The following is a 144,179-nucleotide window of genomic DNA, read 5'->3' on the forward strand; positions in this document are numbered from 1 at the left end:
TAAAACATACATTATCCTCAATGAAAGAGCATAAATATAAAATAAGAGTGAGAGAAAGGAAAGAACACACCCGAGGAGTCAAGGCGAATAAATGATTGCATAAACAACCTTTCCCAAAGAGAGATCTTCTATAGTCTCTTCTTCAAAAGTCGGGTTCTCATGGAGTAGCTTCAGGTAGTGTCCATTGACCTTGAAATTTTGATTAGTGCATTTTCCTTGTATTCCAGGATCAAAAAAGTATCTTCGATAAGTAAAAGTGCTGAATGTGCACGTGAAAGAGATCTTTTTTTCATAACATCAATAATTAAAGGATTACGGGGTTTCCTCACTACTTTTGTTTCATCTTTAAGTGAGATCCTATGCATACATATGGATGAGCTAATATCACGAGTGTCAGCCAAGGTCAATCCAATTCCCTTCTTATATTTCTGCTTAAGTTGAAGCTTTGATGAATAATATGAATCCTCGGGAAGTGGTTTAGGCTCTAAAGAATTTGGTTGTTCAATGGATGGTATGTTTGGGGCAGCTGAAATTTCAAGAGCTTCAGTCACATAAACAACTTCGTTTATACTATCACCATGCAAGGCATCATCAATCTCAGCACAAACAACACAAAGGTTAGTGTCAGTACAATCATCACATGAATAAACATCATCAAACCCAGATAGAGATGGAAAATCAAGTGAAAACAATTCAGAAAAAGTGTCATCAACCAACTCAGAGATCAATTCAATATGAAAAACAGAATGCTCCTCCAAGGGATGTTTCATGGCATCGAAAATGTTAAATTTTACAACAATGTCACCAAATTCCATGGACATGGTTCCATCGTCGACATCAATTTTGTTTTCTCTGTTTTCATGAACGGTCTGCCTAAAATGATGGGCGATCTGCTTGAATTTGTTTCTCCATACATGTCCAGAATGTAGAAATCTGCAGGAAAAATCAAGTCATTAACTTGAACAAGCACATCTTCCACTACTCCAATAGGGCGAGCATTACTTCTGTTTGCTAGTTGAATGATTAAACCTGTATGCTGTAAAGGACCAAGATCAAGGTTATTATAAATAGAAGTAGGCATAACATTAATGCCTGCTCCCAAATCAAGCATACAATTGTCGAATTTACTATCCCCAATGGTACATGGAATAGCAAAAGTTCCTAGATCCTTGCACTTTTAGGGTATGACCTGATTGAGGGATGAAACAATAGCTTTTTCAGGTGAATGTTTAGGCTGGATAAAGGCTGAAATGTTTCTTCCCAAATTTACTCTCTCATTTCCCTTCAACCTTTTCTTACCTGTGCACAATTCTTTTTAATTTTTTGCATACTTTGGAACCTTCTTAATAACATCAAGAAGCGGAATGTTCACCGCCACTTTTCTGAACACATCTAAAATCTCTCTCTCCTTGTCTCCATCACCAGTCCTTTTATTTTTCAGTATTCTATGTGGGAAGGGAACTGGTGGCACATACTCCTTCTCTTTTTCTTTTTCAGTTTCTACCACAACAGAGGGTTCAGTTTCTATCACAACGGAAGAAGGTTCAGGTGTTACCTCAAGAATTTTTTTATTTTTTTCTGGGGCTGGTTCTGTTACCTTCTCGGATCTCAAGGAAATTGCACTCACATTAGTATTAGGGCCTTTTGGATTCACAACTGTTTGGGCATGAAGTTGGTTTGATCCTTGGGCTTGCTGCATGACATTCATCGAAGTGGCAAGCTGTCCAATCTGTGTCTGCAAAGTCTGAATACTGGAATCTGTTCGTTGCTGAAATTGGAGATTGTTAACAGCCATTTGTTTGACAAGATTCTCCAATGAAGGTCCGGAAGGTGCAGAGGTGGAGACTTGGGGAGTGGTCTTGGCAGGGGTGTGACTAATTGTTGTTGGATGGGCTGTTGGTTTCTATATCGAAGGTTTGGATGGTTCCTCCAATTGGGGTGACATTTGTTGGTTGACAAGTCAGGAATGTTGTACCCTTTCTGATTGTTGCTTTGGTTGAAAAAGTTAGCTGCATATGCTTGAGGCAACTGAGTGACTGACTCATCTTGAAGAATAGGACATGTGTCAGTTGGATGTTTAGTAGAAGTACAAATACCACACAACTTTCCTGTTTGAGGTTTACTCACTACCATTTGTTTCACTAAAGAAGTAAGCTCTTCAATTCTGGTTTCTAAAGCCTTGTTGGAAGAGGAAACCTGAATGTCATTCACACCTTTTGTTTGTACCATATAATTATTTCTGGTTGTGAATTGTTAGGAGTTGAGTGACATGTTCTCAATCAGGGCTTTAGCAGCAATTGGAGTTTTATCGACAAGTGCTCCACCACTAGCAACATCAAGAATGCTTCGATCCATTGGTAACAATCCCTCATAGAAATACTGAATAAGTAGTTGTTCGGTAATTTGATGTTGAGGGCAGCTGGATACTAATTGTTTGAATCTCTCCCAATGCTCAGCCAATGACTCATTTCCCTGTCTAATACCACATATTTCTTTTCGGATTGATGCAACCCTGGAGGCAGGAAAGTATCTCTCTAGGAAGACTCTCTTCAAATCATTCCAAGTCGTGACAGAATTCGACTCAAGATAATATAACCAATCCTTGGCAGCACCCTATAGTGAAAACGGGAAGGCTCTCAGCTTGATATGATCTTCGGTGATTCCTTCAGGTCTCAATGGTGTAGAGCAAACAACCTGGAATTCCTTAAGATGCTTATGCGGATCCTCATCTGCAAGACCACTAAACCTTGGCAACAAGTGTATTAAACCAGATTTCAACTCAAAAGGATCAGTAACATCAACATATTCAATACATAAACCATTGTAATTCATATCACGAGCAGCAAGTTCTCTCAGAGTTCTTTGGTCATCCATATTAAACTCAATAGAAAAAAAATCAACAAATAATGAGAAAACACATAACTAATTCAGCAATGCAGCAATAAATAGGAAAATACCGACAATGTCCCTATTAAGAATAAACAATTGAAATACGTAAAAAACTATTGAAATAAAAGGAAAAAAATACAAAAACACAAAAGTTAATCTAATAACGTCAATTAAAATTTTTGAGAATTTTTTCGGAATTTTCTGAAACTATCAAAACAGAAAAAAAAATCATAAAATATAGAAAAATAAGGAATTTCAGGTTTTTAGGATGACTTCCACAATTTAGTTCCTAATTAATCGACAAAGAATCAGAATAATTTGAGACGATTTTCTTAAAAAAAACAGATTTTTTTATCCTAAAACGCAAAAACACCAGAACACAAGAAAGTTAGGGCAAAAAATGTTAAAACATGACACATATGACTATAATAATAGTTAAACTATAATAATGGTTAAAATCTACAAGAATCCTCGGCAACGACACTAATTTGATCTGCTGTCGTACACGGGTCAAAACGAGTAATTAGAAAACTGTAGTTTAGCGGAAGCGACAACTCGGGTATCGTATCGCAAGGATTCTTGTATTATTGTTAACCTAATGAAACCAATTTAAGGGGGGCTTATGTTTTAGTGGTCGATTTAGAAAACAAAGCAAAAGAAGTGATTAAAATAAGCGATTATAAAATAAGTCAATCTACTGTTTCCGGTTTCCGGCTAATCACTGATTTTTACCTACCAATTCCCTAAGCGACTTCAATCTCTATTCGATTCAAATTCGATTGACAAGCGTAATACATATATGATAGATTTATATTCCTATATTCTGAATTAAGCAAATAGATAAATACAATCGTGAATTAAGCAAACACGATTTACAAACGCAATTTAACGACAAAGCGACGAAAACGACGATTAATAGTTAGGAATGCAATCATACGAATTTAATCAAAACCATTCCACAAAATAAAGATTAAGCAAATGAAATTTCATATAATAGAATTGAAAGAGAACGAAATTAAATTGATAGAATAAAAACCTTAAAGCCTTGAAAATTCGGTTACAGCAGAATGCTCTAGGAGATTAGTTCCTCTTCATGATCGCACAAAAGCAAAAAGTTATTGGGAATAATGTGTCTTTTCTACAGTACCACAACTGCCCTTTTAAGCAGAATAAGGGTTTCACTTATAATTCAAACTGGGTCGAAAAACTTAAATTCGGCCCAACAAATGGCCCAAAAGAAAATATTTCCTAAAGTACGAAACTTCAACGAATTATTTGAGTCATCTGCACTCCTAATCAGCTTTTGGCTTCAACATAAAAGTTACAGCTCTTTCTCTTAGCTTTCCAACGCATGTCAGAACTTACAAAGCGGCATCCCGTAGCTCAAGTTATGATCCGAACAGTGGACATGTATCAAATAACCGTTAAAACTGAAAATAGCAAACGAAAATAGATTAAAGGAAAACATGAACTTAAATCTAAAAACATAATTAAATAGTAAAATAAGCAAAATAAACTAGATAAATTCCTAAGTACAATTATAGAAGAATATGCATCAAAATGCACTGATCACCAATCCACACATCATGAACAAGATGGACACAAGTCATCCAATTGATCAAAGGGAAAAGAAGGAGATGAAGAAGAAGGAATCAAGAGAAGTCACACCCAAATTGGATCAAAAGTTTGATCAAGTCATCATTAAAATCAATCATCCATTTTGGTGGATTAGAGTTTTCACCCCATCAACATCCAAGATCCATTGAGTTTGATGAGACTTGGAGTCCAAACCTTCATGATCTAAGGCCAACAGAAGTTCAAAAGGTCACACAAATATAAAATGCAATAAAATGAAATGAAAATGCATCAAAGGTATTTTTAAATGATTTTTAAAATAGAAATAAAATGGAAAATCCATAAAGTCCTTTAAAATACCAAATAAATGGTCAAGAAAATTATGGAAGGTTAGAAATAAAATAAGAAACATATAATAAATTTTTTAGAATTTTAAAATATAGAAAAGTATTTTTAAACCAATTAAAACAGAGGAGAAAAGAGAAAATTCATGAAAAATAGGAAATCAATGAAATAAAATGTGAAAAAATAAAAATCAGATGAAGAAAAATAAAACAGAATTTTAGAAGTTATTTTGGAATTTTTTGGATAAAAAATGAAATTACTATGAATTTTAAAAGAAAAGGCAACTAAAAATAATAAAAGAAAAAAAATTAAAATAAAAGAAACACAGAGGGTTGGATCACGCCTCATTAATTGACGTGGCAGATCCAACACTCCAAATGTTAGAATGCATGGTGGAACGTGCTGCAAGCCAAACACAAGATCCAGTTTAAATACAATCAATCAAAATGTTTCAAAATTGCAACATGTCTGATTCAAACTCAGACAACCTGAGAAAACTAAGGTCGTCTTCTCCGGTGAGCTCTCATCGGAGTTTCATCGTTTGGAAAATTCAAGACACGAGACCACCACCATTGTGATCCTCTTCTCATCCTGAATTCAACCTCATACTCCAAATTCATTTATGTGAACTGAGCAAAGGGAATTTTATAGAAGTTTCATAAACAAGCAAACCACGAAAAATTAAATTAAATGATGAACACAATCAATCAACACCATATAAGTTAGGGGAAAACATCAGAGAATGAAGGACTACATTGTGGTAACTTGTTTGAGTTCAAATGATGCTCAAAACTACCTTGTCTAGATGATGATCAGAAGTTGATGAAGCTCAATTTGGTTAGAGCATTTCATAAGGTCTCAGAGCTTGGGAATTGTTGCAAAAGTTTCATAGGATGCCGATGGAGATAATGGAATCAATAAATTGGATTTGAACAAACTGAAGCTCAAAACACGATAGTTGAATTTTCTGGAAAAATTTCAAATTGCAGCAGGGGGTTCTTGGCTCTCTAAAGCTTGAAAATTAAGGCAATAGTCTCCTCTGTTTATAGGGAATGTTATTGGATCCAAATGCGTGTGAAATGATGCATAATTTGTCCAAAAAGAATTTGATCCAAGTGTGTGAAAATTGTGACTTGAAACTCATCAAAACTTAGCCAAATGATGTGTTTTAAGTGTCAATTAACTCCTGGAGACTCGTTAAAACATGTTTAGGACCAAAACACTTGCTAATTTGGATTGGAATTGAGATTAGTCATGATCAAAACTCGGGCAATGGTGATTTCTTCAGTTCCAAGTTACCATGTTCAACTCAACGGGGCATCCTACTCAAGAGGCTTTTTAATCCCATTCTTTTTGAAATGTGTTAATGTTAGATGCCCAAAAGTGCTTATTTGAGCTATCATATGTGGGCATCTTTCACTCTATTTCCTTGCTAAATTGTCTAAATCACCTTTGTTTTAGATGAAATGCATTACATTGATAAACAAGCTTGGTGCCTTTGATTTGTGTGTTATTGTGCAGGAAGAAGGCATGAAATAATTGAAATTTAAGACACAAGAAAGTTGGCAAAGGAACCAAGGAAAACAAGCATTCATCAGCATGCTCGCTAGGCGAAGGCTGTGGCGAAGCCTGCTCGCTAGGCGAGCTGCTAGCGAAAAGCTCCAGTAAAATGTAAATAAATTCGCTAGGCGAGCTGCTAGCGAAGGTGGTAGCGAGTTCGTTCTGTTTTGGTGAAAAGCGCAGCCAGCACTCACTCGCTAGGCGAAGCTCTAGCGAGTCCCCAGCGAGCATTCCAGTAGCAAAACCTCTCAACCTCGCTGGGGCGAAGGTTAGAGCGTGTCCTTCGCTAGGCGAAGGTTTGTTCGCTAGGCGAACATGACAGTTCAACAGACCCTGTTTTCTCTAGGCACAGGTGCCTTTGGTGCCACAATTTGACCCTCGCTAGGCGAGCCATTCTGCTCGCCTAGCGAGCATGACAGCCCAGTACTACTCTATAAGTAGCAGGTGCCACTTTTGAGCACCATACCTAGTTTTTACAACATTTTTCCACTTTTGTACTTTTGTTAGATATTTTTTACAACATTGTTCTTGGGAGCTTTTATGCCCTAGTTTTCATTTCTCTTCATCTTGCAATCATCTTCTACAAAAAGAAGGTGGATTCCCATCCAACATCGATTATCCGACTTGGATGTTGATCAACCTTCTTCCGAAACTTGCCGACCAAGCTACCATGAAAATGAGTAGCTAAGTCATCCATTTGTCAAGGTTAGATGTAGGTGATTACTAGCTTTGGGTGTAAATGTAAGGATCTTCATATGTAAACTCTTTAATGGTGAATATATGATGAAAACTTTGTTTCTATTTAAAACTCTTTGTGTTGGTTTATGATCGAGAGATGTTTACCAACTCTTGACTTAGGTTTTCATCCAATCTTGTTTGTTAGCTAGAGATAGTAATAAATGATTTTGTTCACCATAAGGTTGAACCAAAAAGTTGTCATTTTGATAGATTGTGTTCGAGAGAAACAATGGATCAAAATGGGAAAACTCACAATGTGTGTTCGAGAGAAACATATTGGGAGGACTTTGTGAAATGATTTATCATCTAAAGGAGTTTATAGGATTGTTGACCGAACAAATACATGCAAAGTAATCATTGAACCCTAACTTTGGCAATATTTCTCATTTATTCAAACCATAACTTTTACCGCAATTTATTACCTTTTTATGCAAGATAACGTGACAACCAAACAAAACTTTATTGTTACATTGAGTTAGAATTAATACAACCATCGAACGGCGGTGATATCTTACAATCCCTGTGGATACGATAACAAAAACCCGACACGTAAATTTACAACCAACAATTGGATGTTGATCAACCTTCTTCCGAAACTTGCCGACCAAGCTACCATGAAAATGAGTAGCTAAGTCATCCATTTGTCAAGGTTAGATGTAGGTGATTACTAGCTTTGGGTGTAAATGTAAGGATCTTCATATGTAAACTCTTTAATGGTGAATATATGATGAAAACTTTGTTTCTATTTAAAACTCTTTGTGTTGGTTTATGATCGAGAGATGTTTACCAACTCTTGACCTAGGTTTTCATCCAATCTTGTTTGTTAGCTAGAGATAGTAATAAATGATTTTGTTCACCATAAGGTTGAACCAAAAGGTTGTCATTTTGATAGGTTGTGTTCGAGAGAAACAATGGATCAAAATGGGAAAACTCACAATGTGTGTTCGAGAGAAACATATTGGGAGGACTTTGTGAAATGATTTATCATCTAAAGGAGTTTATAGGATTGTTGACCGAACAAATACATGCAAAGTAATCATTGAACCCTAACTTTGGCAATATTTCTCATTTATTCAAACCATAACTTTTACCGCAATTTATTACCTTTTTATGCAAGATAACGTGACAACCAAACAAAACTTTATTGTTACATTGAGCTAGAATTAATACAACCATCGAACGGCGGTGATATCTTACAATCCCTGTGGTAACGATAACAAAAACCCGACACGTAAATTTACAACCAACAAAATGGCGCCGTTGCCGGGGTCATTGCGGGAATTTTATGCTAACGCACTGCCCGATGACGACGAGCCCTTTACTTGGGTATCTAAAGTGGTTAGGCGTCCAATTGCATTTGATCGGGATGCCATCAACCGAATCCTTGGGAAACCGCTCCAGCTGGGAGCTGAAGAGAGAGACCAATACCACACTGACCTACGGCTTCACCGTGATGTTGAAGCAATTTCTGCCGCCCTGCTTTTACCAGGGAAATCTGTTGAGCTGAACCCATCTGGGGTTCCAATGAGGTATCACAGGGAGGACATGACTCCCATGGCTCAACTGATACTGCTTTTGGTTTTAACCAACATCCAGCCTAAATCCCACACCTCTACAGTGCCGATCCAGTGGCACATTTGGTCCATTCTATTCTCACCAACGTCCAGATCGATGTGGCGAGGATCATCGCAAATGAGCTGAAGTCTGTGATCGAGAGCGGGCTAAAATCGGGGGCTCGTGTTAATTGTCCCCTAGCTTTCCCGTGCTTGATCATGAGTTTATGCATTCAGGCAAGGGTGAGACTTCCGTCTCGGGGTCAGGTAAGGATCCCGTCACCTATCGATGACCGGTATGTGGCCAAATATTGTAGAGCGAAGAATGCTCGAGGCAGTGCTGCTACAGGGAGTACCAGGGCTTCTGATGGTCCTAGTACTTCTACTCCTGGACTTGATCCCTACCTCCGAGCTGTGTGCGATTACAGTTTTGAGTGGATGGCGGCATCCCAGAGAGTCATGACAGATATGCACAACTGTATGCAGAGGTTAGAACTGCAAGGAAATGACCCCACCGGTGCTCAGGCATTGTTGGCGCGTGAGCAGTTTCTGCTTAACGCCAACTGGCCTGTGGACAGGCCTGTCTATGGTGAGGGGGTGGGCGCTGATGCTGATGACGATGATGATGATGATGATGTTGATGATGAGGCTACCGGTTCTGATGCCGGTAGCGAGGAGGAGTCCTGAGCCCTTAGAGGGTTAAGTTTTTGTACTTTTCAGTTTTTATGTTATTTTTATTTGTATTTTCGGATTTTGTATCTTAACTTTGGTGTTGTACTATTGGGGTGTTTTGTCCCCCATGAACAAATTTATATTTTCAGTTAACGTTATTTATTTCTGTTTTTAATTTTGTTTGTTTAATAAATTTTTGGGTGATTAAGTGGCAAACCTTCTAGATTGGTTGCTCCTCAAGAAGTACCCAATGAAGGTGCATCCGAGCTTGGATGGCAATGATAAGAATAAACAAGTGAATGAGGCTAAGGTACATGGTTACCTTCGGCTAGAATGTTAGAATACATTAGGAACTTTACTCTTTTTGGTAAATTGAATATTGTCTTTTTGCAACATAATTGAATGAATGTTTCATCTAGGACTTAAAACCACAAATTGTGAGGAAACCTCCATTGTACATGTAAATGCTGGATTCTAATAAATTTTGTTGATTCATGTGATTCATGCTTTGTCTTTTATTATTGTGAAATTGTGGAAGCAATTAGAAATGATCAAGGCACTTGTTTTCTTTCGAGCACAACTACATCCAAAAACAACTTACCTGTGAGCAGAGAGAGTCTTTGTTAACCCCTTTGAGCTTAAACACTTGAATCTCGGCTTGAAATAAAGCGAGATCTCAAAAATCTTTTTTTTACAACCCGGAAAATCTTGATTATTGTTCTTTTGCCGTAAAAAGTTAAGAGCTTTCACTTAGGGTGAGGAAGAAATAAGTTGGGGAGAACGAAAAAGAATCGGTAAGTACCACAACTCTTGAAAAAGAAAAGAAAAACCGAGCAAGCATAAAAAAAATATATGTATAGAAAATATAGAAAAGAAACATCTGTTTTGTATATTTGATGTGAAAGAAAAGAACAAAAATAGAAACAATGAAAATGAATGCTTGCTTGGAAGAAAAATAGTGAAAAATAAAAATTGAGTTGTGGAATATGTGTTGTGAAGGTTTCAAATAAGAAACAAATGAAACAAAGTCGAGATGTGTGAATAATACTGTGAATGTCTCTTTTGCATCGGCACTTTCGTTTCAATGGCCTTAGAAATGACCCTTGTTTGTTAACCTAACCAAGCTTCAACCGAAAAGCCCTTAGTGATCTTTATGCTTCCACAGTACCATTTTTTTTAATTGTTAGACATTGTATGAATCTATTTGATTTCTTCATTGTTTGTTAGAGAGTGAGATTATTCCCGCGGTTGCAAACGCGTAAAATCTTCATTCCTTATTCGAAGAGGAGAGATAGGATGATTCATTCAGAATAGTATTGTTGTAGATAGATAAATATTTTGCATTGCTATTTAAGTTTTAGTTCTTGTGTATTATTTTATTCGAACCGTTGGAAACTTGTATATGCGGATTTCGCTTGTGTTTGAGCCGTTTATCCAACTTCGGAGAAACCTTTTTCTTAAAGCAAATCCTCTTGTCCTTAAAGAGGCATACTTTGCTTGAGGACAAGCAAGAATCTAGTTGGGGAGAGTTGTTAGATGCCCAAAAGTGCTTATTTGAGCTATCATATGTGGGCATCTTTCACTCTATTTCCTTGCTAAATTGTCTAAATCACCTTTGTTTTAAATGAAATGCATTACATTGATAAACAAGCTTGGTGCCTTTGATTTGTGTGTTATTGTGCAGGAAGAAGGCATGAAATAATTGAAATTTAAGACACAAGAAAGTTGGCAAAGGAACCAAGGAAAACAAGCATTCATCAGCATGCTCGCTAGGCGAAGGCTGTGGCGAAGCCTGCTCGCTAGGCGAGCTGCTAGCGAAAAGCTCCAGTAAAATGTAAATAAATTCGCTAGGCGAGCTGCTAGCGAAGGTGGTAGCGAGTTCGTTCTGTTTTGGTGAAAAGCGCAGCCAGCACTCACTCGCTAGGCGAAGCTCTAGCGAGTCCCCAGCGAGCATTCCAGTAGCAAAACCTCTCAACCTCGCTGGGGCGAAGGTTGGAGCGTGTCCTTCGCTAGGCGAAGGTTTGTTCGCTAGGTGAACATGACAGTTCAACAGACCCTGTTTTCTCTGGGCACAGGTGCCTTTGGTGCCACAATTTGACCCTCGCTAGGCGAGCCATTCTGCTCGCCTAGCGAGCATGACAGCCCAGTACTACTCTATAAGTAGCAGGTGCCACTTTTGAGCACCATACCTAGTTTTTACAGCATTTTTCCACTTTTGTACTTTTGTTAGATATTTTTTACAGCATTGTTCTTGGGAGCTTTTATGCCCTAGTTTTCATTTCTCTTCATCTTGCAATCATCTTCTACAAAAAGAAGGTGGATTCCCATCCAACATCGATTATCCGACTTGGATGTTGATCAACCTTCTTCCGAAACTTGTCGACCAAGCTACCATGAAAATGAGTAGCTAAGTCATCCATTTGTCAAGGTTAGATGTAGGTGATTACTAGCTTTGGGTGTAAATGTAAGGATCTTCATATGTAAACTCTTTAATGGTGAATATATGATGAAAACTTTGTTTCTATTTAAAACTCTTTGTGTTGGTTTATGATCGAGAGATGTTTACCAACTCTTGACCTAGGTTTTCATCCAATCTTGTTTGTTAGCTAGAGATAGTAATAAATGATTTTGTTCACCATAAGGTTGAACCAAAAAGTTGTCATTTTGATAGATTGTGTTCGAGAGAAACAATGGATCAAAATGGGAAAACTCACAATGTGTGTTCGAGAGAAACATATTGGGAGGACTTTGTGAAATGATTTATCATCTAAAGGAGTTTATAGGATTGTTGACCGAACAAATACATGCAAAGTAATCATTGAACCCTAACTTTGGCAATATTTCTCATTTATTCAAACCATAACTTTTACCGCAATTTATTACCTTTTTATGCAAGATAACGTGACAACCAAACAAAACTTTATTGTTACATTGAGCTAGAATTAATACAACCATCGAACGGCGGTGATATCTTACAATCCCTGTGGATACGATAACAAAAACCCGACACGTAAATTTACAACCAACAGTTAACATCATGGGTAATATTACAATATGCCAAGAAAGGTTGCATTTGGATGTTTGAGCACAAAGTTATGGCATGTTGAAGTTGACATAAAGAACTAGTTATGTAACTTAGAAAAATTTGAGTGCTTCATGGCTGAAAATGACCTATAATGTCCCGATGAATTTCATGGGCTTCCAAGCATATTCTGACCTTCGTCCTTGAAGCAAACTTGTAGAGAGCATCACAAATGACACTGTTCAAAAAGAACCAGATTCATGTGTTGAAAATTGAAGAAGTTATGATCCTTGAAAGTTGGGAAAAAGTCACTTGAAAATAGGTCAAATTTGACTAAGTCCATAAATGACCTATAATGTCTCCAAATGTTTGATGATCCTACAAGCATAATTGGATCTTGTCATGTAAAGAAAAGTTTTATAGGATGTTGAGAAGAGTTATAAGAAAAAAGGGGCATTCAAAAATGTTGATAATTGAAGGGGTTATGATCTTTGGAACCTTGACTTCAAAATGTTGACTTTTAGGTCAAACCACTTGGAACAAGCTTGTGTATTTGGACTTTTCTTGCACTTCAAAGCACACGGGTAATCATATGAACTCAAAATGAGGTGTGCTTGATTTCCTCTGGATTAAATAGCTCAAATCTTGAAGTTATTTGTTGAAGAAGGCGTAAAAATAAACACATGAACCTTTGAATTTCCTTGAGAAGTAAGCAACTAAACTTTGAGATGGTCTTGATTTGAAAAGCCCTACCTTGCACAATAAACTTAAGAGAAACAATGTATATTTTTGGTATTTTGATTAGTGGTTAGATAAACAATGAATCAAATAAACACAAAGGTAAAAGCATCAACAAAGAAGTGTTTGGTGATCCCTGCAAGAAGCAAAACCAAAGATGGATAGGGGAAGGACCAAGATGTGACCTTGTTTGTGTGAAAGGATGCAAATGATACGTGGGACATTAGGGTTAAAAATTAGGGTATGACAAGGTCCAACAAAGAAGATTCTTGGAATGAAAATCACGATAGATAAGCAAAGAGGAATTTTGCAGTTATCTCAGGCGGAGTACATCAACAATATTTTGCAAAGATTCAACATGGACAATGCCAAACCAGTTAGCACACCTTTAACTAGTCATTTTTGCTTATCAAAGGACCAACCCCCAGAGATGGAGGAAGAAAAAGAATTGATGGCTAAGATTCAGTATGCTTCAGCCATTGGAAGTTTGATGTACGTGATGGTATGCACGAGGCCAGACATTGGCCATGTAGTCGAAGTTGTAAGTTGGTTTATGTCAAATCCAGGTAAAGCTCATTGGAAAGTTATGAAATGGATTTTGAGGTATCTATGAGGCACTAAGGAGAAGTGTTTGTGCTTTAGTAAAGGTGAATTAAAAGTATAAGGCTATGTATATGCGAACTTTGCTGGTGAAGTTGATCACCAAATAAGTACCATCGGTTACATATTTATTGTTGGTACTATAGTTGTTAATTAGATGTCGTGGATACAACTATCCACTATAGAGGCTGAGTATGTAGCAGTAATAGAAGCTAGCAAAGAGTTGATATGGCTTCAAGGATTGTTGACAGAATTGGGATTCATCCAAGAGAGGAGTGTTTTGCATAGTGACGGTTAGAGTGCAATACATCTGGCTAAGAATTCAGCATTCCACTATAGAACGAAGCACATTGATCTCCGTTATCACTTCATCAGAACTCTGCTTGAGGATGAGATACTAACGTTGAGGAAGGTTCTTAGAAGTAAGAACCCAGCAGACATGTTGACAAAGGTGGTGACTATTGATAAACTGAAGTTGTGCTCAACCTTAATTGGCCTGCTAGAATAACATACCAAAGAAGGTTGTTGCACGATCGAGGTGTGAAGGTCGACTGAAGTCAATCTTCAAGTGGGAGATTCTTGAAAAAGTCATTGTTTTCTTATTATTTAGAAGTAAATGGAAGATGTTTCTACTTTATAGGAACCGTAATGAATGAATTACGGATGATGCATTCAATGCTTTGGCTATATAAGATGTCAAAGCCAAAACAATATCAATTCCAACATTGAGAGCATTTTCAATAACTAGAGAAATACACTGGTGTGAAAAACTCTGAATGAGAGAAATTCTTAAATACAATGTGTATTTCATCTTTCCATTAAATAAAAAATCTGCAAGAGCCCGTATCAATTTCTGTGTATTATTATTCCACATTTATATCATTATTCCATAAATTTGACTATGAGAAAATATTGCGTAGTTTTCTAACAGGCCTATCAAATAACTTGTTTAAAAAAAGATTTGTTTATTGATATTTTTGTATAATTTTTATTATATATAAATGATTAATTAATATGTACTGTCAGTGTAAAAATTTACATTGTCGATTCATCACCATCATCCGTTTGCATTATTTTATAAATTTTAAAATTAAAAGTCAAACTTATTCCAATATTCAACGGTTATAATTAACATACTCTTTAAAATTCTTTTATACCATCAACGTATAATTCCTATTGTTTTTATTCATTTGAAACTTACACCGTTATAGAGCGTATTGAAAATGTCAATTTTGTAATGTTCAGCTATTTTTTGTATCCACTGTATATTTACGGAAACTATGAAAATTATTCTACCCGTAACATATTAAACAATATGTGTCTTACCGTAACACATAAATATAAGTAACAAAGTTATACATACAGACAACTATGTCAATTAATTGTATTTATATTAATGTTACGATTTGAAATTTTCAGCATGTATCTAAAACACAAACGATTATATATCAACCCAAATGATAATCACATTAGAATATCATTTATTTAAACCAAATTTTTAAATCAATCCAACACTTCACTTAAAACTTAAGAAATTAGATAGATAACCAATATTGTGTCATCTAAATCAATGAATGTAGTTTTTAAATTGATTGGTTTTACCATTTAAAAAGGAACAGACACAGTTATTGTCCGTTTGCCAACTATTTCTATAAAATCTTGATTATATATAATGATTATTTGTTTAATTAGGGTGAATTAATTCCTATTTTTGTATCAATTTTGTAATGTTTAGCTTGTATAGGTTGAAAATCTGTGAAGAGTAAAACCTAAAAGAATATTTTGCTGCTTTCTGCACTAATTTCTTTACCCTTTGGGTTCTAGAATTTGTTTTCTGTTGGGCTCTGGAATTTGTTTGATGTTACATTACAATTACTTGTTCATTTTCTCATGGTGTATATCATCTTTGAGATAGTACAGTTTCTTAGTTCTTATTGTTTGTTTGGACTGTTTACCAATTTTCCTTCACCATTGAATAAAATGACTTAAATTACCACACAAAAAACAACAACAACAAACTCAATGTCTAATTTATGATGATTAGACCATCCCAGCACATCAGCACAATTCCTTCCGTACAAACTTCACAAACTCAATAATCCTAAAGGGATTATTTATTACATTTATTCTTACAAAACTAGAGAGTAGCCCCAGTCCCCCAGTAGGGACTATTACATCTTTGTTCTAGAGATTTACTCCTCCATTTTGATGATACATCTGATGGACTCCCCTTTCAGCATGTAATCAAAAGCTTTGTTAATCTCTGAGAATGGTACTGTGTGAGTAATGAATTTCTCCAGCTCCAGCTCCTGCAATATCACATGAACATCACATTAACAACACAAATATTAGTTAATCCGCCTAAAACACTGCATAATCTAACATCTATAAAACTTACCCCTTTCATGTACTTCTCAACAACATTAGGAAGATCAGTGCGGGGTTTGAAGTTTCCGTAGAAGGTCCCTTTAAGAGTCCTCTCGTTCAAGAAATTTATAGGAAGAGTTTTGAATGCATCATCTTTGTTTGGAATTCCAACAAGTACAGCAACACCCCAACCCTAATAACAACAAATCAAGGTTCAGCTTTAGCCTTAGTAAGCTTTATAATTTCTTTAGCAACAAGTAAGAGAAAATAAATTTCATTTTGGATACATCATGGACACATTCGAATGCTGAGATTATGGCCTGGATGCTCCCGGAACATTCAACAGCACGGTCCACACCTCCATTTGTCATTTCAGCTATTACCTATACAGCAACAGCATTTTAATCCATAGAGTCATACTCAAAATTTACATTAGAAAAGGCATATAGAACCGAAATATAATAAACTGTTATTGACGAACTAACTTGTTGAACAGGTTTTTCATGATCTTTCGGGTTTATGAAATCGGTTACCCCAAACTTCTTAGCTGCAAACAAGAAAATCATAAGAAATGCCTTCAATAAAAGAATAGTCATTGAATTTATGTCGACCTCAATCTTAAAGCATTTGATGGAAGATAAAAACAATGTACCTAATTCAAATCGGCTGGAGAATAAATCAACTCCAATGATTCTAGATGCACCAGAGACCCTTGCCCCTTCAGCAGCCTAATGTATGGTTTAAAGAAAAGAGAAGACATTAATAATTTTGGCTCATTTCATTTCCAATCATAACTGCAACACTAACACACATATTCAGTCAAAGGTACAAGAGCAACATACAGCGAGGCCAACAGCTCCAAGTCCAAAGATAGCAACGGAAGAACCTGGCTTTGGTTTTGCAACATTCACAGTAGCACCAAAACCTACACAACCATAAATGTAAATTGGATTCAGCCTAATTATATATTAATATCTCAAGTTAGAGACGTTGTATATGTATATACCAGTGCATACTCCACAACTGAGAATGCAAACTTTGTCAAGCGGTGCATCAGGGTTGATCTTTGCAACACATCCAGCATGAACCACAGTATACTCGCTGAACGTAGAGGTGCCGACGAAATGGTGTATGGGCTGTCCCTTGATAGAGAATCTACATTTGTTGTCATTGATCATGACACCTCTATCAGTGTTGATTCTAAGAAGATCACACAGGTTACTCTCCTCTGAATTACAATGTGGACATTCACCACACTCTCCTGTGAATACTGGCAGGGCATGATCTCCTGGTTTCAGGTGAGTTACACCCTCACCTACGCTCTCTACAATCCTGATCAACATCATCCCAACGATTATCAATAACATGCATTCCCATTACATAATTCAAATATATAATTAAAAGAAACAGTCAAAATATATAAAACTAAGATTTATAATAGGTGATTCAGCTTTCAGTGTTGAGAAGAGAAGCATACCCTCCAGCTTCATGACCAAATATTCGAGGAAACAATGGAGTCTGACCCTGAAACAAGGGGAAAAATGAAAACCATTTTAAGCTATTGCAGGAAGAAACAAAACACACTATTTTCATTATGATGTACCTTAGCCTCCCAGAAGTAAACATCAGTGTGGCAAAGGGAGGTGAAGAGTATCTTGAGACGAACTTCACCGGCCTGCGGCGGTGCCACCTCTACTTCTTCAATCACCAGCGGCTTCCCAGCCTCCCATGCAACCGCAGCTGCAAGTACAATGCAAATTTTCAAAACACAGGAAATAAACCGATGATTAAAATATATTAGGAAACAAAATGAAAATGAGAAAAACATAATATGAAAAAAGATGGAGATGGTATACCTCTGCATTTGATGATCTGACCAGCAGTGTTCGACGACATGTTTGCTATATCTGTGTGGAATGGACTGGTTGTGAGTGAGGTCTATTTATAGCCGTGGGAAGGGAGAGAAATGGGAAGACGGAGAGAATAGCTGTTGCTGTTTGTTTTATTTTAGGGCGGCATTTTTTTGGCTTTGACTAACCGGACACAAACTCTTCTTATATTCTTATCTTTTTAAGATAAACTTTTAACTTCTTTTCATAGATTCTGTTAAATAGTTTGTAAAATAATTATCATTTATACGAAAAATAATTTAATTTTAATTTTAATTTTAATTTCAAAATTAACTAATACAAAAACAGAATCTAGTATAAGTTACAAATAACTTTCTTTGGGTAATAAATAACATATTTATTTAAATATGAACAAAGTTGTCAAAAAAAACATAATACTTTTATTAAATTTTGTTGAAATGTAATTCCTTGTGTCGAAGCAGGTTGCTCGACAGAGTAAGGAAGTGTCAAATCACCTATGATTATTTTAGTAGTGTTAGTTATTTTGGACTTTTATAGTTTTGGGTTTTTATAGTTTTGAGCATTGACTTGAGGTCCAAGTTAACCTAAATCTATAAATAGAGGGAGTAACCCTTATTTTGTAATAAGAAGTGAATAGAGCATTCATAACATTGTATTCACAGTATTTTACAGTTGCAAAGTGAATAAGAAGTTTTCCACAGTTTGCGGGCAGAGAGAAACTCTGCAAAATTATATTACTCTTCCCCCTCATCGTTATATACACTCTCTCTTTCTCCATTGTTCCTTTCTTTTCATTGTCATTGTGTGGGTAATAACAATCTTGGGGTTTTGGGAATTTCCAACATTTGGTATCAAGAGCTCCGGTTTAATCGGTTCGTGGGAAGAAAATCATCATGGCAACGAATCATCCAAACGGTCATTTTCCAGTAAATCTTTTTATTCTCAAGAAAAACAATTATGAGAATTGGTGCAAGCAGATGAAGGTTGTGTTCTGTTATCAAGATCTTTGGGATCTTGTGAAGGAAGGAGTAACAACGCTTGCAGAAGCCGCGACGGATCAAGAAAAGGCTGCACATAAAGAATTGAAGAAGAAAGATTATAAAGCTCTCTTTATAATCCATAAATGTGTTGATTCAGATAACTTTGAAAAGGTTAGTGATGCAAAGTCAACGAAAGAAGCATGGAAAATTATGGAGAAATCGTTTGGAGGCGCAGAAAAGGTGAAAGAGGTGAGGTTACAAACTCACAAAAGAACGTATGAATTGCTTCAGATGGAAGACAATGAAAGCATAATTGATTTCTTCACCAAGGTTACGAAACTGGTGAATCAAATCAAGGTATGTGGAGAAGTGTTGACATCAAGATTTGTTGTTGGAAAGATCTTGAGGTTGTTGGCTCCAAAGTTCGACCACGTGGTAGTAGCCATAGAAGAGTCGAAAGATCTATCAAAACTGACAAAGGAAGAGCTTCAAAGGACACTTGAATCTCATGAACAAAGAATGGCTGAAAGAGCTGCAGGAAAGTCGAAGAGTGATATGGCTTTGCAGGCTCAATTAACAAAAGAAAGAAAAGACAAAGGAAGCTGGAATGGCAACAAAGGCAAAGGAGGCTACAACAATTCGACTGGTCGAAATCAGCAAGAAGGAAACTGGTCGAATCAGAGAAAACCCTGGAACCAAGGAAACCAAAGAGGTGGTGTTGCTGATAGAGGAAGAGGTGATGGTCAAAAGCCAGACAAGAGTCACATTCAGTGTTATAATTGTCAGAAGTATGGTCACTACTCTAGTGATTGTCCAGAAAAGCAGAAGAATCAAGAAACTTATGCAAAACTGGAGAAACATGAATAAGAAGAGACGTTGTTGATGGTTATAACAAGAGAAGAAGAGAGGTTCAAGGACCAATCGTACTTGGACTTAGGATGCTCATCACACATGTCTGGAAGGAAAGATTGGTTTGTCAACATAAAACCCTCAATGAAGAACATGGTGAAATTTGCAAATGACAACACTCTAGCAGCTGAAGGTGGTGGTGATGTTCTGATTATGAGGAAAGATGGCAAGAGGTTAGTAATTTCAAATGTGTTGTACATACCAGGCATGAAGAGTAATTTTCTCAGTATAGGGAAGTTAGTCGAAAAGAACTACAAGGTGTCGATCGAAGACAAGATGATGAGAGTTCTCGACTCAAATGGAAGGTTGATCTTGAAGGCTCCAATGTCTCAGAATAGAACCTTCAAAATTGAGCTTAATGTGATGGAGCATAAGTGCCTTGCAACAGCAACCAGTAGAGATGAATGGATATGGCATTACAGACTTGGCCATCTCAATTTCAAAGACATCAGAGATTTGAAGAGAAGAAATATGGTTTCAGGATTACCAGAAATCGACATTCCAAACGAAGTGTGTGAAGAATGTGTGCAGGCAAAGCAGCATAAGAACAACTTCAGTAAGGATGCAGGAAGCAAGTCGAAAGCAATTCTTGAAGTCATATACTCTGATGTATGTGGTCCTCTCCAGGTGGATTCGATTGGAGGTAACAAATACTTTGTTACATTCATAGATGACTTCAGGCGAAAACTGTGGTCTTACCTGATCCAGAAGAAAAGTGAAGTGATCGAGGTATTTTCCAAGTTTAAATCTATGGTCGAAAGACAAAGCGGTCGAAATATCAAGATTTTGAGAACTGATGGTGGTGGATAATATGTGTCGAAAGACTTCGATGCATTATGTGTGAAATAAGGGATAGTGCATAAGGTGGTGCCACCCTACACTCCACATCAGAATGGAGTCACAGAAAGGAAGAATAGAACCATTGTGAATATGGTTAGAAGTATGTTGAAAGACAAGCATCTACCCAAATAATTATGGGGAGAAGCCGTGTCGATTGCGACATATATCCTGAACAGATGTCCGGCGAAGAAGCTAGAAGGAATCACGCCATAAGAATGTTGGTCTGGTGTCAAGCCTAGCTTGAGTCATATGAGGATGTTTGGATCTATAGCATATAGACATGTTCCGAATCAGTTAAGAATAAAACTTGATGACAAGTCCAGTCAGATAATCCTGATAGGATATCATTCGATTGGAGGATACAAGTTGTTCGACCCAATGAATAAGCAAGTAGTGATCAGTAGGGACATGATCATAGATGAGCTTAAGGAGTGGGATTGGACTGAGAATGTCAAGAAAGATTCAGTGAGAATCTTTTGTGATGAACCATCTAGTGAAGTTGAAAGAGAAGTTCGATATGAAGAAGTCAGAGGTGAAGCAAGTACAAGCAGACCTCAAAGAACGAGACACATGCCTGCAAGGTTGCAAGAATGTGTGATTACATCAGATGATATGGTCGATGAAGAAGGTGAGTTGGTACATTATGCTTTCTACGCAGATGTCAAACCTGCCAATGCAATTGAGGCATTGAAAGATTCAAAATGGATGAAAGCAATGGACGAAGAACTGAAGCCAATCGAAGTCAATAACACTTGGTCACTTGTTGAATTGCCTCAAGACAAGAAGGCAATTAATGTGAAGTGGGTATACAAGGTGAAGTTAAATCCCATAGAATAAGTGACACGACACAAGGCGAGACTTGTAGCGAAAGTATTTCTTCAAAAAGAAGGAATCGACTTCGATGGAGTTTTTGCACCTGTTGCTAGGATCAAAACAATCAGGTTGGTTGTTGGTCTAGCAAACATGAACAACTGACAGATGTGTCAGATGGATGTGAAATGTGCATTCCTGAATGGCCCCTTAGAAGAAGAAGTTTATGTTGCACAACCAACTGGGTTTGTGAAACATGATCGAAGCAAGCACATCGAGATGAGGTTCCATTATCTTCGAGAGCAGGTAGCAGATGGGAAGATGAATGTGGAACACTACAGAACTAAGAATCAGATTGCAGACATCATGACGAAGGGAGTGCATGTCGAAGTGTTCAGAAGACTAAGAGCTATGATGAACGTAGATAGCTTAGACACAATGAATTAGGTGGTGTGTTGAATTGTAATTCCTTGTGTCGAAGCAGGTTGCTCGACAGAGTAAGGAAGTATCAAACCGCCTATGCTTATTTTAGTAGTGTTATCTATTTTGGACTTTTATAGTTTTGGGCTTTTATAGTTTTGGGTCTTGGCTTGAGGTCTAAGTTAATCTAAATCTATAAATAGAGGGAGTAACCCTTATTTTGTAATAAGAAGTGAATAGAGCATTCATAACATTGTATTCACAGTATTTTGCAGTTGCAAAGTGAATAAGAAGTTTTTCACAGTTTATGGGCAGAGAGAAACTCTGCAGAATTATATTCCTCTTCTCCTTCATCGTTCTATACACTCTCTCTTTGTCCATTGTTCCTTTCTTTTCATTTCCATTGTGTGGGTAATAACAATCTTGTTCATCAAGATTGATTAAAATTCTCTATAGATTTTGGGGGATTTCCAACAAATTTGTCTTAATAACTAACTATTTATATTTTTTCTATTATCATAAATGCAAAATAGTAAAGCATATTAATTAAAAATATTGTGTATGGTATGAATTAGATGATATAATTATAAATAAAATAATTTTAATTCAGCTTAATGCATGTTTTGGCTGTTATATTAATTTAAGTTTTTATTTAATTTTATTAATAAATAAATATTATTATTTAATCTCTTAAAAATAATCATGTTAACTTAATCTTTTTTTTTAAATTTTGAGGAAAAAAATTAAGTTGTGCATGAGTGACAATATAGTTCGTATAATATAATCTGACATCACTTTTTATTTTATTTTAAAGTTATTATTATTTGAAAAACAACAAAAGAGATAAATGAGTGAATCCTTGCTAAAATCCTTCATTTCACAAGGGTTGAAACAAACATATAACCATTGTTGATGGTTTGTGGTAAGGTATCGTGTGGTAATAAGTGGGCTACTTACCACCACGAACTATTGGTCGTCTTAATAAACTGAAAAATGTTATACATATCACTACAGTTGTAATAAACAATCATAGTGAAAAACTAAAAGATCATGGGTTCAATACTCAACAACGTCATTTTTTACGTTTACTAATCTGGATAGCACGCTATATATAGCCATAGTTGAAAGAATCAACTGTGGTGAAATGATTTATTTTTTTTAAGTATTATTTTTTTTATTTTACAGAATTCACATTTTTAACCTGTATTTTTGTGAATCATAAATAAACCAGAAACAACAACACAAACCATTTGTGAACCACACCATAGTTGTCAACTATTAAAAACTAAAAATTGTATTACATCAAAATCAAAATGGCACAAAACAACATACAATTTACACAACATTACATCAAATAATATCTACAACGTGAGAAATGTGTCTTATCTCTTGGTGTCTTGACTTTAAGCACCTATAATTTCAAATGATAATACTTATTAGTATATAACCTTAAAAATTATAACATACAATAAATCATGAATAAACAATAAAAATTATTTACTTGTTAATTTTCCCATATGCCTTCTTCATGACTATTACGAATAGCATGCACAACATCTCTATCAACATCTTCATATAACATAGACATTTGTGTTACGTAAGAAAAAGTCGAAAGTATATCAAAATTTAAATCATGATTTTCATCATTATGAGGAATGTGTTTTCCTTGGAGAATAATTGACCATCTTTTGTCATAAGGGTCAGTCACATAAAATACTTATTTTTCTTGGGTAACCATGATGAATGTGGTTCGGTCATATAAGTTGCCTTGCCAAAGTCAACTTGTGTGAATCCTAACTCATCAGTTTGTACACCAATGTTATTGTCAATCCACTTGCATTTAAATAAATGCACTTTAAATAAAACATAATCAATCTCCCAAATCATCTCAATGACCCAAAAGTACACTTTAAATTCCAATATAGGATTCTTATCTTTCAAACTAGAGAAATACACGGATTCGTCCTCAACCATAACCCCACTATTTTGCATTGTACTACGACCATGTTTTGATTTTGTATAAAAGGAAGACTTAGTAATGTCGTATGCAGTCCAAGTTACTGTATTAAATTTTGGCATGTATGACATTCATCCTTTCACTAAACCAACTTATGAAATTCTTTTTATGCTCTTTCAACAACCACTTGTCAATCATTCGGGGATATTTTTCCTTGATAAGTCTTCTGTGAGTAGATAAATAAGGTTGAACTTCATCAACATTATTCAACATATACAATTGTGCTTGAAGAACTATATCATGAGGCATTGACATAACATTTAAACCTTAAGTACATCTACCTTCATATCTGTCAGCATGACGAGACTTTGAAATTCTTATAAAGTCTACTTCTGACAAATAGTTTGAACAGAACTCAACATCGATCTCTTTTTCCAAATATTACTCTCAATGAGCCATTTTTTAAAATTATTTCCAAAGACAACATTAATGTGTTTTTATTGTTTGAAAAAATTCATCCCTAGTCAAAGATTTAGGAGCAATATCAAATGCTTGCTCTCCGTTAAAAGGTTTAGAAAACAAAATCTAGAAATTCAGGAAATCAAAGTTGATATGCTACTTGATTAACTTGAATGCGGTGGATCTTCGTGTTCGATTTCGAGAATTCTTAATCTGATAAATTGAAAAGGTTTTGAACCGATGAATCAAAGAGCGAACGTGTGATTGTGAAAAATGCGGGAATCAAACGTGATTCTTATAGACGACGTTTGAAACACCCAAGAACCCCATAAAACATATTTAAACACCAAGGATGTCACATATCTCTTTAACACAAACATGTTTCTCAAAACTTTTTGAAAAATCTGCAACTGGTAATCTTAAACAGTTCCAACTGAATAAATCCAAACAGATAGTTCAATACTCAAGCATGAGGAAAACAATCCCATAAATCTTAGAAAATAAAGCACAAATCAAAACAAATCTCGTCCCAATGTTACATATCAGAGCGTTATCGCATAACTAAACGAAACTCGAAAATATAAATAAACAAGAAGGAAATATGCGTCATTCTCCAACTTAACAACTACTACTCACTACCTGTATCTGCAACATAGGCATATTGAGCCACACAACAACATAAAAGGGGTTAGAATAACTTTACATAAGTTATTGGTGTATTAAATAGCAAGGATAACATACATAGATATAACACAATCATCCACATTAATTCTCATCCACAAATAATTACAATTCAAATGTGAGATAATATGCAATCCTCCTCCAATATGCATGGGGTGCCAAAAGTTTGGATATCCAAGTTATGTTACAGAATTATCCACATCTTCCGTTCCTCTCTAGAAATGTTCTCTCCGAACAATGAGGCTATCATTGGTTCTCTCTGAACCGTGACCTTGTTTACCTATCTCCAATATATGAATGCATGAGCATATAATGCTAATCACAACTCATAATCTATCAACAAATGACATATCCTATCTCGTATAAACAAGATCCTTTATGGACCCGTAATTAGCCAATATAAGGCTAAAATTGTAACTCTCTCTGAATTACACAACTCAGTTAAATTAAAAATAATAGAGTAAAATTATAATAATACCCAATAATATAATTAAATCATAATAATTATATTAAAAATAACAAAGTAAAATTATATTATTACCAACAACTTAAAATACACGTCAACTCAAGTTACTGATCGACTCATAAAATTACTCAAAACATATCGACAAAGTAGTTTGCTATTATTTTATACTCACAACTCACCAAATGGGAATCAATTCTTGTCTTTCACTCAACATAGTTCTCAAAGGAACTCAAAACAAATATACAACAATCTCTACAACTCCAAAACAATTCTAAAGTATTCTAAAGTACTCTAAAGTACTCAAATAACAACTCTATTTGATGAAGGTCTAACTTAAGTAATAATAAAACAACTCTAAAGTCACAATTTGACTCTCAAACTTATCAAAAAGGTAGCAAAATGTCATTAAACTTAAAATTACTAGAAATTCGTCAAATTGGACTGCGAAACATCGAATTTCCCTGAACACTCGTCGCCCGCCGGACCACGGCCTGACCTGGAGCCACGAATGTCGCGCGACCAATCTCAAAAGGCATTATAGCCCTTTGCCGCCGTAGTTGGCGCAACATCCGGTTTCGGTATCATCGTCGTTAGTGCGTCACTCGATAATGGCGGCTTTTGTCGCCTTCTATTTCCAGCACGACACTCGATTTTGATGGCTTCCGACGCCCCCCGTTGCGGATCTCTGTCGCCAACGCAACCCTAACAAAAGGGTTCTGCCGCGTGGCACCCCGTCCGCTATTCACCGTCGTTACCAACGCGATCCGCCGCCGCGGCTCCTGATTTTTCGGTCGTTGCTGGTGCGGCTCTGCCTCGCGAATTTTCTGATCCCGACAACCATCGTCGCCGCCGTGCGACACTGTTTCGGCTGCTGTGATCGGCGTGGCCTCCTTCTCCCAATTTCCGTTTTTTTTACTTGTTCTTTATTTTCTCGATTTTTTGACTTTTCAAATTTTTTATGATTTTTTTTAAAATAGGTTATTTGGGATTTTAGTGCCTTTGCCCAACTCAGTTATCGATTGCTCAGAACAAACATCAATTAGACTATGTCCAATGATTTACATATTCAACACTCTCATTTTTCACTTTTTACACTCCACATCATCTTCTCTCTCTTCCACCTAATAATTCAACACTTATTCAACTTTTACTTAATACAATGTTTTGTTTAATAAAATTCAACATCCTACCCCACCACTTTTATTTCATATTCTTATTTGCTTTTATGTTTTTGTTTTTGTGATTATATATTAATAATAATTATCGATTGAAAATAAATTAAAATAATTAAGAACTAAATAATTTTTTTTTTCTAATTTAATAGCTTATTTGAGTTAATAGAAAAAAATATTTAGTCTTTATTTGAGTTAATATCTATATTTTATCTAATTAAAATGATTGTGGATTCAAAGTAAAAATCTTAGGCATAGTTGCTTGGTTCCACTCAATTAGAGAGGTTATATTTTGACCTTCTGTATTGTTTGGCTCACAAACCTTATCCTAAACTATAAGGGCATTTTTGCTTCCTGAATCTTTACCACACCATAAGAAGTTCCTGCATATAGACTCAACATGACTAATAACTTTCTTTGGAAGCGGGAAAACCTGCATGCAATACCCCGTCACAGCAAAAAGAACACTTATGACAAGTTGATGGCTGCCAATATAACTTAACAATTTAGTGGTCCAATGTTGAATCTTAGCCACAATTTTGTCAATTAAAAGTTGGCATTGGTTTATGTTGAGTTTCCTACTAGACAAAGGAACTCCAAGGTATTTAAAAGACAATTTACCTTCAGCAAAACCAGTGGTAGTTAGGATCTTGTGCTGCTGCTGAAGATTGCTCCATAGGTTTCTTTCAAAGAAAATAACCTTATTTGAGATGATTTGAACATTAAATATAGTAACTCTTCCACTTTGAGACTTAACATTTCTTCCACGCGTTGTTAAAGTTGAATCTCTAACATAACATAGTATATGAAAATAAAATATTATTGATAGGAAAACTTTATCTCGTACCTTTACAATTGTACCCATACCCTTACAAATAATTTTTTTAAACCAAAATACCCTCATATAAATAGGATATATTTTTTAGAAATGGAAGTTTTTTTCATTTGCGCTTGAAGACTTTCGGAAGAGAACTTTTTGACATTGTAAACCGAAACACTAAGAGTAAGTCTTCCGGTTCACAAAATGTATACCGAAACACTTCTTCAAAGACTTCTAGTTCGCTGCATTTTTGGGGCATTGAACCGGAAGTCTTTTAGAAAGTCTTTCGATTTGTAAGTGTAGTTACCGGAACTCTTTCTTAAAGACTTCCGGTTTGGATGAACTAAACCAAAACTCTTTTAAGAAGTGTTCAGGTAGTCAACCTTGTTTTTTCCCACACCGGAACTCTTCTTTGAAGTGTTCTGATGCGTGTGTTTTTTTTATAATTATTTTGTTATAATATTTTTTTATAGTGGTTCGAAGACGAGGTGCATATGGTAGGATTTCAGACCGCAGTTTAGGCCAGGGCGCATCTTCATCTGCAGCAGAGCCGGCTGGATATCCAGGAGGGTCGTACGATACGTCTCTTTTGGTGAAGTACGAGCATCATGTTGCTCACCATTTATGGTTTGGTGAAGTAAATAAACGGGATATATTTGAAAATGAATAATATTTGAATATTTTATATTGTGTTTTCTAATATGTGTTTTAATTGTTTTTAGGAAAGAGGTCCGAAGAAAGAGTTAAAGGTTGTTGGATACGGACTAAAGCTGACATCTAGGGTTCCACTAGCTCTTCAACAACAAGTGGAGAGTTGTGTATCTAGATCTGGTTTATCTTCACTTCAGAGAACTAGTCTGAACAAGATAGACACAAATCTGATATCTGCATTTGTGGAAAGATGGCATCTAGAGACATCTTCATTTCACATGTCGTTTGGTGAAATGAGCATTGCTTTGGATGACGTCTCATGTCTGCTTCACTTGCCCATCAGGGGTATCTTCTGGAGTCCTCAGGATGTCACGAAAGAGGTTGTTATTGACTACTTAGGAGTATCACAGGGTGAGGCACAATCACATGTTCGTAGCTGCAGGGGTTCATATTATAAATTGGAGTGGTTATACGATTTATTCGTACAACATAAAGTTGCTTCTAGCTGGGCATATGCGACCAGAGAATATTTGTTGATGTTGGTGGGTTCCATCATTTTTGCCGACAAGACCTTTACACTTGTCGAGGCACGATACCTCCTACTGTTTACGGACTTAGATAGATGTTCGAGATATAGTTGGGGAGCAGCTGCACTGGTTACCCTATACAGATATCTTGGAGATGCGTCCATGTTCAGTTGCAAACAGCTCGGTGGATATCCTACTCTCCTACAGGTATATAATTTAATTTTGTTTATTAAGTGTTGGATTCATTTTATAAAGTAAGTTAACTTAATTTATTTTGTTTATTATGTTTTTATTTTGTAACAGTGTTGGATTCACGAGTACTTTCCAACTGTTGGAAAAAGAGGAGAGAATTGGAAACCATCTGATAATTATGGTCTTCCTCGAGCGATGAGATTGTCCTATAGGCAAGGAGTCCTGAAGGTTGATGATTTGCGACATATTTTGGACGAGCTGACACCTGCCGACGTCATATGGCGTCCATTTGAGGATCATAGAGCATGGCGTCAATTTGATGAGTTATGTCTCTACAGGGGGTGTTTGAAGTGAGGTGACACAGTTGTTCCATACTTACCTGGCAGATGTTTACGTCAGTTCAGGTCCAAGCAGTATGTTCCATCCACACCTCTTGATTGTATGATGGCGGTTGATATTGATGCTGATTGGATTGGTTACCATCAGAGCATTATTGTTCTGATCCGTCCAACTACCCTGACCACCACTCCATCTGAGGTAGAATATGGTTATCTGGGGTGGTATTATTGTGTTTCGCATCCACGTTTGGTCCCTCCCCATCGTGATGATCCAAAAGAGGTACTAGTTCTTGTTTATGACGCAGGACCATCTGATCCTAATTGGGCTCGTGTATCTACATTGATTCATCGTTATCTGAGACAGGTTAATGCCGAAGAGGAAGATCCACAGTTTGCTGATTTATTTGAAACTTTGCATATTTCTCATTCACATTAATTTATGTATTAAGTTTTAGAAATGAATATAATAGACATAATATAATATTCATGTTTTGATTACATATTCATGTTTTGAGTACATATTCATGTTAATATAGGTGTAAGTAATTGCCAATGTTGTAGACGTCCTGCAAATCCTAACATCCAAGACGTTGTTGTATGAGAACGAAACTTCTTCCAATCTAATGTGACCGGTGGCAACGGAAACCTCTCTTTCATGTTAACCTGATGACAATAGTTAAAACATATATTTAATAAAGTGAAATAATTAAAATATTAAGTCATATAAAATAACTTGTCATACAAATACGTACCTGAACTCAATGATTTTGGTTAACAAAATCAATGCAATAAATAGAGACATTTGGTGAATGTGAACTTGTCATAGGAAAGAAAGTCATGCACGGATTGCCTAAACAGACAAGTACAACATTATAGTGATTCGCTATCAAGTAACCTATATTTGGTAGAGTCAATCATTTTTCAGGTGGCTGTGAACCAAAGGATTCTATCATCAAAGATTCTCTCACTTCTGACAACCGATTAGAAAATAACTTGTCATACAAAGTTGACTTATCATTGTCTATTATTTCCAACCCCAACTCTCTGCTAACCATTGACCAACCATTCTCACCATATCCATGCAATGATGCAATGACTCTAAATCCACAATTACCATCTGATTCAACATTAACTACATCTTCAATGTATGACCACTACGCCAAAAACTGGAATAGACAGCGCACCTTAGAGGGCGCTTTATTACAAAAGCGCTCTCTAAAGTGAAGCGAAAAAATAAGGAGCAATAGACAGCGCACTTTAGAGGGCACTTTTGTAATAAAGCGCCCTCTAAGGTGAAGCGAAAAAATAAGGAGGAGATAGAGGGACAACAATACATGGCGCTTTTTAGAAAGCGCCCTCTAAGGTTACCCTTAGAGGGCGCTTTTAATAAAGCACTGTTATAAGTCCATGTGCATTTCCAGTTTATAAAGCTCTTCTGGAAAGCCTTAGAGAGCGCTTCCATAAGCGCCCTCTTAGGCCCCCTTTAGAGGGCGCTTTTTTTCCACAAGCGCCCTCTAAGGTCCCCTTTAGTAAACATTAAAATTATAACATACTGCGCGTTTTGTTATTTCACTCTCTGTTATTTTCGTTCTTTTTCACGTTAGGGTTCTAAGGCGTTCTCCTCCCACCTCTGTTAGATCTACGACGTTTCCTCCTTCTACCAATCAAAGGTACACGATGCATACATTATTACTTGCACTATTGCTTTGTTTTAGCTTTGCCCCATTTAAATTTTATGTTATTGTTGTTTATGCTACGTTTGTTTCGACCTGTAAAGTTTCAATATTCATAGTCATTTAAATAGTTTGGGTTTATTAGGCAATTGACGATTGGTTTTTAAATTGCTGAATTTGATATCGCTATGAACCACATTCAAAGACTGTTGTTAGGGTTCGGTTATGGTTGCATTATAGAGACAGTAGAAACCTTTGATTCTAGTAACTTAGCGTACATAGCGTAACTAGTAACTTAAGAAGTTTAGGTATGGATGTTATTTGATAGAGTAAATGGAGACATGAATGCCCTGCACAGAGTATCTTCTGAAATTGGTTTCTCTTCTGAAATTGTTTTTTGTTTATTCTAATTAGTAATGGATAATACATGGATGTCTTCCAATCGATTGTCGAGAGACGGGTTGACGCAGTTCAGTATACATCGCATCTAATGAGGCATGGAATTGATCGAAGTTATACATGTTGGAATTTGCATGGTGAGAAAAGTAACGAGAATGTTGAACCGGGGGATAGTACGACCTATGCCTCAAACTATAGTGGCGCAGATACATACGATTGTGATCGAGTTGAAGAGATTGCAGAAGCACTTGAAGGAGATCTTAAGGATTGTCCCGAAATGTTTGAGAGGTTGGTAAGTGATGCAGAGAAATCTTTGTATGATGGTTGCACTAAATTCACAAGATTGTCTGCGGTATTAAAGTTGTACAACTTAAAGGCGGGCAATGGATGGTCGGATAAAAGTTTCACAGAGTTATTAGCCCTTTTGAAAGATATACTTCCTGAGGATAATGTTCTTCCCAATCGAACATATGAGACCAAAAAGATGTTGTGCTCTATTAGCATGAGCTATGATAAGATACATGCATGTCCAAACGATTGCGTTTTGTTTCGAAATGAGTATGCATCGTTAAATGAGTGTCCTAAATGCGGTGTCTCGCGATATAAGAACAAGTTGTCTCCAGCAAAAGTCTTGTGGTATTTTCCTGTTATTCCGAGATTTAGACGCATGTTTCGTAGTGAAACCGATTCAAGACACTTGACCTGGCATGCAGATGAAAGAATTATAGATGGAAAGTATCGACATCCGGCAGATTCACCACAGTGGTTGAAAATTGATAATGATTATCCTGAATTTGGAGAAGAATCAAGAAACCTTCGCTTGGCATTATCTACTGATGGAATGAACCCACACGGTATCTAGAGTATCTCACACAGTACATGGCCTGTGATTATTATGATTTATAACCTACCTCCATGGCTATGTATGAAGCGTAAGTACATGATGTTGTCTATGTTGATTTCTGGACCTAAACAACCAGGGAATGACATAGACGTGTACTTGAAGTCCTTAATCGAAGATTTAAAGATTTTGTGGGAGACCGGTGTGGAGGTTTATGATGGATATAGGAAAGAAAGTTTCAACTTGAGGGCGATGTTGTTTGGCACAATTAATGATTTTCCAGCATACGGAAATCTATCAGGGTATAGCATAAAAGGTCAATGTGTGTGTCCTATTTGTGAAGATAAAACAGATTGGAAGCGCTTGGAGTTTGGTCAGAAGAATGTCTTTCTCGGTCATCGGAGATTCTTAAATTCAAATCATCACTACCGTGGATGGAGAAAGGCGTTCAATGGAGAGACAGAACAAGGCAGAGCTCCACCTATATTGACGGGTGATCAAATTTTTGAAAAGGTGAAAGATTTGGATACTCAGTTTGGCAAGCCTTTTGCCCACACACTTGTCAAAAGTGGGTGGAAGAAGAGGTCAGTTTTTTTTTGAATTGCCGTATTGGAAGTCCTTGTATGTGAGACATTTTCTTGATGTTATGCATATTGAAAAAAATGTATTTGAAAGTGTTATTGGCACGTTACTCAATATACAAGGAAAGTCTAAGGATGGCCTTAAGGCAAGAAAGGACTTGATAGCGATGGGAATAAGAACTGAATTAGGACCCTTGAAGAAAGGAAAACGAACATATCTACCGCCTGCTGCTTATACTCTATCTAGAAAGGAGAAAAAAACATTGTGTAAGTTTCTAAGTGAAGTTAAAGTTCCAGAAGGGTACTCTTCAGATATTAGAAGACTTGTGTCTATGAAAGACCTCAAGTTAAAGAGTTTAAAGACCCATGATTGCCATGTTATAATGGAACATTTTCTCCCAATAGGTATACGTTCTATTCTTCCAGAAAAAGTAAGAAGCTCTATAACTAAGTTGTGTTCTTTCTTCAAGTCAATTTGCAGTAAGGTGATCAATCCTGCGATCTTACCAATGTTGCAAAAAGAAATCGTTATTACTTTGTGTGAGCTTGAAATGTTTTTTCCTCCATCATTTTTTGACATAATGGTACATCTAGTTGTTCATCTTGTGAAAGAGACACAATTGTGTGGACCAGCTTATATGAGATGGATGTACCCTGTTGAACGTTATATGAAAATATTAAAAGGGTACGTGAAGAACCGAAGTCGACCAGAAGGTTGTATGGTTGAAAGATACATTGTTGAAGAAGCGATTGAGTTTTGTACTGAATATTTGTCTAATGTTCAGTCAATCGGACTCCCCAAGTCTCAACTTGTCGAAAAGAAAGAAGGAAAAAATCTAATTGGAAATAAAATCGTGGCAGTATCAAGGGTCGAACGGGATCAAGTGCATTTGTATGTTCTGCACAATGAGAATGAGGTTGAGTCGTATGTTGAAATTCACAAGGATGTTCTCCGAGGTTTAAATCCCAATAGAAATGAAAATTGGATAGTACGAGAGCACAATCGATGTTTTATACCTTGGTTTAAGGATCATATTTATTCAAAGTATTATTCAGATCCCGCTTCAATAACAGAAAGGTTGAGATGCTTAGCATATGGTCCAAGTTTCCATGTTTTTTCTTATAGCGCATACGTGATTAATGGATACACATTTTATACCAAAGAACAAGATGATAAAAGTACTATGCAGAATAGTGGTGTCACCGTGGTAGCTGAAGCAATGCACATATCAAGTGTGAAGGACTTAAACCCCAAATTTGCAAATCTGTCGTATTTTGGTGTTATCGAGCGCATTTGGGTGTTTGATTATGAGAAGTTTCAGATTCCTATATTTGGTTGCAAGTGGGTTGAAAATAATAACGGCATTCGAATGGATAAGTCAGGATTTTTGCAAGTGGATCTTAATAGGGTGGGATACAAAGATGAGTCTTTTATTCTAGCCTCTCAAGCTAGACAAGTGTTCTATGTCAATGATCTGAAAAGTACGAAATGGTCTATAGTTCTTTTTTCCAACAAAGTAATTGATGAAAACACTGGAGATCAAGGTGATATTGATGTTGAGATTGAATCGTTTACCAGAAATGATCAAGATGAGAATATTATATCAAATGATTCATATATTAGAAATGATCATAATGAGGGTATTTGGATCAATCCAACCGTCTGTGTTGTTAAGAGACATGTAGAACATATTCCAACCAAGAAAAGAAAGAGAACTTAGTGAAAAAGGTACAGGTCAAATGATTTTAATTGTTTTCTTTATTACAGGTAAAATGACTTTTATGATTTTAATTATTTTTACATTTGTCATCTGATTTTAATTGTTTTCTTTATTACAGGTAAAATGGCTATTATGAAGTCAATCATTCGTGCAAGGGGCAAAGGATACTTGAAAGTATCAATTGATATTTGTTTAGATGGAGATGTTCCATTGTCGTCAAGCCTCATTCGCGTAGATGATGATGCTAGATATTTGAAAGTATCCCTCTACGACAATGGAACATATCCATCTAAACAAATATCAATTCTATCTTCAAAAGATAAGGGACCAAAAATATAAGGGGATTACGCAGCAAATCGAGTCAGTTGCATCAAAAAAAAAGGTATAAACACAATTATATGATATTTATGCATAGAAAATGTTAATTCTTGATCTTATACTTCACCTAACTAATTTTATGATATTTTAGGTTCATGCTATTGATATTGAACAAAAAGAGGTTGTTGCTAAGAAGACTACTGCTAGCAAAAAAAACATACATCTCAAAGATGCTTTTGCTACTTAGTTTTATTTCTTTTTAAGTTATGAATTGGTTGTATATTTAGAATCTTTAGAAGTTAAACGATTATATATCAGTGGATTGTTGTATATGTATGGATTGTTGTATATAAGGCTTGTTGAATGCAATGTGTGAAAAAGGGCTTCAAATTATACAGTTTTGGGTGTACTGCTTCAATATACAGGTTGTCTAAAATAAATAAATAAATATAGCGCTTTTTAAAAAAAAAAATTTAAATAACCACCCACTTTAGAGGGCGCTTCCCAAAATAAGCGCCCTCTAAACCCTTTAAATTTCCACTTTAGAGGGCGCTTTCCAGTAAAAGCGCCCTCTAAACCCTTAAAAGTTTCCACTTTAGAGGGCGCTTTCCAGGAAAAGCGCCCTCTAAACCCTTAAATGTTTCCACTTTAGAGGGCGCTTTCTTTAAAAAGCGCCCTCTAAAGTGGCCCTTAAAGGGCTTAAAGAGCCACTTTAGACAGCGCTTTCACCAGGAAAAAAAGCGCTGTCTTTACCTATGCCAGCGCCAGATTAGAGGGCGCTTTAAAGCGCTGTTATAGGCCAAAAAAAGCGCCCTCTTTTCCCTTATTTGGCGTAGTGAAACCTCGAACCAAATAGATAGTGTCTCCACACCTTCAACATACACTACAACTGCCAACTCTAAATCCTGGGTACGATAATTCCTCATGAATCTTCAGCTTTCGTGAAGCATAAGCTACTACTTGGCCATTCTTCATAAGCATTCCCCCTAAACCCATCTTGGATGCATCACGATTTACCATAAAAGGTTCTTTCACACCTGGGAAAATTAGAACTGGAGTTGTTGTCAACTTCTTCTTCAGTTCCCAAAAACCTTCTTCTCACTGAACATCCCACACAAAGGCTTGACTCTTTCGAGTAAATTGAGTCAAAGGCATAGCTAATTTCGAAAAACCTTCGATGAATCTTCTGTAGTAACCAACTTAACCCAGAAAACTCCTGATTTTCGTAAATGACTTGGGAGCCTCCCATTGTAGTATTGCGTCTAGTTTGGATGGATCCACTACTATTCCACCATTAGAAATCACATGACCAACAAAACTTACTTCTAGCAACCAAAACTCACACTTGGATAACTTGTCATATAACTTATTCTCTTTCAAAACCTGAAGCACAACTCGAAGATGTCATGTTTGTTCTTAAGTTTTTTTTTAATACGCCAAAATATCATCTATAAATACCACAACAAACTAACCCATAAACACACCAGGAGCATTATACACACTGAAAGACATCATTGATTACTCATAGTAACTGTATCGAGTTCTAAGCACAGTCTTTAGAATATATTCATCCTTCACTCGAATCTGATGATAGCCCGATCTCAAGTCAATCTTGCTAAACACATAAGCTCCAACCAACCAATACATAAGACCGTCAATTCTAGGAAGATGATACTTGTTCTTGATAGTAACCTTATTCATTTATTGATAATCAACACATAACCTCATACTACCATCTTTCTCCTTTACCAACAATATTGGAGCTCCCCACGATGATACATTTGGTTGGGCAAACTTCTTTTCAAGCAGGTCTTCTAACTATTTCTTTAGTTCACCAAACTCTGACGCATATATCATGTATGGTGCCATCGGTAGAGGCCTAGTACCAGGTACTAAATCTATGGAGAACTCAATTTCTCTCTCTGGAGGTAGATCAGTAATGTCGTCTGGAAAAACATCTCGAAATTCGCACACTACATGAAGATCAACCATCACCACTTTACTTTCGAATTTTAAAGAAGAAAATATTGTAAATACTTGGGTTCCGTCTTTCAAGAGCTCTTCCACTTGATTAGCACATATAAACCTTGAATATTCCTCTTCAACAAACTCATGAAATAACACCAACTTATTATAATAGTTGATATGAACATGGTTGAACTCCAACCAGTTCATCCCTAGAATAACATTAAACTGACTTAACAATAAGCAGACTAAGTCAATACGAAAGTCCTTACCATAGATCGTCAGAGGGAAATTTAAACAAACCAGAGAAGTAGTCATCGACCTATTAGCTAGAGTATCGATAACCATACTACCATTCATAGTAGACACCACAAGATTCAATCTTTTAACATAGTCACAAGATATGAACGAATGTGTCACACCCGTATCAATAATAGCAATCAAAGGGACACCATTAATAAAACATGTACCTTGAATCAGATTATCGGACCTAAAAGTATCCTCTCCACTCAAAGTGAAGACCTTTCCACATGATTGAGCTTGCTTCAGTTTCTGGCACTAAGTACATATATGACATTGCTCTTCACAGTTGAAACATATCACCAAACCAAATTTGCATTCATTAGTACAATGCCCCAGTTTCCCATATTTAAAACACTTCATATTAGTACATTTTGAAGCACAATGACCCATATGTTCACACTTGAGAAAAGTAGGAACGCCTCCCCCACTTGTTCCCTTCCCACTAGCAGTTTTCTGTTGAAACTCATGTTTTCCCTTAGCATCTAGAATTCCACGGTTTACCGTGATTCTGGTTGCTTCTTTTCTTATCATTAATACTCTTATAGTGAGGATATCTAGCACAAATATTTTCATCGTAGAAACTACATGTATTAACCATCAGAAAGAACTGACGAATGTCTTGGTACCCAATGAATTGCTTGATTTCTAGATGTAAGCCACTCTCAAACTTGATACACTTAGATCCCTCATCTCCTAACACATTGTAATGATGGAAGAACCTAGATAACTCCTTGAATTTAGCAGCATAATCCATAACAGTCATGTTTCCTTGCTCCAACTTAAGGAACTCGATCTGCTTCTTGCTACGAACATCAGCCCATAAATACTTCTCAAAGAAATTGATCTTAAAGTTCCCCCAAGTGATCTCAGTACCTGCAAATTCTAACTTCTCACGTGAATTCTCCCACCAATACTCCGCTTCCTCAGCCAGCATATGAGTATCAAACATGACCTTATGCGTGTCTATGCAAGCGCTTACCCTAAAAAAATTCTCAGTCTCTTACAACTAAACCTGTGCACCCTCTGGATCATACATCCTCCTGAAATTTGGTGGATTGTTTTTCTAAAACATACTCAGTCCACGGAAATCACCACCCTTAGCCTACTGATTCCACCGAGCCTACAAAACCTGCAAAGCCTGTGGCACTTGCCCCATCACATGAATCGTTGCTTCCAAAGCATCAGCAATCGCTTGGTATTTTCTCCCCCTAGCCATTTCTCCATACACCAACAAATAAAGATTAGAATAAATATGCATTGACAATGTTCATACACATGTCAGATACTAAGGAACAATTAAAAGTCACAAAATCTAGGTTGGACGGATCGACCTGCTCTGGTACCAACTTTGTGACACCCTGGAACTCCACGACTCTTGTTAAATTATAGTCATGAAAATGAAACACATTTAAACACCAAGGATGTCACACATCTCCTTAACACAAACATGTTTCTTAAAACTTTTTCAAAAATATGCAGCGGATAATGTCAAACAAGTTCAACTGAATAAATCCAAACAAATAGCTCAATACTCAAGCATGAGGGAAGCAATCCCATAAATCTCATAAAAACAAGGCACAAATTAAAACCAATCTCGTCCCAGATTTACATATCAGAGCGCCACCGCAGAAGTAAATGAAACTCGAAAATATAAATAAAGAAGAAGGTAATATTCATCATTCTCGAACTCAACAGTTATTGCTCGCTACATTTATCTACAACATAGGCATAACGAGTCATACAACAATAGAAAATGGGTGAGAATAACTTTACATAAGTTATTGGTGTATTAAACAACAAGGATAACATACATAAACATAACACAATCATACACATTAATTATCATTAACAAATAATTATGATGCAAATTTGAGATGATATGCAATCCTCCTCAAATATGTATGTGGTACCAAAATTTTGAATTTCCGAGTTATGTTACATAATTATCCATGTCTCTAATTCCTCTTTAGAAAATGTTCTATCTGAACAATGAGACTACCATTGGTTCTCTCTGAACCGTGACCTCGTTTACCTATCTCCAATATATGAATGCATGAACATATAATGCAAATCACAACTCATAATCAGTCAACAAATGACATCTCGTATCTCGTATCAATAGGGTCCTATCTGAATTCATAATTAGCCAATATAAGCCTAACATTGTAATTCTCTCTGAATTATACAACTCAACAATATAATTAAATTTCAATAAATATATTAAAAATAACAGAGTAAAATTATATCATTACCCATCAACTCAAAATACACGTCAACTCAATTTGCTCATCGACTCATAAAATTACTCAAAACATATCGACAAAGTAGTTTGTTATTCTTTTATACTCGCGACTCATCGAAAGGCTGATAGTTCTTGTCTTTTGCTCAACAGAGTTCTCAAAGGAACTCTAAACAACTCTACAACAATATCTATAACTCCAAAACAATTCTAAAGTACTCTAAAGTGCTCAAATGACAAACTTTGCATATAGAAATAACTCTTATGAACTCTATTGGTTGGAGGTCTGACTCAAGTAATAATAAAACAAACCTAAAGTCACAATTTGACTCTCAAACTTATCAAAAGGGTAGCGAAAGGTCACTGAAATCAAAATTACTCAAAATCCGCTGAATTGGACCGCAAAATGTCGAACCATGAACGAACTCATGTCGCCCGTCGGGTCGTTGCCCAACTTGCAGTCACCGTTAGTGCGATCCCTGATTCCTGCGAATTTCAACCTTCGACAGCCACCGATGGCACACCTCTATCGCGCGACTCTCCATCCCCCAGCCGTCGTCATCTTTGGCATGGCCCCCTTCTCCCGATTTCCGTTTTTTTACTTATTCTCGAATTTTGCTATTTTCCTCGATTTTTCAACTTTTCGAATTTTTTAATGATTTTTTATTTTGAAAAAAGAGTGATTTGGGGGATTTTTCATGAAAAATATGCCATTTGGGATTTTGGTGCCTTAGCCCAACTCAGTTATCGATCGCTCAGAATAAACAGCAATTACTCAACACAGACAAATCATAATCGGATTATCAACAAAAATCTCCAAAGGGGCACAACCACAAATCATAACAAGAATATATGCAATATCAACAAGGTTTAGGCGGCCACAAACATACGATCACACAAAACACATAATAGAATGGAAAAGAAGAAGACATGAGGGTTAGGACCTCTCGCCATCCGACTGCCTAAACACGTAACATGTAAAGAATTCCCCCTTGCCTTGAAAGTGATTATCGTTGAGTTTTTCTGCCATTGGAACTCTATGTCACCCTCCTTACTACGATCGTTCTCCTTTCTGCTGCATCCTTTTTTTCATAATTTCACGTTCTATCTAGAAATCTCATCTAACTTATCTATTTATATTACCCTAATTCACTTATTTTATTTAAAAATCTAATATTCTATTATTTTAATCAAATAATAATTCTATCAAATATAACCATTAGTTAAATTATTCTAATAAACTTAATTATTCACCTTAACTCTAATATACCTATAAATTTTATCATTAATTAAATTATCAAAATACCCTAAATTCTCAAAAAACACATGAATCACTCAGTAAATAGAATAAATTAAATAATTTAAATAAAAATAATAATTAACTAAAGTCGGAGTGTTACAACGTCATTGTTTTGTTGCGAAACCATAATTGATTGGTGAATCGGTGGTTGTATGAACAACGATGGATCATGAATTTCGACGCGGTAAAGGAGTGGCTGATCTGCAAGGTTAGCACTCTAATGCTCAAGTCAGTATGTAAAGGAGAAAAGTGAATGGAAATTAATTTTGAAATTGTGCATCTGGATTTTTTGTGCCTATTCTTTATATAGAGAGAGGTAGATATAACAACCTATTATTTGCTAGGTGTGTGATGCAGAGACTCATTGGATGTATCGTGAATTCAAATTACATGTGCTCTTTCGTAGGACAAATCTCCTGTGTTGCAAATATACTAGACATATTGCAACTCCCTCTGAGTGATCGGTCTATGACGATTATGGTCGGCGCAGAAGAGTAATCAAATTATGTAAAAGGATCAAAAGTAAATTTAAACCAAATTTTTTTCAAAGGAATAGCATTTGATTATTTAAAAAAATCAATAAAAATGAAATTGAAGTCAAGTTTAATTGGATTTTCACATAATAGAACTCCTTATGAAACTCCTTGTGAAAGTACATAATTTTTTTCTTCAAAGTACAATGTATAGAAAGGATGTAGGTGTTGGTGTAAGCCCTAGAGGCCAATACTTTTGGTACTTGTATCGAATTATTTAAAGGCATTTTCTTTATTATGGTTGATTAATAAAGTCCCTAGAATAGATAGTCCGTTTAATGTATTAAGTGTGACTTAATCATGAGAACACATTAAACATAAGGGTACTATTCTTAAAGTATCCGTAGTCGAGCTTTAATGTGAAGTGGGATAATATTAAAGCATTAAGACTATTATGTTTGTAGACTGATGATCACATCTCATGGATCATGGATAAAGAGTTATCAAGTCTTAAACATAGGTATGAATATTAGGAGTAATATTTATACCGGATTGACCCGCTATGAGAATACTATATAGAAAGTTATGCAAAGTGTCATAAGTTATTCTCATGGTTATAATGGTGTATACCACTCTTCGACCTGAAACCACTATGGACCCTAGATGTAGAGTTGAGTGCTTTGTTGCTGATCCAACGTAGTCCGTAACTGGATAACCATAAAGACAGTTGATGGGTACTCCACAAAGCATGCTGAGGGACATGAGTGTCCTAGATGGAATTTGCCCATCCTGCGTAACAGGATAAATGTCTATGGGCCCAATATTGAACTGGACAAGGATGACACGGTCTATACCTTGTGTTCAATATAGACATAAGGGCAAAGGGGTAATTATACACATAATTATTATCACAGGAGGTTTTGTCAGATCACATGATATTTTCGTGACTTGGGTAGCAGTGATGTGTTGCTAGATACCGCTCACTGTTTATTATGTTAAATGCGTGATTTAATATAATTGCCAACCCCGCGAAAACCTATAGGGTCACACACAAAGGACGGAATGATGAGAGATAGAGTAACTAAGGAACACCGTAAGGTACGGTGCACTTAAGTGGGAGACGAAATATGGTAAGGTACCAAATACTTAAGTGATTTTGGGCATATTATAAGATATGGGCCAAAGTACACTTAAGTGGGTTTTTTAGCTTGAAGCCCACACAAGTGGTTCTATAAATAGAACCCCTTGGGTAGAAGCATTGTCACTCCACTCCACTCAGACAGAAATTCAAGTAGAGACTTGGAATTTTGTTTCCCTCTTTCTCTCACTCAAAGCATTCATTCATAACAGCTAGCACTGCGATTGAAGGAATCCGTTCGTGTGGACTGAGTAGAGACGTTGTCATCGTTCAACGTTCGTGATCACCCCGTGGATTTGTATCCAAGGTTTTGGTCGTTTCAAGAGATCTGCACCAAAGGTTTGAATCGCCACAAGAGGTAACGATTCTATCACTGATCATGCCCATTTGTAAGGATCACTAAATGGAGAAATTTTTAAATTCCGCTGCGCCTTGTATGGCAATTCTCCTACAGTAGGTATATTTCATGTGTAGTTAGAGACTTAAGAGTGTATTGAATAAGTCAATTTTGTTATACTTAACTTGTTTAAGTAGAAAATATGTGTAAAATAAAACATTAGAAGGGTATTGACTAGGATGGAAAAACGAGTCAGGCATGTCGGGTCCGTTTGTTTAATCCACCATTTTTTACGGGACGGAACAAGGTTTTCGACTCGGTATCTTAAGTTGGTCCGCCCTGTTTAACCCACTTTTAAAATGGATCGAAGGCGGGGCAAGACAGATTTTGCCCGAAGATTTTTTGTAAAAATATTATTTTTTTATTTGGAATTAAAACAATATTAGCGTCCTATGTAGTAGATCTATTTTTAAAACAACTCTCATTTCTTCAAACCTTAATATTCATTTTTTATATAACCACAAATACCTCATTTTGAAGACATTAAACGGTCTTTGCTTCGTTCTTCATCTTCACTCATAGTAGAAAAAATCTTTATTGAAAAACATAGAGAGTATATTCTTTTCTCTTCTCTATTACTCGTTGTCATTGGAGGCGGAGCTTTAAGGTAATTTTTGCACATAGGAGTTTGTTTCTCATTATAATAATAAAAATTTTGATTTGTATTTTGTTCTATTTGAGTTCTCATTTCATTTACTTTTTATACTAAAATGCTCAACTAAGTACTAATTATGTGTCTTGATAATTATTAAATAATGAAGTTTTGATTTTACTTGGATTCTTTCATTTTTGAGATGCTTCTATTGATAAAATTATTGATTTTGATGTTTTTGATCTTGATAATTATTAAATAGTGGGTGACAATGAGGAGAGAGATGGTGGAAGGTTCGTTCCAATGGCTACTATATCAACCGAAGCTTCAAATGTTCACGACATAGATGATTATTGATGAAGTGTTTGTCATGGAACCTTTAAGATTGATTTTTTGTTGTTGGTTATTGGTTGTGTTTGTTTAGCTTGTGCTAGTTTGTTTTTGTTATTTGTGTCCTTAGAATTCCTTAACTAAGTTGTACTTGCTGATTTTTTGAATCAAATGGATTATTTTGGAGTTCTATTGTGTTTGTTTTAAATTTTTGGTATTATAGTTATGTTGTTTTGCTTATGTCGAAGAATATGACATTTATACTGCGAATTATTAAAATTTATTATGTGTTGTTATAATTTGTCGGTCTCTTTTGATAATGATTAACAATTTTGTAAATTATATAGTAAATTAAATTGTAAAAAAAAAATTGACGGGCCAACCCGCCAACTCGTTAGTAAATAGAACAGACTTGACTTTTGAGTTCGGACATCTAAGTTGGTCCGCCCGCCCCGTCTGACTCTTGCACGGGCTTTAACTGGACAGGCCTAAACGGAGCGGACCGCCCACTACTTCCTGCACTAATTTCCTTACACTCAGGGCTCTGGAATTCAACCTGCAATTGTTTGATTTTTAACATATTGTATATATCAACTTTGAGAGAAGTGAAGTTTCTTCTTAGTTCTTATTGCTTTGGACTGTTTACCAATTTCCATTCACCATAGAATTAAATAACTTAAACTACCATATAATAATAAGTAACTTCATAAATCCTCACAAACTCAAAAATCCAAAAGGGATCATGTCATACGGTGAACTGGACTTTATTGGATTTGTAATCGCAATGTCGCGGTTAGCAAGAGTCACCACCGACTTTTCTTTTATCCCATAAGGAAAGGTGGAAAAGAACAGGAAAGACCTTAATTTAGATTCTTAGGTTCGGGAGGTACTTTATACAAAGGGAAGGTATTAGCACCCTTTGTATCCATGGTTATCCATGGGCTCTTAATTGCTCAATCATTTATGTTTTCCTTGTTTGAAAAAAAGTGGTTGAGAAATGTATGAAAAATGTTTTGAAAACGAGAATTTAACTTTGTAATGATTCTTGCATGAATGTATACAAAGTGGTTATCTCGTATAGTTTTTTGAAAGTAGTTTAGAAAAATATAACTCGGCAATGATCCTAGTGCGGATGTATGCTAAGTGGTGATTTTCCAAAAAGATGTTTGAAAGGTGTGAGGTGAAAAGTATTTTTTTTGTTATGAATGAGCAATTAAGGTTATACCTGTCCGAGGTCTTTCCGGGCATTTCCTATCCTTATGAGGGTAAAACTGTCCTGACTATTGAGAAGTAAGTAGTTTTATCCTTGGGATGTAGAAGGGTCATCGTAGGGTCATCGATTGGTCATTGAAGGCAACAGTTGTGAGGATACCTTAGCATTCGAAGGGACTATCATCATTTAACCATAGGCTACACCGAAGGGTCATCGAGGGACAAAGTCGTATTTCCGAAGGCAACATCCGAGGGACCATGATTTATTTTATGATGATTTAATCGAAGGGTCTTTGCTAAGGATATCCCCATATTCGCGGGACATGACCGTATTACGTAATCGTGGGGTAATAAAGAGAGGTCCGATATCATTTATTTAAGGTCCGGATTTTAACAATTAATTAAATAGCCGTAATCAGTTAGGTAATTAGGTCCACCGGAAATCAATGAAATCAATACATTAAAAATCAAGCTTGGTGATTCAAGATGAATCTCCATATTAAACTTAGGTCATCCAAAAGCCATCTCCTCAAGAATGTCCACACCTAAAGCGGCGTGCCTAGCCGGTTATTTCTTTGGAAGTATGCTGGCCTTTACATCATGCAACACACGGATTAGAGCATTGAGGCAAAATACAATTGGAAATTGCCCCATAAAATAAATATAACAGTCAGAAATTTAAGCCAAATAATGCAGAATCATCAGGTAAACATGAAATGGGCAGCAAAAGGGCAAAGCAGCCCCTGGTCCGGTCGCCTCTGCTTCGCCTAGCGAAGGCTCAGCGAAGGCTCGCTGCGGGCTCGCCTAGCGATGAGCTAGCGAGCGGCCACGGGTTTGAAATTTGAGAACATTAGGACCTCAACCTGCAGCAGGGCTTATGGCCTCCAACACATAATTATATGGTTCAGTTTCACAATATTCAAGCACCTTTAAATTCTCATGCAAAACTTCAAAATGTTTATGAATTCAATTATAATACCCCCCACAAATTAAGAACATGAAGTGGTACCATATGCCAAGTGAGAGTACCAAACGATATCACATGCAAATTAAGACACTAAAGTGGTACCACATGCAAAATAAGGACACAAAGTGATAATCATATGCCAATTAAGAAACTAAAGCGATAATAGTGAGGCAAACCTGTTTGCAAATCGAGTTGCAACCTTGAATTGGCGAGCCGGATTGAGTTGGGCGACGGTAGCTTCGGAGCGGGTAAGCGGCCTTCAGGGTTTCCGCCTTCTGAACGCTTTGGATCAGCAGGGTTTCTGTGTTTCTCCCCCTGGATGCGTGTTTCCGTCCGTCTTCGTCCGTCTCTGTGTGTCTGTGTGTCCTTTTTTTCGTGGCAGAGGAGCTGGTATTTATAGTGGTAGTGGTGGTGACCTAATGGGCTTAAAATGAGGTCCAAAACCTCAAACTTTCGCGAGCTTCGCTAGGCGAAGGAATTGCTCGCCTAGCGAGCAAACTAGGTTTGGGCTTTTTCTGGACCTGATGCTTCGCTGGGCGAGTGGCATGCTGAGGTATTCGCTAGGCGAAGGAATTGCTCGCCTAGCGAGCAAGCTATTTTGGGCCACTTTGGATTAGGCCTGTTGTGAGCTGGGCTTTTGTCCATTTGATATCAGTGCCTTGCAGATCAAGTCAGAGGGTCTTGAGAAATGCTTTGTAGTATCAATGGGCAAATTTTGGGGTATGACAGCTGCCCCTGTTCAATATTCTTGAACCGAGAGAATAGAATGGTATGTGTCGTTCGTGATCTGGAGGTGAAAGATTATTGAACACTAGAATGCCCCAAAAATTTGCGCTCGTCCATTAGGAGCTAGCCTTGATGGAGATGGGCTTAGAGATGCCATCCAGGAAACTTGATGAGGAGATTTCCCGATTGTGTCGTACGTTAGACGATATCTGAAGACATGGGTGTCACACCGGGCCGTACCTCAGACCGTATAGTGAATCATTCATCATGCTGTTGACTTCACTGGGGAGTCCGAGTATGTTATACACTGCTGGGGATAAGGGATCAAAACGGGTCGTATATTAGACCGTGTCTGAATACCGGAGTGAGTTATTCATTAGGCGGATGACTTTGCTGGGGATGAAAGATCAGAATGGATCGTACGCTAGATCGTATCTGTCCGAAGGTAGCATCTGAGGGGATGAAGGTATAACTTGGTCGTACATTAAACCATATCTGAGCAGAATGAGCCGTCCGTTAGGCTGAATTTGCTGAAAAGGGAGTAGTCGTATACTAGACTACCATTCAGAAATGTACCTGTCCGAAGGTAGCATCTGAGTAAGGGAGTAGTCGTATACTGGACTACCATTCAGAAATGTACCTGTCCGAAGGTAGCATCTGAGCAGGGGAGTAGTCGTATACCAGACTACCATTCAGGAATGTACCTGTCCGAAGGTAGCACCTGAGTAAGGGAGTAGTCATATACTGGACTACCATTCAGGAATGTACCTGTCTAAAGGTAGCACCTGAGCAAGGGGAGTAGCCGTATACCAGACCACCATTCAGGAATGTACCTGTCCGAAGGTAGCACCTGAGAAAGGGAGTAGCCGTATACTAGACTACCATTCAGGAATGTACCTGTCCGAAGGTAGCACCTGAGAAAGGGAGTAGCCGTATACTAGACTACCATTCAGGAATGTACCTGTCCGAAGGTAGCACCTGAGAAAGGGAGTAGCCGTATACTAGACTACCATTCAGGAATGTACCTGTCCGAAGGTAGCACCTGAGCAAGGGGAGTAGCCGTATACCAGACTACCATTCAGGAATGTACCTGTCCGAAGGTAGCACCTGAGCAAGGGGAGTAGCCGTATACCAGACCACCATTCAGGAATGTACCTGTCCGAAGGTAGCACCTGAGAAAGGGAGTAGCCGTATACTAGACTACCATTCAGGAATGTACCTGTCCGAAGGTAGCACCTGAGCAAGGGGAGTAGCCGTATACCAGACTACCATTCAGGAATGTACCTGTCCGAAGGTAGCACCTGAGCAAGGGGAGTAGCCGTATACCAGACTACCATTCAGGAATGTACCTGTCCGAAGGTAGCACCTGAGCAAGGGATGAGGGTCTAACTTGGTCGTACATTAGACTGTATCTGGGCAGAATCCGAGGACTTGACGGTCTAACTTGGTCGTACATTAGACTGTCACTGAGCAGAATCTGGTCTAACTTGGTCGTACATTAGACTGTATCTGCAGAATCTGACTTGAAGGTCTAACTTGGTCGTACATTAGACTGTATTTGAGTGGTATTTGAAGATTTGAAGGTCTAACTTGGTCGTACATTAGACTGTATCTGAGTTATTGAAGGTCAGAATGGATCGTACGCTAGATCGTATCTGAGTTGAAGGAGTCATGCGTTGAGATGAATCAGGATGGACCGTATGCTAGGCCATATCTGATAGTATTTGTGTATACTGTATTTGCAACGAATATTTGGGATGGGCTTATAGATGCCATCGTTAGGAGGATGTCAGAATGAATGTTGACATGGAGTATATCTGAGAGCTGTATTCGAACCTTGAATGTGATCAGAAGGATAATCAGCCTGAAAAATAAAGTTAGTTTCATGCAATGTCATGATGCATGAAATGTTTTATGCTCGCGAACCTGGTATGCATGTGTATGCATGTATATATCATGAAATGATGTAAAGTGTATGACGCGGAATGAAGTAAATGTGAGCGTTGTATGCAGGTATGTAATATGAAATGATGTAATGAATGCATTAGGTGTCTGAAACATTCTTCCAGGGGACTCTACTGGGGAGATAGATCCCAGTCTGCTGGTCGGAGACATTGGTATTGATGGCCCTTCCTTAGCTGGGGATTCGGGTTCTGTCCAACGGGGCCTGGCTGGGGATAGAAGGGATGACCTTTCGGTAGGGCGATGCCGACCTCTTCTGGGGAATAACTGGCGTTGCCGGGGAATCGACTTAGTAACAGCCTCCTTGGAAAGCGTGGTTAGACCTTCTCCTCGATCCTGAAGTCGTGTAGTAATTGCTATTGCTATTTTAGGCATGCATTTTTGTAAACATTGGTCATATTCAAGTGCATAAGTCAATTCAAGTTAAATCAATGGACGTTTACGCAAACAAAACAGAAAAGGTAAAAACAAAAGCATCTTTTTGGAAATGAAATCGTATTGATTTTGAAAGAGAGCCTATAAATAGGCAATTTGAGTACAAGGAGACGGAAATCCTAGTAAGAGGAAATTGTCAAGAAAAGGAGAAAGCTATGCAGAAAAAGTCCTATCGATTCTAATTCCACCACTGTCATTATGTCTTCAAGCATCTCATCTCCTGCTGTCGGATAGAAGTGATTGGCTCGTTCAGTCCCTGGAACTTGGTTGAAGCTGACAGAGAACGGGACATAGTCATACGCTTTAATCCCTAATTTTTGCCTGGACCGCCTTTTCAGGTTTTCAGTCCACCGGGATACCCTTTTTTGCCCAAGCCGCCTTTTCAGGTTTTTGACTTGCCGGGTGTACATTTGTATATATTTATCCCTAATTTTTGCCCGAACCCTTTTGGTTCGCCGGGATGCCCTTACTTTTGCCTAGGTACGTCGACCTAGCGGGTCTCTTTTATGCGTAGTATTTTTTAACTATGTCCGCGTTCACAGGATGTGGGAAGTCCTCGCCATCCATTGTAGCAAGTATCATGGCTCCACCGGAGAATACCTTCTTAACCACAAATGGTCCTTCGTATGTGGGAGTCCACTTGCCTCTGGGATCCCCTTGTGGTAGAATGATACGCTTGATCACCAAGTCACCAACTTGATACACCTGTCTCTTGACTCTTTTGTTAAATGCTTGGGTCATGCGCTTCTGATATATCTGCCCGTGACAAACAGCCGCAAGTCTCTTCTCATCAATCAAATTTATCTGGTCGAGTCGAGTCTGAATCCATTCATCTTCATCTAAGTCCGCTTCTTTCATGATTCTTAGAGAGGGAATCTGGACTTCCACTGGTAAAACAGCTTCCGTTCCGTAGACTAAAGAGAAAGGAGTTGCCCCTGTCGAAGTGCGTACTGAAGTGCGATAACCATGGAGAGCAAATGGTAACATCTCATGCCAGTATTTGTACGTTACTGTCATCTTTTGTATGATCTTCTTGATGTTCTTATTAGCAGCCTCCACGGCGCCATTCATCTTTGGCCGGTACGGAGAGGAGTTATGGTGTTTAATTTTGAACTGCGTGCAGAGTTCAGTAATCATCTCGTTGTTCAAATTAGTACCATTGTCAGTGATAATCCTTTCAGGGATGCCATACCGACAAATAAGGCTATTCTTGACGAACCGTGCCACCACATTCTTGGTGACAGAAGCGAATGAGGCTGCCTCTACCCACTTCGTAAAGTAATCAATAGCGACAAGAATGAAGCGATGTCCATTAGAAGCCGTGGGTTTAATCTCTCCAATCATATCGATGCCCCACATTGCAAAGGGCCAAGGCGCTGTTAACACGTTCAATGGAGCAAGAGGTACATGTACTTTATCCGCATAGATCTGACACTTGTGGCAGGTTCTGGAGTGATGGTGGCAATCAGCTTCCATGGTAGACCAATAATACCCTGATCTCAGAATCTTCTTGGCCATGGTATGTCCATTAGGATGAGTCCCAAAAATACCGTCATGCATGTCTTCCATAATCTTTTCCGCTTCCTTTTTATCCACACAGCGAAGCAAAGTTGAATCATGATTACGTTTGTACAATACTCCATTACTCAGAAAGAATTTAGCGGAGAACTTCCTCAGGAATTTTCTGTCCTTGATGGATGCCCCTTCAGGGTACTCCTGAGTCTCTAAATATCTTCTTACGTCGTGGAACCAAGGTTTCTCCTGTACCTTCTCAGTGTTAAGTCCATAACAGTATGCTGGTTCATCTAACCGTCCAATGATAACCATGGGAGCTTCACCGTCCCATCTGACTCTGAACATAGATGACATGGTAGCTAATGCGTCTGCCAACTGATTCTCCTCTCGTGGAATATGTTCAAATGTAATCTCTTCAAAGTATGGAAGTAATGTCATTACCTGCTCTCGATAAGGGATGAGATTTGGATGTTTAGTATCCCATTCTCCTTTGATCTGACTGATTACCAAGGCCGAATCTTCGTACACACTCAAAAACTTGATTCGCCAATCTATAGCAGCTTTGAGTCCAAAAATACATGCTTCATACTCAGCCATATTATTGGTACAATGAAAACATAGTCTAGCTGTGAAAGGCGTATGGTAACCCTCGGGAGAAATGAGTACAACCCCAACACCATGGCCCAATGCATTAGAAGATCCATCAAAGACCATAGTCCATCGGGATCCCCATTCGGATCCCTCATCTGGTTTAGGTTTTTCGTAATCCGTAACAAGCATGACATCCTCATCTGGGAACTCAAAATTCATAGATTGGTAATCGTCCACCGCTTGATGAGCCAAATGATCCGCTAGCACGCCTCCTTTGATTGCTTTCTGGGTAGTATACTGGATGTCGTACTCTGTTAAGATCATCTGCCATCTCGCTATTCTTCCGGAGAGGGCAGGCTTCTCGAACATGTATTTGATGGGATCCATCCTAGAAATCAACAAAGTGGTATGATTCAACATATATTGTCTTAGTCGGCGAGCAGCCCAGGCCAAAGCACAGCAAGTTCTCTCGAGCAGTGAGTATCTTGTTTCACAGTCGGTAAACTTTTTGCTCAGGTAGTATATGGCATGCTCTTTTCGACCAGACTCGTCATGTTGCCCCAATACGCACCCCATTGAATTTTCTAACACGGTCAAATACATGATTAGAGGTCTTCCTTCAACGGGCGGTACCAGAATTGGAGGTTCTTGGAGATATTTCTTGATTTTGTCAAAAGCTTCTTGACATTCCTCATTCCATATCATCTCTTGATTTTTCCTCAGTAGCTTGAAGATGGGTTTGCAAGTAGCGGTCAAGTGGGAGATAAATCGAGCAATGTAGTTCAAGCGTCCCAAGAAACCTCTGACTTCTTTCTCCGTACGGGGAACTGGCATTTCTTGAATAGCTCTCACTTTAGCCGGGTCAACCTCAATTCCTTTACCGCTGACAATAAAGCCCAAGAGTTTACCGGATCTTACTCCAAAAGTGCATTTGTTTGGATTCAATCTCAACTTGTACTTCTTCAACCTCTCGAACAGTTTGTATAAATGATCGAGATGTTCTTCTTCAGTATGAGATCTAGCTATCATGTCATCCACATATACTTCTATCTCATGATGAATCATGTCATGGAACAAAACCACCATAGCACGCTGGTACGTTGCCCCGGCGTTCTTTAGACCGAACGGCATTACTTTGTAACAGAAAGTGCCCCATTGCGTCACAAACGTGGTTTTCTCCATGTCCTCAGGTGCCATCTTAATCTGATTGTAACCTGAGAAACCATCCATGAATGAGAATAATTTGTGTTGAGCGGTGTTATCTACCAGAACATCAATGTGTGGGAGTGGAAAGTCATCTTTGGGACTCGCTTTATTCAAATCTCTGTAATCCACGCACATTCACACCTTACCATCTTTCTTTGGCACTGGCACCACATTAGCAACCCATTGAGGATAAGAAGTAACAGCTAAGAAACCGGCATTGAATTGTTTCATAACCTCGGCTTTGATTTTCTCAGACATTTCAGGACGCATGCGGCGAACCTTTTGCTTGACAGGACGGCAGTCTTCCTTCGTAGGCAGCCGATGCACCACTATATCAGTATCCAACCCGGGCATGTCTTCATAAGACCAAGCGAAAACCTCTACATAGTCATGTAACATCCGAATCAATCTTTCCTTGACACTGCTTTCCAATCCTGCTCCTATTTTGACTTCTCTTCTGTCTACCTCAGTACCCAGATTTACAATTTCGAGGGACTCTTCATGCGGCTGTATAGTCCTTTCCTCTTGCAATAACAATCTGGCAAGCTCTCCAGGGACTTCACAATCTTCCTCACTTCCATCTTCGGCTTGGTAGATTGGATTTTCAAAGTCATAATGAACAGTAGCGGAATTATTATCAATAGGATCCAGAGTGAGTACGGATCTGCAGTTTGTTACGTGAGTGTGTGTAAGAAAGCATAGCTTGTTTGAAAGACGACAGGAAAAATAAAGAGCGCAATATTTGAATGCGAAAACGTCCATAGATTTATTGAATATGAAAATATGCTTATGAAATGACAAAACCCTTAACAAATTAGCTACTGTGCCCCGGGTATAGACACAATGCTTTAAGCAGTTCAATTAGAATTTGCAATGCTAAATAGACAATAACAATTACTCCTGACTAAAGGAGATCGGGATAGTGTCTTCAGCCTTCCAATTATTGAGTCCGTCGCCAATTGTTGGGTAGATCCAACTATCCAGGTCGCAATCACTGTCAGCATCTTCTACAACATTGATTTGATCTTTGACCGTCTTCTCAGAGTTGAATCCCAGACCAGCTTTGTCAGACTTGTACGGTACGTTGATCAGTTGACCCCAGCCAGTACAGCCACCATCTTCAACCACAGCTTGAGCATCTTTCAGAGAAATCATAGCAGGAGGAGCACGAGTAACCTTGGGCACACAGGGAGTTGGCTTAAGGACAGGATCGGGCGGAGAAACCACTTCAAATGACTGAGTTGGAGTCTCGAAGAATTCACCATCCATCTCAACGTATCTGAAGGTATGCACACTACTGACAATGTATTCTTCCTCCCCACACACAGTGACGATCTTGCCCTCTATTGGATACCTCAGCTTTTGATGGAGGGACGAAGCCACGGCACCTGCCTCATGAATCCAAGGGCGCCCCAGTAGGCAGGAGTAGGCAGGTCGAATGTTCATTACATAAAAGGTAGTGTTGAAAACTTGAGGTCCTATCTTGATAGGGAGAACCACTTCGCCATAGACAACACTCTTCGCACCATCGTAAGCACGCACCACAATGTCACTAGGCTTCAATTCAATGCCTTTACAGTCGAGTTTATCGAGCACGGCTTTCGGTAGCACATTCAAGGAAGAGCCATTATCGATCAACACATGAGCCAAAGTGATTCCCTTACACTCAATAGAAATATGCAGGGCCTTATTATGGTCCTTTCCCGCTGGTGTCAGGTAAGTATTGGAAAAACCTAGGCCACCGTCGACAGTCAGATTAGCAACATAATTTTCGAACTGATCGACGGAGGTCTCCTGAGGTACATGGGCAGTCTTCAGGAATTTTATCAAGGCATTGGCATGAGATTCAGAAGACAACAACAAGGACAACATCGAGATTTTGGAAGGAGTGTGCCCCAACTGCTCTACCACATCAAAATCACTCTTGCGGATGATTTTCAGCACTTCTTCCATTTCTCGTTTGGCAACGTCTTCAGTAGTAGCTTCGATCGGTGTCTCTGACTGAGAAGGGTTGACTGGTTCCTTTCCTCGGTTTTCGGGAACCGGAGGTGAGATCTCTGGAGAGAAGATCCTTCCGCTTCGAGTAACTTTACTAGTCCCAACAATGTCATTAGGATTAGCAGGATCACCAACTTGCTTTACGCCATGGACATAAACATCACCTCCATAATTCCACGGAATAGCTTTGCTTGAGGAATACGGGATCGGGCCAGGTGCAGTAATGATCAGGGGAGCTACTCTGGGCTCAGCAACAATCTTCACAGGTATTCTGGGGGCAGTAATCTTCACTGGAACCTTGGACCTTGCAATCATAGATATTTCTTCAATAGGGTTTTCCGTTTTAGAAACCCTTTCAAAGAGAATTGTACGGTCGTCCATCAGCCGTTGAATGCCATTTTTCAATTTCAAGCAGTCCTCGGGCCAAAGTGTGCAGAGATTGCAATCTTCAGTACAACCTGGAAATAAACCAGCTTGCGATAAATTCCGCTTTATGATCGGGAGAGGAGATGTTAAGTCCGCTACAGTAGTGATGAGAGAATCGTCATTGAGAGCATTAACAGCCTTGTCATGATTAGGCATAGGTGCATTGATGACATTAGGAGTCTCCGGAGGCTCGAACTCAATTTCCCCAGCATCGATCATGTCCTGAATCTTATTCTTCAACAGCCAACAATCATTTGTATCATGCCCGGGGCTATCGGAGTGATATGCACACCTGGCATTGGGATTATAACGAGGCGAAGCAGTGTTGACATTTGCAGGAGGACCTCTGAGAGTGATTAGGTTTACCTTCAGCATACTTTGCAGTGCTTGTGCTAAAGTCATATTGAGCTTGGTAAACTGCCTTCTTGGTCTGTCTTGTCTTTGCTGGAAGTTTTGAGCTGGCGGGGCTGCGATCGTCACTGCTCCGATGGCATGGTCACCGATTTTCTTATTATGATTCTTTTGACCATACACAGCATTCGATTCATTCTTCCCATGGTAGGACTTTTTACTGCTTGTAGAAGTAGCTGCCTGTAATTTTCCACTTCGAATGCCGCTCTCCACCCGTTCACCTGTCAGTATAAGTTCAGTGAAACCTGATGAAGAACTCCCCAGTAGGTGGCTGTAGAATGGGCCAGTCAGAGTACCCATGAACAGGTCTACTAATTCTCGGTCAGTCATAGGGGGTTTGACCCTGCCGGCCAAATCTCTCCATTTCTGAGCATACTCTTTGAAGCTTTCTTTAGATCCCATGGCCATATTCTGCAACTGTAGCCGAGTAGGTGCTAATTCAGAATTGTACTGGTACTGCTTGTAGAAAGTCGTTGCTAGATCAGTCCAGGTGCGGATGTCAGAGCTCTCGAGCTGATAATACCATTCCAACTGAGTGCCAGATAGACTCTCTTGGAAGAAATGGATCCACAGTTTCTTATCAGTGGTATGCGGCTGGATCTTTCTCACATAAGCCCTTAGATGCATCTGAGGACAAGACGCACCATCGTACTTAGTGAAAGTGGGGATTTTGAATTTGCGGGGGATGGTCACATCGGAGACCAAACCCAGACTTTCGAAATCCAGACCAGGTGTCTTCTGACCCTCCATGGCTAGCATGCGTTCCTCCAGCAATTTATACTTATCATCTCTCGGAGAGTACTGTTCATTTTCATACTCTTCATCGTCATCCTCAGTGTTAGAGAAATCAGCATTCTCCTCCTCTGAATCATTCTCCGCCCCCTCTTCTGGACCATTCGGGATTCCAAATTTGATTCCCGTAGCCTGTCCTTTACGCCTTCTTCCCGGGTTAATGAAACTCACAGCTTTCTTGTCCTTCTTCTTTTCGGCCAAAAGAGCCTTCAGTTCCTCCTGCCCCTTGGATAAGCTTAGCATCATCTCCTTGAATTGAGCATTCTGAGTCTGGAGATCTTTGACAAATTGTTCGAGATCCATTTTTCTGTGTAAGAGGCAGACCGTGAGAATATGGTCCTTTAGAACACCTGTTATGCAATGTTATGTTATGCGATGCAATGTATGAAATGTTTTCAAGGACTTTTGGAATTTAACTCCGCATAAATCCCCAACAAGAGGGAAATGTTTTATTGCTACTTTTTTTGATCAATGTTCATTACAAAAGGAATAATAGTAAAAATACAAAGCTCAAGTCTCCCAGGGGCGACTTCTTTTCGGGCGAAGATATGCATTGAGTCTTCGTTCCTCATTAAGCTGACTGGTGAGCTCTAACACTTTCTTCCTTTCTGCATTGAACTGAGCTTCGAAAGTATCTCTCTCTTCTCTCAACTGGGTCCAGGATCTTTTCAATTCCTCAACATCAGTAGGCATATCTGGATAAGGAATGATCTGGGAAGTAGCTCCTTCGGCCTCTGATTCAACAGTCAATGGTCCGACTGCAAGATATGGCATGACAAGTTCGCGAGCTCTGGCGCGCACCCATCTGAGATAAGGCTCCATAGGAATAGAATTTTTCTTTCCTAAATTGCTTCTTTTCACCATGCCCCAAGCTCGTACAAACCTTTGGCGGAGACCTTGAGAGTCATTGTCATAGTCAAACACTGTACCTTGAATAATCATTTCATGTGGACCATCTCTTCGAGCATGCCCAAACTGACGTAGGGCTAAGGCAGGATTATAAGTAATACCTCCCCTTATCCCCAGGAGTGGTACATTAGGGAATTCTCCACAACGGTCGATGAGGGTGACGTTTTCTCTGAGATTGGAACACCAACGGATGTCTGAATGGGAGAGTGCCATTGTCCTTTGAGACCATTTCAGATTTTGATCATTCTTCAAGACTGATTGAGGGAGGTGCGAAATAAACCACCTAGACAACAAAGGTACGCAGCACATGAGAGTCCCTTGCCTCCTCATAGTACGAGTGTGAAGGGAATGCAAGACATCTCCAAGCAAGGTAGGCACAGGATTATGTGTGAGGAATATCTTAATAGCATTCACATCTATGAATTGGTCCGGATTAGGGAATAGCACCAAACCATAGATTAGCAATGCTAAAACATCTTCAAAAGCATGGACATTCACAACTTTTAGGAATTCTCGGGCCTTACTTATCAGAAATTTGGCAAGTAAACCTTTCGTTCCACTCCTTGTTACCCGATTGGTCTCAATGTCAGATTTTGTCATGCATAAAGCTGCGGCAACTTCTTCAGACTTTGGCATCTTTTCTAAACCACTGAAAGGTATTTGGTCCAGGATAGGTATCCCGAGCAGCTGGGAGAATTCTTCTAATGTGGGTACCAACTGATAATCTGGGAAAGTGAAGCAATGATGTTTAGGATCGAAGAACTGGAATAGGACTCTCATCATATCTTCTTTGAAACCAGTGGTAACTAAGTTGGGAAGATGACCATGTTTCTTGTTGAACTGAGCATGATCGGGGAGTTCTAACACCAAATCCTTGAGTTGAGGAGAGATCGTTACAAGATTGATCCGGATAGTCTTCCTGGAAGCCATAACCTGTTCAACAGAGCAAAGCTAAAATCCTAAGTCCTTGAAATGGTTAGTATGATGCCATGATGTTATGATGTCATGATGTTATGATGTTATGATGTTATGCAAGCGCAAGCATGTCACACAACAATTATTCCTAGGTTTTAAGGCTTGCATGAGTTCCATAGGTAAGTACCCTCCCCATTGAAGTTTGGTTGGTTCAACCTGTCCTAGAATAGTAACCGGGTTCTAGAAGGATCTCAGATCATCGACCTTTCTTTAAGTCCACTTCAGTGCAACGCCAAGTGGTTGACCGAAGCTTCCCTAAAGTCCAATCTCAAAGAGCGTAGTATCGAGTATCAACCAACCTCAGTCGGAACCGAAGCCAGTTATCTCACTACTTTCTAATGGCTAGGATGAGTCAATTAGGGTTCTAAAGGTCTGGTTAATGCTTTGATGACACCACGCGGAAGCCAAATTTTTCCTCAAGTAACATGAGGAACATCAGGACAACCAAAGTGTCACATTAACCGTAGCCATCATTTTAACCATTCCAGTATACGCCGGATAGTCGCGATGATCTATTGCTACTTACCTAAGGTACACTAGATCCGGGTGTAGGATCTTTCACTCAAACAATCCCTTAAACGAAGGAACAATTTAAAACATAAATGATTTTTTTTTTTTTTTTTTAAGATGGACCTCTCTTTGTATTTCCCCAGCAGAGTCGCCAGTTCTGTCATACGGTGAACTGGACTTTATTGGATTTGTAATCGCAATGTCGCGGTTAGCAAGAGTCGCCACCGACTTTTCTTTTATCCCATAAGGAAAGGTGGAAAAGAACAGGAAAGACCTTAATTTAGATTCTTAGGTTCGGGAGGTACTTTATACAAAGGGAAGGTATTAGCACCCTTTGTATCCATGGTTATCCATGGGCTCTTAATTGCTCAATCATTTATGTTTTCCTTGTTTGAAAAAAAGTGGTTGAGAAATGTATGAAAAATGTTTTGAAAACGAGAATTTAACTTTGTAATGATTCTTGCATGAATGTATACAAAGTGGTTATCTCGTATAGTTTTTTGAAAGTAGTTTAGAAAAATATAACTCGGCAATGATCCTAGTGCGGATGTATGCTAAGTGGTGATTTTCCAAAAAGATGTTTGAAAGGTGTGAGGTGAAAAGTATTTTTTTGTTATGAATGAGCAATTAAGGTTATACCTGTCCGAGGTCTTTCCGGGCATTTCCTATCCTTATGAGGGTAAAACTGTCCTGACTATTGAGAAGTAAGTAGTTTTATCCTTGGGATGTAGAAGGGTCATCGTAGGGTCATCGATTGGTCATTGAAGGCAACAGTTGTGAGGATACCTTAGCATTCGAAGGGACTATCATCATTTAACCATAGGCTACACCGAAGGGTCATCGAGGGACAAAGTCGTATTTCCGAAGGCAACATCCGAGGGACCATGATTTATTTTATGATGATTTAATCGAAGGGTCTTTGCTAAGGATATCCCCATATTCGCGGGACATGACCGTATTACGTAATCGTGGGGTAATAAAGAGAGGTCCGATATCATTTATTTAAGGTCCGGATTTTAACAATTAATTAAATAGCCGTAATCAGTTAGGTAATTAGGTCCACCGGAAATCAATGAAATCAATACATTAAAAATCAAGCTTGGTGATTCAAGATGAATCTCCATATTAAACTTAGGTCATCCAAAAGCCATCTCCTCAAGAATGTCCACACCTAAAGCGGCGTGCCTAGCCGGTTATTTCTTTGGAAGTATGCTGGCATTTACATCATGCAACACACGGATTAGAGCATTGAGGCAAAATACAATTGGAAATTGCCCCATAAAATAAATATAACAGTCAGAAATTTAAGCCAAATAATGCAGAATCATCAAGTAAACATGAAATGGGCAGCAAAAGGGCAAAGCAGCCCCTGGTCCGGTCGCCTCTGCTTCGCCTAGCGAAGGCTCAGCGAAGGCTCGCTGCGGGCTCGCCTAGCGATGAGCTAGCGAGCGGCCACGGGTTTGAAATTTGAGAACATTAGGACCTCAACCTGCAGCAGGGCTTATGGCCTCCAACACATAATTATATGGTTCAGTTTCACAATATTCAAGCACCTTTAAATTCTCATGCAAAACTTCAAAATGTTTATGAATTCAATTATAATACCCCCCACAAATTAAGAACATGAAGTGGTACCATATGCCAAGTGAGAGTACCAAACGATATCACATGCAAATTAAGACACTAAAGTGGTACCACATGCAAAATAAGGACACAAAGTGATAATCATATGCCAATTAAGAAACTAAAGCGATAATAGTGAGGCAAACCTGTTTGCAAATCGAGTTGCAACCTTGAATTGGCGAGCCGGATTGAGTTGGGCGACGGTAGCTTCGGAGCGGGTAAGCGGCCTTCAGGGTTTCCGCCTTCTGAACGCTTTGGATCAGCAGGGTTTCTGTGTTTCTCCCCCTGGATGCGTGTTTCCGTCCGTCTTCGTCCGTCTCTGTGTGTCTGTGTGTCCTTTTTTTCGTGGCAGAGGAGCTGGTATTTATAGTGGTAGTGGTGGTGACCTAATGGGCTTAAAATGAGGTCCAAAACCTCAAACTTTCGCGAGCTTCGCTAGGCGAAGGAATTGCTCGCCTAGCGAGCAAACTAGGTTTGGGCTTTTTCTGGACCTGATGCTTCGCTGGGCGAGTGGCATGCTGAGGTATTCGCTAGGCGAAGGAATTGCTCGCCTAGCGAGCAAGCTATTTTGGGCCACTTTGGATTAGGCCTGTTGTGAGCTGGGCTTTTGTCCATTTGATATCAGTGCCTTGCAGATCAAGTCAGAGGGTCTTGAGAAATGCTTTGTAGTATCAATGGGCAAATTTTGGGGTATGACAGATCATTTATTAAATTTTTTCTTATAAAACTAGAGAGTGAACCTCAGTCCCCCAGTAGGGACTACTATTTTACTCCTCCATTTTGATGATACATCCGATGGACTCTCCTTTCGGCATGTAATCAAAAGCTTTGTTAATCTCTGAAAATGGTATTGTGTGAGTTATGAATTTCTCCAGCTCAAGCTCCTGCAGTAAGTACTCGCAGTAATATCACATTAACAACATGAATAACATATCCTTCTAGATCTGCAATATCACTTAATCCACCTAATGCACTGCATAATTCAACATGTATAAAAACTTACCCCTTTCATGTATTTCTCAACAACATTAGGAAGATCAGTGTGAGGCTTGTAGTTGCCAAAGCAGGTACCCTTAAGAGTCCTCTCATTCAAGAAATTCACAGGATGAGTTTTGAAGGCATCATCTTTGCTTGGCACTCCAATAAGTACTGTTGAATAAACTTTAATGTTATAGCTAGTGGGTTTCTATTAATAAGTTAGTGGAGAGATTAAGAGTCTGTTGTAGTTGGAAGGTCAAGAGATAGTGGCCTATTAATAGTATTTACTAATAATTGTAAGTTTCTGAGTCTATATAAAGACCAAGGATGTACTCTAATTAAAAATACATAAGTCACAAAAGATTTGCTTCTTATCACAAATTGGAATCAGAGCTAATGGCAAACATGATGAATCAAATGTCGTTGCCACGGCTAACGAAGTTAAATTACAAAAACTAGAGTATCCAAATGAAAGCTTTTCTCGGATCTCTAGACGCGTGAGAGGTGACCAAAGATGGGTTTGAAGAACCAACAGATATTATGGGATATACGACAGCTCAAAACAAGGCGTTGAAAGAGACGCGATCGAAGGATAAAACGGCATTATACATGTTGTTTAGGGTTGTTGATGAATCAGGCTTCGAAAAGATTGTCGGTTCGACTACGTCAAAAGAAGCGTGGGACACGCTAGAGAAAGTGTTCAAAGGAGTAGATCGAGTAAAGCAAGTTTGACTCCAAACACTTCGTGGAGAATTGGAGAGGATGCATATGAAGGAGTCAAAAAACGTATCTGACTACATCACGCGTGTACAAAAGGTGGTGAACCAACTCACAAGAAATGGCGAAACAGTAACTGATGCACGAGTTGTTGAAAAGATTTTGAGATCTTTAACAGATAAATTTGAGAATATTGTGTGTGCAATAGAAGAGTCGAAGGACCTTTCGACGCTCTTAGTCGAAGAGCTTGCTGGTTCCCTCGAAGCACACGAACAACGTAAGATGAAAAAGAAGGAAGAAGGAGCAAAGGACGCAAATCAAACCAAGGAGCAAATCAAAGACGAAAAGGTACTCTTTTCTCAAAATTTTCGAGGAAGAGGACGTGGTAGTGGAGGACGTGACAGTGGTCGAAGTGGTAGAGGCAGCACCTTCGAGAGAGGACAGTCGAGCCAGCAAAATTGGCGTGGCAGAGGACGTGGTCAAAGAGGTGGTAGGTCGAACCATTCCAACTTTGAATGCTACAAGTGTGGGAAGTATGGTCATTATGCAAAGAATTGTAACTCATTTAAATGCTATAACTGTGATAAAGTGGGACATCTTGCAAAAGATTGTCGAATCGAAAAGAAGGTAGAAGAAACAACCAATCTAACTTTGGAAGCTGAAGCAAATGAAGGTTTTCTCTTGATGGCTCAAAATGAGATCAACTCAAATGACAATGTTTGGTATCTTGACTCAGGAGCAAGTAACCATATGTGTGGTCATAAACACTTGTTTAAAGAAATGAGAAAAATTGAAGATGGAAATGTGTCTTTTGGAGATGCATCGAAAGTGAAGGTCGAAGGCAAGGGAACGATCCGTTACTTGCAGAAGGATGGGTTGATTGGATCAATTCAAGATGTTTATTATGTAAAAAATCTTAAGACCAACATCTTGAGTTTGGGACAACTTATAGAAAAAGGTTATTCGATACTTATGAAAGAACGGATACTGCATTTGAAGGACAAGCTGGGACATCTGATTGCTCGTGTCGAAATAGAGAGAAATCGAATGTACAAACTGAATGTGATAAACGTTCGAGAAAAATGTTTAAAAGTAAATGTCGAAGACAAAGCGTCACTATGGAATCTACGTTTTGGTCATCTACATCATGCTGGTTTAAAAAGGTTGGCGAAAAAGAACATGGTGCATGGACTACCAGATATGGATTATGAAGGAAAGTTTTGTGAAGAATGTGTGCTTAGCAAACAAACAAGAACTTCATTTCAAAAGAAGGCAGAATATCAAGCTAAGCATATCCTTGAATTGATTCACACCGACATATGTGGGCCAATCACGCCAGAATCTTTCAATAGCAAAAGATACTTTATTTCCTTTATCGACGATTACTCACGGAAGACATGGGTTTATTTCTTGAAAGAAAAGTCTGAAGCATTCGAGGTGTTCAAAAGGTTCAAAGTAATGGTGGAGAAGGAAACCGACAGACACATTTGTCGCAACCTGAAAAATACAGTGCGCGAAAAAACAACCGGCGAAAGAAAATGACAGAAGAGTCGCCACCGTGCGTTATTCATCCCAAAGGAGGGAAAGGAAACGCTCGAAGTAAACCTGAAAAAGGAAAGGACAAGACGGGGTCTCGCAACCAAATCTTGGGTTCGGGAGTCGGTTATGCGAAGGGAAGGTATTAGCACCCCTACGCATCCGTAGTACTCTACGGGATCCACTTTTGTAGTTCTTGTCTAAAGGGTGTGAGTTTATCTTGTGCTGTTTACCAAAAAAAATGGTTAAATGAAAATGACTCACGCCGATGTCGCATCCACTGCATACGTATCTCATCTGAATATGAGAATCAGAGTCTTCGTAGCTCGGCTGACCTATGGGTTGGGGGGATGTGTGCTCGCTAAGACATCGCGTCTTATGCCTACGTATCTCATCTGGAATGAGAATCAGAGCAAGCCGTAGTTCGGCTAACTACGGGGTTATGAAGTGGGTTTTGGACGAACGACGTTACTACGCAATCTACCGGATGCTCGACCTTTGGAGACTTACTCACCTATAGTAGAAGGAGTAAATGTGTGTTTAGGAGAAGAAAAATCAATGAAGGGTTAGGGTTTGGTGAACTCATGCAAAAAGGCAGTCCTTGACGAAGGAACCTGTAAAAAAAAACACACAAAAACATTGCCTCCTATCGAGGTCTTCCAGCTAGGAAAGCAGTAAAATGCGGGAAAAATGTAAAAGTAACACGCGGATAAAGATCCGAAGTAACAGCGGTTAGAGGAATGGGAAACCCAGGGATCCTTCCAAGCTAAACACCATCAAAGAAAGTGAGTCAGTACAGGTAATCGGAATGAAACCTCCAGGGGGTATCCCACAAATAAAGTGGAAAATCACGCAAGTTATCCCTGCAAAAGTCATGTGAGCCCTCACAAAAACTCAACAAACAGGTTAGAGACAAAAAAAAATAGGGTAATCAAGGGTTGCCCCCAAATCAAAATGTAACCACATGAATCATGCCATTAAAATTCACAAAAAAGACATGCATCAACAGGGTATCAAATTCACCCATAATACCTCATACATTTAGAGCATTCAAATTAAAGGCATAAAGATGATGGATATAGGGCAAACCTAATTGGAGAGCTTGATTGAAATTGAGTTGCACCCGTGAGGTTTACAAAACAATCTTTAGGGTTTATGTGAGGCAGAGGTGATTCTGTGTAGTTGAGTTCCCTTCAGGGTTTGGAGGCTGCTCTGAACTCTGTTAGCTCTTCTCTCACTATCTTTTTCCTCAGGGTAATAGGAATAGAATCCAATATTTATTTCACTGAAACTCTAGTATTTATAGCCTAATATTGGTAGCTTAGTGGGCTTTTGAGAGAGGTCCAAGTCTGAGATTTTTCTTTTATTTTTTATTTTTTATTTTTTATTTTTCGTTTTTTTTTATATTTTTTTTTATATTTTTTTTAAAATAAAGTTTCTTGGATCTAATTCTGATTGACATGATGAAATGCAATGTATCTAATGTTAAATGACCTAAAAATGAATGCATGCATGAGGTGTAAAGCGTATGCTTCCAGGAAAAATGAAGGGTAAATTTTGGGGTATTACAGCTGCCCCTATTCAATCAACTGGAGACCTGGAAAGAAGATAGCAGCGGCTTTCGTGCTTTCAAGGTATCAAGGGATTGAATACAACAAAAGCCCAAAAATTTGCACTGAAGTGAAGTGAAGTAACAATGTCGGTCAGAATCGGCAAAGAGGTGGTCTTGAAAGAAGAATCTGTCTGGTACGGTGAGAGTCAGTCTGAATACCGAAAAAGAATGTTAACTTGGATACCAAAATAAATGGTAACACAGAAATAACCATGGCCTGAATGCCGCTCATCAGTTTGAATACTGGAAATGACTTCGATCTGAACATCGGGAGATATGAGATTATTAATATCGGTCTGAACACCGAGAGGCTAGCCTGAATGCCACAAGTTGCGTCGACCTGAACGTCGGAAACTTCTTCGATCTGAACATCGGAAAATTGGCCTGAATGCCACAAGTTGCATCGACCTGAACGTCGGAAACTTCTTCGATCTGAACATCGGAAAATTGGCCTGAATGCCACAAGTTGCATCGACCTGAACGTCGGAAACTTCTTCGATCTGAACATCGGAAAATTGGCCTGAATGCCACAAGTTGCATCGACCTGAACGTCGGAAACTTCTTCGATCTGAACATCGGAAAATTGACCTGAATGCCACAAGTTGCATCAACCTGAACGTCAGAAACTTCTTCGATTTGAACATCGGAAAACTGGCCTGAACGCCACTTCGGTCTGAATACCGGAAACTGGCCTGAACGCCACTTCGATCTGAATATCGGAAATTGGCCTGAATGCCACTTCGGTCTGAATACCGGAAAATTGGCCTGAATGCCACTTCGGTCTGAATACCGGAAAAACTTCATGCCTGTCAGCATCGGCAGAAATAGGAAAAGATAATAGAGGCGGCGCATGGGCCAATGACACTTGCTGGGGATAACAAAGGTAAGTCATGAACAATCTTCAGTCTGAGTACTGGAAACAACTTCTAGTTTATCACTTGGGATACCGAGAATGTTTTATGCTTACATGCGTATGTTTGAATTTTTCAATGGTGTAATGCTCCATAAAAATGGAAATGCTACGCGATTTGGAAGGATGCAATGCAATATGATTCTACATGCAGGGATGCGAAATGCTGGGTAGAATGTCAAGCTGAGGTAAGGGGATCTGCTGGGAAAATGATCACCATCTTCTGGACCCTGGCAAGGCTGCTGGAGATGCACAGCGCAAAGAATTATGTGGGGAAATGAACTGCCACACGGTGTTCTAGCAATGACGAAATACCGAGATTCTGACTGGGGAGAGAACGACACTGAAAACCTGCTGTTGGGGAAAGCGATAGTGGTTCTGGCAACCACGATCTGCGAGAGATGACTCAGCAGGGGAAGCAAACACTGATACGGTACCGAGGTTCTGCTTCAAGGAAAGAAACCATGGATCTGGCATTGGGATTATCGATCTGGCCTCGAACTCTAAGGAGCAGCCACTTCTGCTGGGAAGATACAGTCTGGCACTGTCAACTCCGCTGAGGATATATAGTCTGGCACTATCAACTCTACTGGGGAGTGTATGTCCTGAAACAAACGCTTGGGGAAGTATAGTGGTGAGAACCTACTAGGGATTGAAGAATCCAACACTTTGATCAGCTCTGCAGGGATAAGACACCGGATTCGTCTGTTGGCGACTTCACTGGGGAAGATATTCACGATCATCTGCAGGGGATTTTAAGGAAATGCCCCGAGGGTATCTGTTCTGAATAGACGATCCAAAGCACTTAAAATTTACAGCAATTTTAAATGTTTATTAAGCATGTACCTGTAAAACCCTTATGTGTCATGATGCAATGTTTATCAAAAATTCGGACGTCATTTTTGCAAACAAAACAGTAAAATGAAAATGAAAACAGAGATATACTGAATAACATGATTTTATTGATTGAATGGCCTCTGAATAGGCATTTACATCAGGAAGCAATCCCTGGAAAGAGGTAATCGCACAAAAGATAAAAACAGAAATTAATCTAATGGCAATGTGAAATGGATTTCTATTGGGTTCCAATTCTGCTATGACTTGCCCGTCTTCAAGATCCTCCAGATGATCAGCCTTCTGAAAAGGTGATTGGATTGTTTCCTACCTTTCGAAAATTTCCCGTCATCGACATGAGATGAGATTCAGAACTAACTCAGAACGCAGCCATTCGCTTAATCCCTAACTTTTGCCTGGATCGCCCTTTTCGGGTTTTCAATCCACCGGGATACCCATTTTTGCCTAAGTTGCCTTTTCAGGTTTTCAACTTACCGGGTGTACGATCTTTTCATTTTTAATCCCTAATTTTTGCCCGAACCTTTTCATTTTCTTGGTTCGTCAGGATGCCCATTTTTGCCTGGACTATTCTTTTTACTGTCCAGCGGGTCTATTTTATGCGAAGTATTTTTTAACTGCGTCTGAGTTCATAGGGGAAGTGAAGTTTTCACCATCCATAGTTGCAAGCATTAAGGCCCCACCATAAAAAACCTTGGTGACAATATACGGTCCATCATAGTTAGGAGTCCACTTGCCTCTGTGATCTGTCTGAGGAGGAAGGATCCTTTTCAACAAGAAATCTCCGACTTGGAAACAACGAGGACGCACTTTCTGATCAAAGGCTCTCTTCATCCGACTCTGATACAACTGCCCGTGACAAATGGCTGCCATTCGCTTCTCTTCGATAAGACTCAACTCATTGAACCTTGTCCGAATCCATTCGGCTTCGTCTAACTTGACATCAAACAGGACTCTTAGAGAAGGAATCTCCACTTCAACAGGTAGGACTGCTTCCATACCATACACTAGAGAGTAAGGGGTTGCCCCAATCGACGTACGTACTGAAGTACGGTACCCATGCAAGGCGAAGGGTAGCATCTCATGCCAATCTCTGTACGTGACGACCATCTTCTGCACAATCTTCTTTATGTTCTTATTTGCCGCCTCAACAGCGCCGTTCATCTTAAGGCGGTAAGGGGAAGAATTGTGATGCTGAATGTTGAAGTTCTGACACAACTCCTTCATCATTTTGTTGTTGAGATTAGAACCATTATCAGTAATGATTCTTTCGGGAATCCCATAGCGACAAATGATTTCTTTCTTGATGAAACGGGCAACCACATGTCTGGTGACATTCGCGAACAACGCTGCTTCGACCCACTTGGTGAAATAGTCGATGGCAACAAGGATGAAGCGATGCCCATTGGAAGCAGTCGGCTCAATCTTTCCGATCATGTCAATGCCCCACATAGCAAACGGCCACGGCGAAGTCATCACATTCAGAGGATTTGGCGGCACATGCACCTTATCAGCATAAATCTGGCATTTATGACACTTCCGAGCATATTTGAAGCAATCTGATTCCATGGTCATCCAATAATAACCCGCTCTCAATAATTTCTTAGCCATTGCATGTCCTCCGGCATGAGTACCGAAGGAACCTTCATGAACTTCCTGCATTAACATGTCTGTCTCGTGTCTGTCCACGCATCTGAGCAAAACCATGTCGAAGTTCCTCTTATACAGCACATCGTCTTTGTTCAAGAAGAAACTGTCTGCCAATCTTCTCAAAGTCTTTCTGTCATTGTTGGATGCCCCTGCAGGGTACTCTTGATTCTTCAGAGAGCACTTGATATCGTGATACCAGGGCTTGTCATCGACTACCAGTTCAGCAGCAAACACGTACGCGGCCCTGTCAAGGCGCATCACATCGATCCTGGGAGCATGGTTCCAACGACTTACCTTGATCATGGAGGATAGAGTAGCAAGTGCGTCTGCCATCTGGTTCTCATCACGAGGTATATGATACAATTTTACTGTTGTGAAGAAAGTCAACAGTCTTCTCGTGTAATCTCTGTAGGGGACCAGAGTGGGTTGGAGAGTATTCCAATCACCATTTACTTGATTGATCACCAGAGCTGAATCTCCGAAGATGTCCAGAGTCTTGATTCTCAGATCAATGGCTTGCTCAATACCCAAGATACAGGCCTCGTACTCAGCTTCATTATTGGTGCACTGAAAAGTCAAACGAGCGGTGAAAGGCATGTGGGCACCTTTCGGAGTAGTAATGACAGCGCCAATTCCACTTCCTCTAGCATTGACAGCCCCATCAAACAACAAAGTCCACTTTTCGTTTGGATCAGGTCCCTCCTCAACAACTGGCTCTTCACAGTCTTTCATCTTGAGGAACATGATGTCTTCATCTGGAAAATCAAACTTCATCGGCTCATAATCATCAATCGGCTGCTGAGCAAGATAGTCTGACAGAATATTCCCCTTTATGGCTTTCTGGGATGTATACTGGATATCGTACTCTGTCAGCACCATTTGCCAACGAGCCACCCTTCCGGTGAGAGCTGGCTTCTCGAATATGTATTTGACTGGATCCATCTTGGAGATCAGTAGGGTTGTGTGAGACAGCATGTATTGTCTCAATCGCTTAGCAGCCCATGCAAGTGCACAACATGTCTTCTCAAGCATTGAGTATCTCGACTCGCAATCTGTGAACTTCTTACTCAAGTAGTAGATGGCATGTTCTTTCCTACCTGTCTCGTCGTGTTGACCGAGAACACAACCCATAGAATTGTCAAGTACTGTCAAGTACATAATCAGCGGTCTCCCTGGGACTGGAGGCATAAGGATAAGAGGATTCTGCAAATACTCTTTTATCTTCTCGAAAGCCCTTTGACAATCTTCATTCCACCTGATAGCCTGATCTTTCCTCAGCAATTTGAAAATTGGCTCACACGTGGTTGTTAGGTGAGAGATGAACCTTGCAATGTAGTTCAACCTCCCTAAGAAACTACGGACTTGCTTCTCTGTTCTTGGCTCAGGCATTTCCTGTATTGCTTTCACTCTGTCAGGATCCACCTCAATCCCTTTTCCGCTAACAATAAAACCCAACAATTTTCCCGATCTCACCCCGAAAGTGCACTTGTTCGGATTAAGTCTCCGTTTGAATTTCCTTAACCGTTCAAACAATTTCTGCAAATTCACCAAATGTTCTTCTTCTGTCTGAGATTTGGCAATCATATCGTCCACATAAACCTCGATTTCATGATGAATCATATCATGGAACAGAGTCACCATAGCTCGTTGATATGTTGCTCCGGCATTTTTCAGACCAAACGGCATCACCTTGTAGCAGAAGGTTCCCCAGGGGGTTATGAAAGTTGTCTTTTCCATGTCCTCTGGTGCCATCTTGATTTGGTTATAGCCAGAAAAGCCATCCATGAAGGAGAATACCGAGAACTGAGCTGTATTATCCACCAAAACGTCGATGTGAGGTAATGGGAAATCATCTTTAGGGCTAGCTCTGTTCAGATCCCGGTAGTCGACACACATCCGTACCTTTCCATCCTTCTTAGGTACTGGGACGATGTTTGCAACCCATGGCGGATAATTGGTGACTGCTAGAAACCCTGCACCCAACTGCTTTTGCACTTCTTCCTTTATCTTGACAGCCATCTCTGGTCTTGTTCTTCTGAGCTTCTGCTTGACCGGAGGACAACCTTCTTTGAGAGGCAAGCGGTGTACCACGATGTCTGTGTCCAGCCCGGGCATGTCCTGATAAGACCAGGCGAAGATGTCAATGTATTCTTGCAGCAATTCAATCAGCCCTTTCTTCACATCATCTCCCAAAGCAGCCCCTATCTTGATTTCTCTCTTGGCGTCCTTGGTGCCGAGATTAATCACTTCAGTAGGCTCTTGATACAGTTGAATGACCCTTTCTTCCTGTTTTAAGAACCTGGCAAGTTCTTTAGGGAGTTCACAGTCTTCATCACCCTCTTTTTCAGCTTGAAAGATTGGATTTTCAAACTCGAAGTGAGCCATAGCAGAACCGTTATCAATAGGATCCGGTGACGTGCATCTGCATGAGTGATGGTATGTGCTTATGAGTGTGAAAGAAAAAAGTGGAAACTAAACAAAACATTGCCATTTTTTTTGTTTTGAAAAAAACTGCAAAAATAGAAAGACATGGAACGAAATATTTGAATGCAAAAAGACGTCCTTCATTTATGATAAAAAATGCAAGTGTCACATAGATGAGCCCTACAATGAGTCATTACGTCCTGGGCGGAACGTAAGACTTGGACATGCATGAATAAACAAAGAAAATTACTCCTTCAGAAAAGTGACTTGGACAATCTCCTCAGAAGACCAATTGTTGATGACTTCACCCGGGATCCTCGGACGCACCCAGTTGTCAATGTCACAATCACTATCCCCATCTTCATCGTCGATTGCATAGATCTGGCCAGCATTCTCAAATGCCTCTTCAACAGACTCTTGGGCAGATAGGTCTTCAACCTGGAGGATACCTTTGTCGAGCAAGGCCTGGATACCCTGCTGTAGCTTCAAACAACCTCCACTCTGAGTGGCACAATCCAAACAATCCTTCCCACAACCGGGGAAAACATCGGCCTTCAGCAAGCATCCTTTGATATCCAACAATGGAGTCTTCAACTTCAACACATCCTTAATGGACTTGGCTTTTCCTTCCATCATATTAATGTTTGCACCACCATGCTGCGGCATGGGATTGTTGACGACATTAGGAGCCGGTGCAAGGTTGATGGCTTTTGAATCTATGAGGTCCTGAACTACGTGCTTAAAAGCTTTGCAGTTCTCAATGTTATGGCCAGGTGCCCCAGAGTGGAAGCTACACCTAGCGTTGGCGTCGTAACCCACCAGAAGTCTACCAACAGGAGGAGCCAGAGTGCGCAATTGCACAAGTTATAGTTGTTGAAGACTAGAAAGCAACTGAGCGTACGACATTGGAAGGGTGTCGAAACGCCGGTCCATCATCCTTTGCCTCTGTTGATAGGCGAGTTTGTTACCCGGTTGTTACTGCTGTTGGTACTGAGCTGGTTGAGGTTGTGGTTGTTGTTGTTGTTGTGGTGCTGCAGCTGGAATGGTCACAGCCGCAACATACGGTTGTTGATGATAATTCTGGAAACTGTTCCTTCTAACACCTCTGTTCTGATAGGAAGTCAAAGAATTCACTCCCCCCTCTCTCTGCTTATGCCCTCCAATGAACGACTTTTTTACCCCTGATGAAGATCCAACTCCATTTTGGATCTTGTAGGTCTTCAGGTAATTCTCCACCCTCTCTCCGGTAGAGACCACATCAGCAAAGTTGGAGGCATTGCACCCCACCAGATGCTCCAGATAAGGTCCAGGCAGCGTATTCATGAACATGTTGGCCATTTCCTTTTCCAACATAGGAGGCTGAACACGGGAAGCTATCTCCCTCCAGCGTTGAGCATATTCCCTGAAGCACTCATTGCTTTTAAGAGACAGATTCTGAAGTTGAGTTCTGTCCGGAGCCATGTCTGCATTATACTGATACTGCTTTACGAAAGCCTCCGCCAAATCCCTCCAGCAGCGGATATGGGCTCTGTCCAGCCTCATATACCATTCCAAGGATGCCCCAACTAGGCTATCTTGGAAGAAGTACATAAGTAGCTTCTCGTCATCAGAGTATGCAACCATTTTACGGAAATAGGCTTGCACGTGAGTTTTGGGGCAAGAGCTGCCATTGTATTTGTCAAAGACCGGGACTTTGAATTTCTGTGGCACTCTCACACCTGGGACCAGCCCCAAGTCAGCAACATCTACTCCCAGAGGATTCTGTCCTTCCACAACTTTCAGCCTCTCCTCTAATCTTCTAAACATGGGGTCCATGCCATGGCCCATGTGTCGCATTACGCGAAAAACCGGCGGGAAACAAGAACAACAGAGCCGCCACCGTGCGTTATTTATCCCAAAAGAGGGAAAGGAAACGCTCAGAGTAAACCTGGAAAGGACATGGCCTCGCAACCAAAGAGAATGGGATCGGGAGTCGGTTATGCGAAGGGAAGGTATTAGCACCCCTACGCATCCGTCGTACTCGACGGGATCCACGCACAATAGGAAGGAAAATGGTTGCTAAAACACTGCTCAAACACACATCTACACAGGCTGAAAGAGACACAAGAAAACAAACAAGACTGACTCGGCAGGAAATCGCATCCTGGGCCTACTTAGTCTATCAAGCATAGACATCAGAGTCAAAGTAGTTCGGACAGGGGAAAGCGTGCTCGCTAGGATGTCGCATCCTATGCATACGTATCTTCTCTGACTAAAGAAGAATCAGAGCACTCGTAGCTCGGCTCACGCACGCAAACAAAACAGACACAGGAAATCGACTGCCAATCGTTGGGCTTACGTCGAACTCCACACAAAAATGGGCAAACATGGAACCCGAATGCCAATCGTTGGACTTACATCAGCTTCCGAACCAAACACACCCACACTGGAAACCAAATGCCACTTGATGGACTTATACCGGGCTCCAAGCACACAACAAGAGGATACGGAATGCCAATCGCTGGGCTTACATCCATCTCCTGACACACACAGGAAGAAGAAGGGTCTCGATTGCAACTAGGGCAAGAGAAAGGGAAGGTCTCAATCGCAACGAGGGCGAGAGAAAAGAAGTAGTGTTAGTTGTTAGTCAAACTCGACAAGACATCGCATCTCGTGCCTACGTATCTCATCTGGACATGAGAATCAAAGTTGCCATAGTTCGGCTAAACTATTCCTGTTGGTTTGTGTTTTTTAAGTGGATAACGTCACTACGCAATCTACCGGATGCTCGACGTTTGGAGACTTACTCACCTGTAGTAGAAGGAGTTGACGTATCCTTAAGAGAGGATAATGTTTGTTTGTGTTTTAGGAAAGCGCAAGCAAGAAAGGAAGTCCTATACGAAGGAACCGTGCTACCTTAATTGACATGCAAACGAGACTACACGGAGTCTAGCAAACCTAGGGGATACAATCACACCACACAAGCACATACAGCATGAAGTAAACACACCAACAAGGGGCTCAAACATCAAGGCTAGGCTTTAGTCGAGGGGTCATGTCAACCTCGACAGACAAGCCTCTGTATCAAGGTGAGGTTAGCTCTTAACCTTGACATTGAGAGTCAAGGTGAAGCTGATGAAAGGTGAGTGAAGATGAGACTTCACAGCTCTTATCCCTGGCCTGGGAGAGCTTCAGACAAAGAAGTGTGGGTCCAGAAAGTGGGAACCCTTCTACACTTATGACACTGACTCAACTGATCTTGGGTTTTTACTCACTATGCATCAACACGTGTGGTGTGAGCAAGGTGAGTGACTCACAGAATAGTAGGAGATAGGCTACATATCTCTTTTGTCTACCAATTGCCTCATATGAGGTCTTTTCCTGCTTGGGGACAAAGTAAACAATCACAAACATTGCCTCTTAAGGAGGACTTCAGACAGGTGTCTGGCCAGGTAACAGGCCAGGTCTTCCAGACTACATGGAGACAAGAGATTCTACCTCAATGCTTAAGCAAAGCAAAGCAAGTTCTCGAAGGAACTAAAGCAACTATGGTACCTGAAATCAATCAAATACAGTCAGTATACCAATCACAAAGTCAAACAAGCAACATAAGAACCAACAGACACAATCAATCACATGTGCAAAGCATAAGCCCAAAGCAAGTGAGCTAAGCATCCTACAAAATAGAAAAAGTTAGTTCACAACAATCAACCAAACTCAATCAACTTGCATTAATCTCCTTAAAGCATTTGTTTCCTAACCTGAAAAGCAAACTCAAACATGAGAAACAAGACCACTAGGACAAGCCTAGGGTCAAAAGGAGGTGAAAAACTCAAAACAGCAAGTGAAAATTATCCAAAATCAAGATCAAACAATTAGAAATCCAATCCAAGTGGTTTCACATTCATATCATTCATCATTATCATTTCATGAAGGAAAAGGCATAAAACATGCAATCTAGAACCTCAAAGGACCAAACAGAATGATCCCAATCAAATCAATACCAAAACATTTCAATAAATCCTCAAAAAATTCATGCTCAAACAGCATTCATAACATGTCAATCATACCAAATTTCAGCTCATTTGGGCCAAGGGAAGCAAGTCAATGAAATTCAAAAAGTTCAGACAAGTTTAAACAAGTCAATACAAGACATCAAAACATGCATTCACTTCAACCAATCATAAAACAGAGACAAAACATGATAAATGAATGGGATTAAAACCATGATGCCCTTCAAGATGTCTACCATTCACATGTCAAATTTCACATCCATCCAATTAATAACCAGAATTTCACAAATCAAATGGGAACATGTATCACAAAAAGTTAACAAATGACTAAACAGCAAATAAAATCCCAATCAAATAGGAAATGCCTTCAAAAATTCCAGACAAATTCACATGTATTCTCAACATTCATAAAATCAATCATGCAAAAATCCAGCTCAATCTAAGTTTAACAAGCATATAAAATAAAATCAAGAAGATGCACAAAGCATGGCATGGCATAAAATGTAACACCTATAAAGATCATGTCATAACTCTCAAGCCAGGAACTCAAAAATTACAAACCACATATCAAAATGACCAGGAAAGAGTTTAGATCATGCATATAAAATTTCATGAATTTCTAATGAAGCATCAAGATTTTATGATCAAAAGAGTAAGCATGGTGCACAATGATAAGGAGAATGGCACATGATAAGGAGAATGGCACAAAAAATTGCATCAAATTTGGATTAAAATGGAGTTAGTTATCATTTTTTGAAGTGAAAAAGAAATAAAAAAATGGAATTAAGGCATGTTAACATGATAGCCATATGAGAAAAAAAAGGCAAAAAGTGAAAATGCTTTCCAGCGGAATCGAAGCAGGTATGCTTTGAAAAATTAGCGCACTAACATCTAAACATATGAACAGTAGCGCTAACAAAGATCAAATGACAGTTTCCGGAAATGTTTTCAGCCTTCATCACGCGTTCATCAGTTCATCACCAGAAATCATCAAGAGCAAATCATCATGAAAGTTGGCAAATCATATATCATTGGAAGCGTCTAATCAAGCACAACAACAATATCAACACGCTTTGACCTAATTCTAAATATCCAGCACAAATCGATCAAAAGAAAATTTGACATCAAACTTTCAATTCCAGATTTCTCACTCAAAACCTAATGAAATTCAAAACTACAAGTTGCAGCATGCTCTTTGATCTAAGATCTACACAAGCCATATCACAATTCCATCAATTAAAGAATTCGAGATCTAACCTCTTGAAGTGGCAGTTGCTCGATTTGGTGAATTCACAGCTCCAATTGGTGAAACAGAAGTAGGTTAATGCTCTAGGAAGTGAATGGAGTAGATCTTGTAGCTCAATTATGCTCCAGCTTCAAGAATGATCAATTTGCCATGGATGCTCAAGATGATGACAGCTGCGATTCTCCAATGTTCTTGCCACAATTTTGCTCAACAGATGTTCACAAGTACCTGCAGAAGATGGATCACACAAGAACAAGCACGATGGATGATGAATTTCAATGGAAATGGTGAAAAAAGTGTGAAAAAGTTTTGAAGAAAATTGAGAGAATTTGGTGATTTCTGAGTTTGGATCTGAAAAGTGATTGTGATTAGGTGTTTCTGTTATGATTAGGGACTTTATACCATGTGCTTAATCCATTTGTTAAACAAGATTAGCAAGAATGATGTGAATTAGCAAAATGCAATTTTCATGTAATTGGCAAAAATGACCTTTTCACAATGCAGCCAATGTAACAGTGCAAATACCATTCAAACAAGTCCAAATTGATGTTTATGATGTGTTAGAAGTGGTTTGGTATGCAAATGACATGTATTTCTCAAAATCACCTTTTTTCCCACCAAAATACAAATTAGTTCACTTGAAAAATGCCATTTTGATGTGTTGATTTTTGATGAAATGTAATGATGCAATGTGACAGTACATGTCAAATGTGACTTGCTCAAAAAAGAATCACCCAATTTGGCCAAATGGTTCATGAGTTATGGTCCTTTGAAGTTTAACTTTTTCTGAAAATGATTTGATCATAAATTGCCAACCACACATGAGAAATGAGTGTTCTTGGACTTTTTGGAAAGGTGAGATCAAGATCTTCAACTTTCATGTTGGACAAAATTCCATTTGAAGCTTGTATGATGATGTAAATTTGAGGAGAAGAACTTTCCATTTTTGGGCAGTTTCCAATTACAGGTCACTTGCTATTTTTGGAAACTTTTCATCTGACCTCAAATTCTTCAACCTTGATCTTTGAAATGTCAAATGAGACTTGTATGGACATGAATGAAGCCTTTCAAACCATCTCCCACCTTCAAATCCATGAATTTTGGCACAGTTGACCACAATTGACTTTCTATGGTTTCAGATGAAATCCAGCTTGACTGTTGAGCTTTGAACATCCAATCTTTGGCCAAACCACTTCACAATGATCACATAATCACATGAACTTGATAAATCAACCCTAGGGCTCTGTCTCAATGGAAATTGCACATGCTTGCTTGACTGACTGATTCTCCTGATCAGCTTGACCTAATTTTGTCTGATTGACTTGCACTTGGGCAAATGGCAATGCAATGCTATGCAATGGACTATGTTATGTTAATGACCTAATATGAAAATGTATGTACACAAGGTAGGTGCAAATTTGAGGTGCTACAGCTGCCCCTATTCAATCAACTGGGAACCCGAACGCATGAGAGCAACGGCTGTCAGACTTTCAGGGTAAACAGGGATTGAATACCGAAGAACCGTAGAAATTTGCACACTGCGGGGATCCACCAACGGAAACGTCCACTGGGATCTGATACTTATTACTGGGTATTTTTGATTTTCTTCTTCCAAAGGGTAAAGTCACCTCCAGACATCACAGGACGATGAATGGGAACAGAAATCACAACTAGATGCCAACGGACAAATAGGAAACACTCAACGTTTACCAAGACCAACGGAGAGGTAAATCAACTGGGGTCGACCAGGAAGGGATACAACCATACGTCAGCGGACGACATGGGAAAAACTCATCGTTTACCGAAACCAACGGAGAGGTAAATCAACTGGGGACGACCAGGAAAAACTCGACGTTTACCAAGACCAACGGAGAGGTAACCAGACATCAACGGACGACGGATGAACTGGAAATACTCGACCAGACGTCAACGGACGAACGGGAGAAGCTCGACGTTTATCGACACCAACGGAGAAGGAGACCAGACATCAACGGACGACGGATGAACTGGGAAGACTCGACCAGACGTCAACGGACGAAAGGGAGAAGCTCGACGTTTATCGACACCAACGGAGAAGGAGACCAGACATCAACGGACGACGGATGAACTGGGAAGACTCGACCAGACGTCAACGGACGAAAGGGAGAAACTCGACGTTTATCGACACCAACGGAGAGGAGGAAACTCTGAGGGGAATCATCTGGTATTACCAAATGATCTATGAGGAACAAGCAACTATACGTCATCGGACGCATAGGAAAAACTCGGCGTTTATCGACACCAACGGAGAGGAGGATACTCACTGGGGAGAATGAACACAACCAAATCATCCACGGATGATCGGGAAAAACTTGACGTTTATCGACACCAACGGAGAGGAGGATTCTTCTGGAGAGAGAACAAGACTCAACCAAACGTCAACGGACGATTGGGAAAAACTTGACGTTTATCGACACCAACGGAGAGGAGGAAACTTCACTAGGGAAGGAGGACGACATTACGAACATCGAAAGATGATGTTTACCGACATCAAAAGAAGACCAGACACTTACGCATGACTGGGAAAGCACCGAAAGATGGTGTTTACCGACACCAAAGAAGACCAGACACTTACGCATGACTGGGAAATCACCGAAAGATGGTGTTTACCGACACCAAGGAAGAACACACGCGGGTGCTGACGTGACACGGACCTGTATCACAAGACGACATCTACACATGTCAAGGCAAGGCTACACACTTGCTGGGGTCTCACTGGGGATCAAGGTCACAACAGCGAGCAAACAGGAAGGAGCACCAAGAATACCGGGTTGTAGGTATGAAAACCGGTGACCGACTAAGGCGTGAATTGGTTTGTGTTCCCAAAACACTCATCATTCTGAAGAGGGCTAGAAAAGCGATCTTGTTAAAGGATGGACATCCGATTCCACAGGGAATACAAATCTTACTCTGCTGGAGAAAACAATCAAAAGATTGACCAAAGAGTGCATGAGATATATCATCTATAGCCGTCAAAACGTAGACAATACACTCGCATGGAAGATTATCCATAACCGGGTTGGAGGTTGTTAGATGGATAGATCGACCGACATCATCCTGAAGAGAGCGAAAGCAAACTTGTTAAAGGATGGACATTCGATTCCGAACAAAGGAATACGAATCTTACTCAACTGGGGAGGACGACTTCGACCCAAGAGCGCATGAGATATATTATCTATAGCCGTCGAAACGTAGATAATACACTCGCATGGAAGATTATCCATAACCGGATTGGTTGTTAAATAGATAAATCGACCGACAAGAAAGGCATCGGGATACCAGGACTAGGTATGCAAAGATGACCGATCAAAAGGGGAAACCACAAACATTACCAGCAAACGGTGAATGAAAGAGGATCCACTGGGGATAAAGTTGCTGACTCGGAGCAAATATCCGAAAGGAAGGGAATATCAATTCCAACTGGATAATGATAACCATAAAGAGGGGATTACATCTACCGGTTAATAGGTAGAAAACCACGGAAAAGTAACAGTCATCGCTAGGATGAGCACAAGGGTTGACTCCACAACGGGGAGAAAAGAGGATTCACACACTACGCCAAATAAGGGAAAAGAGGGCGCTTATTTTGGCCTATAACAGCGCTTTTAAGCGCCCTCTAATCTGGCGCTGGCATAGGTAAAGACAACGCTTTGTTTTCCTGGAGAAAACGCTGTCTAAAGTGGCCACATTATAATGCGCTTTAAGACAAAAGCGCCCTCTGGAGTGGTCCATAAAGGGACACCTTAGAGGGCGCTTTCTGGAGAAGCGCCCTCTAAAGTTGTCAATGTAAAGTGTTTAGAGGGCACTTTCAGGAAAAAGCGCCCTCTAAAGTTGTCAATGTAAAGTGTTTAGAGGGCGCTTTCAGGAAAAAGTGCCCTCTAAAGTTGTCAATGTAAAGTGTTTAGAGGGCGCTTTCAGGAAAAAGCGCCCTCTAAAGTTGTCAATGTAAAGTGTTTAGAGGGCGCTTTCTGGACAAAGCGCCCTCTAAAGTGTTAGTTATTTTAAAAAAAATTGTTTGAAAAACAGTGGATATATATTTAATTGGTAACCTGTTCGCATGCTGCAAAAGTGTAAAATTCATATTGATTTCATCCTTTAATCCAATGTTATACACCATTAATCCATTGATATATACAACATGAATCCATTTATATACAACATTAATCCTCCATATATACAACATTAATATATGATTCTTTGATCAACAATATACAACAACATATTCTCAAAGTACTACAATTAAGAGAATAAAACATAGCAACCAACACCCAGTGACCACTGTATCCAAAAGCTGTCTAGTAGTTCTAACCAATACTAAACAAAAACGCCCATCCACCCATGGTGGCAAACATGTTCTGTATATCCAAAAGCTGTCTAGTAGTTCTATCGCACATCCATACAAAATAAGGCTCAACCAAAACAACAGATGGCAGGATTGATCACCTTACTGCAAATTGACTTGAAGAAAGAACACAACTTAGTTATAGAGCTTCTTACTTTTTCTGGAAGAATAGAACGTATACCTATTGGGAGAAAATGTTCCATTATAACATGGCAATCATGGGTCTTTAAACTCTTTAACTTGAGGTCTTTCATAGACACAAGTCTTCTAATATCTGAAGAGTACCCTTCTGGAACTTTAACTTCACTTAGAAACTTACACAATGTTTTTTTCTCCTTTCTAGATAGAGTATAAGCAGCAGGCGGTAGATATGTTCGTTTTCCTTTCTTCAAGGGTCCTAATTCAGTTCTTATTCCCATCGCTATCAAGTCCTTTCTTGCCTTAAGGCCATCCTTAGACTTTCCTTGTATATTGAGTAACGTGCCAATAACACTTTCAAATACATTTTTTTCAATATGCATAACATCAAGAAAATGTCTCACATACAAGGACTTCCAATACGGCAATTCAAAAAAAACTGACCTCTTCTTCCACCCACTTTTGACAAGTGTGTGGGCAAAAGGCTTGCCAAACTGAGTATCCAAATCTTTCACCTTTTCAAAAATTTGATCACCCGTCAATATAGGTGGAGCTCTGCCTTGTTCTGTCTCTCCATTGAACGCCTTTCTCCATCCACGGTAGTGATGATTTGAATTTAAGAATCTCCGATGACCGAGAAAGACATTCTTCTGACCAAACTCCAAGCGCTTCCAATCTGTTTTATCTTCACAAATAGGACACGCACATTGACCTTTTATGCTATACCCTGATAGATTTCCGTATGCTGGAAAATCATTAATTGTGCCAAACAACATCGCCCTCAAGTTGAAACTTTCTTTCCTATATCCATCATAAACCTCCACACCGGTCTCCCACAAAATCTTTAAATCTTCGATTAAGGGCTTCAAGTACACGTCTATGTCATTCCCTGGTTGTTTAGGTCCAGAAATAAACATAGACAACATCATGTACTTACGCTTCATACATAGCCATGGAGGTAGGTTATAAATCATAATAATCACAGGCCATGTACTGTGTGAGATACTCTAGATACCGTGTGGGTTCATTCCATCAGTAGATAATGCCAAGCGAAGGTTTCTTGATTCTTCTCCAAATTCAGGATAATCATTATCAATTTTCAACCACTGTGGTGAATATGCCGGATGTCGATACTTTCCATCTATAATTCTTTCATCTGCATGCCAGGTCAAGTGTCTTGAATCGGTTTCACTACGAAACATGCGTCTAAATCTCGGAATAACAGGAAAATACCACAAGACCTTTGCTGGAGACAACTTGTTCTTATATCGCGAGACACCGCATTTAGGACACTCATTTAACGATGCATACTCATTTCGAAACAAAACGCAATCGTTTGGACATGCATGTATCTTATCATAGCTCATGCCAATAGAGCACAACATCTTTTTGGTTTCATATGTTCGATTGGGAAGAACATTATCCTCAGGAAGCATATCTTTCAAAAGGGCTAATAACTCTGTGAAACTTTTATCCGACCACCCATTGCCCGCCTTTAAGTTGTACAACTTTAATACCGCAGACAATCTTGTGAATTTAGTGCAACCATCATACAAAGGTTTCTCTGCATCACTTACCAACCTCTCAAACATTTCGGGACAATCCTTAAAATCTCCTTCAAGTGCTTCTGCAATCTCTTCAACTCGATCACAATCGTATGTATCTGCGCCACTATAGTTTGAGGCATAGGTCGTACTATCCCCCGGTTCAACATTCTCGTTACTTTTCTCACCATGCAAATTCCAACATGTATAACTTCGATCAATTCCATGCCTCATTAGATGCGATGTCAACTGAACTGCGTCAACCCGTTTCCCATAACAACAACCCAAGCAAGGACATATCATTCTACTGGGGTCTTCAGCGTGCGCAACGACAAACTTAACGAATTCTGATACCCCATTCTCGTACTCTCTCGACAATCGATTGGAAGACATCCATGTATTATCCATTACTAATTAGAATAAACAAAAAACAATTTCAGAAGAGTTCAAACACATTCGGACCTAGGTTTCTAATGATACTGGTGTTGACACAAAATCATATGTTCATAGGTCGTATAACCCATTGCATCTGCTATCATGGTCACTAAAAACCAACCGTCAATTTCCTATTGCATCCGCTATCATGGTCGAAACAAACGTAGAAGGAGGAAACGCGCAGTAATAAGGTAAAACAGAAATTGGGCAAAGCTAAAACAAAGCAATAACATAAAACAGAAATTGGGAAAAGCGTGTACCTTTGATTGGTAGAAGGAGGAAACACGCATGTAGATCTAACAGAGGTGGAAGGAAAACGCCTCAGAACCCTAACGTGAAAAAGAACGCTAATAACAGATAGTGAAATAACAAAATGCACAGTATGTTATAATTTTAATGTTTACTAAAGGGGACATTAGAGGGCGCTTGTGGAAAAAAAGCGCCCTCTAAAGGGGGCCTAAGAGGGCGCTTATGAAAGCGCTCTCTAAGGCTTTCCAGAAGCGCTTTATAAGCTGGAAATGCACGTGGACTTATAACAGCGATTTATTAAAAGCGTCCTCTAAGGGTAACCTTAGAGGGCGCTTTCTAAAAAGCGCCATGTATTGTTGTCCCTCTATCTCCTCCTTATTTTTTCGTTTCACCTTAGAGGGCGCTTGTGGAAACAAAGCGCCCTCTAAAGGGGGCCTAAGAGGGCGCTTATGAAAGCGCTCTCTAAGGCTTTCCAAAAGCGCTTTATAAGCTGGAAATGCACATGGACTTATAACAGCGCTTTATTAAAAGCGCCCTCTAAGGGTAACCTTAGAGGGCGCTTTCTAAAAAGCGCTATGTATTGTTGTCCCTCTATCTCCTCCTTATTTTTTCGCTTCACCTTAGAGGGCGCTTTGTTACAAAAGCGCCCTCTAAAGTGCGCTGTCTATTGCTCCTAATTTTTCGCTTCACTTTAGAGGGCGCTTTTGTAATAAAGCGCCCTCTAATGTGCGCTGTCTATTCCAGTTTTTGGCGTAGTGACATCTACCGGTTAGTAGGTAGAAGACCACAAAGATAGGACTTACAGCTACCGGTTCGTAGGTAGAAGCCAACAAACAGTCTGCTGAGAGACAGCCACAAGGAAGCCAGTTTAGGATCGATCCAAAAAGGCATACTGAATCAAGACTCATCCTAATGAGGAAAGAACTCAATAGGGAAAACCCATCCCAAGGGGAGGGAACGGAAACAACCGTCATCCACGAGGATCTAACTCAGTGGGGAGCGCAGAAGGAAATGACAGACACTTTCTGCTTAAGGGGTCAACTCTACATGGAGAGATCAGACACACCCACATCTGCTAGGGAAAAAGATCCAAGCTGGCAAGATGCTACCAATTCTGGGGATACCTACTCACTTGCGGGGTCACTTGTTGGGGAAACACCTCTCTCAACCCTGCTGGGGAACCCAATTCTGAAATCGATCCAAGCGATGCTAAACTCTTTCCAACGATCCATTCTTGGTCAATTCACCACGGCCTCGGGCTAATGGATGCGTTTGCAATGCTGATGCATGAGTTTTTTTTAGCGTAATGCCCCATGATTATGGAAATGCTACGCACTAATGATACAATATGCTATGCTTATCTACATGATGAATGCATAAAAACACATCTCCTCCAGAGACAACACCGGGGAGCTCCAGGAACTTTGCTGAAGATTTCAACACTACATCCATTTCCACCCTGCTGGGGAAAGACAAACTTTGCTGGGAAGACCTCCATCAAACCCGAACTGCTTGGGATTACTCTGCCAGAGGAGGCAACCAACCCTTACCTCTACTGGGGATAGCCCCACCGAACCCAATCCTCTTGGGGACCTTGCTGAGGGAACACCATCAACACAACCTCCGCTGGGAAGACAACTTCAGACTTGGAAAACAATCACAACTCCGCTGGGGATATGGTAACCTTCAGGCTTGCTGAGGAGGCACCGATCTCGAATCTGCTAGGGAGATGACACTCTCAAACCTATTGGGGAAATACGGCCTATCGGACACGGGCCGCCCTTCGATTCGTCGAACACTGGTGTTCACCCTCCAACCACAGTGTTGACTTTCCACTTTTGAGAACTCCCAGGCTCATCTGGACTTTTCTGATTCATCATCTTGTATTCCCGCCCATGGGGATCGAACTCCTGAGATTCATACAAACTTCCCGGTCCTCAGACTTTGAAGAGTCTTCTTGATTAAACCTTCCAGGATCGTCGTCCTTCTTTCGTCGTCCTTTCATTGTTCGTCTATCCCTTGCCCCTGGTTGGACTCTGTGGGGATTTCTTTTTTTTAAAAGGCTTCATATCACCACCTGTCAGTGAATGAAGATATCTAACAGCACCCGCACAAGAGATTGTTAGATAAAAGCGTGCCCCAGGCGTGCCAACACTTTAACATTTTAGTCGCTCAAACTTCCGAATAAGATTTCTAGATTTCAATCTTATAAGCATGCATCGGAAGGGACCTCTATGTTTCAAAATGCAAATATTCTTATCAAAACGAACGGATGTTTTCGTAATCAAAGCGGTAACAAAAACAAAACTATTTGACTGAACACGCATTTTATTGACTGAAACAAAAAAGTGGCTCAGAACTGAGCAACACACAGGAAGCAAACCCTGGAAAGAGGTGATTGCGCATAAAAGTGAAAAAATCTACCCTAATGGCAATGTGAAACCATGATCTCATCGGGTTCCAACTCGGTTACACCTCATATGTCCTCAAGACTCCCCGTACTTTCTGTCTTCTGAACAAGACGCTTCCAATCGATCTCTGTCGGAGATTATCCAAGTCATATCTCAAGGACAAACGATCATGCTGGACGTAGTTGTTCGTTTCAATCCCTCTTTTGCCTGGACCGCCCTTTCGGGTTTCAGTCCACCGGGATACCCTTTTTTGCCCAAGCTGCCCTTGTGGGTTTTCGACTTGCCGGGTGTACAGTTCTCTCTTTTTTTTTATCCCTAACTTTTGCCCGAACCTTTTCTCTTTTTTTCTTGGTTCGCCGGGATGCCCTTTTTTGCCTGGACTTTTTATTCTTTTTGTCCAGCGGGTCAATTTTTCACGAAGTATCTTTTAACTGCGTCCGCATTCACAGGGGATGGAAAATCCTCATCATCCGTGGTCGTCAACAACAAGGCTCTGTTTAGAGACAACCTTCTTGACCACGAATGAACATTCATAACTGTTTATCCATTTTGCCCCACGATCGTCTTGAGGAGGAAAGATCCTTTTCAACACCGCTCACGTGGTACGCACAAGGTCGCCCTTTTCGGTCCACGACACGCTTCATTCACTGGGTACAACTGCCCCATGACGAGTAACCGCCAGCCCTTTCCTCAATTAGGCTCCATACGTCATACCGAGTCCTTATCCACTCATCCTTTTCCAAGTCTACGTCCAACGGGACTCCATGACGAAACCTGAGTCTCAAATGGTAGTACCACTTTCATCCCATACCTGAGTGAGAAAGGCGTTGCCCCAGTAGATGCACGCACCGAAGTACGATACCCAGGATACCAACTTCGTACTCAGCCACCGTCGTTGGTGCATTCAAATGTTATCGGGGAAGCACTAACTCATTCGCTTTTAAACTCCCCATCAAACATCAGAATCCGTTCGGATTCAGGGTCAGGCCCCTCCTCCGGGATCGGTCACTCTCAATCTTTCGATTTGAGTACCTCGAGATGTCCTCATCAGGGACCTCAAACTTCCTTGGTTGAGAATCATCAATGGGTTGCTGGGATAATCCTACAGTACTCCTCTTGATTGCTTTCTGGGAGGTGTGCTGAATATCGTATCCAATCAACATCATTTGCCCTCTCGCAACCTGTCCGGTCATGCTGACTTCTCAAACATATACTTGATCAGATCCATCTTGGAAATCCACGAAATGGTATGAACCAGCATATACTGTCTCAGTCGGCGAGCAGCCTATGCCAAAGTACAGCAAGTTTTCTCGAGTAGTGAATGTATTGTTTCACCATCGATAAACTTTTTGCTTAGGTAAATTGCATGCTCTTTTCGACAAGACTCGTCATGCTGACCCAATACACACCTCATAGACCCTTCGAGGGCTGTCAAGTACCAGATTAACATAATCAGAGGTTCCTGCAACTTATTCTTTTTCCAGTGCCCCTTGGCAGTCATCATTCCTACCTGACCGTTTGATCTCTTTTTGTTTTCGGTTCAGGCATTTCTTGCATTGCTTTTTCTTTTTCTTTTTCTTTTTTTCTTTTTTTTTTAGCAGGATCGACCTCGACTCCTCTTTTGTTTACAATAAGCCTCGGCAGCTTACCGGACAACACTCCACAAGTGCACTGGTTCGGACTCAACCTCAGTCTGAGTAGTTTCGACCCGGTCAAACAATTTGCCCCAGATCCACCGGATGCCCCTCTTCGACTTGGGACTTTGCTATCATGTCATCAACATAGCATTCGATTCTACGATGAATCATACCATGAAACAAAGTCACTCTGATACGTGGCACCGGTGTCCTGCTCCTCTAGAGGACAGTCTTCTCTCTATTGTAGCTTGGGTATAACGACATTGGTACCCAACCCTGGCATATCCTGATACGACCAGGCGAAGATGTCCACATGCTCCTACCATTCTGCCCTCAACTCGCCTCTGAAGCGGCCTCAATTTTCACTTTCTGACCTCGGCGGTGTCTGGAGTATCAATCTTGAATCGCTCCTCGTGCGGTTGAATCACCTTCTCTTCTTGTCTCAACCTGGCTAATCTCCCAACAAATCACAATCTTCTTCGCCTTTTTCTTCGGCATGATAGATCGGATTGTCGAAGTCATACAGAGGTGTAACCGAATTGTTATCAATGAGATCAGGAGAAAAGTCACTTTTGAGGTTGGAACAAGACAAATCAAAAGGAAAGAGAAAGAAAAACATTGCCATTTTTATTTTTAAACTGCAAAATAATTGAAAAATAGGGAACACCGCTTTTAATCACAAAAACATCCATTTATTACTGATGCAAAATGTTGCATAATGGAACACATGAGATGGCCCTTACAATGGACCATTACGTTTCGGGCAAAACGTATGGCTTTCATGCAAACAAAAATTGAAAAACAGAAATACTACACTTCAGGATGAGCGACAGTGATGCTTTTGGGGACCTTCCAGTTTCCTGGTACGCACGACCTTATCCACAACTCGAGCTCGCGGTCACGGTCGGTCTCTTCACTCACTGAATAAGCATGATCCGAATCCAACATTCCTGCACTGACAAAGATGTACGGCGGACGACGTTCTCTGCCTGGTCTAGACGACTCTTGATCTAGATAACCAATCCCGAACATGTCTGCCTTTACCACTATGTCAATGATCCTGCCCCAGCCTTGGGCCTCTTGGTTCTTCACCACCTCCAAAGCTTGTTTATAAGAAGAAATGGACAACTTCTTCTCCTTCTCAGCAACAACAGCATTCTCCACCTTGACGGTTTCGATTGCGTGACTGGGTATTTCAAATTTTCCACTGTCCATTTCCACCATCTTCTGGGTCGTGTCTCTCATCAACCCCTCTGTGGTGGCAGCCGCACAACAAATATCAACAACAGGGAAAACTCCATCCTGCATCAGAGGTGTTGGGACCGCAGGCATCGGACCCTTCGACTGTTCTTCCTCAGTCACCCCCATTCCTTTCTTGGCCTTTTTCACCATCTTTACTTTTATAGGACCCTGCCTGGGTACGGGGTTGGCATCTCCATTCATTATCTGTGCCAAGCTGATGGTCTTGGAGTCCACCATGTCCTGGACGACATGCTTGAAAGCTCTACAACCCTCAATGATGTGCCCGGGTGCCTCAGAATGAAACTCGCACCTGGCATTCTCATCATAGTGTGCAGGCCTTCGCTGCCATTCTATGGGAATCAATATCCTTGTCCGGACTAACCCCAAATCCCTCAATCTCCTGAACAGAAGGGTGTAGGTCACAGGTGGCTCCTCAAACTGACGATCCTCCTTCTTCTTCTCGACTTGGCTCTTGGCTTTCGGTGCCCTCTGTTGAGGTGGTGGTTGTTGCTGTGGTACAAGTGGATTACCAAGAGGAATGGTTACAGTGGCAGCATAAGGGTGATAACGATCCTGACTGCGTTCCCTTTTTACCGGCATACCAACTGACTCAACCTCCTTCTTGAACGGACCACTGTCAGAGGGTTTCTTGGCTACAGTGCCAGAGGGTTTATTCACTTCGGGTGACGGAGCCTTTCCCTGAACTTTCTCCACTATCAGCCACTTCTCAATCTTGTCCAATCTCTCAGACATGGCTTTCTGCCCCAAGGCAAGCCCTTGCACAACACTGAACAAATCCCTCACCATCTCTTTCAGTTCAAGGATGTCGGCGTTGGGAAGATCCATCAGTTTGGATTTGTTGAGTCTGACTGGATGTCTGAGCGGAAGAGGTATGCGCACTGGTTTGATACTGAAACCTACAAAACAACAAATGGGTTAGTATGACTCACGCATGCAATGTCTATCCGTACCATGAATATTCAGTCCTTTGATTCTAGCATCACTGAGACAAATAATTTTTCATCAATAACATTTGGACATCTGGATGTCTCTCAACCAGAATCTTAATCAAAAATGGACCCTGAGTACGGATTGACATGGATTGAATGCAAATGAATGCGAAATGAGACCGATGCAAATGCATGAATGCAGGTCACTGTGCCACCAAGTCATCTGAAGACCCATCAAATCTCTGGACCAGTCACAATCATCTGAGGGACTAAGTCACCATAAATCCGACTTGGGGAGTTCCGAAATAAACGGAACTGGAGATTACATCACTATCATCACAGGAACATCCACTGAACGGATGATAGCCAGATCCTCTGAACAGGTACTCTCAATTTCAACCCGGGGATCCGAAATAAACGGAACCCGCTGATAAACCACGGACAGAACTCCGGCGTCCCAGAAATAAATGTCCATAATTCACAGTCACCATCAGTACCAAGAGTCCCCAACAAGTCACTAACAAGTCAGCAACAGTACCTGTAATAATTATCCCCTCCCACTCACGGGTGTCATCTAGGCCAGGGTAAAGTCGAAAGAAACGCAGCATAAATAACCTTTCGCAGAATACCATCATATACACACCTGAAGTGTGTAACGATGATATCCCACCAGGGTCTGAACTGCTCGTGATGTCAATGTTCTGCTAAGTGGCGCATACCACCCGCTTCCCATGAATCACTCTATTCCTAGGTTTCCTAGATTGCACTCATAGCCTGGGTATTGGGCCTTTTACCTCGAGTAACTCCCACCCCCAAACAGAGAAACACAGCATAACCAGCAGATGAATATGAATGAATGCAAACATTAATGCACACATTAAATGCAAACAGTAAATAAAATGAATGCAATAAATAACAGCAAATAGCAACCAAAGCCCTAACCTAGAGAGCGCTAGGAGAGACTCGCTTGGGGAAGATGGACCAGCAAGAGGTCAACTTCTCTGATATCCCCAGCAGAGTCGCCAGCTGTCGCATTACGCGAAAAACCGGCGGGAAACAAGAACAACAGAGCCGCCACCGTGCGTTATTTATCCCAAAAGAGGGAAAGGAAACGCTCAGAGTAAACCTGGAAAGGACATGGCCTCGCGACCAAAGAGAATGGGATCGGGAGTCGGTTATGCGAAGGGAAGGTATTAGCACCCCTACGCATCCGTCGTACTCGACGGGATCCACGCACAATAGGAAGGAAAATGGTTGCTAAAACATTGCTCAAACACACATCTACACAGGCTGAAAGAGACACAAGAAAACAAACAAGACTGACTCGGCAGGAAATCGCATCCTGGGCCTACTTAGTCTATCAAGCATAGACATCAGAGTCAAAGTAGTTCGGACAGGGGAAAGCGTGCTCGCTAGGATGTCGCATCCTATGCATACGTATCTTCTCTGACTAAAGAAGAATCAGAGCACTCGTAGCTCGGCTCACGCACGCAAACAAAACAGACACAGGAAATCGACTGCCAATCGCTGGGCTTACGTTGAACTCCACACAAAAATGGGCAAACATGGAACCCGAATGCCAATCGCTGGACTTACATCAGCTTCCGAACCAAACACACCCACACTGGAAACCAGATGCCACTTGATGGACTTATACCGGGCTCCAAGCACACAACAAGAGGATACGGAATGCCAATCGCTGGGCTTACATCCATCTCCTGACACACACAGGAAGAAGAAGGGTCTCGATTGCAACTAGGGCAAGAGAAAGGGAAGGTCTCAATCGCAACGAGGGCGAGAGAAAAGAAGTAGTGTTAGTTGTTAGTCAAACTCGACAAGACATCGCATCTCGTGCCTACGTATCTCATCTGGACATGAGAATCAGAGTTGCCGTAGTTCGGCTAAACTATTCTTGTTGGTTTGTGTTTTTTAAGTGGATAACGTCACTACGCAATCTACCGGATGCTCGACCTTTGGAGACTTACTCACCTGTAGTAGAAGGAGTTGACGTATCCTTAAGAGAGGATAATGTTTGTTTGTGTTTTAGGAAAGCGCAAGCAAGAAAGGAAGTCCTATACGAAGGAACCGTGCTACCTTAATTGACATGCAAACGAGACTACGCGGAGTCTAGCAAACCTAGGGGATACAATCACACCACACAAGCACATACAGCATGAAGTAAACACACCAACAAGGGGCTCAAACATCAAGGCTAGGCTTTAGTCGAGGGGTCATGTCAACCTCGACAAACAAGCCTCTGTATCAAGGTGAGGTTAGCTCTTAACCTTGACATTGAGAGTCAAGGTGAAGCTGATGAAAGGTGAGTGAAGATGAGACTTCACAGCTCTTATCCCTGGCCTGGGAGAGCTTCAGACAAAGAAGTGTGGGTCCAGAAAGTGGGAACCCTTCTACACTTATGACACTGACTCAACTGATCTTGGGTTTTTACTCACTATGCATCAACACGTGTGGTAGCAAGGTGAGTGACTCACAGAATAGTAGGAGATAGGCTACATATCTCTTTTGTCTACCAATTGCCTCATATGAGGTCTTTTCCTGCTTGGGGACAAAGTAAACAATCACAAACATTGCCTCTTAAGGAGGACTTCAGACAGGTGCCTGGCCAGGTACCAGGCCAGGTCTTCCAGACTACATGGAGACAAGAGATTCTACCTCAATGCTTAAGCAAAGCAAAGCAAGTTCTCGAAGGAACTAAAGCAACTATGGTACCTGAAATCAATCAAATACAGTCAGTATACCAATCACAAAGTCAAACAAGCAACATAAGAACCAACAGACACAATCAATCACATGTGCAAAGCATAAGCCCAAAGCAAGTGAGCTAAGCATCCTACAAAATAGAACAAGTTAGTTCACAACAATCAACCAAACTCAATCAACTTGCATTAATCTCCTTAAAGCATTTGTTTCCTAACCTGAAAAGCAAACTCAAACATGAGAAACAAGACCACTAGGACAAGCCTAGGGTCAAAAGGAGGTGAAAAACTCAAAACAGCAAGTGAAAATTATCCAAAATCAAGATCAAACAATTAGAAATCCAATCCAAGTGGTTTCACATTCATATCATTCATCATTATCATTTCATGAAGGAAAAGGCATAAAACATGCAATCTAGAACCTCAAAGGACCAAACAGAATGATCCCAATCAAATCAATACCAAAACATTTCAATAAATCCTCAAAAAATTCATGCTCAAACAGCATTCATAACATGTCAATCATACCAAATTTCAGCTCATTTGGGCCAAGGGAAGCAAGTCAATGAAATTCAAAAAGTTCAGACAAGTTTAAACAAGTCAATACAAGACATCAAAACATGCATTCACTTCAACCAATCATAAAACAGAGACAAAACATGATAAATGAATGGGATTAAAACCATGATGCCCTTCAAGATGTCTACCATTCACATGTCAAATTTCACATCCATCCAATTAATAACCAGAATTTCACAAATCAAATGGGAACATGTATCACAAAAAGTTAACAAATGACTAAACAGCAAATAAAATCCCAATCAAATAGGAAATGCCTTCAAAAATTCCAGACAAATTCACATGTATTCTCAACATTCATAAAATCAATCATGCAAAAATCCAGCTCAATCTAAGTTTAACAAGCATATAAAATAAAATCAAGAAGATGCACAAAGCATGGCATGGCATAAAATGTAACACCTATAAAGATCATGTCATAACTCTCAAGCCAGGAACTCAAAAATTACAAACCACATATCAAAATGACCAGGAAAGAGTTTAGATCATGCATATAAAATTTCATGAATTTCTAATGAAGCATCAAGATTTTATGATCAAAAGAGTAAGCATGGTGCACAATGATAAGGAGAATGGCACATGATAAGGAGAATGGCACAAAAAATTGCATCAAATTTGGATTAAAATGGAGTTAGTTATCATTTTTTGAAGTGAAAAAGAAATAAAAAAATGGAATTAAGGCATGTTAACATGATAGCCATATGAGAAAAAAAAGGCAAAAAGTGAAAATGCTTTCCAGCGGAATCGAAGCAGGTATGCTTTGAAAAATTAGCGCACTAACATCTAAACATATGAACAGTAGCGCTAACAAAGATCAAATGACAGTTTCCGGAAATGTTTTCAGCCTTCATCACGCGTTCATCAGTTCATCACCAGAAATCATCAAGAGCAAATCATCATGAAAGTTGGCAAATCATATATCATTGGAAGCGTCTAATCAAGCACAACAACAATATCAACACGCTTTGACCTAATTCTAAATATCCAGCACAAATCGATCAAAAGAAAATTTGACATCAAACTTTCAATTCCAGATTTCTCACTCAAAACCTAATGAAATTCAAAACTACAAGTTGCAGCATGCTCTTTGATCTAAGATCTACACAAGCCATATCACAATTCCATCAATTAAAGAATTCGAGATCTAACCTCTTGAAGTGGCAGTTGCTCGATTTGGTGAATTCACAGCTCCAATTGGTGAAACAGAAGTAGGTTAATGCTCTAGGAAGTGAATGGAGTAGATCTTGTAGCTCAATTATGCTCCAGCTTCAAGAATGATCAATTTGCCATGGATGCTCAAGATGATGACAGCTGCGATTCTCCAATGTTCTTGCCACAATTTTGCTCAACAGATGTTCACAAGTACCTGCAGAAGATGGATCACACAAGAACAAGCACGATGGATGATGAATTTCAATGGAAATGGTGAAAAAAGTGTGAAAAAGTTTTGAAGAAAATTGAGAGAATTTGGTGATTTCTGAGTTTGGATCTGAAAAGTGATTGTGATTAGGTGTTTCTGTTATGATTAGGGACTTTATACCATGTGCTTAATCCATTTGTTAAACAAGATTAGCAAGAATGATGTGAATTAGCAAAATGCAATTTTCATGTAATTGGCAAAAATGACCTTTTCACAATGCAGCCAATGTAACAGTGCAAATACCATTCAAACAAGTCCAAATTGATGTTTATGATGTGTTAGAAGTGGTTTGGTATGCAAATGACATGTATTTCTCAAAATCACCTTTTTTCCCACCAAAATACAAATTAGTTCACTTGAAAAATGCCATTTTGATGTGTTGATTTTTGATGAAATGCAATGATGCAATGTGACAGTACATGTCAAATGTGACTTGCTCAAAAAAGAATCACCCAATTTGGCCAAATGGTTCATGAGTTATGGTCCTTTGAAGTTCAACTTTTTCTGAAAATGATTTGATCATAACTTGCCAACCACACATGAGAAATGAGTGTTCTTGGACTTTTTGGAAAGGTGACATCAAGATCTTCAACTTTCATGTTGGACAAAATTCCATTTGAAGCTTTTATGATGATGTAAATTTGAGGAGAAGAACTTTCCATTTTTGGGCAGTTTCCAATTACAGGTCACTTGCTATTTTTGGAAACTTTTCATCTGACCTCAAATTCTTCAACCTTGATCTTTGAAATGTCAAATGAGACTTGTATGGACATGAATGAAGCCTTTCAAACCATCTCCCACCTTCAAATCCATGAATTTTGGCACAGTTGACCACAATTGACTTTCTATGGTTTCAGATGAAATCCAGCTTGACTGTTGAGCTTTGAACATCCAATCTTTGGCCAAACCACTTCACAATGATCACATAATCACATGAACTTGATAAATCAACCCTAGGGCTCTGTCTCAATGGAATTTGCACATGCTTGCTTGACTGACTGATTCTCCTGATCAGCTTGACCTAATTTTGTCTGATTGACTTGCACTTGGGCAAATGGCAATGCAATGCTATGCAGTGGACTATGTTATGTTAATGACCTAATATGAAAATGTATGTACACAAGGTAGGTGCAAATTTGAGGTGCTACACCATGCCAAAGTCTTCCTGAAGTAGGGGGAATTGATCGGCCTGATCATCATGGACGAGCTGTTGATCAAGGTTGACATGTGGGATCGGGATAGGCCCCGGTCCATTGGGACCATTAGCCTCTCCAGCTGGAGGATCATCCAATGTCTCTGGTTGAGTAGCGGCGGGATTCCTCTGCATCATCTGTCTGAGCTCTTGCTGTCCCTGAGCCACCCCTTGAACCACACCCATGAATTGGGTCATGCGGATCCTCATCTCAGCGAGCTCTGCTTGTACACCTTCCATTGCTCTCTGTTGATTCCTTCGGGTACCGTATCGGTGAATGCTTGAGTCAGCTATCCTGCTGATGAAACACCAAACAATTGAGAACACTGCGGTAGTACCTATTATGCAAGACATGCTATGGATATGCAAATGCAGTGACATGTTTATCAAATCCAAAAGGTATTCTACCCCCTTGATTCCAGTCTCTCATCAGATAAAATATCCCTTTTAAAAAGTACCAGAAAAACCCCGACTAGAATCAAGAAGAAGATATAAACCCCACAGAAATGGATAAACATGTGTTAAATGATATGAATGCAGAATGATGTGATGCAATGATGTGAATGCAATGCAGTGGCATGGAAATCAAGATTGCTGTATCTGCTTGAACATCTGTCGGGTTGCACTGTCTGAAGAGAAAACCCACTGAAGAATATAATATAAGATCAGATCTCTGCTCCAGAAAACCGGGTTGGTTGGAGGTTAAGGTTTCCTGAATTTAGTCCGCCCCTCACTGGTAGGTTCTAAGAACAGAAGTTCGTCAGCTTCAGCCCTTCAGTCGCGAATAATACGTTTACCACTGAAGGTTTGGCATTATTACGGGACAAAAGACCTCCATTGACTCCCCTCAACAGGACATCTTAATAGCAAGTTCCCAGTCTCGGGGTCCTCGGATTGAGCAGCGAGAATGCGCCCACCAGAGCTAACATAATCACGTCTCGGAGGAGAGGCCTCGACTGAGTTCTCGGGAAATGGTCACCAGAGTCGACGATTTCTAGAGGAACATCCTGCCGTTACGGAACACCCGTAAGACATAATATATCCAAAAGAAACCTCGTCTGGGTGTGGTTCTTCACGAACGACTTAACGTAGCAACACGCCACGCAAGCCTCATGATTATCCACTCTAAAACCTGTGTGTACACTCAAGCCTGGGTAATGGGCTTATCTCTCATATAACACCCCATCCCAACAAACAAACAAACAGATCCAACAGATACAGCAGATGAATGCAAGCAGGTAAGTAAATAAATGTACAAAAGCATGAACACCCAATAAACAAGAAAATCGCAAAAGCTAGGAGGGACTCGCTTAGGGAAGATGGACCAGCAAGAGGTCAACTTCTTAGTTTCCCCAGCAGAGTCGCCAGCTGTCGCAACCTGAAAAATACAGTGCGCGAAAAAACAACCGGCGAAAGAAAATGACAGAAGAGTCGCCACCGTGCGTTATTCATCCCAAAGGAGGGAAAGGAAACGCTCGAAGTAAACCTGAAAAAGGAAAGGACAAGACGGGGTCTCGCAACCAAATCTTGGGTTCGGGAGTCGGTTATGCGAAGGGAAGGTATTAGCACCCCTACGCATCCGTAGTACTCTACGGGATCCACTTTTGTAGTTCTTGTCTAAAGGGTGTGAGTTTCTCTTATGCTGCTTACCAAAAAAAAAGGGTTAAATGAAAATGACTTGCACGGATGTCGCATCCACTGCATACGTATCTCATCTGAATATGAGAATCAGAGTCTTCGTAGCTCGGCTGACCTATGGGTTGGGGGGATGTGTGCTCGCTAAGACATCGCGTCTTATGCCTACGTATCTCATCTGGAATGAGAATCAGAGCAAGCCGTAGTTCGGCTAACTACGGGGTTATGGAGTGGGTTTTGGACGAACGACGTTACTACGCAATCTACCGGATGCTCGACCTTTGGAGACTTACTCATCTGTAGTAGAAGGAGTAAACGTGTGTTTAGGAGAAGAAAAATCAATGAAGGGTTAGGGTTTGGTGAACTCATGCAAAAAGGCAGTCCTTGACGAAGGAACCTGTAAAAAAAACACACAAAAACATTGCCTCCTATCGAGGTCTTCCAGCTAGGAAAGCAGTAAAATGCGGGAAAAATGTAAAAGTACCACGCGGATAAAGATCCGAAGTAACAGCAGTTAGAGGAATGGGAAACCCAGGGATCCTTCCAAGCTAAACACCATCAAAGAAAGTGAGTCAGTACAGGTAATCGGAATGAAACCTCCAGGGGGTATCCAACAAATAAAGTGGAAAACCACGCAAGTTATCCCTACAAAAGTCATGTGAGCCCTCACAAAAACTCAACAAACAGGTTAGAGACAAAAAAAATAGGGTAATCAAGGGTTGCCCCCAAATCAAAATGTAACCACATGAATCATGTCATTAAAATTCACAAAAAAGACATGCATCAACAGGGTATCAAATTCACCCATAATACCTCATACATTTAGAGCATTCAAATTAAAGGCATAAAGATGATGGATATAGGGCAAACCTAATTGGAGAGCTTGATTGAAATTGAGTTGCATCCGTGAGGTTTACAAAATAATCTTTAGGGTTTATGTGAGGCAGAGGTGATTCTGTGCAGTTGAGTTCCCTTCAGGGTTTGGAGACTGCTCTGAACTTTGTTAGCTCTTCTCTCACTATCTTTTTCCTCAGGGTAATAGGAATAGAATCCAATATTTGTTTCACTGAAACTCTAGTATTTATAGCCTAATATTGGTAGCTTAGTGGGCTTTTGAGAGAGGTCCAAGTCTGAGATTTTTTCTTTTATTTATTTATTATTATTTTTATTTATTTATTTATTTATTTTTATTTATTATTATTTTTTTTTAAATAAAGTTTCTTGGATCTAATTATGATTGACATGATGAAATGCAATGTATCTAATGTTAAATGACCTAAAAATGAATGCATGCATGAGGTGTAAAGCGTATGCTTCCAGGAAAAATGAAGGGTAAATTTTGGGGTATTACAACATTAAAGCAGTTCGATCTGATAGAGGTGGTGAGTATACTTCGACAACCTTTATGAAGTATTGTGAAGAGCATGGCATAAGGAGATTTCTAACTGCAGCATACTCACCTCAACAAAATGAGGTGGCTGAAAGGAAGAATCGAACAGTCCTTGACATGGTTCGCTCAATGCTTAAAAGCAAGAACATGCCAAAGGAATTTTGGGCAGAAGCTGTACAATGTGCCATTTATGTTCAGAATCGATGTCCACATTCGAAGTTAGAAGATCAAACACCACAAGAAGCGTGGAGCGGATAGAAGCCAACAGTTTCTCATCTCAAATTATTTGGAAGTGTGGCTTATGCACACGTATCAGATCAACGAAGAACGAAGCTTGAAGACAAAGGTCAGAAATACATACTCATTAGGTATGATGAGAAAACAAAAGGGTACAAACTATTCGACCCCATAAGAAAGAAGGTGATTGATGTGAAAATAGCAAGTGTACTACTTTTCTCACGGTAGTAATAAAAGGGAAATTCCCCGTTTGTCGATCTCAAGGACTGCTTGACGATACAGAGTTTATAGATTGTTTCAATTAGACAAAAGCCTTTGGTTTTTGTGTTGTGAGTAATTATACTACCAATTGCAAATAAATAAAACAAGTAAAAAGGTTGAACGAGATACAAATGAGAGAAGATTGCTAGGGTTCGGTGAATGAAACTTCCTGTAACAGATATAATTTATGAAGGCTTAGACAATATTCCTGTCAAATTAATTTCGGTTCTCAAGGGTATCTATTCCTAAGTCCTTAGTGAACAGACCTTTGATTATGTAACCTAATTACTATGTCCATAAATAATTAAGTTCATACTCAAGCATTCAAATATCAAGAATTACCGGTCAGATAGAAAATCCCTCGTCCTAGGTTATTTTTACTATCCAAAGTTCTTATCCAGATCAATGAACAATCGTTGTCCAACTTAAACTATTCATAATAATTATCATTCGTTGGTCCGACGAATAAAGCATAAAGAACGGTACTAAGAACAAATCAATGGAAAAGAAGAAATAATCAATGCATTCATAAACATCAAATTTGTCACATTCAGAATCAGGGTCACCCCCCTAGCAATGGGGGGTTTAGCTACTCATAATCGAAATAAAAACAAAGATTAACATTGTTGTCATTACAGGACTTCGTGAGGAATCAATCTTCAATCGTCGGAAAACTATTGAACATATGAATCCTTGGATAGTCGTAGAGTCTCCAGCTCTCAAAACGCGTCCCTTTTCTCTCCAAAACGTCCAACCCCTGAAAAATCATTTTCTCCCCTCTAAATAGCTATTCAGTTGGGCTTTTCCTGATTCTGGGCTTGATACGCGTATTGCCCAGTCTCATACGCGTATTGCCCAGTCTGGTACGCGTATCACCAGTTTGGTACGCGTATCACCAGAAGCTTGTCTTTTGGCTTGATTTTCAACCCCTCTGGTCATTTGCGTATGCTACGCGTACTGGGAAGGTCCATACGCGTATCATGTAAGGCCATACGCGTATGGACAGCACGTTCTTCAAGAATTGATTTTTTCTTCCGTTTTCTTGCTCGGGCTTAATTTCGCATCTGACGTTTGATTCCCTGAGCTTCCAAACTAGTTTTTTTACCTGCTAACATACCCAAAAGTGTAAAATATCCTCAAGAAATTCATAAGTAACAACACACTTCATATTATAGAATTGAGCTTATATCTAACTAAAAATGCTTCAGTTTACGCAGTTTACCTGACTTATTTACGGTTAAATAGTGAAATACCTAGCATAAATGGTGACTGATCAGTGATAGTGAGTAGAGACGTTCGAATAAACGAAGCAAGTAAATGGGATTGGAACAGTTCGACAGAAGTTATCGTCGAAGTTGAAGAATCATCTGTCGCTGTACCACCAAAAATTTCAACAAAACTTGAAGACTCTGACAATGAAGATGAACCTCCATAACCCAGAATGCGAAGTTTGCAAGATCTGTATGATTCGACAAGTGAAGTGCACCTTGTATGTCTCTTGGCAGATGCTGAAAACATCAGTTTTGAAGAAGCAGTACGAGACAAGAAGTGGACAAGTTCCATGGACGAAGAGATCAGGGCGATTAACCACAACAACACTTGGGAGCTAGTTGAATTGCCAAAAGGTAGTCAACCCATTGGTGTAAAGTGGGTATTCAAGAAAAAGATGAACGCTCTAGGAGAAATAGAACGATACAAAGCGAGACTTGTTGCGAAGGGATACAAACAAAAAGCAGGAGTTGATTATGACGAAGTATTTGCACCTGTTGCAAGAATGGAGACAATTCGATTACTCATATCTCAAGCTGCTCAATTTAAATGGCCAATATTTCAAATGGATGTCAAAACAACTTTTCTGAATGGTGTACTCGAAGAAGAAGTCTATGTTGAACAACCACTCGGGTACATGAAAGCTGGAGAAGAGAAGAAGGTACTGAAATTGAAGAAAGCGCTATATGGGCTGAAGCAAGCACCGCAGGCATGGAACACACATATCGACACATATTTCAAGGAGAACGGGTTCGAGCAATGTTCGTACGAACATGCTCTCTACTTGAAGAAAAATGGAAGGAATGCATTACTTGTTGCTCTCTATATCGATGATCTTATTTTTCTGGGCAGTAATGGTCAGATGATAGAAGAATTCAAAAGCACAATGACACGTGAATTCGAGATGACAGACTTAGGCCTGATGAGATTCTTTCTTGGTCTGGAAATTCGACAAGAAGAAACAGGAATCTTCATCTCACAAGAAAAATATGCAAAAGAAATCTTGAAAAGATATAAGATGGAAAGCTGTAATCCGGCTTCGACGCCAATGGAACCAGGAACAAAGCTGTCGAAATTTGATGGAGGAGAACGTGTCGAAGCAGGCAAATATCAAAGTTTGGTAGGAAGTCTTCGCTATCTCACATGTACAAGACCAGATATCTCATTAAGTGTATGCATTGTAAGTCGATTCATTGAGGAGCCAGTTTACACACATTGGAAAGCATTGAAGCGAATTCTGAGGTACATCCAAGGAACAGTGTCACTTGGGATGTTCTACTCGAATTCAGACAAATACAAGTTGGTTGGTTACTCTGACAGTGATTGGTGCGGAGACATAGACGATCGAAAAAGCACTTCTGGATATGTGTTCTTCATGGGAAATACTGCATTCACTTGGCTTTCTAAAAAACATCCAATAGTAACACTTTCGACATGTGAAGCAAAATATGTAGCAACATCCTGGTGCGTTTGTCATGCAATATGGCTCAGAAGATTGATGAGTAAAATGGAGCTAAAACAGAAAGGTGCAACAATAATACAAGTTGACAACAGGTCAGCAATTGAGTTAGCAAAGAATCCAGTAAACCATGAAAGGAGGAAACACATTGACGTTCGCTTCCACTTCATTCGAGAACACGTGAAGGAAGGAAATGTTGAATTGAAGCATGTAGCAAGTGAGGATCAAGCAGCAAACATTTTCACAAAACCACTATCAAAAGAAATCTTCGACAGAGGCAAGAAATTGATAGGCATGATGAATAGAAGAAATATTTAAGTTTACAGAGGAGTTTTGTTGAATAAACTTTAATGTTATAGCTAGTGGGTTTCTATTAATAAGTTAGTAGAGAGATTAAGAGTCTGTTGTAGTTGGAAGGTCAAGAGATAGTGGTCTATTAATAGTATTTACTAATAATTGTAAGTTTCTGAGTCTATATAAAGACTAAGGATGTACTCTAATTAAAAATACAGAAGACACAAAAGATTTGCTTCTTATCACAAGTACAGTAACACCCCAACCCTAATAAAAACAAATCAAGGTTCCGGTTTTGCCTTAGTAAGATATATAATTTCTTTAGCAACAAGTAAGAGCCAATTAATTTTGTTTTGGATACATCATGAACACATTCGAATGCTGAGATCATGGCCTGGATGCTCCTGGTACATTCAACAGCACGATCCACACCGCCATTCGTCATTTCAACTACTACCTGCAAACCAATGTTCACATCTGTGAACCTTTTGTATAAAAAAACAAACAACATTTTAATGCATAGCATCATACTAAAAGAAAAAAATAGAAAACAGAAATATATTTACTAAATTGTCAATGAACTAACTTCTTGCACAGGTTTGTCGTGATCTTTTGGGTTTATGAAATCAGTTACCCCAAAATTCTTACCTGCCAACAAGAAAAGAATAAGAAATGCCATCAGAAAAAGAAGATTCGTTGAATTTATGTTGATCCGAATCATCAAGGTTGAGAGAATTTAAAAACATTGTACCTAGTTCTAACCGGAAATCCTTGCCCCTTCAGCAGCCTATATCATGGTTTAAAGAGAAGAGCAGATGTTAATATTGGCTCATTTCATTTCCAATCATAACTGCAAAAGTAACACACATATACAGATAAAGGTATAAGAGTAACATACAGCAAGGCCAACAGCTCCAAGTCCAAAGATAGCAACAGAAGAGCCAGGTTTTGGTTTTGCAACATTGATGGTAGCACCAAGACCTATAACCATCAATGCAAATTATATTAGGAAAACATAGACATACTTATATGTTAATATCTAAGTTAGAGATCTTGTGTGTGTATATATATATACATACACCTGTGCATATTCCACAACTGAGAATGCAAACATTGTCAAGCGGTGCATCAGGGTTGATCTTTGCAGCACATCCAGCATGAACCAGCGGCTTCCCAGCCTCCCATGCAATCGCAGCTGCAAGTACAATGCATTTTTTCAAAACACAATCACATAAAACTGATGATTAAAATATTGTAGGAAAGGAAATAAAAATGAGCAAAACATAATTTGAAAAAAGAAAGAGATGGTAGACCTCTGCACTTGATGACTTGACCAACAGTGTTCGACATGATTAGCAGATGATGATGACGACGACGATGAAATCAACAGATTAAGAACGTAATTAAGAACCGAGAATGTCGAATGTATGTGTGAGTTGTTTGATTTGATTTGATTTATGCTATATATGTATGTGGAACAATCAACGTGTGAACTGATCGTTATTTATAGTACTGGGAAAGGAAACAAAGTACTACTACTATACTTTAATAAATGAATTAGTAAATACTCTCTTCCGTTTAAAAATTAAATTAATGTTTTTAAGATTTTACACACAGATTAAAAAATATAATAATATTATAATAAAATTGTGCATTTTTATTAAATTATACTCCCTCTATTTTAAATAAGATTTTTATTTATTATATTTTTCTAATCAATGTAAAATGATCAATTATGACAATTATTTTAGGACAAAGGAAGTATTATGTTAGTGTTGAAATAATGTACAGAGTAATAACTATAATATGATAATTCCTAAGATAATTAGTGAACATATCAGTCAGTTGGTCTTCGGATTTGATGAGATATGCAGTGATTTCTCTTGAAAATACATTGTCTCATACATAATGACAACCTATTTCTATGTGTTTGGTCATCCGTTCATGGAAAACTGAATTATATGCAATATAGAGTGTTGCTTGATTGTCACATATGAGTTTTGTGGCCTGAAGATCTTTCAACTTAAGCTCTAAGAGTAAATTTGTAAGCCATGCAAACTCCTTTGAGGTTGCTGCCATATTACGATATTTAGCTTCAACACTAGATAATGCAATTGTGTTTTGTTTCTTGCTTCTTAATGAGATCATATTACCTCCAATAAGAACACATTATCCAGAAATGGGTCTTCTATCCAACGATGATCCGACTTAGTTTGCATCTGAATGACAAATTATTTTAGCATCACCCTTATCTTCATATAATAGTCCTCTTCCTTGTGCATTCTTTATATATCTAAGAATTCGAATTACTGCATCTCAATGACTATCACAACGAGCGTTCAAAAACTGGCTCACAATGCTCATATCAAATGTAATATTTGGTATGGTGATTGTAATATAATTGAGTTTATCCACAAGTAGTCGATATATTCTCAGGTCTTTCAATGGCTCCCCTTAACCCAGAAGAAGCTTGACGTTAGGATCCATAGGAGTATCAATAGGACAATAATTAAGCATATTAGTTTCACTGAAGATGTCTAATGCATACTTGCGGTGGTTGATTGCAATGTCTGATGAGGTTTGGGAAACTCCAATGCCTAAGAAGCATCTTAGTGGACCTAAGTATTTTGTCTGGATTTTTTTGAAAATATGAGTTTTGAGACGTTAGATACCCTTTGTATCGTCTCTAGTTATAACAATGCCATCAACATAGACCATAAGAAAGATGCATAGACCGGTGGAGAAATGAAGGAAGAAAACAAAGTGATCTGTTTCACATCTAGTCACACCAAACTGTATCAAGGAAAAGCTGAAGCGACTAAACCAATCACGTGGGAATTGTTTCAGCCCATAAAGAGAACAATGAAATCGGCAAACAAGTACAGAATTTCCAAGAATAGCAAAACCTGTGGACTGATCCATATAAACCCCCCCTCCAATTCTTTGTGTCAAAAGACCTTTTTAACGTCCAACTGATGAAGCGAGCAATGATGAATGGCAGACTTGCAAGAAAGAGGCAGACTGAACTGATCTTGGCCACCAGAGAAAAGTGTTACCATAATCGAGATTGAATATTTATGTATGTTGTAACACCCTAAGCCCCTAAACTTATATTTTAAGCTTTACACGATAATCTAAGGTGTCACAAATGACAAATCCTCTAATAAAACAAACATTTAACAAATATGCAGTGGAAATATCAATGTCATACAACACATGTCATTGCACGCTCACCTTCACTCAGGGTATCATTGTGGCAGTATCAATCTCATCTCAATTAAACAAAACAACATAACTTGAACATTTAGTCTCAAATTCAAAATTATAATAAATTATTTAAAAATGAAGAGTTATCATATTCAACTCTCAACAACTTCAACATAAAATAAATAAAGCAATTAAACTCTAGTCGAATCATGATAAGCAAACAAACATTCTCAACCCCAATGTTACATAATTATAGCAATACTTTTAAACAACGATGAAGCTAAACGAAGTAACTCCAGGAGCTAACTTCCACTTACAATAGCAAACTCTACTCCTGAGTATCTACAAGATGTCCATGACGGATGACATGAAAGCAAAGGGGGTGAAAAACAACAAATCAATATAAATAGTGTAAAGAATGCTAAGGTAAAGAACACAACAAGCAAACATTCATTAGACAACCATCCACAACATATTCTCACACTCAAATCATGACAACATGTATATAATCACACTCAATCATCAACATCATGAACAATCAGCTACAAATGCAACTATGTATACAAATGTACTCCATAACTTACTCTTTATGCATACGGTACCATTCATGAACACTTAGGTTTATCTCACTTCCGATCCCCACAATAGGAGCAGAGCACACCAAATCGTTATCATCCCCATAGATAAAGCTTCACCAGCTCCCATATGGAATCAGCTACTCGCTCCCGATCTCCACCATAGGACCGGAGCACACCAAAATTGGACTGAAGTCCGTACACCATGATACATGACTCTCAATAACATGCATTATCACTAAAAGATTCACCAAAGAGATCATCATACACATCTCACCATTTATGCACAACATCATTTATCATACGTATCAATTAATCAATGTTATGACACTCAAAAAACAACAACAAACATCAGCAACTCAATAAATGTAATTTCATAAGCATTCGTTCATGTTAATTCACCAAAACAATAACACATCATTTGATAAACACAACGATTCGCTAACCGGTCATACAAGTCATCAAAAACATTTTCCACAGTAGATACATGATTAGAATTCAAAAGATTCACCAAGCACCACCATGAGGTAGATTTGCGCTTTAGCTTTCCAACGCTTTGAACATCGTCTCATTTGGACTTACAGAATGAAAGTTACGACCAAATTACGCAAGTTATAGGTTCATGACTACCATATGCGTCATGAGATGACACCCGTCATGAACCTGAGCGAGACGACCACCTTGTGCGTCATGGCATGGCTACCATGGTAGTCATGAACATTCAGAATGTCAAAAATACATTTTCAGCAATGAGATCAAAGCAAATCCAATTCTTTCACCCTCAGCCATTAAAATCAACCAAAAATAATACATACATATATATATATATATATATATATATATATATATATATATATATATATATATATATATATATATATATATATATATATATATATATATATATATATATATATATATATATATATATATATATATATATATACACACACACATGAGATGACACCCGTCATGAACCTGAGCGAGACGACCACCTTGTGCGCCATGGCATGGCTACCATGGTAGTCATATCAGAATGTCAAAAACACATTTTCAGCAATGAGATCAAAGCAAATCCAATTCTTTCACCCTCAACCATTAAAATCAACCAAAAATTATATATATATATATATATATATATATATATATATATATATATATATATATATATATATATATATATATATAGCATATTATTTTCATGGTTTAGTTCATTTAATCCATCAATCACTCAAAATCATATTTACCCCAAAACCTTCAAAGCCCTCAAACATGGTGGAAACCATCAATATCTCAAAATAGAAAATAGTACGTATATGCACACAAAATTTATCATTAAGACGTCCAATAACATCTAACATCATAGAAACTCAGAATTAAACACATCTCAATTTCCCTAAAGAGATTAAGGACCTCTCATCTCTACCCTTCATGCAATACATCTAGACTGATAGCTCTTTCTCCCCCTTACCTTAGATTTCTAGCAATGATAGTGAATTGAACAACCTCTGAGTCCCTTTTCCCAATCCTAACTCTCCTTCCCAAAAGCTTTTGGTTCCTCTTTTCTTCTTATACGGCGTTTCTAACTATTTTCTCAAAACCTAAATATTTTAGAATATATAGTGTTTCTAACTATTTTCTCAAAATTACCGTTTTACACAATTCATTACTAGCTTCTCTACTATTATCACGTATTTTCTCCAATTCTCACAAATGGCTCAAAACTCCCATTTTTACTATTTTATATAATTAATTCAAATAAAATACTATTTATTCTAATAATTAATTAAAATTTTAATTAATTCTAAACAATAATTAGTTTACTCTTACTCCAAGGATACTTACCCCCACAATCGCACAATAATTAATTTAAAACATCAATTAATCAAATAAAAATCTAAATATTTCAATTAAATTAATTAATCAAATTTGGGATGTTACAACTCTCCCCCACTTAAAAATATTTTTAAAAATAATCAGACATTCGAATGAACAAAGATGACCCTAAGTTCTACAATTACAGGTTCAACAAAGTTTTATTTCAGTAAGTCTAAACAAACACCAAACAAATGAGTATTCAATATGAAGAAGGAAATAGACTTGAAGGTTTACCACTTCAATAGTTACTGAAGGGAAGACTCCAACGTAGGTATTGTGTCCTTCTTCCTAACCTCTTCTTTCCTTAGTGCTCTTCTGCCAACTTGCAGTTCTTGCCTTTTCTTGCTCAGATCGTAGGATGTAATGATAGATTTAGGTAGGTTTTAGCTCGCCTTATCTCAAAGTTCAGATGATGAGCTATGAGTAAGTATTCTGGGAGCTTTGAAATGAGAGGTATGAGGGAAATTCTGCAGAGTTTCATTGCGTTTTCTTGTGTAATATGTGAAGCAGTGGAATAGCTTATTTATATGGAAAAGAGACGTGTGGGAAGTTAAATTTTTCACTCAGATATTCCTTTGCTCGTGTGAAAAGATGAGTTGTGATTTTGCATAGGCTTAAAGGGGAATCAAAATCTGTTAAGAGGTTTTGCTCAATCCCTTATTTTGAGGGATTTAGGTGTAGTGGAATGGAAATGCGTTTTTTACTTGCTCAGATATTTTCAATTTCTGCTTTTTGTTTGTTTTCATTTTCAGTATGTGGGTGTTATGTATGATGGTATGTATTGTGATGTATGTCATGTTTGTGGCTCACTGAATGCTGATTTTTTGTTAATTAGTTTTAATGTATGCACATATGGTATGACTGATGATGATGTTTTCTTGCTTGAGTGAAATCGATGTCCATCCCTTTGGTCTGCAAGATGATGAATGGTGATGATGAAATACATGAGGGACGGATAGTGCACAATGTTGTAGGGTAGGAAACACGTGAAGAGAGGTTTACAGATCAACATTCTCCTTTTTTCAATTTTATCTAAACTTCTTGTAATACTGTTATTATCAATGCGATTTAAAAGTAAACTCAATTATAATCATATCTTTTTTATGTAATTTGCAATAAAACAAATTTAATATTATTTTTTCTGAAATTTCTTTTATTTAGTAAATGGGTGATGACAAAAAGTGACTTAACAAAAACTTCTAATCCATATTTTTTATAAATACTACATATACTAAAATAATTTAGAAAAAGAACTAATTTTATTAAAAATAAAGTCTTCCCTATTTTTAGATTCACCTTTAGATTTATCTTCAGAGTCATATAATCTCTCTCTTCTTTAGAGTCACTTTCAGAGTCTTCTTTTATACTTTTAAGAATTTGGGTATTCATAGTCATATACATGATTTTTCTTTGAGGACCACCCTCTTCCATTTTGAAGGCTTAATCCTTATGAATTGAATCCAGGGTCTTAGTTTCCTTAACTTTCTTATTTCCTTCATAAGTCATTTTTAAAGAATCAAATATAGACTTAGCAAAGTCTTTATTGTAATCTTCTCATACCCTGAATAGGAAATAACATACATCAAAATATTTATGAATCTATGATGATCCTTGTGATCATTATTTTGTTGTTTATTCATCTGATTTCTTTCAAGCCTTACGCCATTAACATCCAAAGGATGTGTGTAGAAGTTTAAAACAATATCCCATAAGTCTGCATCTTGGCCAAGAAAGGAACTTTATATTATGTCTTTCCACTAATCAAATTTATCTTAATCAAATATTGGAGGTTTGACAAAATAATAGTCTTTATCATTGTTTGTATGATTCATTTGTGTTTCAAGAAAATGGATTTTTTCTGACACGGTTAAGTGTTTGACACAACTAGTCAATACCGGAACCAGAGCTCTGATACCAATTGAAGGTTCAAGAAACACAAGAAATGAAGCTTTAATTGAGTTTCTAGATTTAAAATTTTTGCAACCCAGGAACACAAATAGAAACAATAATGATAAAGAAAAATAACACAAGTATTTTTATCCTGATTCGCTGTTAACAAAGTTACTTTCAGTCCACTGCCGGATTGATTTTGCCTTCTCAATAAGGACATAATCCAATAATCAAATTGATTATACAACTCAAATACCAATTGTCTAAGACTTCTTGAGAATTATGACTATACCCTAGTCTCTCAAGGAAATATAACTCAAAGACTAATCGTCAATGACTTCTTGAGAATTTTGATAAAACTTAGTCTCTCAAGGAAATTAATAAATGTTAATCAAGATAATTGTGTTTACAAGGATGCTTCTTACTAAAAAGAATATACACAATGAAGTTCAGTTTTTTTACACTTATAATATTTGAAATGAAGCTCAACGTCTTTCTTCAATCTTTTCTTTCTTGATGATGATTTCCTTTATTGAATTTTCTTCATAATGAAATTTCCTCAATTTTGTGTGTGAAAGCTTTCAGTCTCTTTTTGTTGTTCTTTTAATCATCCATTTTTCTTTTAAACATCCTTTGACCTCTTTTTATATACGAGAAATCAGTCTGTTAGAGGATATGACTGGAAATTAATTCAACTAGATTAAGACCCGCGCAATGTGCGGTTGTAAATTAGTTTATTAATTGTTATTGAGTTTTAAATATATTAAGAAATTATTTTGAAAAATATGATTGCTAAATTTATATTACATTAATTTATTGTAAATTATAATTAAGACAATGATATTCATTAATCACATATAAAAATATACAATTCATTTGAAAGGAAAATACATGATTGTAAATTAAGAATGACACTCGTAACTAGCTTTGCAAATTTAAATAACTATAAAATATTTTTTGTTTTATTTTGATTCTCATGTATTTTTAGTAGTTATCTTTAATTTGTATATTTAATTTTAAGTTGTTAAAGATGTATATTCTCAGTGTTAAACAAAATTAAAAGTTTATTTGCAAATATTATCACTAATTTATTGTAAATTATAGTTAAGACAATGATATTCATTAATCACATATAAAAATATACAATTTATTTGAAAGGAAAATACATGATTGTAAATTAAGAATGGCATTCGTAACTAGCTTTGCAAATTTAAATAACTATAAAATAATTTTTATTTTATTTTGATTCTCATGTATTTTTAGTAGTTATCTTTAATTTGTATATTTTATTTTAAGTTGTTAAAGGTGTGTATTCTCAGTGTTAAACAAAATTAAAAGTTTATTCGCAAATATTATCAAATAAAACTTTCTTAGTTTTATAAAATTTATATTTATTTTTGTCAAATTTAGTTATCTAATGAATAAAAGGTTGAAAATGCTAGTTGCTATATTAACTTAATTGTTTTTTTGAATAATTCTTTGAACTTTATTAATGGGATTGTAAAAATTTATCTGATTTTCTTCGTCTTTTCCAAGGTTTGAACCCGTGACCTCCAATGGAGATTAAATATTCTATTTCTCTATTTGAAAAGCGAAAATAAGATTTTGGAGGTGCCACATAAGACTATAGGATTATGTGGCACGAATGGAATATAATTGTTAACATGTGTCGCAATATAATCCAAAGCTTCAGATTTAATATATTATATAGATGTGTCAGCAATATAATCCAAAATTTCAGATTTAATATAGAGATTAATTACTATACACTGTCAGTGTAAAAAGTTTTACACCGTCGATTCATCACCATCATCCGTTTGTATTATTTTATAGATTTTTAAAATAAAAGTCAAACTTCTTTTAATATTCGACGTCTATGATTAACTGACGGTATAAAATCCTTTTACACTGTCAGTGTATTTCAATTAAACTCTTTAATATATTATATAAAATACTCTCTAAGGTCACACATCTATTTTAAAGTTGAAATTTAGGAGAATATATATAGTTAGAATAGTGATTTCTTCTTAGATCATTTTTGTTAAAAATGAGAATTTTCTTCGTCTTTTCCAAGGTTCGAACACGTGACCTCCAATGGAGATTAAATATTCTATTTGTCTATTTGAAAAGTGAAAATAAGATTTTGGAGGTGCCACATAGGACTATAAGATGATGTGACATGAATGGAAAAGAATTGTTAACATGTGTCGCAATATAATCCGAAGTTTCAAATTTAATATATTATATAGATAGGACATCAGAGTTATATAGTAGGTAGGTTCAGCCGTAAATCATAGGTAGAGCAGAGAAAATCTTTTATAGGCGTTTGCAGTATAGTCCTTTTGATTTTGATGCTTATATTGTATTGTTCATCCACTCTATCACTCTAAAACATTGACTTTGCATATGAGAAATTTAAAGTATGTTCAGATTTTAGAGCCTTGAGAATAAACTTTAGAGTCTATTTGGAAAAATGATGCTTGAATAAATAAGAGTGTACCAGATATGTCTACTTTAGAAGAGTTAACTAGTGAAAACTAGAGTTGACTTTCACTTAAGAACTTCTTCAAATGATCTCTTTGGTTTCAGATATAGATGAGGTCTAAAGTTCAGAGTCTCTTCAGAGTTCAAAGTCTCTATATCCAGAGCCTCTCTAATACCAGAGTTTAGAGTCTAATTTGATTAGTTTTGTTCAGCATCTTGGCTTGATCAAAGTCATCTTCACTCAACTTATTACTTGATTAGATTTAGCTTTATTTCACTTCAAGCTTGCTAAGAATCTGCGCACTCATCAAAATTCAAAGATAGTTGTAGAACCAAACTTGTTCCTGCAGGTTTCAGTGTTGTCTTCAACTGTAACCTTTGGAGGAGTCCTTCCATTTATGACTGCTTGCCAAGTCTTGTTGTGCATAGATTTGAGAAAGGAAACCATGTAAGCCTTCCAATAATCATAGTCTGTACTATCAAAATTTATGGTCGATTTATAAATCCTCCTTATTTAGTATTTACCATCTTGATCAGAATGTAGAGAAAATCCTAGAGCTTGCCTAACTAGAACAAGGTGTCTGCTATAATTCCAAATAAAATTATATTATATTGATGACATGATGTCAGACACAATGTTGGAATAATGTGTATGATAACAAAGTTGTATAACAGGAAAGATAAATGCATAAAATAAATAACACATGAATTAATAATTCAGTTCGGTGCAAAGTCACTTACGTCTGAGGAGCATTAATCCAATGAAAGTAAATTCATTCTTAGTAATCAAAATTACAAATTGGTCTTATTTGAACTATCCCACTTCAATGACTCTTTTTCCTAATACTACCCGTAAACTTTGATCCAGGCTCCCCCTAAATCTGAGACTCATCTCACTCTCACTAAAATAATCTTCCAATTATTTTTACAATATTCAAAGTATATGAAGGATAAATCACTAATACAACTCAAATACTCTATTATCATAATCTTAGAAATATAACCCAGGAATGGAGCATTACAAATCACAACACAAATACTCAGTAACAAATAGAAACTTCAAGCTAAACAATGCAAGGTCTGAGTATTCCCAAAGGAGAACGTCTCCTTAACTAGCAACAAAAGTTCATCTTAAAAGGCCTAGTAGGTTTCAGCGTCATAGCGGTTGGAATCCAAAAACCGCACAAAATCTCAATCTCCATAATAGTGATTATGAATATTATTGATCTTGATTGAAACAAATTTTGATTAAATATATAATTGATAGAAATAGGAATTCAGATATTTTTAAAATAAATTTAGAATAAATCTTTTGAAGCGATTATACACATTCAAATCAAATCTTTGATTGAACATAAAGAGAAGCAAATTTCAAAAGCATGAGATACACTCTATTCAAACTTGCACGCAAAGCAAATAACTCAAGACAAGATGTCTCGTATAATGATAGAATATTTGACTTAACATGATGCTTTACTCTAATATTCAATAAACCACTTCGAGACAGGGTGTCCCATAACTTGACAGAATATCTTTGCTTCGCATATTGCTTACATAATATTGTCAATCACATGTAATAACAACTTAAAATAAGGTATAGATCGATCCAACTTTCATTTGTTATAACTTTGTCCGATACATTGAGAGATTATAATCAAATAAAATGAGTTGTGTGACAAGATATCATGTACTACTATTTTATAAAATAGTCGTTATATTAGAATAATTATTATAGGTTCAAATATGGATGAATTATATGAAAAGGACAAAGGACTCAAACGAGGCTTAATCATTTCTTTCATTACAATTTCTAACCAATCATTTTAGTTTAAAGAATTGTTACAAATTTTACACAATCAATCCAATTACATGTGTGCCCCCATTATTATTATTGAGGTGCCTTTTCTAAAAGAGGTTTGGCCAATACCCCCATTAAAATTAGCGCTTAAAAGATTTTTCAATAAAAACAAACATGACTTTATTAGTATTGTTGAATCATGGATGAGGAGCATGGTGTATTTGGACTCATATTGAAAAAGGCTTGACAGTTCTTACAATATGATTTTCTACTCTAGTATTTTAAGAATCATCAAATTTGACAATCACATCATTTTGTTACACTTTCAGTTTACCAGCACTACCTTTGCATAACAATTCAAAAATTTCAAAATGTGGTTTCTTCATGACTCTTGCAAAGATTTGATTTTTAATATTTGAAAAATCCAAACATTCAGCATTACAGAAACACAAACACTGAGCATTATATAACCTCTTTACCATTAATGAACCTAACCACTTCCCGTTGAGTTAAGAAAATAATCGCCACACAATCAATGTTGTATCCTTACATTCCTAATAAACAAAAAAGAAACTTGTAACTCAAGGGAGTTTATAAAACAAAACTAACACAATTAAAGAGGTGTGTCGAGTTCTTATTAGGAAAACATAGTGTAATAACTACTACTGTAACTCAGAAGAAATTAGGAATTGCACTTCAATAGTGTAACAGTACAATTACAATATCAAATTAACAATGAAAATTGCTAAGCCAAATGAAGTAGTGAATACATGGAATTAAAAGAAGGATCTAGAAAAGCCAAGGCTTCAGGGAAAGAAGGGAGTCAGGTTTCCACCAATTAATTCCCCCCCAATCATTGGTGATTCCTCCTCTATTTAACAAAGTCACCCACGTACTTTCTGTTAGGGAATTTGGCTCTCATTCCACGTCCTTGCTCCTGAATGTTAGGATCATGTGCCAAGTGTCCATTCTCATCATAAGAATTGGTTACTGTAATGACTGTTTTGCCCTTATTCATAACACATAGCTTGTTTTTATTCTCTTTTGCTGCTTCTTGCACTTCCTTACACTTTAGACTCTGGAATTCAACCTGCAGTTGTTTGATGTTATATTACGATTACATGTTCATTTTTCTCATAGTTGAGTCGTAAAGTTTGTTTTTATTCTTTTTGTTTGTTTGGACTATTTAACAATATTCCTTCAACATATTATTAAATTACCGTACAGCGACAACAAAATCAAAGTCTAATTTATATTGGAATATCCCAGCACAGCATCACAATTCTTTACATAAAAACTTCACAAACTCAACATCACAAAAGGGATTACTTAAGAAATTTATTTTTGCAAAACTAGAGAATGACCACAGTCCCCTGGTAGGGACTATTACATCACAGTTTTAGAGCTTTACTCCTCCATTTTGATGATACATCTGATGGACTCCCCTTTCAACATGTAATCAAAAGCTTTGTTAATCTCTGAGAATGGTACTGTGTGAGTTATGAATTTCTCCAGCTCCAGCTCCTGCAGTAAGTATCACAGTAACATCACATTAACAACACAAATAACATATCATTCTGCAATACTAGATAATCCGCCTAATGCACTGCATAATCCAACATATATAGAATCTTACCCCCTTCATGTACTTCTCAACAACATTGGGAAGATCAGTGCGGGGCTTGTAGTTGCCATAGAAGGTACCCTTAAGCGTCCTCTCATTCAAGAAATTCATAGGATGAGTTTTGAAGGCATCATCTTTGCTTGGCACTCCAACAAGTACAGCAACACCCCAACCCTTAGAAATAATAACAAGTCAAGGTTCAGCTTTTGCCTGGTAAGATTTATAATTTCTTTAGCAACAAGAGTAAATGAATTTTATTTTGCATACATCATGAACACATTCGAATGCTGAGATCATGGCCTGGATGCTACCGGTACATTCAACAGCTCGATCTACACCTCCATTCGTCATTTCAGCAATTACCTGAAAACCAATTTTCACATCTCAATCTCTTTGTATAAACAAAAACATTATAATCCATAGCATCATACTCAAAAATTATAATAGAAAAGAGAAATATAATAAATTATCAATGAACTAACCTGTTGCACAGGTTTGTCGTGCTCTTTTGGGTTTACGAACTCATTTACCCCAAACTTCTTAGCTGCCAACATGAAAAGAATAGGAATTGCCGTCAACAAAAGAACATTCATTGAATTTATGTTGATCCGAATCATCAAGGATTTCAGAGAAGTTAAAAGCGTTGTACCTAATTCAAATCGGCTGGAAACTAAATCAACTCCAATGATTCTTGATGCACCAGAAATTCTTGCCCCTTCAGCAGCCTATATTATGGTTTAAAGAGAAGAGCAGATTTTAATATTGGCTCATTTCATTTCCAATCATAACTGCAAAAGTAACACACGTATACAGATAAAGGTATAAGAGTAACATACAGCAAGACCAACAGCTCCAAGTCCAAAGATAGCAACAGAAGAGCCAGGTTTTGGTTTTGCAACATTGATGGTAGCACCAAGACCTATGAGCATCAATGCAAATTGGATTAGGAAAACATAGATTCAGCCTAGTTATATATTAATGTCTGAAGTTAGAGATGTTGTATATATATACCAGTGCATATTCCACAGCTGAGAATACAAACTTTGTCAAGCGGTGCATCAGGATTGATCTTTGCAACACAACCAGCATGAACCACAGTGTATTCGCTGAACGTGGAGGTGCCGACGAAATGGTGTACAGGTTGTCCCTTAATAGAGAATCTGGACTTGTTGTCATTGAGCATTACACCTCTATCTGTGTTGATCCTAAGAAGATCACACATGTTGCTTTCCTCTGACTTACAATGTGGACATTCCCCACATTCCCCCGTGAATACCGGCAGAGCATGATCCCCTGGTTTAAGATGTGTCACACCCTCACCTACACTCTCCACAATCCTGATCAACATTATCCCAACAATTATCAATAACATTCATTCACATTACATACTAAATTACTAAGATAATCAAATGCTTCAATCAATAATATATAAGACAAAGATATATAATATGTGTGATTTAACTTTCAGTGTTGAGAAGAGAAGCATACCCTCCAGCTTCATGACCAAATATACGAGGAAACAATGGAGTCTGACCCTGAAACAAGGGGAAAAAAGAAAACCATTTTAAGCTATTGCGATTCATAACAACAGGAAGAAACAGAACACACTATTTTGATTATAATTTACCTTAGCTTCCCAGAAGTAAACATCAGTGTGGCAAAGGGAGGTGAAGAGTATCTTGAGACGAACTTCACCTGCCTGCGGTGGCGCCACCTCTACTTCTTCAATCACCAACGGCTTCCCAGCCTCCCATGCAACCGCAGCTACAAGTATAATACAAGTTTTCAAAACACAATGAAATGGAGCGATGATTAAAACATAGTAGGAAACAAAAAGAAGGAGATGGTTTACCTCTGCACTTGATGATCTGACCAACTGTGTTCGACATGATTGATTAACTTAACAAACGAGTGAGTTGTTTTGTTTCTTTGCTTAGGTATGTATGTAAGTGTGGAATGAAGTGCTTGTGAGTGAACTCTATTTATAATAGTAGTAGTATGGGAAAGGAAAGGAAACAGGGACAAACTTTGTTTAAATAGAATACCGCTTTTGGTTTGTTTCAATTCCAGGCGGCGGGCGCCTTTTGGGTTTGACTAACCGGACCAGACACCAACTGTAGCTGATGGTTTTCGAATCTTCTTTTCTTTTTATATTTGGTGTCCAGAAAGATGAACATATTTATATTGTAGATTTGATAGTGAATAAATAAATAAAATATAAAGTGATCAATGAATCTAGAAAAGAATACAAAGCACACATATTCTATAAAAAACTTCACATAATTTTTAAAATATTTTACTTTTCTTACTATTTTTTCATATATTCTTGTTGCCTTGAGTGTGACAGTATTGTTTTTCTTAAGCTCTTTCCCCTAGTGGGAAGTGTGGCCTATCAAGTAGTTGGTTTATACTCTTCCAAACAAAAATTGATTTGTTTATTGATATTAATGTGTCGATTCACGTAAATAATAAAATTCAATAGCAAACTGGGTTATATTATATTTAAGTATGATATAATAAAATAAAATACTATGGAATATTCTCTCTCTCATTGTTTTAATATCTCTTTTTTTCTTTCTATTTTTTGACTTCCATCTTGCATAATCGATATATTTTTAGAACATAGTATAATAGAACAAACAACAATTATGACAGTTGAAAAGCTTAATATAAAATTTCACTCTTATCTTTTTTATTTATTTAATCATTTTTTATTTTCGTTTACAAAAATTTGCTAGTTGGCAACTTGACAACCATGTCAAATACTTTTGGGATGAGTTCTGTGAATGGAATAGGAAATCAAATTAATGAGATCAGAGTTGATGATTTATGATGCAGTTTAGAATTAAGTCATAGTGACAAATACACACATGCCAGCCTCGTCTAAGTCTGAATGTCCCATGCTTTTATAGGAAGTTTCGTCCGACCTAAAATTACATGTAAAATTGATATATTTGAGACAAACTAGTTTTATCACCCATAAATGTGTATGTGCAATCATTTTTTAGTATAAAAATTTAAAATTATAACAGTCACACACTACAAGAGATCAAAGTATCTACGACATTTTATATATATATATATATAAAATTTATCCACAACATTTGTATATCCTGAATTTAGATATTCTAAAAAACATATTAAAAAAAATGACTATTCAATGGAACAATGAGAAAAGTGAGAGACAATTGTCATAAAAGAGGATTTAGAGACAACATCCTAAGAGAGGTTATGACTACGGCCCAGAACAACGGCGGGGCTATATTGACAAATGAATTTTAATGTTATTTACGATTAAAATAAAAGAGAACTTTAATTTTAATTTTGTATACTTCTTTTTAACATAGAGCTTGTTCTAGGCCTATCACATCAACCCCGACCGACTACAAAGCCCAATCAACTACAAAGAATGGGTCTCGCTCCTTCCAAAATCTATCCATCACATGAAGATTACCCTAATGATCACGAGAGATCTCAACTACATGTGCATCTAACGACTCTCCACAAATTACAGCTAACAAATGACTAGTATGTTATCTCTCTCTATAAGTTTCAAATTTAGTTTTGCTCTACTCTTCTTCCTCAATCTTATTTTCTCAGATTTTCAGATCCTTAGTTCTTATAATTTTTGACGATGGTTGGATCTAAGGTTACCAGATCTGGCACTGTGTGAAGCTCATGTTGCTCTAGCAACAAACAATCATCCACCCATCCCTCTATTGTAAAACATTGTAGATCCTGAAATGGTTGTTTCGTTGCATTCATATCTAGTTCTAGCTTTCTAATTAGCCAGATCTATTCAAACTACTCAGATAAAGGCTCATGTTCTGTCTCCGGTTACACAACCTGAATCATTGTCTAGCCTCTACGTTCTACATGCAAACTTCGACAAACAAGGTGCTCATGAACTGTTGAACGGCATGTTTAACATCGTTCAACAGCAAAACTCACGATGTTGAAGTAAGGCTTCAGCGTCTGGGAGAAAGCCTTCACAACGCTCCCTCCGACGAAAACACAATCTAAGAAGTTGCTTTAGGAAAGACTCGTGCTGAAAATTGACATGAACAAGTATAATTCATGTGATTTTCATTTTACACGTTCCATGGTGAATCTATTTCATTTAAGGTAAAATATTCTTTTTGGTCCTTTAACTTTACCTCAGGGTCCATTTTGGTCCCTCAATTTTAAAAATTTCCAAGTTGATCCTTTAATTTTCCAAACATCGTCATAAAAGTCATTTCCGTCTATTTTGCTCAAACGGTGTTTGCTTATGCACGCATTGCAGAGTTGGCAATGAACAATCATCTTCATCATCGAGGTCACCAAAATTCCAAAATAAAACCTCCCAAAATTTTGCCTTCAACAGGAATCAAACCTTAGTCACCAGAGTTACTTGAAAAGATAGTGTACCACTAGCCTATATCATGTTTGTTTATTTGTTTCACGAATAAAATATACATTAACAAATTCATACCAGATGCATTCTACCAGATTCATTCAATTAAAGTTGATCAAACAAATGCAAATTTAAGGATTGAAAAATAATAAATACATTTCCATTTAAACATTAGCCTATAATCAATACCAACTCAAGAATTATGAATATAACATTAACCCATAATCCTTTTTTTACGGGACCTCTTACTTATTCTTTACATAATAATCATCTCTCAGTATATAGTAAGGGTGGAAAACGGGCATGTTCACCCCGTTTAGGTCTGTCCCGCAAAAGCCCGCAAAAAACGGGGCAGGACGGTCATAGTTGAGGATGCGGACCTAAAACTTAGATCCGACCCGCAAAAAAGTGAGGACGGGGCGGGGAAAGCCCGCAGACACTTCACTTTTTAAGCCTAAAAATGCAAAAATTCATGTAAATGCTCATGCCAGCAAAAGCCCGCGAAGAAAATGGGGCGGGGAAAGCCCGCAGACACTTCACTTTTTAAGCCTAAAAATGCAAAAATTCATGTAAATGCTCATGCCCGCAAAAGTCCGCCAAGAAAATGGGGCGGGGAGGGGCGGCTATGTTAGAGGGTGAGGACCTAAATATTTGGCCCGCCCTACACTAAAGTAAGGATAAAACGGTCATGCCCAACAGGTCGGGCCCATTTTTTCACCCCTAGTATATTTGTTTGATTATTAAAATACCTCATTTGTTTACTTGCAGGACACCAGAAGAAGAGTTGCTTATTAAAATACTTTTTTTTGTTGGAAAGTGTATCATATAAATATCGTTTATATCTTTCCATTGCATACAACAACAACAACAACAACAAATGAATGTATCATATAAACAACTAAGTCCACTTTTGTAAAGACGTGTTCTTCGCTAGTTTCATGCACTCCTCCCCATTGTGACTAGTTATATTGTAATGCAGAATAAATTTCTTCAATTGCAACATTAAGATCTGTCGAGCACCACTTGAATTTGGATAAACTCTATGTTTTAGGCACTAATTGCGGTATGGAAGCCTTGAGGAGAAGGAGATCAGAAGAAGAATGAAAAGAAGGAAACGAGTAAAAAACAGCAAAGAAAAGTTCAAAAAAACACCTAGTCGGAGTTTGGTCGGAGACTCGTTGGAATCTGCATATTCCACCAGAATCATCATCGTGTTCTTGAGCTTCATCAGTTAGAACTTCAAACTCGCGCCATTTCTGTGGTTTCTCGATACGATCTTGTTTCTGCACCCACACAGAATCATATCTCCATACTTATATGTCTCAATTCATCACCATTGTTATTTAATTTAGCTTTTAGCGTTTCATTGTTCTTCACAGATTGGTGAAATTGTTGTTGTTGTATGATATTGTGCTCACAATAATTTATGCCATGTCTGGTTTTCATTCTTTGAGCTTTGTTCGGTTTGATCCAATATTAAGAGCATATGCTACACCAGCGTCAGGTGATAGGGAAAGAGTGAATTTGATCCAATAATAAGAGCATATGCCACATCAATGTCAGATGATAGGAAAAGAGTGAAAGAGATAGGGAAAGAGTGGATTATGCCACATCAGTGTCAGGCGTATGCCAAATGATCTTCTATTTTGACTTTGACTAACGGAGCAAACGGAAATGACTAACGTGATACTGTTTGAACACTTAAAGGATCAACTTACAACTTTTTATGACCAAAAAGGACCCCAAGGTAAAGTTAAAAGACCAAAAAGGATATTTTCTTTCATTTAATTATGTTAGTATTAGTGATCGTTGATGGGTTTAGTTATGATTGATATAACGAAAATCATTTTGATTCTGTATGTTGACATGACTAATGGACGAGATTATTTGGATATGCTTGAAGTATATATAATGGTCAATTTTGAGCTGATAAAGTCTAACACATGTGTAAAGTTACATATGTGACCAGTGGGAGGTTATTAGAATTTTGGGTCACAAATGTAACGATTAAGGTGTTAAGTTTATTATTTAATTAGTCAAGACTTAAAGGGGTCTAATTAATATTAAGTAAGTATGTGGCTAAAAGCATAAATGTCATGAAATGTAAGATTATTGTATAAATACAATAAGTCAATATCTAATTTGATGAAAGGGTAAATTAGAATATTGAAAACTAAGAAATAACCATTGGATTATTTATATGGGTTATGGTTCCCATTTGTAGAGCAAACAGAAAAACAAGGTTCTTAAGGATTCTCTCTTCATCCCTATGAGAAGAGATTCAGAGAATCCTAGGGAACTCTAGAAATCAGAATATCACATACCCACGAACTTAAGGGATCCCAATGATAAACACATGTAAATTTTCGCTTTCATTCTTTAAAATTGAATTCTGATGTGAGTTTAAGAGATATGAGTTGATGGATTATCGACTCAAGAATTTGTTTAGAATTATGTTCATGATACCTATATAAGAAAAATTATAAAGTTATAAACAAATATAACACTTCTCATTTTTTTCTCGAGGATGTTGTTTTGTTGATGACAATTTTTTTTAATATAAATGGTATTTGTCTTTAAAGTTTAAATCTATGTACTCTATCCATTGAAATAAATGAATATTATTTTATTTTTAGTATAAAAAATTATATATTAACATATTAATTACTTTTTAATTAATCATTGCAAATAAGGTTTGCTCAAAATAATAATCATCACATCTAGATTTTAGTTTTCTTAATTTTGTTATAATAAAAATCAATATTTTGTCTTTTGTTCAAACTATTACTTTGGCTAACCTCGCAAAGATTAATTCAAACTATTAATTTGCTTTGTGTTCTTAATATTCAAATTATCATATTTTGTTTTTAAAGTAGTTTGATTTGGTTTAATTGAATTCATGGAGATGACAATGTTTATCAAAAAGAGATTCTCTCTAGATGTATAAAACAAAGTGCTTTTTTTATGATTAGAAAAACTTGTATCAACAACTTGCATTTGACCAAATATAAAAAGGTGATTTGATCTTTGCCATTAAGAAAATATACAGTTTTGACCTTTGATTGACAAGATTACAAGGTAACGAATAAATAAATAAATAAATTTGTTGTAACATATTAACACTATTATGAATAATTGAATGTTTCTGTTTCAATAATCTCATTTTTTATTTAATACAAATTGTATTTATTATATTGTTTTTATATAATGTGGGAAAAGATCTGCTCCACTCCGGTGTAAATATAATTGGACGAGAAGCAGAGGGCATCCCCACCATTAATCTTCACCATCTTATATTTTTTATGTTTTTAATTTTTAATTGGATGAATTTGATTTCTCTGGATGGTAAAGTGTCGGGAGAGAGAATCCCCTCTCATATAATATTTTATAAATAAGATTAATTTTATTATAGAAAATTACACCAATGAAATAATATAAACAAATTATCCGCATCTTTCTCTCTTCTCTTTTATCTTCTTTCTTTTTATTGTTGAATTGTAATTTTTTGTGTCGAAACAGGTAAAGTTCGACATAAATAATGATGTGTCAAAACATGTAGTGTGCGTCGAATTGTATTAGATGTCGAAGTGTCGAAGTAAGTTGTTTGACACATAATTTCGACTTAGACCAAAATAGTTATTTTGGATCTTTGGAATTTTGGGGCTTTAGCTTAGGGAGCAAGCTAGCTCAATTATAAATAGAGGGAGTAACTCATAGTTTCATAACAATCTTGTAATCACTTGCAGTTGCAAAATTAACGAGAATTTCTACAGGTTGTGGGCAGAGAGAGACTCTGCAAAAATCATCTTCTTCCCCAATTTCCGTCAAACCCTAATCTTCTTTCTTATTCAATTTTCTTTTCTTGTTTTCATTATCGTTGTGCATCAATACAATCTTGTAACCAAGGTTGGTTGATTCACTCAAGTGAAGAACAAGAGAGAATTCAATCGGTTGATTGAATCTTGTTCATCAACATTGACTCGGAATTACTCAAAGTTTTGGGTTTAATTCCAACATCTGATATCTAGAGCATTGGTTGAGAAATTCGTGGGAAGAAAAACACGATGGTGATGAATCATTCGAACGAGTATTTTCTGGCGAGTCTCCCAATTCTGAAGAATCAAAATTATGAGAATTGCTGCAAGCAGATAAATGTTGTCTTTTGTTATCAAGATCTTTGGGATATTGAGAAGGAGGGAGTGACACCGCTTGCAACAAACGCGATGGATGAAGATAATGTTGCACACAAAGAATTGAAGAAGAAATATTATAAAGCTCTCTTTATAATACATCAATGTGTTGATGCAGATAATTTTGAAAAGATTAGTGATGTTGAATCAGAGAAAGAAACATGGGAAATTTTGGAAAAGTCATTTGGAGGTGGAGAAATATTATAAAATTCTCTTCCAAATCCTTGAACAAGATTCCTCTGCAGAGTATGACATCAGGAACTTACTAAAGTAACTTGGCAGTAAAAAAATTCCTGAGTCGATAGTTCCCTTCATGCTGGACTTTAAACCCCTCTTCATTCAAATATGCCAAACGATTGCAGAGAAATGATAATCCGCGAATGGGTTTTACCAAAAAATTGACAAGTCGACCACACAGTGGGACCTTAGTGTGATGTCACAACAGAAGGCGGGTTCTCTAGAGGAGAAAGTTCAGAAGGACCGAGACGAGTTGTCGGTCTATGGAGGACAAATTGTTGTATATGAGGCGTAAATTGCTCAGTTGACCAATCAGGTCGAGGACCTTAAGAAAACGAAAATGGGGCTGAAAACCTCAATGCTTACCTTGACCAAAGCTCAGATCGACCTTGAGGCCCATGCTAGCTTTCAACATGTGGAAGTTGTCATACAACTTTATCATGAGATCGAGGAGTTGAAGTTGGAAGATTCTATGCTTGATGATAAGATCATCCTTTTGAAAGCTCGCCTCCAAAATGTTAAGAATATTTTTACTTAAGCCATTTTTCTTTATTTGACTTGAATGGACTTCTTATGTAATGTTCTTAACTTTTGATGTAATGACATCTTGACATTTGACATCCCTTTTCATGAATATTATCGCAGGTGGAAAAATCACAGAGTCGTCACCATATTTTATTCATTCCTAAGGAATAAGGGAAATAATTATAAAACCCTAAAGGAAAGGAGAAGACGATCATCGCAGCCGAATATGGGTTCGAGAGTCGGTTAAGTGAGGGGAAGGTGTTAGCCACCCCTCACCTCCGTTGTAATCAACGGGAACCTCCTCTAGCTTAGGGTTAATTATGTTAGTTATTGTTCACCTAATTGTTTATTTCTTGCTTTTATTTATTTATAAAGGTTCAAAAGGGTAAAATGAGAATAAGAAAATTTTATGTTAGGGGACTCGTCAGGGTTTCGTAACCTTGTGCCTACGTATTTTTCATTGAGTGATGAGAAAAATCAGAGTCTACGTAGTTCGGCTCAGAAATGTTGGTTGGTTGGCTGTTTTTGGTTTATGAAAAAAAGTTTTGAATTAACCTAAAGATGAATTTTAATTTGAATGGAGAAAAAACAGTTTGTATATTTTTGCAATTTTTTTATATTTTTATAAACTAAAGACATATTTTTTTTGTATTTTTTAGAATGATAAAAAAATGAAACTTAATAATTTAAATAGAAGACAATTGAAAAAAAATTATACATAAAGAAAATTTAAATACTAGATAAAGTCAATGGGTGGTCAAAAGTAATTGGGTGATGAGAATCTAAAAATAGAATTAAAAATCCAACAACCCTTAAACTCTAATGTAACTTTTACACAATTAAATAGGTAATAATAAAAAATAAAATAGAAAAAAGATAACATAAAAATAAAGGCTATCATGTTCAGAACTTTATTTTTATGCTATTTTCTTTCTATTTTTTTAATTAGCATTTGATTTTTCAAAGCAAAACAACTATGAATAATAATGGGACACCTCATTTGATAGAAAGAAAATAAACACACTAAAAAAAGCTTATATTCTCTCGTGGATGCTTACAGTAACAAGTGCTTCTTCACATCCCAAATGAAATAATAAAAACACAACCTTTCTCTCTTTGTAAAAAGGAGAAAATCGATCCTCTTTCTCTCCTACACAAACTATTTATTCAAAAATATTTATTCACTTCTTCATTCTCAAACAACAAGCTTTAAACAAGAACATGCGAATGAAATCAAAATGAGGAAGATCTACCTGAAATTTTGGCGTTTGAATCTAGCAAGGGAAGGCGACGCGAAAGCTGGGTGTTGAAAGCGAGCGGAGGGAGGCCGTCGGCATCTGGTGGTTGAAGGTGGAAAGAAATACAATAAGGGGGGGGGTTGAATTGGGTTTCTAAAAACAATTTTTTTTTCAAAACCAACTTAATAAATCAATAATACGAACAAGAAAAATAACAAAGTTATTTTTATGCTAGTTCTTTGTTAACGACGATACCTCCAGTCCACCCTACCAAGGTGATTTTTCCTTCTCAACAAGGAATTAATCCATTATAAACGTAATTGATTGCAGACACCACAAAGACAACCCGTCTTTGTCTTCTTGAGTCTATCTGACTAAAACCTAGTCACTCAAGGAAACCACCCAAACAACTTTCAGATTTACAAGTTTGTGTTTACAAAGAATGCTTCTAAGAAAACATATTAGCACAAGATTAATACAAATAATATCTCAGACAATAACGAGTAACAACTCTTATGTGTTTACAAAACTATACATAGAAATAATATTCACTTCAACAAAAGCGTGTGTATATTCAATAGGTGAGCGTTAACAAGTATGAGTAACTTCTTCCAATCTTCCAAGTCTCATTTATATAGGAAGTTAAACAATTCATTGGAGGGTAGAATTGGAATACTAAAATGTAGTTGTCTCCTTTCATAACGGTTTGCATATAGGAGGCAAAATGGTACAATAATTTTTTCTTTAGCCCATAAAATCAGATTAGTGGCGGAAAGGATGATCTTGTACTGTGTACTATTTTCCTGACACAAAACCTTTTGATCTTATCTTCTATTCTTCAGAGGCTTCTGATGAAATGATGTTGAAGCATGCTTAGAAGGATCAAGAGACAAGTTGACATAATCTTCAGAACCTCGGTCTTCAGAGTCTTGACACAGTTCCTCAGAACCTGGTCTTCAGAGTCATCAAATCTTGTTCTTCAGTAACTTTAGAACTTGAGCGAAAAATCTTGAAGACTGACAATCCTTCAGAGGCTCTTCAATCAGAGTCGCAGTTAGAAGCTTTAACACAAACATTCATCAGGATCATTGTCTAAGAGCTTTTTAGAACTTGACAGTGTCTTGTAAGGCACTTGTATCTCTTTAGAGTCAGAGTGTGTTGATTCCATAATCTAATGAAGTCACATGTTAATGGTTTGGAGTCGGAACCTGTTAGCAAAAGCTACATAATAGATAAAAACTATTAGTGTACAAAATTATTCTCTAAGAAACAATGCATTGTTATCATCAAAACTAAAGGTCAGATGCAAAACCAAATCTTGTTCTAACAAACTCCCCATTTTTTATGACAAAACCATGTATTTTGATGAATAACTTTTACTTGGTTTAATCACATAAAAATATTAGAGTGAGGTTTGTAAGCTCCCCCTGAATTTTATACCGTTAAAAATTATTTTTCAGCTTAGAATATTAGAGTTAGGTTTGCAAGCTCCCCCTGAATTTAAGACTTAAGATAATCTCAACACATATGAAAATCTCAATCACTATGAAAGAAATAACTTCCCATAAGACAGAGGTTTGGTTACTATCTTCCCATAATGAAGAAGTCTGATTGTAATGGTTGAAGTAACTTTCCAGAATGCAATAACTTGCGTACAGAAGTATTTTATTCAGAGTCCTTGCTTGAGTGTCAGAAAGTCTGGTTATCAGTCTCATTACAGAGCATGATATGTCAGAGCTTTCATATGTATGGTTTCATAGCCCGATTGAATAACTCATGTCTGGTTGTGATCAGAACTTGTATAAATCTGGTTCAGAACTTCGTCTGGTTCAGAGCTTGTATATGTCTGGTTCAACTCGGTTCAAAAAAACTGGTTCTTTTGAACTTAGTTCAGAACAAGAATATGTCTAGTTAACTGCAAACTGCTTAGTTAACTGTTCAGAACATAAACTTGGTTCTTAAACATAAGTTTAGTTTCTATGAACTCAGTTCATCTTGGTTAATGCCTTAGAACCTGAAACACTTGGTTAACATGATGAACTTTTTCAAAGCTCTCAGAAGGGTTACCAATGTCAGAAACATATAAAACATGTTTAGGTTTCAGAATTAGAATTAGATATATCAAAATCAATCATTCTTTCTCCCCTTTTGTCATCATTCAAAAAGAAGTAGAGACAAAGTAAAAATAAATAAATTTCATTGCACTAAAATAAGAGAATTTAGATACATAAATGAAAAGAGAAAAACAAAGACAACACATAGTTTTAAAAACTAGGGTTACGAGGGGGTGACAGTCTTGATAAAATCTCTCCAAGCAGTCTTTCTATCTTTGATGTCCTTTTCTTAATTTCAGAATTTTTAGCTGCCAGATGCTCCAAAATCTTCAAAATGTATTCCATGAACGTACCAAGTATCTTGAAATTTATTATCATCTTGTTCGAGAAAAATTTCAAACCAGAATCATGAAGCTACTTCTTATTTCATCCGACAATCAGATTGTAGTTTTTTTTACAAAACCCTTGCTACCTAAGTCTTTTTCATTCCTTCTATCCAAATTGAATTTGATCAATATTTATCAAACTCCAACTCATGGGTGGCTATTAGCTAATATAGGTAGTTATAAGAGTTAGTTAAGCTTGTTAGATGGTTGTGTACTTTGAAGAAATTAGTTACAAGTTAGTTAATTGCATTGTAAGCTATTCATATAGAAAATGATATTAACATGTAATCTAGAGTTTAACCATGATATAGTGGCGGTGTGTATAAGACAAGCCTACGTTGATATGAAATCAATGAGAATTCATTGATATTTTACTCTCTTCACTCTCTCAAATTCTCTCAAATGAGTTTAATATCATAACAAATAATAACTTCCTTAATATCAATCCGACCAAAAATGATAATGTCATCTAGTAAAAAAAAACGTGAGTTAGATTTAGTGTTTCTTCTAATAGCAATACCAATAATATTTTTTCCTTTTGACTTTTAATAATAAGAGGACACAAACGTTTGTCCAAAAAATAAAGATGTATGGGATAACATGTATCTCTGTCGAATGCCCATATAAGAATACAAAGAATTAATAGAATATTTATCTATGAAGTATGAATTCTTTTAAAATGGAAAAGTATGAATACTTTTAAAATGGAAAAGTATTCTTACCAAATACACATACCGTATTCGTGGTACTTTATTTTTTCTCATTATTCAATTTCAAATGAAATTTGTGATTTTCTCAAATATCAATATAATATATTTATATATTTTACTTTTTTCATTATTGAATCTTAGCATTATTTTTTATTTTTTTTAATTTTTATGATAATGTTATGTTGTCAACCTAACGATTTAGTTATCTATTTATATATTTTATAGAAAACTCATATTTTTTATTAACGTGCTCGTTTTTTTTTTTAAAGCTATGCATTTTTTTAAAGGTCATATCTAGTACGTAACCGGTACCCGCACCAAATATCGTGCCCATATATGTGCATTATAGGTAGTTATCGATTAAAATTAAAATAATAATAATAATACTGATGATGCTTCTCATAATAGTGTCAACAAAATTATGAAGGAAACTAAATCCATACAAGATTCTTTTCTTTATTGTGGGTGTTGTCCAAAGTGGAAGATTTTAACTGGTCTCTCATTGTATGTAGGTGAATTTTTTTTTATATTTTAACAATTTAGTGGTCGCAAAAATGTTAATGTATTTTTTTTAATTATTTAACGGCGGTTTTAAAAAATTGTTGAAAACCGACGCTAAATAATTGAAAATCCAAAAAAATACACTAAATTTTTTGCTATTAAATAAAAAAAACATGTATTAAAGTCTCCATCCTAGACAACACCTTGATTGTTTATTTCTGAAATTCTAGTTACCAGACTACCGATGTCACACAGGTTGTTATGACATCCGATTCTGCGTAGACAGGAATGTTTACAGCAGGTAAATGTAAGTGCAGTAAATAACACAAGGAATTGTTTACCCAGTTCGGTGATAAACACACCTACGTCTGGGGGCTACCAAGCCAGGGAGGAAATCCACTATTAGTAGTATTAATTCAGACCTTAAACCAATTGTTTAATCTTATCACTTAATACCTACCCAATGCAATTTCAATCTTAAACTAAGACCAGAGTTCCTACTCACTCCCCCTCAATCACCACAGTGATTACAACCTTTAATTGGATTAAAGTTAATGACGAAGTTATACTTCAAACAACTCTTGATTGTGCTTAACAGCTTTAATCAAGAAACACAGCACTCACGCTTAAAAGCTTAGAGTGACACAACACTTACAACTCAATGAACACCCTAGTCTAATGCAATCATCTAGGTGATAATTGCTTGGCTCACAAGTTAAACCTAATACAAGACACAAATAAAAATACAACTATGAAATATAATGATGTATTTAATGCTTCACACTTCGAAATCCCTGAATTGCTGAAAGTAGGATTGTCATCCTTTTATATTGCAACACTTGGGCCTTGTACTTGTATTTCCTAAAATTAAGGTTAAGCAAGTTAACCTAATTTCCACATATTAGGGTGCTAACAAATAGGCTATTTGTTAGGTCCATTAATTGTAGCTCAGTTGTTAGTTTCCTGGATTTTAGCTCAGCTGTTGGATTCCTGAAAAATAGCCTGAGAAAAATACTGAAACAGAAAAACTAACTAGCCTACACTTTAGCATATGCTGTCAGGAATGAATGTCATAACATTCAGTTTGACGTCCAGAACATAGACCATATGCTAGGTCTGTTATTCTCCTGAAAACAGACTGTACTAAATGCTGAACTGTAAAGATCAACCAGTCTATACTTCAGTATCAGTTGTCAGAGATAAATGTCATAACATCCATTTTGACATTTAGACAATGGGCCATATGCCAGGTCTGTTATTCTTCTGAAAAACAGACTGAAATAAATACTGAACTGTAGGAAAAACCAACCTGCCTATTATTCAGTATATGCTGTCAATTATGAATGTCATAACATTAAGTTTGACATTCAGACAGTAGGCTATGTGTCAGGTCTGCTACTCTCTTGAAAAACAGACTGAACTCAATACTGAGCTATAACAGAAAAACCAATTATTCTATAGTTTAGTATCTGCTGTCATGGATGAATGTCAAACATCCAGTTTGACATTCAGTAAATCCTGTATTAGCTAATCCTGCAGCATGCTACTCAAGCATGTCATGATATCAGTCAAGACATCAGAGTACAGTTAGTGTTTAACATAAAATGCAGCCAATCAAATATCTACAAACTCCCCCTTTGGCAAATTTTTGGCTAAAACAACTTCGCATCACAACAGAGTTCACAGCAGCGGAAAACACACATCCAAGCAGAGAAATTAACATAGCTAATACACTCAGAATAGCTCCACACTCATCAGACATAGAAGTTAAATAAAAACTTCAAACAGCAGCACACAAGGAAGTTAAATAAAAACTTCCAACAGCAGCACACATAAAATTTAAATAAAAACTTCAAACAGCAACACACAAGTAGATAGCACACAACAACACGCTCACACTCATCACACATAGAAGTTGAACATCAAGCTGCAGCACAACCTCTAGATTAGAGTATCTTCAATATCTGTTCAAGCACATAGCACATCTGTTTTCCTGGGGCACAGGTGTTACTTCCCCTTTTTGTCAAAAATGTTGCCAAAGCAACACTTAAAATTACAGACCAAAACAAAATAAAATTACACATAATTTTTCAGAAACACGGGAAATGATTTATTCATCTGACTCAGAGTCAGCATCATCATCAGTGCCATCGTCAGGACTGGCATCCTCTTCACCCTTTGCACTTTGTCTTGCAGCTTCTTCTGCAGCATCAGCAGCTCCAAGCACACCACCTTCAGTCATCTCCAACTTGATAATCAACTTTTTTCAAAGTGAGCTTCCTTGCCTCTAACTCCTTGCACGTTTCTTTGAGTATTGCAATGACAACAACTCTACCTGGTTGATTGCAAACACTTGATGTCTCTTCTGTTGCCATGGCAATGTCAGGAACATGCTTCCCTAGGAACAGTTTATGATTGAAGGCCAAAGGACTCTCTCTTCTTTTCACAAAATCATTTTCTGTTAATATGTTTGGAAATTGATTCAACACAATACCACATATGAGGGAAGGAAAGGCTATATGCCCCTTCACACTGAAGCTTCCTGCATGTTTCATGGTTTGATAAAAAATGTAGGTTCCATAGTCAAACTTGGCTTTGGTTCCAACAGCATATATGAACTTTCCAAGCATTACAACCACTGTAGATTTGTGATTGGTGGGCACCTAGTTAGCAACTTCAATTTTGTGCAGCATAACATACTTGACACTTAGTTTGCTGGCTACCAACTTACCTTTTAGAGGCCACTTCCTGACTTGATTAGTCGTGATGACTTGACAGATTTTGTTGTCAGTCACCTCAAGCTCAGGTTGAGCTACATCAGGTCTTCCCAAATACATGTTGATGACTGAGGGAGAGAAGTTCACACACTTTCCTCGCACATATACTTTTCTGAATTCCCTAGACTTTCCATCAGCACATTCTTCAGACACATTGACAATAAACTCTTTTACTAATATCTCATAGCACTTTGAGATCTGAGTCACAATCTTCATTAACCCTGCCTCTTGAATAAGGTCTACAATCTCCTTACATTCCAGGACATTCTGAGCCAGTTCCCTTTCCAAAGCCAACCTCTTGTGATAGACATACTTCCACCTGTTCACACTAGAAGCAAAATGGAATGATATGTTGTCAATTGGTACCTCAGGGACACTAGCTGCCAGCTTTCTAGTGGTTGGCTTCTTCTTTGACAGAGATGTTATGACATCACATGGGACATCTGAGTCAGACTCCACAACAACAGACTTGGTCTTCATTTTCTTGGGCACCCCTTTGCTCCAAGATTTTGTTGGACTATGCCCTTTCCTCTTGAGGGAACTCTCTGCCACCTTTGGATTGGGAGAAGTTGACACATCAATCTTCCTTTTTGGGGACCTCTGCACCACTGTTTTCTTTTCTCTCCTAGTCCTAACCCTTTTGGCTATGCTAGGGACAACTGAGGTCAACAACTCATTATCAGAAAATTCCTCCAGGTTAACTGTTTCAGCTTCACAGTTAGGGTTGTCACTGACATCATGAGTGACACGGACTTCTTCACTACCCACATTCTCTAAGGGTTTGTCAATATTTGACCCCTCATGAGCATCAGTTTGCTCAACATCATCAAACACATTCTTTCCTAAGGAAACTGTATTTTCTTGACAAGCAACATTTTCCGGTACAATCGTGTTTAAGGGAACTGAGACCCCAAGAACCTTATGATTACCAGACAAAATTCCAGTCACCATAGTTGCAATGGCATTGTGAACATACCTGGAGCCTTCTCTGGTTTGTTCATCAAGCGCGATTGCTGAGGAGAAGCCTGAGACAGTTTCTTTAGGTCTTCTTGCATGTGAGGTATTCGTAGAGTCAGATACAGGATCTTCCCTGTTAGGGTTGCATGATTCAGAGCTAGAGGAATCAGACATGGTCGTGTAGGAAGATGAGTCGGATTGGTGCGACATGATGAATATCTCAGAGGAGAAATGAAAAGTTTCTTTGAGAGAAAGCTTGCAAGACTGAAAGTTGAAACGATGGAAGAGGTAACGCTTGTTGCACGAGCAGTATCTATTATTTGTTGACCAATCAGAGTGAACTATCAAATGTTTAATAAGTTAACTTATTAAACAGTAAATAACTAACATCATTAGTTGCTATAATTTCTCAGAAGGACACATTCCCACTTTGCCCCTTAATTTGTCAACCTGAGTAACATCCAATGTCATGACATTCTGAGTGACATTGTACTCAGTCTGCATCTGGTTAATCCATACCAGTGGGGAACACCTGCTACCAGATGCTAGGTACTTAGCTTCTGCAGTGGATAATGATACATAATTTTGTTTCTCCCTTACAACTCCACCATTTTGATGAGGACTAATAGGTGAGGCCAACTCTTGTCTTTCAATCTGCATAGGTACCATTAAGTGCATGGGTACCAGTTCAATAAGTTTGGAAGATTTTGGATGTCCCATCTTGGGATATGACATCTTGGTTAGCTTGCCCACCTGACATTTTCCACAGCCTTTTCTTTCATCCATAAGCAGATTTGGGATTCCTCTAACTGCTTCCTTGGATATGATCTTCTTCATTCCTCTTAAATGAAGTTGTCCAAGTCTTCCATGCCACAGCTTCACTTCCTGCTCTTCCTTGGCTAAGGGGCACTTTGAGGAGTAGTTTGAGACTTTAGATTCCCACAGATAACAGTTATCTTTGGATATGGCTCCTCTCATAACTTCCTGATTGCATCCATTCATCACCACACATACTTCCTTAGTGAACTGTACATTGAAACCTTGATCACATAGCTGGCTTATGCTAATAAGATTAGCAGTTAGTCCTTTTACTAACAGCACATTACTCAGGTTTGGAGCTCCAGGACAGTCCAGCTTACCAACACCTTTGATTTCTCCTTTAGCTCCATCACCAAATGTCACATACCTGGTAGTATGAGGTTGTATATCCACCAATAAGTTACTCATCCCAGTCATATGTCTTGAGCAGCCACTATCAAAATACCAGTCTTGTCTGGTAGATGCCCTTAGAGATGTGTGAGCTAGTCTAGCAACCCATTGTTGTTTCTTAATGGGGGCATTATGCTTAGATGCCTTCTGCTTAGGTCTGACTTGAGGTGTCTGGTTAGCAACCCATTGTTGTTTCTTAATGGGGGCATTATGCTTAGATGTCTTCTGCTTAGGTCTGACTTTAGGGGTCTGGTTAGGATAACCATGCAACCTGTAGCAGAAGGGTTTGATGTGACCAAATCTACCACAGTAGTGACATCTCCATCTCTGAAATTTCTTCTTCTGATGGTTACTCCTCCTGGCTCCCTGATGTTGTGACATTGGTTGTGACTTCTGCTTGAGTTTCTGAACTTCAGCCTTTGAGCTTTTGAGTTCAGTTGAGGATTTCTTACCAAAGCCTAAACCAGACATGGTTCCTGACTTCTGTCCCACCTTTAGAATCTCTTCCAAGGTGTCAGTTCCTTTATTCAGCATTCTGATGGATTTTGTCATTTGTTCTAGCTTAGATGTTAGCAATGATATCTCACCATTTAGACCATCTATGACTGTCAGATGCTTCTGTTTCTCAGCTTTCAGCTCCTTGATGAGTTTCTTCTGCTTTTCTCCTTGGATACACACTTCTGCACTTTTGACACATAGCTCTTTATATGAAGCAGCAAGTTCATCAAAGGTAAGTTCATCTCCACTTGAGCCATCATCAGAGGCACAGACACTAGTTAGTGCAGTGACATGTTTAGTCGATTCTCCTTCAGATTCACTCTCAGAATCTCCTTCAGACCAGGTGACAGATATCCCATTCTTTTGCATCTTGAGGAAGGTAGGGCATTCAACTCTAATGTGACCAAAACCTTCACATCCATGGCACTGGATTCCCTTGCCTTGGGTGACTTTTTCTTCATATTTTGATCTTCTACTGACGTTAGATGAAGAGTTCTTGACATTAGGTCTGCCCTTTTGATCAACCTTCTTTATGAACTTGTTGAACTGTCTTCCAAGCATGGTTATAGCTTCTGAAATACTTTCATCACCTCCAATATTTCCTTCTTCTGAATCCTCTTCAGTATTTGATACAAAAGCTATGCTTTTGTTCTTCTTTTCAACATCCTCTACTGATGTCAGATGAAGAGTTCTTGACATTGGGTCTTCCGTTTTGATCAACCTTCTTTATGAACTTGTTGAACTGTCTTCCAAGCATGGCTATAGCTTCTGAAATGCTTTCATCACCTCCAATATTTCCTTCTTCTGAATCCTCTTCAGTATTTGATACAAAAGCTATGCTTTTGTTCTTCTTTTCAACATCCTCACATAAGCCCATTTCAAAGGTTTGGAGAGAACCGATAAGCTCATCAACCTTCATATTGCAGATATCTTGAGCCTCTTCTATAGCAGTGACCTTCATGGCAAATCTCTTTGGCAATGATCTGAGAATCTTTCTTACAAGTTTTTCTTCAGCCATTTTCTCTCCTAAGCCACCAGAAGTGTTGGCAATTTCAAGAATATTCATGTGGAAGTCATGAATAGTCTCATCCTCTTTCATCCTCAGATTTTCAAACTTGGTGGTCAGCATCTGAAGTTTAGACATCCTTACCTTGGAGGTACCTTCATGAGTTGTTTTGAGAGTATCCCAAACTTCTTTAGCCAGTTCACAATGTTGCACCAGTCTAAAAATGTTCTTATTTATTCCATTGAACAGTGCATTCAAGGCCTTAGAGTTTCCAAGGGCTAATGTCTCTTGCTCCTTGTCCCACTCTTTTTCAGGAATGTGCATAATGATTCCATCTTTACCTGTCTTCGTTGGATGCTCCCATCCTTTGTTGACAGCTCTCCAGACCTTGATATCTAGAGACCTCAAGAAGGCTATCATACGAGGTTTCCAGTCATCATAGTTAGAACCATCCAGCATGGGTGGTCTATTTGAGTATCCTACATCCTTGTCCATGGTACTAGAAAGTAACGTCCCTAGATCTCACCCAGAAATTAACAGGCAGGGTGCCTACTCTGATGCCAATTGAAATTCTAGTTAACAGACTATCGATGTCACACAGGATGTTATGACATCCGATTTTGTGCAGACAGGAATGTTTACAGCAGGTAAATGTAAGTGCAGTAAATAACACAAGGAATTGTTTACCCAGTTCGGTGACAAACACAACCACGTCTGAGGGCTACCAAGCCAGGGAGGAAATCCACTATTAGTAGTATTATTTCAGACCTTAAACCAACTGTTTAATCCTATCACTTAATACCTACTGTTAGATACCCAAAAGTGCTTATTTGAGCTATCAAATATGGGTATCTTTCACTCCATTTCCTTGCTAAAATGTCGAAACCACCTTTGTTTCAGATGAAATGCAATACAATGATAATCTATCTTGGTACCTTTGATTTGTGTGTTATTATGCAGGAAGTAGGCATGAAATAATAGAAAGCGAAGACACAAGAAATTTGGCAAAGGGATCAAATCAAACAAGCATTCATCAGCTTTCTCGATAGGCGAGGGCTGTGGCGAAGCACTTGCTAGGCGAGCGTCCAGCGAGAGTCCAGCGAAATGCTCCAGTATTTTACAGTGGCAAACATGACCACACTCGCTAGGCGAGCTTCCAGCGAGGTGTGTGGCGAACACGTCCAGACTTGGTGAAAAGCGCAGCCAACACTCACTCGCTAGGCGAGGCTTTAGCGAGTTCCCAGCGAGCATTCCAGTAGAAAAACCTCTCAACCTCGCTGGGGCGAAGGTTGAAGCGTGTCCTTCGCTAGGCGAAGGTTTTGTTCGCTAAGCGAACATGACAGTCTGGGAAAGGCTGTTTCTCTGGGCGCAGGTGCCTCAGGTGCCTCAATTAGGGGCTCGCTAGGCGAGCCATTCTGCTCGCCTAGCGAGCATGACAGCCCAGAAGCAGCACTATAAGTAGCAAGTGCCACTTTTTGGAACCATACTTCATCTTTCCATACTTTTGTACCTTTTCTAGATATTTTCCAGCTTTTGCTCTAGAGATCTTTTTGACCTAGAAATCATTTCTCTTCATCTCTTAACCATCTTTCACAAAAAGAAGGTGGATTCCCATCCAATCTCGATTATTCGACTTGGATGTTGATCAACCTTCTTCCGAAACTTGCCGACCAAGCTACCATGAAAATGAGTAGCTAAGTCCTCCATTTGTCAAGGTTAGATGTAGATGATCATTAGCTTTGTGTGTAAATGTAAGGATCTTCATTTGTAAACTCTTTAATGGTGAATATATGATGAAAACTTTGTTCTTATGTAAAACTCTTTGTGTTGGTTTATGATCGAGAGATGTTTACCAACTCTTAACCTAGGTTTTCATCCAATCTTGTTTGTTAGCTAGAGATAGTAATGAATGATTTTGTTCACCATAAGGTTGAACCAAAAAGTTGTCATTTTGATAGATTGTGTTAGAGATAAACAATGGATCAAAATGGGAAAACTCACAATGTGTGTTAGAGATAAATACATTGGGAGGACTTTGTGAAATAATTTATCATCTAAAGGAGTTTATAAGTTTGTTGATCGAACATATACATGCAAAGTGATCGTTGAACCCTAACTTTGGCAATATTTCTCAAATATTCAAACCAAATCTCTTACCGCATTTTATTACATTTTTATGCAAGATAACGTGACTAAAACCAAAAACCCCTGTGTTACTTAAGTTAAGATTAAAACAACTATCGAAAGGCGGTGATATCTTACAATCCCTGTGGATACGATAACAAAAACCCGACACTTAAGATTACAATCAACAAAATGGCGCCGTTGCCGGGGATTGTAAATTGATATTGCGAGCATCGCAATGGTTGCTTAATTTTTAGCTTTCGAATTTTTGACTTGTGCTTGTAATCTGTTTGGTTTAGTGTGCAGCTTACGTTTTATGCGAGGGCAAATCCCTGTGGACGAACTTCTTTTTGATCCTGAGATCGAGAGAACCGCAAGGAGGCTCAATAGCAAAACGAGACGTAGGAGGCAACAGGCTAGACAACGTCAAGAGCAAGGAGAAAGTTCTTCTACCACAAATCCACCACCATTCATACCTAACATGGAGCCACCACCACAACCGCCTATTTCTACTCCATGCATAAACAGTCCAAGAAACACCGCTCAGTTTGCCAACCACACGGGAAGGCAAGCTGAGATGAAAACGGGAACTCTAAATTTATTATATGGAAGTCCATTCACCGGAATGGACCACGAAGATCCCTTTGCTTTTCTCATAAAATTTTATGAGATAGCATTGGCGGCCGGAGTGGATCAGGCTCAGGAGCTACCGTTACTCAGAAGGTTATTTCCCCACGCTTTGCTCGGCAAAGCGAAAGATTGGTACTTAGATCAAACACCAGCCGTCATGACCGACTGGAACGTGCTAGAAGAGAAGTTCATCGAGAGATTCTTCTCCCATAACCGGTTCATGGAATCCAAGACGGCCATCTCGGTGTTTGCACAAGGAAACAATGAATCATTAAATGAGGCGTGGGAAAGATTCAAGTCCATGCTTCGGAAATGTAAAGGGCATGGATTTGATGAATTGACTCAAATCCATATTTTCAAAAATGGACTTCAACCAAATTGCAAGACGTTGTTGGATGCTACCTCGGGTGGCTCTTTATTGTCGAAAAGTGCCGAAGAAGCTACAAACATCATAAATCGAATGGCTCTAAATGATCTTCAGAGTCAAAGTCGAGGCAACTCTTTGAAAAAGCCGGGAGTGCTTGAGCTAGGGACGAACGATGCCATCCTTGCCCAAAACAAGCTCATCTCACAAGAAGTGGAACTCTTAACGCAACAAATAAAAGAGTTGAGGGAACCTTCTAAAGCTAAACAAATAGCTTGTTGTGAGCTTTGCAAAGGCGAGCATGACACCGGATTCTGTCCACCTCCCGGGTTTGAAGAAGTAAACTACATGGCAAACCAAAGGGACTACCAATCGAGACAACAACAACAACAACCTTATCAACCGCACCCTCAAAATCAACAACAACATTACCAAGGGAACCAAGGGTTCCAACCTAGGAGTAACTATTACCATAACCAAGGTTATGGAGGTGGTTCTTCTAGCCGTCAAAACCCTTCCCAAAATCCTTATCAATCTCAACAACCGCTGGTCGTAACTTCTAAGTTGGAAGAGACATTGACGCAATTCATGCAAATGTCAATGGCTAACCAAAAGAGCAATGACGCGGCCATAAAAAATCTCGAGACTCAAGTTGGGCAACTTGCTAAGCAACTCGCGGAACAACAAACAGGCCCTTCTTTTTCGGCAAATACGCAAACAAATCCTAAGGAGCATTGTAAGGCGATCATGACGAGAAGTGGTAAGGAGTTGATGAGTGAGAATAACAAAAGAGTTGAGAGTGAACAAAGAGAGAAAAAGAAAGAAAATGAGGAGGAAATAGTGGAGGAAAATATTGATGGTGAAGTGGGGGAGTGGAATGAGGAGGAAGAAGTTGAAAATAACGAAAAGAATGGTGAAGTTGAAAAGAAAAAAAGTGTGGAGATTGAGAAAAATACGATTGATGAAGTAAGGGGGGGGGGGGGGAAGTGAAAAAGCCTAGATGGAGGAGTTCTAGAGTTGCAAAGGGAAAGGAGGTAGTGAGCACTACTCCAATCCAAAATCTTCCTTATCCTCATGCCCCGTCCAAAAGGGAGAATGAACGGCATTACGCCCGGTTCATGGATATTTTTAAACAACTATAAATCAACATCCCGTTTGCCGAAGCCTTGGAGCAAATGCCCAAGTATGCCAAATTCATGAAGGACATACTTACAAAAAAGCGGAGGTATACGGAACCGGAGACCATCGTCCTTGATGCGAGCTGTAGTGCAATTATTCAAAGGACGCTTCCTAAAAAAGAGGTTGATCCGGGAAGAGTGACTTTGTCGGTTAAAATTGGCGATATCTATGTCGGGAAAGGACTAATTGACTTGGGGTCGAGCATTAATCTTATACCTTTGTCTATTATAAAAAGGCTTGGCAACATAGAAATTAAGTCCATCCGAATGACGTTGCAATTGGCGGATAAATCGACAACCCATCCTCATGGCGTAGCCCAAGATGTTTTGGTTAAAGTCGGCAAATTCTTTTTCCCGGTCGATTTTATTATTATTGATATGGAGGAAGATGATGATGCTCCGCTCATCTTGGGCCGACCATTCATGAAGACCGCGCGAATGATGATAGATGTTGATGACGGTTTAATGAAGGTGAGAGTCCAAAATGAGGAAGTAACATTCGATCTATTCGAAGCAATGAAGCATTCAAAAGATAGAAATGATAGCTTTCGCATCGATGTGATCGAAGACGCTATTTTGGAAGTTTCAAAGCATATTCATGAGATATCTCCTATGGAGTTAGCTCTTGACGACTCATTGGAGGTTTTCACCGTTGAAGAAGAGCTAGCTCTTGAGGAATGCTTAAAGGAACTTGATAGTTTAGACAACCTACAACCGTGGGAAGTAGAGGAAGAAGACTTGAAGAAGGAGGTTATTGACGAAAAAGCGCCTATTGAATTGAAAATACTACCCTCTACTTTGACGTATGTATTCCTAGATGAGACCGAGGCAAAGCCGGTCATCATAAGCAACCTTTTGACAAATGAAGAAGAAGCCCGTCTGATCACTGTGCTAAAAACAAATCAAGAAGCCATGGGTTGGACTCTTTCCGATCTAAAAGGAATTAGTCCCTCCTATTGCATGCACAAGATTTTGATGGAAGAGGATTTTAAGCCGGTAGCTCAACCACAACGCCGCTTAAATCCTACCATGAAGGAGGTTGTTCGAAAGGAAGTTGTAAAGCTGTTGGATGCGGGGATGATTTACCCGATCTCGGATAGTCCGTGGGTTAGTCCTGTGCACGTTGTTCCGAAGAAGGGTGGAATTACCGTAATCCGAAATGACAAGGATGAATTGATCCCTACTAAAGTTGCAACGGGGTGGAGAATGTGTATTGATTATAGGAGGTTGAATACCGCGACTCGAAAGGACCATTTTCCACTCCCATTCATGGATCAAATGCTCGAAAGACTCTCGGGCCAACAATACTATTGTTTCTTGGACGGCTACTCCGGGTATAACCAAATTGCGGTTGACCCGGCCGATCATGAGAAGACGGCTTTCACGTGTCCGTTTGGAGTGTTCGCATACCGAAAAATGCCCTTTGGGCTGTGCAATGCACCGGCGACTTTCCAACGATGTGTGCAAGCAATTTTTGCCGATCTGATAGAGAAAACAATGGAAGTATTCATGGATGACTTCTCGGTATTTGGTGGGTCTTTTAGTCTATGCTTAGCAAACTTGAAAACGGTGTTGGAAAGATGTGTGAAGACCAATCTGGTGCTTAATTGGGAGAAGTGTCACTTCATGGTGACCGAGGGGATCGTGCTTGGCCACAAAGTCTCTTCAAGGGGGCTTGAAGTGGATAGAGCTAAGGTTGAAGTGATAGAAAAGTTACCTCCTCCGGTGAATGTGAAGGGCATCCGAAGCTTTTTGGGGCACGTCGGGTTCTATCGGTGCTTTATCAAGGACTTCTCAAAGGTGGCTAAGCCTCTGAGCAATTTGCTAGCCAAGGACCAGGTATTTCTCTTAACCGATGATTGTTTGCAAGCTTTTGAGACTTTAAAAGAAAAATTGGTTACCGCTCCAATTATAGTCGCTCCCAATTGGAATGAAAATTTTGAACTAATGTGTGATGCGAGCGACTACGCAGTTGGAGCGGTACTTGGCCAAAGAAAAGATAAAAATTTTCATGCGATACATTATGCAAGTAAGGTTCTTAACGAGGCTCAAATAAACTATGCCACCACGGAGAAAGAACTACTTGCAATAGTGTACGCGCTAGAAAAGTTTAGGTCTTATCTTATAGGGTCTAAAGTCGTAGTGTATACCAACCACGCGGCGATTAAATATCTGCTCATCAAACCGGATTCGAAGCAAAGGCTCATCCGTTGGATCCTCTTGTTACAAGAATTTGATGTGGAAATTAAAGACAAGAAGGGATCGGAAAATTTGGTGGCGGATCATTTATCCCGCTTAGTGAATGTGGAGGTTACAGCGTCAGAGAAGGAAATCCGGGAAGAATTTCCTGATGAAAAACTGTTTAAAGTTCAAGTTAGGCCGTGGTTTGCAGACTTTGCGAACCACAAGGCTAGTGGTTTTGTGCCTCCCGACCTAACTTCGAACCAAAAAAGGAAGTTTCTTTCGGATGCCAAGTATTATGTTTGGGATGACCCGTACTTGTTTAAGTTGGGTAGTGATAACCTATTAAGGAGATGCGTTACTGGCGATGAAGCGCGGAGCATCCTTTGGCATTGTCACAACTCGCCTTACGGCGGGCATTATAATGGGGTGAGAACGGCCACTAAAATCCTTCAATCGGGATTTTATTGGCCCACTATTTTCAAAGACGCACATACCCATGCGCAAAGTTGTGATAGTTGCCAGAGAAGCGGAGGGATTGGTAAGAGAGATGAGATGTCTCTCCAAAATATCCAAGAAGTTGAAGTATTTGATTGTTGGGGCATCGATTTTGTAGGACCATTCCCGCCCTCTTATGGGAACGAGTATATGCTTGTTGCAGTTGATTACGTTTCTAAGTGGGTTGAGGCGATTGCCTCACCTCGGGAGGACGCGAAAACGGTGATAAAATTTTTGAAGAAAAATATATTTTCCCGTTTCGGAACCCCCCGAGTGTTGATAAGTGACGGAGGGTCACACTTTTGTAATGCACCGTTGGAAAGCATTTTAAAACATTACGGTGTATCACATAGGGTGACAACTCCGTATCACCCACAGGCGAATGGGCAAGCCGAGGTCTCTAATCGAGAGATTAAGAGAATTCTCGAAAAAACTGTGTCAAATTCGAAAAAAGAGTGGTCCCAAAAATTGGATGAAGCGTTATGGGCATACCGTACCGCCTTTAAAGCTCCAATTGGCCTAACTCCCTTTCAATTGGTGTTTGGTAAAACTTGCCATTTGTCGGTTGAATTGGAGCACAAAGCCTTGTGGGCCCTGAAATTTTTAAATTTTGAAAATGATTTGGCCGGTGAGAAAAGGAAGGTGCAACTGCTTGAGTTGGAAGAGATGCGCAATGCCGCATATCACTCAAGTTGGTTGTACAAAGACAAGGTAAAAAAGTACCATGACAAAAAGCTCCGAAAGAAAGAATTTGTGCCGGGACAGTTGGTCCTCTTGTTCAATTCCAGGTTAAAGTTATTCCCCGGAAAGTTGAAATCAAAATGGTCCGGGCCATTTCGGGTCAAAGACGTTAAGGAGTACGGAGCTATTGTCATTGAGGACCTAGAAAAGAAGGATAGTTGGACCGTGAATGGCCAACGTTTGAAAGTTTATCTCGGCGGTCATGTGGATTGCGAGAGCTGTGCAATTCCTTTGGATGCTCCTCTGTGAGCATCGCACCGTCGAGCTTAGCCGACGTTAAACAAGCGCTTGTTAGGAGGCACCCCAACATTGTAAGTATTTACTGTTTTCCTGTTCTGTTGTATTGGGTTTCCACTTGTTAAAACCATGCTGAATGTACCTAGATTGCTGCCTTTGGAAAAGGAAATTGTTGTCATGCTCGCTTGATACTCGCTAGGCGAGGCAGTAGCGAGCTGATTCGCTAAGCTGCTCGCTAGGCGAAGCAACAGCGAGCGCTGCGTGACAGCACTTATTTAAAATCTCAGCAGGCCACTCATTTTGGCCCAAACACAAATTTTCTGTTTTTGTAACTCTGCTGAGGCAATTTAACCGAGCACTCACCTCACTCTCTCATTTTCATCTCTCTCACAAACAACTCACTCTAACCCTAACTTGGAGGATTGTGAACCTCACTGCATTTCACAACTGCATTTCATACCCAATCACTCTATTTTGCTAAGGTTTGCCCTAATACCATGTCTTTATGCTTAAGCTTTGTTTATTGCTGATTTGAATGTCATTTAGGATGAAGTTGTTGGTATGGGAAACTTTAGGTTTGCATGTGGGGATTTTAGGTTTTTCAATTGGGAATTTTAGGTTTGCATGTGAATATGTAATTACCAATAGCATAGAACGTTTCTTTAATTGATATATCATTAGGTTCTGAATTTGAAACCAGTAGAATGTGGGTTTGGGGAAGATTTCTCTGAAAATACTGCAGAACCCAAAAACCCGTAAGGTTCGCTAGCAACTCGCTAGGCGAACCAGAGGCGAGCATTCGCTGCCACTTCGCTAGGCGAAGCAGCAGCGAGCATGACAGTTCTTTGATTTCTGGTTTTGCTGTCTAATCTGTTTTGTGTGTGTTGCTTCCTCTTTTATTTTGCAGATGGAATCTAGATCCGGCGCTTCAAAGAAGAGAAAGGGAGGGAACATTTCCCGTCCCGTAACAATACAGTTTGATACCGACAAGTTTGTCGGCCCGAAGCAGGCTGCAAGGTACATTGCTTTGGAGAAGAGGAAAATTCTAC

General features: G+C 38.4%; 2 protein-coding genes and 1 pseudogene across 5 annotated transcripts; all 3 read right to left on the reverse strand.

Annotated features, from left to right (window-relative positions):
- Nucleotides 1-15,698: 15,698 nt before the first annotated feature.
- Nucleotides 15,699-102,395, reverse strand: LOC127082491 (alcohol dehydrogenase 1-like). 3 transcript variants are annotated; one of them, XM_051022738.1, is made up of 10 exons: nucleotides 102,351-102,395; nucleotides 17,663-17,799; nucleotides 17,537-17,583; nucleotides 17,066-17,391; nucleotides 16,902-16,984; nucleotides 16,712-16,787; nucleotides 16,545-16,606; nucleotides 16,347-16,442; nucleotides 16,091-16,252; nucleotides 15,699-16,001 (listed from the first exon to the last, which is right to left on the reverse strand). In XM_051022738.1, exons 1-10 carry the CDS (start codon nucleotides 102,385-102,387, stop codon nucleotides 15,885-15,887), a joined length of 1,143 nt encoding a protein of 380 aa, XP_050878695.1. In that variant the 5' UTR covers nucleotides 102,388-102,395; the 3' UTR covers nucleotides 15,699-15,884. The 3 variants fall into 3 exon arrangements, with proteins under 3 accessions (XP_050878695.1, XP_050878694.1, XP_050878693.1); XM_051022737.1 differs by lacking the exon at nucleotides 102,351-102,395 and adding an exon at nucleotides 17,916-18,083; XM_051022736.1 differs by lacking the exon at nucleotides 102,351-102,395 and adding an exon at nucleotides 17,916-18,084 and having other exon boundaries at nucleotides 16,545-16,787.
- LOC127083051 (alcohol dehydrogenase 1-like) lies at nucleotides 60,448-102,322 on the reverse strand (annotated as a pseudogene).
- An 11,146-nt stretch (nucleotides 102,396-113,541) lies between the features above and the next one.
- Nucleotides 113,542-116,610, reverse strand: LOC127082490 (alcohol dehydrogenase 1). 2 transcript variants are annotated; one of them, XM_051022735.1, is made up of 11 exons: nucleotides 116,346-116,610; nucleotides 116,121-116,257; nucleotides 115,982-116,028; nucleotides 115,505-115,830; nucleotides 115,330-115,412; nucleotides 115,143-115,218; nucleotides 114,976-115,037; nucleotides 114,761-114,856; nucleotides 114,506-114,667; nucleotides 114,281-114,393; nucleotides 113,542-113,959 (listed from the first exon to the last, which is right to left on the reverse strand). In XM_051022735.1, the coding sequence occupies exons 1-11, from the start codon at nucleotides 116,380-116,382 to the stop codon at nucleotides 113,941-113,943; spliced, it is 1,158 nt and encodes a 385-aa protein (XP_050878692.1). In that variant the 5' UTR covers nucleotides 116,383-116,610; the 3' UTR covers nucleotides 113,542-113,940. The 2 variants fall into 2 exon arrangements, with proteins under 2 accessions (XP_050878692.1, XP_050878691.1); XM_051022734.1 differs by having other exon boundaries at nucleotides 114,976-115,218.
- Between the last annotated feature and the right edge of the window lie 27,569 nt (nucleotides 116,611-144,179).

This window comes from Lathyrus oleraceus, chromosome 5 (assembly GCF_024323335.1).
Source record: "Lathyrus oleraceus cultivar Zhongwan6 chromosome 5, CAAS_Psat_ZW6_1.0, whole genome shotgun sequence".
Classification (NCBI taxonomy): Eukaryota; Viridiplantae; Streptophyta; class Magnoliopsida; order Fabales; family Fabaceae; genus Lathyrus; species Lathyrus oleraceus.

Bases quoted from the DNA above. Each gene is read 5' to 3' on its own strand.
- LOC127082491 (XM_051022736.1), bottom strand. From the start codon at position 17,955: ATGTCGTCGAACACTGCTGGTCAGATCATCAAATGCAGAG. The intron at 16,985-17,065 runs GTATATACATAT...ATGGTTGTGTAG, and splicing joins CAGTTGTGGAGTATGCACTG to GTTTTGGTGCTACTGTGAAT. The intron at 16,002-16,090 runs GTAAGTTTTATA...GTGATATTGCAG, and splicing joins TTGAGAAGTACATGAAAGGG to GAGCTGGAGCTGGAGAAATT.
- LOC127082490 (XM_051022734.1), bottom strand. From the start codon at position 116,382: ATGTCGAACACAGTTGGTCAGATCATCAAGTGCAGAG. The intron at 115,413-115,504 runs GTATATATATAC...TGATGCTCATAG, and splicing joins CAGCTGTGGAATATGCACTG to GTCTTGGTGCTACCATCAAT. The intron at 115,219-115,329 runs GTATGTTACTCT...ACCATAATATAG, and splicing joins TTGGAGCTGTTGGTCTTGCT to GCTGCTGAAGGGGCAAGAAT.